Source organism: Cyprinus carpio, chromosome A5, assembly GCF_018340385.1.
Source record: "Cyprinus carpio isolate SPL01 chromosome A5, ASM1834038v1, whole genome shotgun sequence".
NCBI classification, from domain to species: Eukaryota; Metazoa; Chordata; class Actinopteri; order Cypriniformes; family Cyprinidae; genus Cyprinus; species Cyprinus carpio.
In genome coordinates this window covers 17,144,967-17,285,669 of record NC_056576.1, presented here as the reverse complement: position 1 = coordinate 17,285,669, position 140,703 = coordinate 17,144,967, and the positions used below count along the sequence as shown (strand labels likewise).

Genomic DNA, 140,703 nt, shown 5'->3' with positions numbered 1-140,703 from the left:
TGTTTTCCTAGCCCTCTTTTCTGCTGTATGTGTAATGCTGCTAAATTTTGTAAACTGTGCCTCTTGCCCAGCTCTCCGAACCACTCGTCAATTTGATCTAAAGAGCTGTATGTGAATTCTTTGGGTTTAGCATTCTTCTTTTTTTTTTTGTGACATATGGAAGAAATGTCAAATGGGTCACATTTTAATAGAGTGGAAGGAAGGTGATATTTTCATAGCCTTTCCCATTTTATTGCTGTTTGAATTATACTATGGAATTTTCTCCATTACTTGATGCCATAGTTGTATGTGCCTAATAATCTCTCAAAGTTTATGAACGCCGTGTGACTATGGCATGAGCCTTGATTGAAACTTTGGAATATGTAGCATATGTTTTGTTTGGTGGTTGTAACGATCACGTATCTTCCCTTCCTTCGTGTGATATTGCACCTGGCAATCAGTCAGTCTCGAAGCTGCTCCATTCCAATATGATTTTCTAGGGAACAAAAAGTTTTAATAAGCGTTGTGCAATATTGTTTTAGATGATTCACGTGGTCCAATGTTAAAACCTTTTATACTGCAGTGGACAATGAGCTGAATGACTGAAGGGGGCTAGTCGAGGGAATAAGCTAAAGCATGTGCTCTTCGATAAACTGTTCATATGAATTGTTAATGTACAAACAGCAAAAGAAATCACTTTGTGTTAAAAAACTAGGTTGCAATATTGTTCTCTGATGTCATTTCCCTCGAGACAGTCACCCGCTTATCTCACTCTCTCCATTTTTGTGACCGCCGGCTGTAGCTCAAATTCAATTACTTCATAGTCTGAGAGTTTATAGTGACGCATTTATCCATAAGACAATATTGACTGTCTGTCCCAGATTGCTCTTTGTGCCACTTGCATGTTTTCCGTGCAAAATGAAATATGGGTAAAAAAATAATAATAATCTATACAGCATGGGTTGATTCGTTTGTTGGATGTTGTTTCAGATATGTGCAACTACCATTTTGTATACAATATTCAATCTTTGGTGTTCAGTTGTTTGAGCAGAAAGAAAGCGTGATATTTCAGTAGTCATAATGCTTTTTTCCAGATTCTGTATCGATGACAGTTACCTTAAAAAGTGTCAATTTGTACATTTGTAATATCAATGTGAGTGTGAGTAGTTATTTGACTTGAGCCTCGTAGTGTTCGCTTTTGTGACCATGTCTTATTGATATATACTCTATATTCTGTTTTTTTTTAAAGCCTATAGTTTTAGTCGTATCTTGTGCCTTTTGGATATTGGATCTGTATTGTATTTTAATTGGCAGAAACATGCATTGATATGAATTCATAATGTTTTATAGACAGAATGCTGGTAGACTTCAAATGTAGCTTGAAACTAAAAATATTTTTGAAGTGCTATTCAACACATGGTTTAAACTCTATGTTTGTTTATTTTCATAAAGACAAATGTATTAGTCGTTTTGTATCTCTTCAGTGGTTTTTATCATCCGTTTCTGTGCCAATTCAGATTTATTGAATGATGTTTTGTAAAAACATTACGTACATCGTTTTACAGTAAATGGTTACAGCCTAACACTCCAAGTTTGCTTAAATTCATTGCTTCCATTCTTATTGCTAAATACTCCTTCTTGCTTATGCACTTGCCATACAATATTCCAACACACATGTACAATAACTTTTTTTTTTTTTTAAAGAAATGAAAAACTTACTCAGCAAGAATGCATTAAACTGATTAAAAGATGCTGTTCTTTTTAAACTGTCTATTCATCAAATAATCTTGAAAAAATGTATCAAGATTTCCCCAATAATATTAAGCAGCACGACGGGGCCCCATTTTTTAAACATACATATTTGAGCTTGAAGTGTGCGTACGGTAAAATCCTATAAAACACTAATAAACACAAAAACTTACAAAAACTTTTATTCTTAAATCAAGGATTTGGATGTTGACTGGTGCTCTTGTATGTGCTAATGACATTAGTCATGGGCATTCACAAGGCAGAGATTTAAAACCATTCAGAAACCCTTAATTTCAAGATCAGTATCAAGATCATTTACAATGTAAAGATTTTACATCTGGAAGACAGCCGTACACATATTTTTTGTGTAAGTTTGTTTCTATGAATCACACGTATGCACATTAGAGAAATGGTCTCAGTTCAAATGACTATTTCTCTGCAACATTTTATAAAGGTCCCTATATAGGTTTCCTATATACAGGTATGTGTATGAGTATGACCATGTTCATAAACTACTGAAAAAGTTTTTGCACTGTAATTAACATCCCACTTGACATTCTGTGTGAATATGCCAGGGGTTTCTATCTCAGAAAAAATAAAAAATAAAACCTCTGGTGTGTGAAAGGACGGTAATAAGGAAATTCTTGGCAACTACGTTCACAAAAACATGCTAAACGAAACAATAAGAGACTTTTAATTTTGCCTTGGCATTCTAGATGAAGTGTTTGTAACATAGCACAGTATTTGCAGAGTCCAAGAACCTGCTTGTGATTTGGAGTCCTCCGGCTGCATGACCCACATCAACCCTGGAGGGGTGGTTATGGAAAACCCTAAAAATGGGTTAAGTCAGATAACGTTCACAAAATGAAGGGTTATGATTCATCATGACTGAGGCACAATATGTACAATTTTTGTAATAAAATATCCAAAAACCACTTCCACAGTGTGATCTATTTCATGCAGTTGTTTACTTACATTATCCCAAAAGTTTCCGCTTGTAGAAACCATCGCAACGCATGTGGACGAATGTGGAAGTGATGGTTATAAAGCATCTGGCATGCCGCTGTTGTGACATTTAGTCATCATGGATCATGATTATTCATTCGTAATTGTTAATAATATTGCACTTTGTTTGTACTTCAGCAACGCTTTTTACCAAGTCTGGTGAACAAGTCTACAGCAGTGTAAAAATGTGCAGCATTAACCCACCAAATCACTGGACAAATAGTCGCATATCAGTATTAGACTAAAGTAGCATTAAATATCACATTCCTTGCAGTTAATTTATTAGGATGACATAAAATAGTGAACATCAAACATACACGTAATAAAAATTAATTCATTACCTCATCTGTGAATGATTTGTGTATTCCATACATCTCTGGATGGTGAAAACAACATCTCCCATCATTCCACTCTACTTCATAACATCAACCTTCGTCATATAGTTTTATTGTTTTGAAAATGTGACCCCTGGCGGTGAAAACTTACATTTTGTGCCTTTAAAATGTCAAAAGCTGGTCCAAAATCTATTTTATAATGTTGTCTGTGACGTAGACATTGACCACTTTTTAGTTTTCCACTGCGGTTGGCCACATCAGTACTTCAGGCAACATGTTCATGACCTAGCATCACTTTAATTTACTGTGAAAGACATCGATGGTTCTACTGGGCATAAATCTAAGGGCATGTCTTGTGCCAAACCTTTTGCCTTTTACACCTGCAAACATTAGTCAAATGGAGTTATATAACAACCACCTTTTATCTACTAAGCTTAGATGCTATTTTGTGGTGATGGATTAGAGTTCTTCTATATGGCCCCACAATCCTTTTTATTCTATACCAAAACACAACATCAAATACAGACTACCATACTTCTGTGTAAACATCATTCAAGCTCTGAACAAGAGCATAACATGTACAATTTCATTCACTCCAAATCGATTTTCAATGTCCTTGCATTCTAATGACTTCAAATGTTTTTTGTTTCTTATGATTTATTTTAAGCAGAACTAGTTTTCTAGTTGTGATTTCAGACATTTTACTCATTTCTGCCACTTTGGTCATTTCAACAATACTACTTCCAAAATCCTACATAAGCAAGGAACCATTCCTGATCAGCTGAAAAAGTGCAGGCTGCTCTAATGACTCTTTTTTGCTGCTGAGCCTGGGATTGTCTTATAATTTCTCAATATGACCATCTGCCAGGTAGAGACATTTTATGTGTGGTATTCCAAAAAAACAGCTTACAGCACCTTTATGTCTTCATTGCTAATGACATTTCAAATGTGTTTCGAGTAAAGAGGACTGAAAAGAATTTGTTCCATGCTGGTCAGTCTTCACATGGAGAGCTCCACCGTCACCAGTTATGTAATGGCCAATCTGAAGAGAATAATTGTAAAGTGTTTCAGCATGGTTCTTGTTCCAGTGACTGCTATTTCAAATTATGCCTCTTTTTTTTTTTTTTTTTATAAACACCTTGATCAAATCACTTCTCTTGTTTGCCAAAGCCTCTTAGTCAAGTAGAAAAGGTCCAGCAGTGGTGAAATCATATTTATCAAACAGAATCCCCCCGAAAAACAAACAAAATATATATATGCAAAATGTTCTCCAGATGCAGAGGTTGTTTAAATATGATATAACAGCATCTGAGATGCAGAGTGCTCGTTCTTCATAACATTCATCACATAATGTATAAACAAATAGCATTACTTATTTCTCTTCTGCTGAAGATACTACATTTCGAACTGATTTGATTTACACAGCAGATTTGTCAAAAACCATTAGCAAGTACCATTAGTCTTTCAGATGTGGACAGCACTTCATATTTAGAACTGCAATGCCTCAGCGACCTTGGTTCGCCACCAGCCAGACTAGATTTCTTTTGAGATTCTGGAGGCTGTATTATTTACTACAAATATAATGTGTCTCTTGGGAACATAGCCAGTTATTGAACAAGTAGGCCATTATTGACTGAGCTTAACCCAAGATGAAGATTGTAACACAGTACACATTCATTGCCACATTCAGTCTATGACCATGTCTCTATCTGGAGGTGATTTTGCCAGTGTCCACCTGTGCTGGATTAGGCCATGCTGCATGGTTACTGTTCTTATCATGTCAAAACAACAAGAAAGCCACAATTTATGAGTTTTGGTCAAAGGGTCATAAAAGAGATTTGCCCCTGAAACTTTATCAAATATTCAGAAATATAATTTTGTGTGTGACTTTAGTTAGACATACTGAAATTTGCCAGCTACTACTTGCATAACTGAAAATGGAAAGAAACGAAGGTCAAGGTAGGTTTATCCAAAATGTTTGACATAAATGTTTCAGCTTCATTTGTCAAAACAAACACTCTATTTGTAACACATTGAATGCGGTGTAATGGAAACCTGTCTTTTTGTAAATGATAGATTATGTTCAAAAAGCAAAATACAACTCCATCAACAGATTATATAATTACAACTGATGTGAATTAATAATTTCATAGCTGACTTCTGTTACTTATGGAAGGTAGATTCAGAAAATATTTAATAAATTTATAAAATGCCGAAAATAAAAACCACATTATGCATTTCATTATTGAAGTGTTCATAAAATATGTGCCAAAATGTAAAAAAAAATGCACTGCACATGCACTGAAAATGCAACAACCCTGTTAAATTAAAGAAAAACAAAATGTAATTGCTGATTTGAAATATAAAATTTAGTTTAATTTATTTTCCCTTTCATATTGTAATTGCTGTTTTAATTTTTTTAAGTTGCCCTGTATGTAGAGTCATTTATTTGATTTAATCAGTAGGTGGGGCTCATGTTTGAATGTTTGGTATTATTCTATTGTGTTAAACTTTCCTGGTTGCAGTTGCTCTTGACATAAGCACTGACTCTAGCAAAAACTGCTGTCACTGTTACAGCCCAAATCAAGGAGGAAAAGGATATTCCACTGCACAATGCCACTGTTCAGTGTACTCGATGTACAAGTTCAAACATGTTTTATTAGTTTTACTTTTAAAGTCAAATACAATACTGACCATTGAAATGTTCTAGAGGGAAAGTAAAACTAGCATGTAAACATTCAAGTGTGGTACTTAAAAATACTCAAACATTACATTGTAAAGCCACAGAATCCATTTGTGGCTGTAAAGGTAAAACCACACTGTCAGGGAAAATAATACTGTGTTATTGAGATCATCGCCATGTACAACAAATCAAACATCAAGACCAGGCAGGCCGCAGCATTTCAAGAAGCCAAGAAGCTGACATAACTCCTCAGGTGCAATTATGAATGGAGTGTTATTCCAACAGATTGTGTAATGAAAGGTACGTCATGAAAGAGCACACAGAGCACTTTTTAGCTATTTCTCTCCAATATGTCTGTTAAACTGGAGTCTGGATTTTTAAGAAAAATCCCTTTTCTTTTAATGATTAACACATCTATACCGGATGACCCATAATAACAATGGCAGCTAATAATAAACACATCAAGTGACAGAGAAATGTTTGATTTTCTTTTCTCCCTTTTTTGTATGAAATGAACATTCCAAGTATCTGGCGTACAGAGATAACGTTCCCTCTGACTCATTTTTCATTCTGAGCACAAGTATGTTTTTGCTTCAACAGAACAGCTTCTTGGCACGTTACTGAACTGTAATATACACTCAGACATACTGTCATCTGATGTTTGTAGCTGTTGCCTAGGAAACAGTCCACGTAGCTCTGCTTTGGAGCAAGTGGAAAGAGTCTGGAAGCAGGAGTTCATCTCATTTATGTCACTGAAGCAGCAGCCCACAGATGAAATGATGAAGAGCACTAACCATCAAAAATGATAGTCTGATACCATCAACATATACATATACAAACCTAAACATACATACAAAACCCAAACTCAAACACAAATACAAAACCAAAACTTACACATACACAATCTCAAGCTCATATATTTTAGAGATGTCAAACAAGAACAAAGCCCAAAAAGGTTAGTAGAAATAACATTTGCCTTCTGGAATTTCTCTATTTGATACTTACTTTTTCTGTTATCCTTCTTACTTTGTACCAATTTATAGTAGTAGTGCAAAATTTCTTCGCTACGTTAAGCAAGTGTTATACAATTAATGGGTGTAATTTCTTTCCACATGTAGCACCAACCAGATCAACAAAACATGACTGTTTTCAAATACTCCTCCGGTCTGCAACTGTTTGGACAAACAGGTAACCTCACACCATTGGTTGATTAAATATTATGATGTTGCTCAGACTGCAATTTCTTTTGGTGCCACAAATAGGACAGAAATTACACGTCACCTTAAAGTCCTTTTTTTTTTTTGCGTTCCATTATTTCATGAGAATGCGTCCAGTATTTTTTATTGCAGTTTTCCATTGCATGTTGGAAAGCAGGTGGAAAACTCAATCTAACAAATGACAAAATTTCACCTCGATAACTGATATTTTCCAGAATGGTAGAATGTCAGTAAATTGGGAGTGTAGTAGATGGGGAGAAAAGATAAGTTCAGTGTCCATGTGACAGGAGCACACACAGGGAGAAAAAAAAATGGTGGTGAAAAAATTCACTATGAAATAATTACAAATTAATGTCAAGTAACACATGGAATTAAACATGAAATTCTAAAGTAGAATGACTGAAATCATTCATTTTTGCAAAACACTGATTTCAAAAGAGATTCAAAAAATTTCTTTTCGGCACTACTGAGTCTCTACACAATATCCACAATGAGCTTTATAAAGCTCCTGTGGTTCAGTAATAAAGTAAATTAAAGAATAGCCTATGCATTAACAGTTCCAGCATGTATGAAGAGTCACTTTAAACATGGAGATATTTTTTCTATTCTGTGTGATCAGGGCCGTGCTAGTGAGGTGAAAGGTGGTTACAATTCCCATGGATGAGGAGGCCCCCCCCCCCCGGCAATCTCAACCGATTGGCTGAGGCTAGCCTAAAAAGAAGCTCAGGGCAGTTGACGGGCCACTGCTGCGCATCGTCACGAAAGCTTATCATTTGGTGTTTTTAAGCCTTGCCAATTTAAACATTCAAAAGAGTTTAAAGCATTCAAACACAAGATGTAGTACTCGCATGCCGTGTTCGGTTCACACACAGAGAGCCATGTCTCACGGACTGCAACACCGAACCAAGCTCTCCTTCATGTCCTCCTACACCTGAACGAACAAATACAAATCAGAGTTTAAACATGCAAACAGAAAAAGATGTGAGAGCCCAATTTATCACCCGCGCGCGGTGTTCTGTTCACACAGGGCACTCACACAGAGCCGCGTCTCAAAGGGCTTGAACACCGAATTCGCCTCTTCTTGCTCTTGTACCAATAAATACATACAAAATTATGTCAAAATACCCGTCTTGGAGAGTATCCTCAAAAAAACTGTTGATTATGTCTAAAATTAAAGTAAACAGTAGAGAAAGAAATCGAATGTGTATCATTATAATGGATGCATTGTCTCTTAAGGTGACCGCACCTAATTTACTAGCTCCTGTAATCTTAATCCAAGAAAATGAAAGAAAAAAAATCACACACTGCTCTTGACTGAATTGCTTTTTAAACAAAAAAAAAACCAAATCAAAACCAAAACAAAACCAGACACAATACAGACACACTATTCAGGACACAATACACTACATTTCATTTATATAAGTGAGTATAGCAAAATAAAGTATACTGTGACATATTATACCCAAAAATTCTTTGTACAGTGGTCTACCAGTAAAAATTGTGACCAAAACATTTTCAGACACTTTGACATGACCATGTTTTGCTTAAGTGTTTTTTTCTTTAATTGCTAATGCAAACTTTTTACACCACAGTCTGAACAAAATTAAGCATTGCTTGGTAATTGGTCAACAAAGTATTGATAGTTGTGTAAATATTGTCATACTAACCGTTGACTGAATTTTTGGTTGATTGTAATTGCAATAACTGACAGATAAATCCTTGTATATTTATTTTTTTACAAACTGTGATAATGTGAGAAATGTTTAAGGAGTCTGAATAAATTTAGGTTTTGACTGTATATTTATTTTTTTACAGAGCAGACTATGCAGTGCTATTTTACATCTGATTATTCGGTTTTTGTAACTGGACAAACTTACAAGCTTGAAAAAACTTAAACACTGTGTAAATAGCACAAATATATAGATAGAACAAACATACAAATTAAACTATTTTAAACAGGGTCCACTGGTACAACCTGCACTGGGGACCCGCAAACCCCAGCTACGGCCCTGTGTGTGATCCAGCCGTACCGGTAACCTCTCCTCACTCCCAAGAATATATTTGTCATCACTGCAGCCAAATGCTGCTAAGAGACAGTTGAAGGAGCATTCTATATATGATTCAAAATATGATTTTTTTTTTCACTAACAAATGATCCTCTCAAAAACAAATACTGACTTAGCAAACGATCTCAGTCCTGCTTTACACTATTTCCCTGTGATAGCCATTATTGGCCCAAAGTGCCTGGATCAAAACCCAACAACGTCACGCTAGGAAGTGAATCAGTCTGCCGCTCAAAAAAAGATACAGAAACAATGTCCAGCCAAGTGTGGTCCTTCCCATCATAAGAAAAGAAAGGCCTCACTAAAGCCATCAGGAGCAGCGACTAATGACACTAGCATGTGTTCACTTCCTCCCCAGTTGCCTAAAGCCATTGTGATTGCTTTCACAGACAGCAGAGCCCAGGCAAAGTCCACCAACTGTCTGACCTTTATAAATGCTCAGTTGTGGGAGGAACCCTCCGTTTTACACTCACAAGCACAAGGGGGAACATTTCAGGATACACAACAATGGAGTAGAATAGATGTTAAATACAATTGTATGTGCAAAATGAAAGAAAGGAATCAATTACCAGCATCAATCACAAAAGAATCTCCCATTTCCACCTAAAATGTTTCCCTAAATACACATCTTGTTTATTATGTGACTTCCAGATGAAGGAAAACTCCACAGAGTTTTAAGGTCCTCTGAAGGTCTGATTGATAAAATGAGTGTTTTAACATGCTAAGACCAACTGTGGCAAAACTGCAACATTTATTTATACTGTATTTAGCTACTTAATATTACCTGTGCTTCACATTAAACATGAGCTGGGAATACATACAACAGCAGCTCACACTCTGAAATTTAAAAACCTTCTTGGACTATTTAAACCACCAACTTTAATGCTATTTATACAACAGAGCCCATTTAGCAAACTGTAAATATTCCAAATGATTTTAGTGTAGTCTAAAGAAACTCTGCCTGAGCTAACTTAAAAACATACTAAAGAATCAGCCTTCTAGCATACCAGAGAGGGTTTTATAGATGTTAATACAACTCCAGGAATAATCCAGGAAAATGGTGTTTACTTGCTGGAAATGCTTTGACGTTTTTGAGAAGCTTATGTACTTGTATAGTTAATTATAACAGTGGTAAAAAATCTGCAACCTTTTAAGCCCAACATTGCAATTTTCCAATACTTAACTTCACCCCAAAACAAAATCTGAATAAACGTTATGATTCTCATGACTCTTATAAAAATAAATAAATAAATAAATATATATATATATATATATATATATATATATATATATATATATATACACATACACATATTTTAAGGGAAATACATTATCAAAATCAGTGCTTCGTTGCCTGAGGGTTAAACGGGAGGGAAAGATATTCACAAGCCGTTCTTTTGAAATGCCTGAATACATAAACATACACATAAACAGATGAAAAGGGATACTTATGGGTAAGATTTCTTAAGGTTGCATAAAGATTGAAGAGATGAGGAATGTGCTACTGGATTTAACACACACAGACAGGTTTATGCATGCTGGACAATGTTCTATTAAATCGTTCACATCTGGACACCAATCCTCAATCACCCATAAGTCCAGGCTCTGCAAACACAGTGGAGTGGAGTGAACTGTATCAAGAGAACAGTGAGTTCGGACGGCCTCCTTCAGCCAAAATATCATCCCTCTCTCACACACGCACGTAAACTGCCATGGATCTTTGTTTCTCATCACAGTAGCCTGTGTGGCTCTGTTTATGACGATAAAATAGATTAAAAGGAATAAAACTGAGTCACAGAGAGGAAAAACAGTGTGAGAGGAAGAATGAGAGGAGAGCAAGGAAAGAGAAGAGGATTGTTGTTTACGACTTGCAAAGCATAAATCCTCTTTGCGAAAAAGAGATGACATGATGAACTCGTGTGGATTTAAACACAAGCTTCAGACACTTTATAACACAAGGCAGCAAGTTCTAATTCTTCCTCATCTTCGGAAATCTGGCGCCATTTCCATCAGCGAAGTTTGCTATATTTTGCAGTATGGTACACCTCTTTACCCACACTTCCTTTTTTTCCCCAGGGTGTGCCTACTGTATTTTCTTTCATATTATGGTAAATAACGACTTGAAATAGCCACAAATATCTGTTTTCAGGCAACCTGTACTCTCAGATTGACCATTTAGAGGTTGCAACATGTTGGCAAGTAAAGCTGGTAAAATTATCAAGCGTTCTACGTGTCATATAGGTTTATATCTGCTCTGAGGAATGAAAGGAATGTTGTTAAACTCTAAACTGTAAGTACTTGGTTGGCCATAATAACTGCATCATAAAGCACCACGTCATTCATTTTTTTATTCTTGTTTTTAAAGAGCAAAACACATTATATTAGCCACCAGAGCCATCAATCCGTTCCATACTGTTATGCTAAACTATTTAAATGAAAATCAATCAATGAAATAAAACAGAACCATATGCAGAAAGAAGTGAGAAAAAACACTGTTAGGATTAATGCTCAAGTTCTGATTTTAGTCAGGCTGCTCCTTATATAGTCCACATGGCTGTCCCATTTGAACAGTGTCTGTAGTCTATATATCAATAACTTAAGTGGATTATATTGTCAACACAACTGTCAGAAGAGGGTTTTTACTTTCTAGCAGGACACAGATGGTTGCAGGAACAGTGACTTCTAGTGGTAACATTGACAATTACATATACGTTGCACATATTCGGAGGTGTTACAATGAATACAATTCCCTGCCTGGAGAACAGAAGTCCTGAGTCAGTACCTTCAAGACATTCATACTGCCGAGAGGCATTACAACACATAGAAACACAAAACAAAGTCAAACAAAATCTGCTCACCTGCTGGGTGGAGAAGCCCTGCAGCAACTAATGGCTTTAATAATGACTTCATCCTCTTCATGTGCTCAGGTGAGGTCACCCATAACAAAGACACCTACAGCAAAAACAGATCAATGAAAGGAGTCAAGGATATGAGCATCTGCCCTAGATAAACACAAGCCATGGTCTGAGCGTCATTGGGTTTGTCGACTGTATTTAGGATATTGCCAAGATGAAGAATGCCTTCAGGGTAGGTACACGCTGCCTTTTCAGTCAGGGAAATGTTGCCATATATCATGGGAATCCGTCTGTCATCTGCTGTCAGAAAGACAGTGTAGAAAGGAAATCGTTGCCGTTACTGTTGTTTTTGCCACAATCAGGGGCGTCGGACTGGGGGTAAAACCAGTACTGATTACCAGGGCCCCAAAGGAAGAGAGGGCCCTTGAAAAGTCTGGAATATATTTTATTTTACCTGGATATTTTCATGGGGGGGTGGCATCAGGACTGTGCAATGCCCCTGGCCACAATAACAGCTCCAAACTGCAATTATAACAGTCATAAAGTTTAGTGTGGGTCAAGTTTTTCGGCAAGTCACCTATTTGAAGTTCGAGCTAATGTTTACCGCGCGCAGCCAGTGACGAACACAGTGAGACCAGCAGTGTCCGATTCATGAACAAACGACTCTTATGAACTGGTTCTGTGTAAGGAGTCAGTCAAAAAAGACTCGAACTCTATGGTGAGGTGTTTTATGCCTTGTCCAACTACCCACACTTGCGGTCTTGGACACTTGAGAGCGCGTGCGCACAACAGATAGTAAGTATGCAAGACTGTCCATGGCTGCGTTCAGCCCCGGCAAAATGTTTTTTAAACGGAAATGGTGGTGCGTGGAACACCCTGTTCTGATGACGCAAGAGTCATCAGAGCAACTATGGCAGCTGAGAAGGTCATTCTTTGTGTTCTTTTTGAAGAATTTTTCGGAGCATGATAAAATCGGTATAAATACGTGTTAAATAGCCTACTGCAAAAAAAGCTCAATGTTACAGTCACTGCCCTTGCCATCCAGAATAAAAGAGAACATCCCAATCGAGTGAAGAGATTTGTGGAAACTGTGGTTCCTAATTATTGTGATCCAACATTTGCCACGCATTTCAGGATGAAAAGACAAACATTTCAGGTTAAGGATAATCCACTTTTTACCTCTGAGACTGTGTTATAATCTATATGGCCTTATTGTTTTTATTGTGGGTATTAGGCTTATCATTATTGCTGATCATTGTTGTTGTGCTGTTTTTGTAATATTTACCATTATATAATCAGCAGGGGCGTTGCACAAGATCCCGGGCCCTACGCATAGGCAGTCCTGATGCCCCCCCCCCCCTTTCCCCCATGAAAATATCCAGGTAAAATAAAATATATTCCAGACTTTTCAAGGGCCCTCTCTTCCTTTGGGGCCCTGGTAATCAGTACTGGTTTTACCCCCAGTCCGACGCCCCTGATAATCGGAGGAGTATAGAAAAGTTTATGAAAGTGTCACTCAACAATACAATAGCAATATATGTAAATATTTATAGTAATTTTATGTTATATTATTAATCAGTGTCTGGCACACCTTCGGAAAGGATATGGACCAGAAGACATTGCAATTACTAAATGATATTTAGACAGACTTAAAGAAGTTCCAAATCTATACTTGTGCTCTTATTATTTCAGTTATTTTGCCTTTAATGTAAATAAACATGTGCAAACAATATACTTACTCTTGAATTTATTCGTATCTACAACCCTGTTGCATACCGTTGCACACGGTTTCAAGGAAACATGTCGTTCAAACCGGAAACCGTAGCACAACGTTGTGCACCGATTTGAGCTTGAACTTGGTTGTGGCTAGAAGGGATACAGCTCCGACTGGAAACTAACAATGAAATTTAATTTTCCACCTATTGGATTGTGTTTTATTAACATCTACAGCTACCCCAACCCTAAACCTACCCCATAAAATAATGAAAAAAATAGTAAAAGGGGTCATTTGATGCAATTTCAACTTTTCCTTTCTCTTTGCAGTGTTACAAGCTCTTGGTGCATAAAGAAGATCTGTAAAGTTGCAAAGACTAAAGTCTCAAATCCAAAGATATATTCTTTATAAAAAGTTAACAGTCAACCACACCCTCCAAACATAGCTCATTCTAACATGCCCCCCCACATCTACGTCACAATGTGGGAAGATTTGCATAACACCACCCAAATGTTCACGCAAAGCAAGAAGGCGTAACTTTTAATCTCGCTTTTGCCACCGCCGCCGCCATGTTGTGGAGAAGCTGTGTGTTTCATTGTGAAAGCAAAGCTACTTTGTTTGGTCTTCCAAAAGAGGACACAACTAGAAATCATTGGTTAAGTTGTATTTACAACACTGTTCCAGAACAGTTCAACCCAAATATTCAGATGTGTGCAGCGCATTTTAAGGAGGACTGTTTCCTGATCCTGGGAGAGAAGACTACAATGCTGGCTGTTCTGACTCACAGTCTGTAATTACGTTTACTTATGTAAAGGATTTGCCGCTGATGATTCAAATGCAAGTATTGAGCAGTGTAGAGTAGTGCTTGTTGTTTGTCATTTCTCCAATCACAAATGCAGACATGGTTTTATGTCCACACTTCATTGAGCCGGATCAACGCACACAAGGCTGCTGGCCTGGATGGCATTCCTGGACATGTGCTTAGGGCATGTGCAGAGCAGCCAGACATTTTCAACCTGTCCCTCACCCAAGCAACTGTGCCAACATGCTTTAAGTCCACATCCTTTTGACTACCGTCCACATCATACCTATTGTGCTAGTGCCAAAACACTCCGCCATGACTACCGCCCTGTCCCTGTCGCCCGCAATAGGGCACAGCATAGCAGTCATACCTATTGTTATGAAGTGCTTTGAGTAGCTGGTCCTAGCCTACACCATCAAGGACATGCCTCCCACCCACACACTGGACCCACACACCAACTGGATTTTACCTGTTTTTTTTGACCAACAGACCTCAGCATGTTTAGTTCAGGCCACACCTGCTCCACCACCATCACACTCAACACCGGCGTACCACAGGGCTGTGCTGAGCCCATTCCTCTACTCCCTCTACACCCACGACTGCAAGTCTGTGCATGGATCCAACTCCATCATGAAGTTTGCAGATGACACCACGATGATTGGCCCCATCAGAGACAAACATGAGACTGCCTACAGGGAGGAGGTACAGCACCTTGCCTCATGGTGCGCTAACAACAACCTGCTCCTTAACACCAGCAAGACAAAGGAGCTCATTGTGGACTTCAGGAAGAAGAAAGGAAGCACGCACGACCCCATCCACATTAACGGGATGGTTGTTGAACGTGTCTCCAGCTTCAAGTTCCTGGGAACAACCATCTCGGAGGACCTGTCCTGGACCACAAACACCTCCAGCCTGGTCATGTCAAGAAGGCTCACCAGCGCCTCTTATTCCTCAGGACACTAAAGAAGAACCAGCTGTCTTCAGCCATCCTGGTGAACTTTTACCGGTGTGAGATCGAGAGCATCCTGACCAGTTGTATCACAGTCTGGTATGGAAACTGCACAGTTGCTGACCGCAAGGCACTGCAGAGGGTGGTGAAAACCGCCCAACGCATCACAGGGACTCCACTCCCTGCTATTGAGGACATCCAGAGAAAACGCTGTCTATGTCAAGCTCATAGCATTCTTAAGGACTCCTCTCACCCTGACCATAGACTGTGTAACCTCCTGCCCTCCGGGAGGTGCTTCAGGAGCCTCCGGACAAGGACCAGCAGACTCAGGAACAGCTTTTTCCCTACAGCTGTCTCCTTACTGAATTCTGCCCTCTGACACCCCCCCTCCCACCACCACCACCCCCACCACCCCACAAACACCACACACACTCCTCACCCCTCCTCAACATCTACATCTGGCTTACAAACAAACAAAAAACATTTCACTTATTACTTGCACTACTGTCTGTTCATCCAGAATACTGAATGATCCATTTGCACACTGGAATATTTTTCTATGCACTTTTTACTGTCCATTGCACTAGTGTAAATAATGTTCATATGCTCAGAGTTCTGCTTATAGTGTACATACCATTATTACATAATCCATCTGTATAGTATGTTCATAGTACACCCATCTGTATATCATGCTGATAGTATTTAAAAATCTGTAGATTATGTCCATAGTACTGCCTTATCTGTATATTTATTGTACATTTTTAACATATTGTAGACACTGTATATCCTGTACTTACTCTTTATTGCACTTCTGGTTAGATGCTAACTGCATTTCGTTGCCTTGTACCTTATATGTGCAATGACAATAAAGTTGAATCGAATCTTATCTAATAATCTGTAATTATGTCCACACTGAATGCAACAATGCTCGTTTATAATGGGTTTTAATGTTTTTGTCTTGGCGCTCCGGGACACACGGCATCACAGTATGTTAAGGGGGGTAACATTTCCATCACACGCTTGAGGTATTCGGCTAATCACAACGCACTAGATAGCTGGCCAATAAGAGGACACCTCGCTTTTCAGAACAATAAACTTTGTAAAAATCAACACGTTTAAGAAAGGCAGAACACAGAGGAGAAACAAAAATCTAATGTGTTTTTTGATACTTAAACCACATAAACCCATTTCATTACACCAAATACACAAAATAATGTTCTTTTTAGCAACATCATATGACCCCTTTAACAGAGCTTTATTTACACATTTTGTACATTTAACCCCTTAAGCACTGGGGTTATTTAGAGGGTTCCCACTTAGATTTGGCATAAATTACCCAAATTTAAATGTTTACCCTATATACACACACACAAATACTTAAAAACTTTAACTAATACTTAGCACTTTAAAATTAATTCTAAATTTCTGTTCAGTAGTTAGAAGCATTGTGGTGCTTCTAATTAGGCCTAGGTGATAAAAAGCAGTTGCAAACCTTTTACAAAAAAAAACACATACTCATCTCTGCACTAATAAAATATTTACACTTTACGTTTTACACAAATTATATATAATGTTGAATTAAATTAACTGCAAAGTTTCCTCGACAGCTCACACTTTCACTTGAGTTACTGAATGTGATGAATGATGGCATATATGCTCAGACTGTGCAGTAATGGCACTGAGCTTTGCCATTTTTCCGACCTGGAACAGCTTTGCACTCTCACTTTCTGCTGCATACACATGCTCTCAAGTGGCAAAGTCCACAAGTGTGGATATTGGGACAGGCCCAAAGTGTCCATCGCATTTTAGAGTTTCACCGGAAGTAGTAGTTTATCCAGGTTCCTTTACCTACTGTTTTGTACTGAATTCAGACATACTCTTTTCATATATTGTTTTTCTACTGTATGGTAGGAAAGTGTGGGATTTCAGATGCTGTCAACATCATCATGCTCATTTAAGATTGAAGGTGAACATCACGTGATTCACACTGATGTGCTTTGTTGCTGATAACTTGATGTAATTTAAATTCTGTTACTTTTACATGAAAATATATATAAACAAGACAACTAAAGTAATTTAATTTCCATCCATTATAACAAAACCTCACTGTTGTTTAAACCAATGAGAATTAAGCTGTGTCAACAGTAAGTGTTGAAACCATAATAACAACAATTTTATTATTTTAACATGCTATTGTGTCAGCTGTGTGAAAAACTTGACCTCATAGATGCAGGGTTCCTAATCTCTTAAGTACTACAGATTTCAAAGGAAATGATGAACGTATCATTGACAGCAGAACTCTGACAGAGAATGGAGAGGGGCCAGACCAGGATGGATTTCCCAGATGGCCCCTTTGCTGTCCAAAGCAAACACAGGTCCCACTGTCCCTGAGGTGTCAGGATCAATGTGTATAGTGATGCTTCAGACACTAGGGCTCTTTCAGGCTCTGTCAGACTGACACAGGAAGAGAGATGGCACAGACATGCCAGATTTTTTGATACAGATCATACCAGATTTAGATCCTATTATACACAAGTTTTAATTAAGAAGTTGTTGATCTTGGAGCTTCAGCCTGGCATAAGTACATACAGTGGGTCTTTGTGAAGGTTATGGACAGGGATTTATTTTCTCCATGTAATTTAATAATAATAAAAAAAGGATATGAGGATTTTTGTCAGATACTGTTTCCTACATTACCCTATTATATCCGGGTGTTTTTAATCCAGATTCATTATCACAAAAGGATAATACATGAAAGTTACCATATGCAGAGTCAGAAAAAATGGAAAAGGGGATAAGGATTTTTTTTTTTTTAACAATCATTTTTTTTAGCCAACCATTCTGAAAATACTCTTTGATCATTCTTCTGCATATCTTGCCACAACGTCTCTGGTATTTTTCTTTCATAGGGCTCTCTTTTGAAGAAAGTGTTTGAAGAGAGAACTGAGGCATATTAGTGGGCATCCTTGATAAGAATGAAACTGAATTCTACATCACAAGCTAGTGTTCCAAGTACACAGTCAACTCTTTCATCACAACTTAACTAGAGCACTCCTTAACACAGAACACTCCTTTAGTGTTCATTTCACACCGAAGAGATGGCCTTTATTCTTATGTTCAAATTAATTAGTAAACACAAATATTGATCTTTTGCACAGTTGATATTTATGTTGAGAGTATTGAAAAACTAGTTTAATAATAAAAAAAACACTACTAACTAAAAAAGATAGTGCCATAATAATGGAAAATATAGCAAGAATATACACAATAATAATAATTGAATAGATGTCTAAAAAATATTAATAATAATTATAAATGAATAAACTGAATAATACAGAAAAAATGCTATAAATTCTGAGCTTTTAAGTACTTCTTCCTTGAAGATTAAATAATCTCAGCAGAACCCTTTTTGTTGTTTTACATGTTATTTGTTTTCTTGTTATGTAGATTATTTAATCACAATGGTCTCTACAATTAAAAACTGTAATGTCTTACCATGCTATAGTTTTGACAAAAAGTATAAAGCTACATCTAATCCCACGACCCACGTAATGTAGGGACTTGAGATATATTTTTGTTGTTCAATATTTTAAAATATTAAGAGTTTTTGTTCCAAGAGTGTACACAGTGTTTGGTAGTGTCCAGTCCGTTTTGCTTCAAGGCATCAAAGGCTTTGCTTGAGAGGACCCTTCCTGTATGCTCTGATAATCAAGTAAGAGCACGAAGCTAACCTATCTGCTTCCTGACTTTAATTAGAATGGCTGAAAGCAGCCCTTCCTGCAAGATTTACACACACAGCTCTATCAAAGGACACTTTGTACTGAGCACACTAAACAACAAAGAAGGGCATAGCCTCAAAGCAAAGAAGCAGACCTCTGCGGCCTTAAGATTAATCCTGTCGTATGGAGTCCTCTTACAATATTGCATTGTTTTGGATTAGAAGGCAAAACCAGATTTGGGGTTTTACAGTAAGAGTTTTTAAGAGCTAGTGTATAATAAAGAGCTATCTCGTGCGATTGTCTAGTAGTAATAGTATAGACCACTGGTGAAAATCAAAAAGACATTTAGTCTTAGTATTTGGCAAACTTTTTTCCTGAAAGTTAAACATTTGCTGAACAAAATAGTTTTGTTTCTTCTTGATGTATATCACTTCCAAATGTCAAAAATATATAGTATAAAAGATACTAAATAAAATAATAATAATAATAATAATAATAATAATAATATTTAAAATTATAGGAATTTACTAACTTTGAAATTCTGGCCTATACCAATAAGCATGTTTCATGCCATGGTTGATAACCAGTAAATGGATTATTATTACTCTATGCTCTTTTGCTACAAAAAAAAAAAAAAAAAAAAAAAAAAAAAAAAAAAAAGAGAGAGAATCTAAATCCAACAACAATTCAATAGCATCCATGCTAAAGTTTAGGTATCACACCATTACAATGTACAAATGCACTCAGCTCTGTTATCATTACATGCATACATACTCATGCAGACAAGGGCAAAAAAATAAACAAACAAAAAACATTTTAATACAAAAACAAAACAGCTCACAAATGTTGTGTTCTTTTCGAAAACAGAAGATCATTCACGTTTGTTTCATTGAAACTTCTGATTTATTTAACGTCACAATTAAACCAGTCAGGTTTACAGATGTGGACAGTCAGTACTGGAAACTGCCAGTACTTATTTCCAGCAGAAATAATCGTTCTTTGCTGGCTGTATTGGTACAGCAGCGATACACATATCAATACACATTTTCTATTTGTTGAGTTGTTGAGAAAGGGCTGTAGGTTTTTTTTTTTTGTTGTTGTTGTTTTTTTTTCGCGAGTGTGAAAGGGTTCATCACACCCCTAAGGAGCAGTAAAATAACCTCCCAGACGTACACCGAGAACATAAAGAATACGTGGTAGGCTTATTGACAGTTGTCCTTCAATCAGTGCGCGCCCTTCTGGACCATCTGCGTAAAGCGGTTGGTGATGGTGAGCGTCGTGTCGATGAAACGCTCCACGCAGTTAACGAGACAAGTCTCAGTTCGTGAGTCCAACTTGGAGCTCGGTTTGTCCATGCACTTATCCCAGCAAACATCCATAAAGTTGTGAACCTGAATATAGTGTTAAACAGGGTTAAAACCCATCAGGCTTGGTTTTGGATGACAGCAAAGCGGTAAGTTACTGAAGAGTTACCCACCTGCGCTTGAAACTGAGCCTTTTGCTGCTCTACTGCAATCAGACGCTGGAGCTCCGCAGCTTCAGCGCTTTCAGATGAACTAGCCGACGGCATATCAAAGCTAGAATTAAAATCAGCCATGGCGAAACTTTACTGACAGGTTATATGAACGGGAAAATGTGAAGGATAACGCAACTGCGCTTATGCACAGGCATGGACGTAAACACAACTACTTCCGACGCAAAAATATGACGTCATGACAAGGCTCATTATAGACGCTTATTCTTCTTGTCATACATTTTTTTGTTGTGTAAACTATTGTTTCTTTTTTTTCTTTTATTTTATCTTATTTTTACTCTTTCTTTTTTTGACTTATTTTTTTTCTTCCTTGGCATATGTTTTTTTGATTTGTAAAAAAAAACAAATTGAAAGAATGTAATTAATATATATCTAATATAAATATTTTTCAAAAAATTCTTCGTTCCCATTAATGAAATGACTTATATGTAATGACATTCAAGGTATGCATTTCATGCACTTTGAAGAAACCCTCTGTTCTGTTGTTTCAACAGAACGTTTTACGTTTTATGGAATCTGTATTACGCCTCTGTAAATAAAATATTTTTTTATTTTATTACTATTCCTTCGACTATACTATTGCACTATTTTACGAACGTTTCTGTTGCTCTCCACAGCAACTATCTCTATTAACATTTTAAAAAATACTAGCAAATTAGCTCAAACAGTCAAAATCTAAAAAATACTAGCTCCACACAACCACTTTCATTTGTGTCTTGTCTAGTTATGGTGAAAACAAACTCATGGCTGAATTACTGCTACAGAAACCTTATCACAAAAATTAGGAATCTGTCTTGTTGCTCGAGCTCCACACTTTCTGCCACGTTCTTGGACCGAATGAATTATGGCACAGACATGTCTTGTCTCAATATGTATACCATGTTAAGCTTGCTGTGGGTATATTCAGAGGCGTTTGGCCATTCCCAAATGACAGCGGAGGACTCCATGCTCTTACCACACTCACTATCTAATCATGAAAATGTATTTATAGTTTTTTCCATGATTATTCTCTTCTTCCATTTGTAATGCAAGGAAATTGAACACAAATGCTCAAGCAAAACCAGGTAACTGTTGTTTCTGGCCATTGCAATTCCAGTAAAAATTATTACATGTTGTAATAAATTTTATATCGGACCAAATTCTCTTGTCAATTATATTAAGTAAGACTGCTGAAATTGAAGCATTGTCATTTAATGCCTTAATGTTGGCTTTTGAATAAGGTAAAAAGCCTATGGTTAGTCTTATAAAAATGCTGATAACAGAAATACTAGAAGGAAAGCAATTATTTATACTAAATTATTCTTACTGTAGTAAAAAGATACTGTTTTCTGCAACTCTATTTACTACAAGCGAACGTGTTAATTCTAATTTCTGTTTGTTTTGCATATGTCTCAAAAGGGCAGGCCTCCAAGCACTGGTGGTGAATTTGTTGAGTAAATGAGGTTATAGGTATGGCTGAAATAACTGTTATCCTGGTCCACTAGGGAGTACTTATTTGCTGCAGCTTCACACTGCAAGGACACTGGTAAGAGCATGTGTATCTCTCCACTCATCTGAAGCATCGTGCTTTATCTTGTCTGTATCGGTGGTTTTTTATTGACATTGATGAGGCAACCTCAACCATCAGTGAAGTTATGCAGTATTAAATTAAGGGAAATGTCGTTACAAAAACTGTTTGTATTCTATATTTAGAAACATTACTTTATTTCTGTGTTTTTGTCCTTCTGCAGGGGGGATTGGTCATGTCCCTAAAGATATGTCCTATGTATGTTAAGGTCAAGCTGGCGGGCTCTAAAGCTGGCGTCTTGTTCTCACACAGCCACCGTTCTTTGGGCTATTTGCTATTTCAGCCAGTGTGGGTCTCGGTCAATTGCAATGCCCTGGCCGAATATGATTATATGGCCAGAATTAAACTGACTTGATAGATTTATCACCATTTTAGGTACTTGTCCAAGTCTTTTGAAAAGGTAAATACCTTCAGTTTAACAGAAGACATTCCGTCTCTTAAAATGTTACGTTTGAATAAAATTTGTCATAGTGATATTTCACAAAAACTTTTTAATTGTTGGCTAAATGAGGAGCAATGTGAAATATCCTTTTCTTTTCCTTTTCCAATTAAGCCAATGCACTGTGTTCAATGACCTTTATTAAACTGAGCATTACAGAGGACCCCACGGTTGTTAATATTTCAGCAGTAATATTCAATTACCAACAAATTCAACAGCTATTCACAATTACCAGCAAAGCACACTCATATTCACAAGCAGTTATTGTCAATGTCCAGCAGAGGTCAGTGCTTTTCAGTTTTATTAGGAATGCATGCTCATATTCACAGTGTCTGTGTAGGTCACATCTGTGCTTACAAAAAACAACAAATTACTTGAACACACTTTGTGCTTTGTTTTTATTTCTAATGCAAAAGTTCATGATGTTCTATCTATCATTCTTGCTCTTACTTAAGCATATTAAAATGATTTACAGGCTTTTAATTATATTATACATTATTATGATTTTGTTTTTATACAGAGCAATTTTCCCTATCTAAATTACACGCTAGTTCAAATCTTTATAAATTCTTATGTATCATTAAATTATGTTAGAATAATAAGGAACATAGGGCTGTTAACCAATGAAATGAAATGAGTATGAAAAAAAAAATTAAAATAAAATTCCATTGCAGAAGTGCGGGCTGCATTTGACATTTAGTAGTGGTTGTAAACTGTTGAATCAAGCAAGGAACACCTGAATTGCAAGTACATTGCAAAAAATTTATAGCAACTAATGAGATTAATGTGAAATGTTGGTAAAAATCCTTTTAGTTGATACAATGATAGTTTTGTTTATATGAAAATAAAACGCCAAAGGGTAGTCATTCATCATTCTTACATGGCTTATGAATCCTTGGGATTCTTAGTCATCATTCAATGGGAGGAAAAAGCTTAATGTAGAATTTTTGTTGTGTTCGATAGCATCTTTTTTGTTCGGTATAGTCAATTTATTGGAGAAACAATAGCCCTTCACCTAATTTGATCTTTTATTATCACGCTTCCTTGACGACGTATAATTGAAAAACTCATTTTTCTAGTGACCACAGAAGGAGAATCAGGAGCTTGGTGGTTCAGTCAGCGACAGTACATGACCCACTGAAGCATTTATTTCAACAAATAACAACCAAAAAGCTTGTGGTTTGTAGGTTTAAAATGCTGGCGTGATTGTACTAAGACCAGTGATATTAAAACAACATGCAGAACCCAGAATATGAACGCAACGCTTTTACTTAAGCGTTTTGCTCCCTTTACAAAACCTTAATAATAATATACTTTATTATTAAGGTGTATAGATATCGTTCTCTTGTATATGACCTGTTTTAGTTAATCATGTCAACAAGTGTGCTTAAAAATGCAAGGATAAGCTTTTATTACTGATTATCTCTGCATCTTATAATGAAAAATATGGATTCAGTACTGTACATAAAAACAATAAAGACATCTGAAAAACCAAGCCTTGTGGGAACAGTATTCTGAATATTTTACAGTTGTTTTGATACCTTTATCTCAAACAGTGTCAGAGTTTAAAGGTGACATATCATGAAAATCGGACTTTTCTGGGTGTCAAGTGCTATAATCAGGTCCCCGGTGCATCTACCAACCAAGGAAACGTGAAAAAAATTAACCCAGTAACGGTAAGCCTTTTTCTGCAAGTCTGCAAAGCATCTGAGAAAAACCAGCGCGTCTGATTTCGCTCCGCGTTTGTGACATGGCAAAGGGATCTCATTATATAATATTACCGCCCCTTAATCTGTAAATTTACACCAACTGCAATCATTTTGATTTCGCAAGTGACAACGGTGTACCAGTTCTAATGCCATGATGAAAGTTTGAACAAAACATGCTACTGTAACTGTTCTGTCTTTGGCTGCACAGGGGAGAACAGAACAATATTTACATTAGAGTCCCAGACTCAGAGAAGACGAGAGCAGTGGATTATTGACTTATTTACTGTATATTGCTTCTGCCACACAGATCTAAAATGCATATGTGATTTATTTCCCAGCTGTTTACATTCACAGACATAACCGACTGTTTTTGTAAGTTGTGTGTTTTTAATGTAAACTTGTGTGTGAATGAGAACTTAAGTTTAGTACTCACATGCTGTGAAAGCCGCTTTCTGTCCATGTTCTTTAGATGTGTGCACTCAGAAAACATGTATCAGAAGTTCAAACGAATTTGATTTAAAACGCATGATTTCAGCACGATAAACATGATAATCAGAACCAAACAGATGTTTTTAGCAGGTCAGAGCTGTAATGAAGCAGCTCTATTCTGGAAAAGGGGGCGGTGGGCAGCAGCTCATTTGCATTTAAAGAAACAGGCCGAAAAACAGTGTTTCTGCTTCCACTCAAAATAGGCATTTTCAAAATGTTATAATAAATGATCTGTGGAGTATTTTTAGCGGAAACTTCACAGACACATTCTGGGTACACCAGAGACTTATTTTACATATTGTAAAAAGGGGCACAATATGTCTCCTTTAATTAATTTAAGTGGGTACAGTATATAAAACATGAAAAATATGTATTCAGTACTATATATATATACAATAAAAGCATAATCAGAAAAAAAAGCCTTGTGCATCATAGGGAATGCTATTTATAGATTTTTAAAGTTGATTTGATACCTTTATCTCAAATGGTGTCAGAGTTAAATTAATTTAAGTGGGTACAGTATATAAAAAATGAAAAATAAGGATTCAGTACCGTATATAAAAATGAATTTAAATGGTTAATTTAGAAATTAAGCCTTGTGCAATGTAAAGGGCAAGATATTTGATGTCTATCTGAATTAGTTTGGGCTCAAAACACAACAGCCACAAAGAGTTTAATTGGCCCAAAAAAAACAATGTCTAATGAAGGTCAAACGTTAAAATCTAACTTTACCGCCGTACTAAGAGCTGTGACATTATCCTCATGGGCTTGCATTGCGCAGCATTGAATAACTGAAATACTGACAAGCACAAAAACAAGTCACAGTAAATGTAAAAAGAATGACTGTAGCCTAGGTTAAAAACAATGCAAAATAGTCCTTGTCTATAATAACATCCTTTATTATATGCCCTTTTGTGCATGTGATAATGTAGGCCATTTTCTCAAAATATAATTGTTTAATGTGCATTTTTTTTGTGTTACAGAACTTCTTGTTGTATGTTCAGCTGATATTTATTTCAGCCTTGTTATTTCACATTACATCCCAGCCAGCACCGCACTGCCCTCCCCTCCACTGCTGTGTTATATGATATAATCCTGTGTGATGTAACTCCTGTGCTTGTCTCCTCCCATCGCGTGCACATAGTCTTTATTGCTCTTTACAATTTGTCACACTGTTCTTCATCTGATAAAGGGTGCAGCCTCATATTAATCTACAGGATGTCCAGCAAAAAGCCTCAAACCATTGGTAAGAATCTGAGAGCTCTTCTGCACTGATGCACATCTGCAAATTTCACTTTTTGTTGTACGTTACTGCACAGGCTTTGTGATTGTTCATATATGTGTTTGTGTGAAGCGATGCAGTGTATTAAAGCACACTCCTGTGTTTTAAAGCAGCTGCGGTATTCATATGAGAGAGGGTGGGATATACTTTAAGTCCCATGGCTTTTGAGTGTTAGGTTTATATTTAGCAGCATAATTATGATTAACTGAATTTAACTACTTTTGATTTGATCACAAGATTGACTTTTCTGAAAAAGGTGTCTCTGTTTATCTGTGTAGTTGCTTCATTATTTATGCATTAGTGTATCACAGTACATGTGAGCGTGTAGAGTAGAGAGGGACTGTTTTTCTAGAGGTAATGCTTCTCTTTGTAATATCGCTGACTCTCTGCCTATCCGCTCTGCCATTTGTTGACTTTAATCTTTTACTTTGTTCTTTCACCTGACATAACTGATGGAGCAGTGTAGTATGTCTGCAAATCTGTGACTTGCTATGGCTATATAATTTAATATAACTCGGGGTTAGCTAACCTTGCAGTTAAGATTGTTGAGGACCTCTGTATAAAAGTGTCAGTAACACTTTACAATAAGGACCCATTTGTTAACATTAGTAAATGGAATAGCTAAACTGAACTAACAATGAGCAAAATATATTTTTAAAGAATTTATTAGTCTTTATTAATGTCAGTAAAGAAATATAGGGTAACACTTTATTATACATTGTCCTTGTTATACATGTTAAATATGTATACATGTACTTACTATATTAACAGTAAAATATGCATAATTACATGCTACTAACCCTAAACCAAACCAGAATTCTAACCGTAACCCTATTGTAAGTATATGTTGTTAATTAATATTACTTACAATGTAATTGTATAATACACTGTACGAACTGCACCTTTAAAGAAAGTGTAATTAAATAGTTTTTCATTATCAAATAAGACAATTAATACAAAAATCTAATAATAAAAAATAAAACATTTCATTTGAAAATAAAATGATGTTAAAAATAATGTAAACTATTAGTAATGATTATAACCAGAATTTAAAACACTCAAAAATAACATTACAATAACATAAAAAAAACAAAAAAAAAATTTGCTCTGTGTACCAAACTTTAATGTTGACAACTCATAAAAAAGTGACATTTTATTACCAGCTTATCACTTTTAGATTTCAGAACAAATTTGTATTTATAAGTACATCTTTATAACATTATTCTGATTATTCTTTTCATGAACAGATTCTGATCTGTCAACTTGCAAAGCAATCAGATTTTGTATATTATGTCAATCACAGTTTGTTATCTGGATTTTTACAGCTGCTGCACAGAAAACAAACTTCACAAAAGTGCATGGGCTGCCAGACATCACCCCCTTGGTAAGTTCGGTGCAGGAGACACCTGAGCCCATCCCCACCACAGTTAAAGGCACCATCCCAACCTGGATCCATGGGAGTCTGCTGCGGAATGGTCCAGGAAAGTTTGAGTTTGGGAATCAGCAGTGAGTATATGACCATATGGTGATATTTGATCTAACCAGAATCACTGGAATGTGAGGAATAGTAAATAAATTAACTAAATACATTTTATAATCTCTGTTTCTTGCAATTAGTAATTGCCTTTAAAGCTAATGACACATGGAAACTAAGGTATAATTAATCATTTGGTACAGTATGTGCAGTGGTAGAAGTAGTAGGTAAAGCAGGCACAACCATGACAACCTTTTACAGAAGATAGTTATTCTAAATTTTGATTTGTGATCTGTTTGATCACAATTATTATATGTAATTCAGACTCTACATGAACATTCAGGCTGACACTTGCCAATGTAAATGTTTCCTCAGCTATAACCACTGGTTTGATGGCATGGCCTTGATGCATCGCTTTCAGATTGAGGACGGTCAGGTGACATACAGAAGCCGTTTTTTGTGCAGCGACTCGTATACGCAGAACAGCGAGAGGAACCGCATCATAGTTTCAGAGTTTGGCACTTTGGCTCTACCTGATCCCTGCAAGAACTTCTTTCAGCGCTTCCTGTCTAGATTTGAGATGCCAAGTTTGTAGAAATTGTGAATATATGTGTGAATGACAGTAAGGAAATTTACTTGTTTTGCTGACAACCATGGTGAAATGGATCTCAGTAGGTTTAGAAAATTCAAACATCACCAAAAGCTGACGGTTTTTAAAATGTTGCACAAAGCTCTTTCTGTTTTCTGAAAGCGTAAACCAGGCATTTCTCTGGAGGGCCTTGCTCAAGAGCACAACAGGAGTGGTCAGTGGAATTCTGTCTAAAGTCATCTTAGACAAAGAACTGTATGTCTGTAATCACAAGAATACATTTAAATCAGATACCACAAGCAATCAATTAAGATTAAATAAAGTGACAGTACTATTAAAGTGTTGACATGGAGTTGGCAGTGTTCTGGACATTACAACTGAGGCAATTACACAGTAATTGCACAGGGTCTTTTAAAAGGATAAAATTGCACAACCATCTTTAGGATCAATGCCTTGAGAAATGATTAAACAAAACCTACCATTAGAGAGAAAATCCAGTCCTTTAAACTGTCAGTATTGTGGAAGTGTGACTTAATGCCACAAAGGTTTGCATCTGGCTATGTGGGTTACACAACTAAAATCAACGTGGGGGGGGGGGGGGGGCAGTTTCATCATTTTAAAACGGTTCTCATCCAGAGGGCCTCAGCAAACTTCCAAGAAGGCTGATTTTAATGTATTTAATTGAGAAATTATAATTAATGATATCGCTAAAGTAATATAAATTGTCATTTTAATTCAACTAATAACAGATGAAATACATTTAAAGAAGTTTAAATTGAAATCATATCACAGTACTGTTTTTATTCAGTAACGTGGTTCTTAAAAAGTCTAGAATCACAAAATGAAGGAAGGGTAATTTAATAATCCCAGTTTCTGTTCAAGAAGTCAGAAAATAAGCAGCTCTAATATTACCTAAACTCTTAGCTAAATTAAAATGCTCCATAACACATAAAATTAAGTTGAAACTAAAATGATTTTCCCTCTCAATTAATAGTTATTTATTGAAAAATATACAGTTCTTGAAACTTGTGACAAAATGAATCATGGTTAATTTAATATAATTAATCCTGGTTTATGTTAATAAAAAAATCTGATAACAAGCAGCTTTGTCAGATTTACAGAAGAAATTTGTAAAACAACAAAGAAAAAAAAGTCCAAAACTTTGTGTTAATCCATTTCTGCCTCAAAGTTTAAAAGAAGAAGAAGAAGAAGAAGAAAAAGATATTTGTGATACTAATTCCCCTCTCTCCAATTCCAGAGCCAACAGATAATGCCAGTGTCAACTTTGTTAAATACAAGGGTGACTATTATGTCAGCACAGAGACAAACTACATGCACAGAGTGGATCCAGATACTTTGGAGTCCAAACAGAAGGTATGAAAAATAACCTGCCTATAGTCACCAGCTTTGACCAGCTTGTCATGTCTAAGAAGGATGATTTTTTGGGTTGACTGGAGCAAGTTCATTGCTGTGAATGGTGCTACTGCTCATCCACACTTTGATCCAGATGGCACAGCTTACAACATGGGCAACTCATACAGAAACAAAGGTTAGATTCCTGTCTTATCCTTATGTGCTGACCAATCTCAGTGCAGTGCCACTTCAGGATTAAGAGGCTTGATGTTGGGCTGTGATGTGTTTTATAGGGGCTTTCTATAACATCATCAGGGTGCCACCAGAAAGAGACGGCCCAGAAGATACTCTAGAGGGAGCCAAAATATTATGCTCTATTGCCCCTCGTGACAAATCCAAACCCTCCTATTACCACAGCTTTGGTGAGTGAAGAAGAAAAGCTGTCATGAAGAATGACTATCATGTGTAATTTTATTGTACAGCTACTGTAATAGAGTCATGTGTAATTTTATTGCAAAGCTACTGTAATAGAGTCATGTGTAATTTTATTGCAAGGCACTCTGAATGTTATAATCATGCAGCACTGAAAAGCCTCTTTTATTTTCCTGAACCTTTCAGGCATGTCAGAGAACTATGTAGTGTTCATCGAGCAGCCCATTAAGATGGACCTGTTTAAGACAGTGACTGGTAGACTAAGGGGAAAATCACTAAATGAGGGTGTTCACTGGGACCCCAACCAGGAAACCATATTCCACCTTATTGACAAACAAACTGGAAAGGTAAGACAGCAATCATGACAATTGTCTCACAGAGGCACTGAGAACAATATGGAGCAGATGGACTTCCCGTGGTCTCCATATGAGTTTATTAATATATTTGTTTGCTGATTCTGCTTCATATGGTTCAATGAAAGCTGACTGAGAACATCAAGACAATTATTCTTCAGGCGACTATTACACTTTAACCAACTAATCTGCATCTCTCTGCAGGAGATGCCAGTGAAGTACTACACCAAGGCCTTGTCCACCTTCCATCAGATCAATGCTTTTGAGCAGGATGGATTCCTCATGCTAGACATGTGCTGCTCTGATGACGGCCAGTCCATAAACAACTTCCTCATCCAGAACCTGCGTCAATCAGGGGAGGCATTGGATGAGGTTATCCTTAAACTCTCTTTGTCTATCTTAATAATATTAATAATGATAACAACAGCAACAGCAACAAATTTCTCAAGCACAGATTTATATAATTTTACATACTGTAAATCCCATTCGCATTTGTCCTGTGGCTCTCTGTTTCTCTCAGATGTATAACACCATGAGCAGGCCATTTCCCCGTCGTTTTGTGCTGCCTCTCAACATCACCAGTGAAACCCTGCTGGAACAGAATCTCAACACACGGCCTGACAGCACCGCTACTGCTGTCTGCCGTACCAAAAACCAGGTGTTGTCTTTATGCTGGTTCCAACACTACTGGAGTCAGCAAGATTTTATTTTTAATAGACTTTTATTCTGAAGGATCACGTGACACTGAAGCCTGGAGTAATGGCTGCTAAAATCAAAGGAATACAGAATTTGACCATGTATTAAAATAGAAAAGTTATTTTAAATTTGAATAATATTTCACAGTAGTATTGTTTTACTGTAGTTTTGATCAAATAAGTGCAGCCTTGATGAGCATAAGGGACATACTGTATTTCAAAAACAAAAAATCTAACCGACCCCAAATTTTTGAACAGTAATGTAACAGAACTTAGACTTGGTGTATTAAGTAGAAAGCTTTGATTTTTAATTTTTTTTTTATTTGCTCTTTATAACAGTGACTAATACGTGACACAAAAGTGCATTGGTTTATTGGAGGGCCTTCATCTCTTTTAGGACGCAAACTGTCTCTCTCTTAGGTGTTTTGCACATTTGAGGATCTACATGGCGAAGACCTGAAAGACTACGGTGGTTTGGAGTTTCCACATATTAATTACGCCAGATATAACACCAAACCTTATAGATACTACTATGGTTGTGGCTTCCGTCACCTAGTGGGTGACTCTCTAATTAAGATGGATCTGGAAAGCAAAAAGTTCAAGGTGAGATCAAATTAATGACATCATGACTGATACCTATCAATAAAATTTCCCAAATTTTTCCTGTCCACGTGGCACACAATGTTAAGAGTGCATGTTTGCTAAATAAATTTGTTTTACAGGTATGGCGCCAGCCTGATCTCTACCCATCAGAGCCTGTCTTCATTCTTTCACCCAATGCTGTGGAAGAGGATGATGGAGTCATCCTGTCTGTGATCATCACACCAGTTAAGGTACAAAACAGCCTTGAATGTATGTATAAAAAAAAAAAAAGAAAAAAAAAAACCTTTAAAAAGAAACATAAGCTCTATAATTTACCTGCTTTATAAGAAATTGAATTATGTTGACAAAAATCAGTTGAGAAATTATTACACTGTATTGTATATAACATTTATCAATGCATCTTTTGTCTTAACCCCTTCATTCTCTTCTCTCTGTAGGACAAGAGTACATTTCTTTTAGTCCTAGATGCCAAAACATTTGAAGAGCTGGGAAGAGCCGAAGTGCCTGTCAACATTCCTTATGGATTCCACGGAGTCTTCAACTTCAGTGCATGACGCTTTTTCGGATCACTCCAACAAATGACAAGTTACCACACCAGTCACCTGCTACTATTACAAGCAAGAGAATAACATAACAATATTTCTATGAAATCAGCCCAAAGAGATCCTCCACATATCAACCTCATATTTTTTTTATGAAAAAAAAGAAGAAAAACAAATACTTTATATTTACAGTTAATTACTAATTAATTAGAAATTACTTTAACTAACATACAAGTACTGTTTCTATATCTAGAATATCTAGAAAGAATTAACAGCTTAACAATTGAAATTTTTCTACATCTTTGAAAATGAAAGAGTTTGATGTACTGTGTAAAAACAGCTTTGTTCCAAACTTTTTGATGTAAGGTTCAACACATTTACACATTACTGATACCTACTTGGTGTTCAGCAACTTGGCCCACCCAGTCAAATTGATATAATGAGGAGGAAGTAGAATGGATACTATCATTTTTACAGCAGCAGAAAATGCTATTGTTTGTATTTAACAATAAGAATAGTAAGATGGTGAGATCTGCAAACCTTGTGTTGTTTCTGGCTCCCAGATGTAATGTAATGAAGGCTTTGCAAAGAGGCTTTCATTTATGGGAAAAAAAACAGCTTGTTGAATTCTGTGGGTCAGAAAGAGGATGGAAATCGTAATGTAACACTAAATTATGGGTTTTGGTGCTAAACATTGTGGTGAACCGCAGGGGGAAAATACTTTCAAAACAAATAAATTATGTTATGATCTCTTTAAAATAGTGTTGAAAGCACACCCCGTTTTGATGCATAAATGATTTCTCTATACATATTCTGTCTTTAATATTTTCTTTTCTCCAGTTTATATCTTTTAAATTGTGGACTGTGAACTTATACCACAATATGAAACATTTGCAATTGATTTTATTTGCTCAGTATTGTATCAGTTATACATTGCATTGTTTCATACAAGGTTTGTTTTCTTTTACTCTAAAAACAAATGTGAACATACAGTACCACTAGATTTGAATGTGAACATGGTTGATATGATTAATATTGACCATTAAGATTTTCAGATCTACTTCCTTAAATGAGAAAACAAGTTCATTGCATTGAACGTATAAAAAATATAGGTAAAACCCAAAAGTGAATAATAACAATAACAATAAAAAATACTGATAGAAAATTACATTGGTTAAATGACCATTTCCATACAGCATATGTACTGTATCATCCTATATTCATTTTCTACCTCAGTGAAATAATAACCTATTGAAAGCTGCTTCTCTTTTGCATTATGCCTTTTACTTTTCAACTTTATATAACAGTTTTACATATGTTTCATTATACATTGTTATTATTGTAACTTGATGATTACAATGACTGTGATAAATATTTGTACACACAATACTTGTATGCTCTCTGCTCTCTTCATACAATCCACTTTTATAAAAAAAAAAAAAACACATTCTCAATGTTTAAATGCAAAATGTGTCCAGTGTCCAGTATTTTCCAGATCATTTCACATTCTAATATAAGCGAATATATCGTGAGCATCCTGTAGAGAAAGAGATAGTAATACTTCTCTTGTCCACTAGGCAGCAGCAGACTCTCATAGCAAATACGAGTTTGTTATAAACGCAATGTAAAACAAACAAATGCATTCATTCTCAACAACAAACTATACAGGCCTATTTGAAATACATTCATTAACCATCTGTGCATTCAGTCAGTTCCACAATGTGTGTGGTAGCCTAACACTTTAGAATCCTGTTCCGTCATTAATAAATAACTACACAGGAACAAATGACTAATGCACTATTAACGTTCTAGTAACTACTATTAACTAACAAGAAACTCGGATTAATGAATTAGTCAACGTTAGCGCTAAATTGAAAGTAGTAGTTCACTATTGGCTAATCAATAACAACTTTTTTTTTTTTCATATCTCCCAGAAAACTACTAAGAACCATTGTATACAGGTTCATAATTATTGTGAATAATGCAAAATGTATAATTAATTCTAAAGTGAAGATTGTGGTAACCCACTAGTAATGACCCAAGTATTACAAAATCCTTGAGAAAGGATTATTATTTGGATCAGAAATAAATAACATGATAACTCTCTAGTAATGACTGAAATCATTACAAGCTTTTGAGGGATTTGTAAAGTATTGGGTAGTAATGACTCATGTGTTATTACATCATTCTAAAGAAATTATTAATTATTTGGATCAGTATTCTAAAGTGTAGCTCATGGTAACCCACTAGTAATGACTCAAGTGTTACCGAATCCATTGGAAGGAATTACTATCCAGAACCTTACAAAAACATCAAAAGTTTTCTGTTTCTCTCTCAAAAGACTTCTGTCATTAGGAAGTTACTGATTAGCTAATAGTGAACTAGCGTATTCAACTAACCACTACTCCTTACTAATTCCATAATTAGAGTTTCTTGTTAGTTAATAGTAGTTACTCATTCTTTCCTGTGCAGTTAACAGTATTCTAAAGTGAGCGTATATGTGTTGCGTATGAATTTCTCTGTGGCTCGCTAAATTGGGAGCTCTCAGATTTCCCCTAATCCCTGCACATCAAAAAGCAGGCAGAGCAGAGCAGATGCAGACAGAGGCACTGCTCTCCTGTGGTATCTCGACCTGCCGGATCTTCTTTCCCCTTACACAGTGCTGTTATTGTCCCTGTATCTGTATGTGTGTTTGTGTGAGAACCACAGCATAGGTTTTTTGTCCCTGCATCTTTCCATCCCTCACTTTTTGGGTTTAAACACTGTTCTGAATGCTAGTAAGCAGACATTGGCCCATGGACATAGATGCTACACATCCACACTTCAACTTTTGTTTACACACCTCTTTCTAGATTAATGCATTTAACAGAAATACACAAATAACTAAAAAATAGAGAAGGAGTGAATGACTAAACTGACTGACTGATTAACTGACTGACTGACTGACTGAATGAATGAATGAATGAATGAATGAATGAATGAATGAATGAATGATGGAAAGCAGTGGCGGGACGTAAACCAATACACTAACCAGGTGGTGGCCACAACAAAGACAGCTGTGTGTGTGTGTGTGTGTGTGTGTGTGCCTTGTTGCTCTGCAAATCCCACTCAGACACCTGCACTCAAAGCTTCCCGCTGCTGAACCTTCACTTCAAACAACTACTGATACATCGGGCGGAAACAAATATCTACGGACAAGGGAACTAAAGACTGAGAAAGGAAGTAAAGAATATGATTTCTGTAAAACTTTCTTAACACAAACTATTCTGATCATACAACACAGTTTTGATTTTCAAAAGGACGTTACTATAGTCATGTCTTTATTTATAGCTTTGATGGCTCACAGAATGTGAAGATTGTGAAATAAAAACAACAAATGTGTATCATTACAGAGCATGTGAATGCATCTAAAATTTTGAAATGACCTCCATCTGACTAGATATCACAGACCAAAACACCAGATGTGAATTACATGATCACTCTACAGGGCAGTCTTGTCCAGTGGTTCTGTAGATAGCTGGAATGAAGCTACAGTTTAAAAAAACTTTAAAACAACTTTTTAATAATACAATTTAAAATACAATACAAAATACAAAACTCAATACAAAATAAAATAATTTATTGTATGTACCAATATCATACCAATTGTATGAATATGAACCAAAAAAATGAACCATGATTCTATTAGAGAAAAATCAAAAATCTGGTTCAAAAGTTTTTTTTTTGTATATTTGTATATATTTGTATAGTATGTATTTACAAAATAAAATCTTCTTATTCACAAGTTTCTTATATGTGACCCTGGACCACAAAACCAGTCATAAGGGTCAATTTTATGAAATTGAGATTTATACATCATCTGAAAGCTGAATAATTAAGCTTTCCATTGATGTATGGTTTGTTATGATATGACAATATTTGGCCAAGATACAACTATTTGAGAATCTGGATTCTGAAGGTGCAAAAAAATCTAAATATTGAGAAAATTGCCTTTAAAGTTGTACATATGAAGTTCTTAGCAATTCGTATTACTAATCAAAAAATAAGTTTTAATATATTTACAGTTGGAAATTTTCAAAATATCTTGACATGATCTTTACTTAATATCCTAATGATTTTTGGCATAAAAGAAAAATCAATAATTTTGACCCATACAATGTATTTTTGGCTATTGCTATAAATATACCCCAGCGACTTAAGACTGGTTTTGTGGTCCAGGGTCACATATATAGGTAAATTGTTTCATCTCAAACAAACATTTTGTAAAAATGCACTAAATATAATATTTAAGTTTTCCTCTAAAGAAGGCTTTTATGCTCACCAAGGCTGTATTTATTTGATAAAAAAATACAATAAAAACATTACTAATGTGAATTATTATTAGATTAAATTCAACTTTTTGATCAGATTTACTCTATTTTTGAACAAACAAATTTAAATGAATTATTAAAATACAAAATAATTTGTTTTGCATGTTTTAAAATGTAATGTATTGCTGTGACATGTCAAAGCTGCGTTTTCAGCAGATATTACTCCAGTCTTCATTGTAACACGATCCTTCAAAAATTATTCCCAATTTTCAACACTATAAACAAATCACACATTCACTATAAATACTTACTTTAACACTTTATTTTAAGGACCAATTCTCGCTAGTTGCTTATTAGTATGCATAAAACTAGCATACTGGCTGTATGTTAGTACTATAAAGCACACATTAATGTCTTATTCTGCATTACCAAATTTTAGATCCCTTAATCCACCCCAAACCTAAACTTATCAAAGTTTGTTCAGGCAAAACTCTTAATAGTTAATAGTGAATGTGTTCCCTATTCTAAAGTGTTACCAGATTTCCAACACATTAATTTAGTACACTTGTGTATGTACTTGTGTACTTTACATGATATTGTGTCATAAAAAGAAAAACACACAGTACTAAAAACACGACAATAAAATGATTTTCCCAGCAGAAGTTAAGCATTTGCCACTTAAATGTTTATGCAAATCTCTACAAAAACAACTAAATTTCACTTTCGTCCACCAATATAGTGTAAAGCAAAGCGTATGGATAACACATGAAGTCTAATGCCACACCAAACCTGAGGTATTAGTCGGTTTATGAATTTCCACAAAAACATTTAGTAAACAACACACAAACATCAGTCCTGCAGGTCTTTCTTACAACACACTGATGCTTGATCATATGGTTACCATAACAACTACAGAGGACAACAAGACTACAACAATTCCAGCGCTCTACTAGACCGAGATTTGTGACTTAATATACGATGTAGGAAAGTCCTGTAAACAAACATGCTTTTAACACACCAAAGTCAAGCATGTTAAAACAATAATCTAAAACTAGAAACTGGAAATGGCATGCGCTGTTGATACCATTACACCTTGAAATGACAATGAAATCTTAAGAAAAGAAAATAAGACTTATTATAAGACATAAACAGCAACATTGACTCTATCCTTACCATTGTTTTAGCCATACATTTTACACTCAGACTTATTTTAACTCATAAAACATGGCTAACATATTAATGAGGTCTTCTAGTGTGGCCCGCTCTCTCTGGCTGATACCAGAGCTCTCTGATTGGATAATGGAGCTACTTCTCATAACCAATAAGAGAGGACAGCACCTTTTTCTCCTAGCAACAACAGCGACTGTTTCCTTTCAGCACGACAAACGAACACCCATATTACAATACAAATAATGGGAACTGTACAGCTTTACGAAGGAGAATTTCTTTCTGTTCTGCTATTCCGCTCTGTATTTCAACCCCTGCTGGTTCTTTTCTGATTCCCGCTCATTCTCCATCATCCCCTTGTTTTTCCTCTCTCATCTTTGGCTTCTTTCTCTCACACTCTTTCTCCTCGTTTTTTCTGCATTACCTTCGTCTCACTCTTGCTGTATCTCTCTTCCCACCGCTCTCCTCAACTCTTACTCCACCCCACCCCCCACCTCTCCCTCTCTCTCGGCTGACTGTGTGTCTCTGGTAGGGGCACACAGCCGGCTCCTGTTTCATGCTCTTAAAGGAACAGCATGTTTTTCGTTTCACTGAAGGTCTGTGCTGAGGGATTCTGGGTAACAGCATGCACTCGCTGACCCTGGGAGAGGTTCTGCACAGGCAGCCGCTGTGGAGCAAACATCCCGCCAAACTCTCACACACACTTACCTTACCCAAAACTGCACACCGCCTGTAACTGCACACAAAATTTGTAGTTAAAAACATAAATCAGACTTACAGCAATGCAAATAAGTATTGGGAAATGAGAAAAGTATGAATGTCAATGCATTCGATTTTAAAATATCAGAAAAAATATGCAACAAATGATGACAGACTGAGTTCACTTTTAAATTCAAAAGGTGAACACATAAAATTTCACTTGAAAACAGCAACCAAACAAAACAAGCGCTTAAAAAATACAAATACTGTGTGCATGTGTCACGGTATTGCTGCTGTGTAGGAGCGTGTAACAAAGGAGCAAAGAGACGTAGGAGAACTTTACTAATTTTAATAATCAAAAGGAAACAGGAAAACACACATAGCAAGGTTGACATGAACAATTCCAGCCAAGGAAGAACAGAACGGTCTAGAACTCAAATAGGGCAGATAACAAGAGCAGACAGGTGATGAGGATAACTAATAACAAGGAACAGGTGATTACTAATAATGGGAAAAGGAACTGGAAGGACCAAATAAGGACAAATAGGAACTAAACAGGAACATACACGTGACAGCACTCTCACAGTCAATTGAGATATATATTTTTTTCTAATTAAAATTTAGGTGAATGTTTTAAGCATATGTTATCAACTTTAAATGCCAATTCTGTAATTTAACATCTATGAATCTGATCACAAATCAAAGTATAATGCAGTAGTTAAGTGATTTCACTCTTGTAGGTCATTTCTAATTTTTAAACTGATGATTTTACAACTCCCTTCTACAAAAAAATATAACTTTATTCTTGGAGAGTATTACAGAATATTGGTTAAGAGTGGCCAACTTAACCTAAATGGAAAAATGACTGTTAAAAAATTAATCTCCTCTCAAAAATGATAGTTGTGCCAAAACTATAAGCCTCTTACATTTGAGAGTAAATAATCATCTTTCTTCCTGTTAACATATGCCTCTTGACTTTTTTTAAAGAAAAGAACCATCATTTCTTTTTCTTACATGTTCATTATGTGATTGGAAAACATTTTTTTTTCTATACATGTAAAAATATCAATGTTACTTGTGGAAATTGTCTTGTGGTGTGATCATCATATACATATATATATATATGTATATGTATGTATATATATATATATATATATATATAATAAATACTGTCAATGTCTAAATAAGATTCATTTTCTCAAATGATTATTAATGGACTTAAATAGCAACCTAAAATGATAAATGACTGAATACCAATAAATTTTTTAAACAGGCTTTTTCTGGGGGATTGCTGATAATGTTGCTTAATATAGACCACAACGGATGAAGACATTTCAGATTTCGGGAGTCAAAAAAAGAAGTTTATGTGGTATCATTTCCATTTCGATTCATTCATTCCTGCAGCGTGACACATATTAGAAAGGGACATCTTCAGCATTAATATGCATCCAAAAGCCAAATTTTTACTTTTTCTGTGTGTACGTTATTACATGACAGACTAGCTGTTATCAACCAGGTGAAAATAGCTTAAAGGGGTCATATGATGTGATTTCAAATTTTCCTTTCTCTTTGGAGTGTTACAAGCTCTTGGTGAATAAAGAAGATCTGTAAAGTTGCAAAGACTAAAGTCTCAAATCCAAAGAGATATTCTTTATAAAAGTTAACACTCGTCCACGCCCCCTGAAACGTCTCGTTCTAACATGTCCCCACATGTCTATGTCAGTATGTGGGAAGATTTGCGTAACAAAGAAAGAAGGCGTACCTTTTATTCTCGTTGTAGTATTGTTGTTGCCGCCGCCGCCATGTTGTATAGACGTTGTGTGTTTCACTGTGAAAGCGAAACTGCTTTGTTTGGCCTTCCAAAAGAGGATGATATCCGCTTCGTCATGCCTGGAGCTGATCCGTGCTGGTCACTGAGGAAATACATCAACTTTGCACTGTGGATCACCGAATCGGCTTTCACGACTAGAAATCATGTTTATATAATGGGTTTTATGTTTATGTCTCGTTGCTCCGGCTGGACAAGGCATCACAATATGTTAAGAGACGTAACATTTCCATCACACGCTTGAGGCATTCAGCCAATCACAATGCGCTGGATAGCTGGCCAATCACAGCACACCTCGCTTTTCAGAGTGATGAGCCTTGTAAAAATCGAACACGTTTCAGAAGGCGGAAACGTGTCGAAACAAAAAAAGAAACAATAATGTACAGTATGTGGAAAATAATGTGTTTTTTAACCTTAAACCGCATAAACACATTTCATTACACCAAATACACGAAATAAAGTTATTTTTAGCAGCATCATATGACCCCTTTAATAATGTCAAGCATCCTGCAGTTTGACTGCAGTATCTCACCATGTTACAGCCTAAAATTATTTTTCTAATGCAAACAATTTGTGAAGATTTAAGTTATAATACCAATTACGAGACTACATGGAACGTGAATAATGAAACTTTAGAAAATGAATTAGCCTCACTGGAACATTTAAGTAAACTGGAGAAAAATGTGTAAAACATGGTTTAACAAAAAATTTGTGTCTAAAAATATAGTTTTTTGAAAATATACTGTTTTGGCTATGGATTTAGTAGTCCAAAAAAGGGTAAACCTTAGAAGTTCAATTGCACCTATTACGGTCATCTTTCCGCTCCTCGTTTTCATCTCACGACTGAAACTTCACACTTTGCTGTTGGCCATACCACCCAACCTTAATTGACCTCACTCTCTCCCTCCTTCCAGCTCTTTCTCCCTCCTCATCTCTGTTCCAGAGGAATTCTGCCGCTGGGCTTTTTAATATTCCCTGTGCTTCAGTGCGGCCCGGCCAAAGCGAGCTGACACTACAGATTAACCACAGACAGAAGGAATGCTGCGGCGCTTTTGTGCCACGTGGAGAGCCGCCAACTAAACGCCTTTGGCCAGGTCGGACTGTAGGAGATCTCAGAAAACGAGAGCGGGAAGAGAAGAGAGCAAAACAGAGAAAGCAAAGGACAGAGTCAGAGAGAGAGAGAGAGAGAGAGTGACAGTTGTGAAGTAAAGATGCTGCAGACAGCCCACAGTCGCCCTGGATGGGAGGTGTCAGCCTAATTTGTCAGCTGCTTAATGATGACCTCAAGCTAGCCACAGGAAGATGGCATGGGGAATTTGTTAATAAGCTGCTGGCAAGAGTGAGAACTAATGCCAAAAATTGAAAACTGTAACGCAAATTGAACACAACATCCTTTGACATCTCCTTTTGATTTATTAAAAGCATTTTTCTCACTGCAATATACTTGCAATAATTCCCTTTTTGTGAAAAGTAAAGTTCAGTAAGTTTAAAATTCCCTCAGCCCCCTGCTTATCTGTCCTCTCAGAGACAAGGAGACATCATGGGAAGAGTGTAGAGTGAGATAGCCCATGCAGGGAGGGGCTGGAGACCCAGTGGCGCCAGCAGTATGTCTTCAGACACCTGGCATTTTGTTGGTGGTCAGGGTTACTATGGCAACCCACCAAGACTTTGCCAGGGCCCCAAAGGCAGTGTTGGCCTGCACAGGTGCACACATCTATTAGATTTGTGTTTTCTGTTTTGTTTAAAATGTAAAGCTCTTCAAAGTCAAATATTTCACATTTCAATTATCAAAGAAAAAAACTGAGGATTTGTGATGCCAAAATTCATTTAGACATGGTTATTTACACACACAATTACAGCACAGAATGAAATTATAAATATGGGAAATGCAATAAAGAAAGAAAACAATAGGGAAAGAAAGTAAAGAAGAGAAAAGAGGGAATGGACACACAATAGGGAAGAAGCTGTCTCCTGCAGATTAGGACAGTAGAGGACACTGTAAAAATGAACGATTTGGGGACGACTGAAAAGTGGAAGTTCAGGCATTGGAGTAAAGATAGGGGAGGAAAGGAAAAGAAGGAGAAAAGAAGTTAAAGAAAAAGACGGATTATGAGAAGATGATGAAGAGATAGAAGGAAAGTAATGGAGGTATTTGGAAAAATTAGAAAGCTATTCAGTCAGATGTGGTACAAAAAAGGATTTAGGCATACGAGAAAGAATAAAAAAGTAAAACAAAAGGGAATAAGAAGAGAATGAAAAGCTTGCACAAAGGGGCCAGAGAGGGGGAGACCTTACAGACAACAACCAAACTGAAACTGTTCATTGCTCTGCCCTTTTTAGAATCAGTAGGTTTACAGTAAGTTACCGTTCATAATATTAGATTGTCTTCTGAAGCTAATTGTAAGTTGTAAGTTGTAAGAAATTCCATTAGATGTAAATAATTGCTATGCTTCATAAAAACCACACTTCCCTTATTTTGCTGTATACAAACACATGGAAGACATAATACAATGAAAACATAAACACATGCATTGATGTATGTTCTTCTCCAGTGCACATGAATCTTACATATAATTTTTTTTGTTTTGTTTTTGTCAAGGGACAAACTTATAATACAAATATATACACTACCGTCCAAAGGTTTGGGAATGGGATTTAATGTTTTTGAAAGAAGTAAGCTGTAATTATTTGATTAATAAATCAAACTTGATTTATTACAGTAAAAACTGTAATGTTGTGAAATATTATTACAATTTAAAATGACTGTTTTCTATTTTAATATATTTTAAAATATATTATATGTAATTTATTCTTGATGATTTAGTGCTCAAGAAACATTATAATTACCAGGGTTGGAGTGGGTTCTAAATTTGCACAGTTGCTTTTTGTTTTATATTACTATTTCCAGAAGAAATTTCAATAAACAGTTGTTAACAACAACAAAAAAGAAACATTATAATCAATGCTGAAAACAGTTCTACTGCCTAATATGTTTGAGGAAACTATAACATTAACCTTACTATAATGATATTTTCAAACAGCTAATAATAATATTTTTAATTATAATTATTTTCTTATTTTAACAGAATGCATATTTATATACAATGTTCAATACCACATAGCGTACAAGATGCAAATTAAAACCAGTCTGTAATTATTACACAAACTTGCAAATAAACATAACAGAATAGAATATTATTTTGTAGCTGTAAGTAAATAAAGTTTGTCTTTCACTTTGCAGACATTGTAAACAAACAGATTTACATGTTTGTTCAAATGGATTTTGCTTGTAAAAGGTTTATATACAGTAGTTTCCATGTTATTTGCAACACACACACACACACACACACACACACACACACACACACACACACACACACACACACACACACACACACACACACACACACGTTTACTAAATGGGGACATTCCATAGGCGTAATGGTTTCTATACTGTACAAACTGTATATTCTATCTCCCTACACCAACCCTACACCTAACCCTACCCCTTACAGGAAACTTTCTGCATTTTTACAATTAAAAAAAAAAAAGTTACAAGTTTTACAAATGAGGACATCCCCAAAGGGAGGTTTTTGGAGATTTTGTCAGGTTTTGCTCACTTTTGGGTACAAATTTGTCCCTAAAATATGGTTAAGTAGGTACACACACACACACACACACACACACACACACACACACACACACACACACACAAACACACAAACACACAAAAAGAAAAAAAAAACAACCATAAGCACCATCATTGTTATTATCACCACAGCCACTTCAACTCAAACAAATGCAAACACACGCCACAAATGCAATCTTATTTAATTTCCCTGTGTTGATCTGTCTCCTCCTATTGTATCTTCACTCCCTCTCTTTTAAATATGCTAATGAATTTACTCTTTCAAATGCCCACATTTTATAGAGCTAAATGTCAGGAGGATTCCTACTTTGTGCGGTAAAACTGTATGTAAAAGACACTATGCCATGTGAGACATGAATATGGTAAAAGACAACAGCTAGCAAAGGTGATGGGTTCAGTTCCCTGGGAAAGCACAGACAGATAAAAAGTACACTTTCAATGCATTTTCAGTAACTTTTGATAACAATGTTGCACAAATGTAAATAGTTGCTTCACAAAGCCAATAATCAAATTTACATCAATACTGAAACGCTAAAAGTGATTTCTATTTCTCTCAGCTCTGAGAACATACACAGCATAAATTGTGTGAGAGTTAGGAATTTTGAAAAATGTTATGATTTGTGACAACACTTTTAAAAATGTTCTTTTCGTGATATTATTTGGTGTCATTCCTAAAGGAATTCCATTACAAAAGGTGAATGCATTTCATACCACAAAGTATAAAATCTGATTTAGTTAATGGTTTGTATTTTAAAAATTACTTAATTAAAGGGATAGTTCACCCAAAAATGAAAATCCAAGATGAACACAAACAAGATTTTTAACACAAACCGTTGCAGTCTGTCAGTCTTATAATGGAAGTGGATGGGAATCACGGCTAAAACATAAAAAAAAAAAAACATACACAAACAAAACCAAATTAAACTCTGCGGCTCGTGACGATACACTGATGTGTAAAGACACAAAATGATTGATCTGTGCAAGAAACCAAACAGTATTTATATAGTTTTTTTTTTGTTTTTTTTTTTTACCTCTGGTTCACGCAATGTCTGAACTGTAAGAACTCTCCTGAGCGCATCCTCCTGAGCGTGTTCTCAGCAACAGGCGCATGAGGTGACTTCTTCTTATTGCTTTATGGCAGATCGCAGACTTAAAGGTGCATTACTGCCACCTATCTCTCAAGTGGACCATTGACACTCCTAATTGAGATTGAGATTATAACAGTTTGGACATTGCGTGAATCAGAGTTAAAAAAACAAAACAAAACAAAAAAAAACATCAATGTATCGTCACGAGCCGCAGGGTTAAATTTGGATTTGTTTGTGTATGTTTTTTTTTTTTTATTTTATTGTATGTTTTAGCCGTGATTCTCATCCACTTACATTATAAGACTGACAGACTGCAATGGTTTGTGTTAAACATCTTCGTTTGTGTTCTACTGAAGAAACAAAGTCACCTTCATCTTGGATGCCCTGGGGGTAAGCAGATAAACATCAAATTTTCATTTTTGGGTGAACTATCCCTTTAATAAAAATCAATATGTGATTAACCTATATTTCCATTCTTTTTAGGAAATGGAAAATGAAAAAGAAAAGTACACTCTTAAAAATAAAGGTGCTTCAAGAACCATTTTTAGTTCCACAAAGAACCATTCAGTAAAAGGTTCTTTAAAGAACCATCTCTTTCTTATCTTTTTATAATCTGAAGAACCTTCTTTCACCACAAAGAACCTTTTGTGAAACAGAAAGGTTATTCAGATGTTAAAGGTTCTTTATGGAACCATTTAGACAAAAAGGTTCTTCTATGGCATGGTGAAGCACCTTTATAATTAAGAGTGTAAATATTATTAAATACTTAAAAAATATATATTTTGAACTTTTAATTGCAATGCAGTCAAAATAACAAAAGGAGGCATAATCATTATGTATTCCAAAAAGCAGCAAATTCAGGACTGATTTTACAGTCGTTGAGTATACGTGTCCTATACCCATATCCATATCAATAAAAATAAACACATAAACAAAAAAACCAAATATACAAGAATACCACAAGTGTCCTGAGGCAAGAGCACATAATGTACACCCTGCCCACCCACTTCACTCCCATGATGCATCTAAAACATGACCCCACATGAGAAATACTGTGTGAATGTACCACATTTACAAGAATACCACTGACAAACAACAGACAAACATACTTTTTAATTGTACTTTTATATGCTATGTCCATGACTAGCCATTGTTGAATAGCTGTGGTGAAACCAGAGAAACCCCAAGTACATGCCAAAGAAATAAGAAATAAAGGAATAGGTATAATACAGACTTTTGTGGTGATCTTGTGCCAACCAATTCTGACAACCCCTCAAAATGCGTTATGGGGTTTTATTTAATCTTATAATTATTTTGTATATTTTCCTCACTATTTATTTACACTGTTTATCAGTGGGTGATTGTCATTAAAAAGATGCTATCTTCAAATATCTTATTAAATTTACAATTTACTTACATCATGTCAAGTGGTTTCATGTAGCCGTGTTAAACAGATAATACAGATGTGTTCATATTTATAACAGGGTTGTGTCCAATACTAAGACATTTATGAAATCATTACTATGTAATATTTATGAAACTAAATTAGTTTCTATAGAAATGTCTGGTTCAGTAAAATAGAGAATGATGTAATTTACTTCTTGTAACTCATTTTATAACTTGATACACCAGTTACACTTGATACTTTGAAATGTTTAGCTCTCCATATTTATGTAAAGTGAAAATTAGATGCGTTTTAATGGGTGCATTATGATGTAAATTGAACAACAGAATTATAAGGTTTCACATAAATATTTATAAAATTTTCTGATTAGTTAAAAACAGTTTTTAATTATAACAAAGTAACACAGTTAAACAGAAACAGGTACTTGTGACATTTCAGTAAAGATGAATTAATAAAGTCAACAACACTATATTTTTTGTGACCTCTGCGATTAATGATTTAGAAATGGGTTTATGACTATTTATCAAAAATAGAATACATTCATAGAAAACAGATGTTCCACTAGAGCCCACTTAAGGAACCATGTTATCTATGAGCTCATGTACAATATATTTTGTGTCTGTTTGTGTGTGTGTGTTGAAGTAAAAATAATAATAATAATAATAATAATAATAATAATAATAATAATAATAATAATAATAATAGAAAATGTATAGCAATTTTATTAGCTTTTTTATTCCCATTCTCTCCTCCCATGGTGTCTCTCATTTCCTGCCTTTTTTCCCTTTCCTCCTCTCCTCTCCACACACACACACACACACACACACACACACACACAAACACACACACACACACACACGTTATTTTGATATAACATTCTCATAATTATATTCCATTCCATTTAAAGCCCCACCCTTAATTTCAAGCATTTTTAAAAGCTAACAATTAATATATATATATATTATATATATTAATTAATATATAATATATATAATATATATATATATATTAAAGCTAACAATTAATATATATATATATATATATATATATATATATATATATATATATATATATATATAGTGTAGGTGTGTGTGTGTGTCTGTTTCCTAGTTACTTGCATTATTGCGACAAATGCAAAAGGTCTATACACTGTCCCATTTTATTCAATCTTTGTTCTGTCATCTAACATGCATTAACATAGAGTAACAAGTCAAATAGATTTCTGCTTCAATTGTTTTGTCCTGTAAGTTACAACACTCTCCCATCTGCCCTATCTTTGTAATCCTATAGAATAGTAATAATTTCTTTGCACATTTTTTTTCTTTTGTATTCTGATTTATTGTTTCAACCAATGCAATTCATCCTTATTATTGTTCTGAAGTTATGAAATGAAACTGTACAAACTAAAGTTGACTTAAGTGCTCTCTTTTAAGTTACTGACCAAAGATAACAGCTCTTCATCTGGCAGCACCACACAGAACAGAAACATACAAATATAAACACAAAGAGGTTTTTTTTGTTGTTGTTTTTTTTAGCATTTAAGCATTGTGGGTATTAAGCATTGTGGAGGAAAGAGCCGCATTAGGCCACAGTCAAAACATCAAGATGGAAAGCTGAGACAAACAAAAGCACAGCATTGAAACTATATGGTAAACATCACCCTTGTGACATCTGCAGGATAACAGTGCATTAAGACCTGTTGCTATGGATACAAAATCAGGGCTACATTACACTTGAGAAATATCCTGATGCATTTACAGCCACAGGTTGCTGGCCGTTATATAGGTCAAAAGTTTAACCATTGCTGACCTCATAATTGCTCATGTTTCTTTCATATAAGAAAGATCTGTGATGCTCTGACATCTCTGCATTGTATGCAATATGGCCTCTACCATTTTATTTTACACCTACATATACTGCAGTAAATATACATCTAGTCAGAATACTTTATTCTGATTGGTCAATCGCTGTGTAATTAACTGTTAGTCCAGGCTACATACAGTACATCCCTCTCTGGTCTGCCTACTCACATAACAATAATGTAAACTTAAATCAATAGCTCAACATGCATTTATTTATTTGGTACGTACTCAGTCATTGGTATCACATGATCCTTCAGAAATCATTCTTATATGTTGATTTGGTGCTCAAGAAACATTTCTTACTCTAAATGTTGAACAAAAGTTGCTACTTTTGTAAAGATTGAGATGCATTTTTTTCCAAGATTCTTTGATGAATAAATTTATAAATAATAGCATTTATTTGAAATTGAAATCTTTTGTAACATTATATAAAAAAATAATAATAATAAAAAAAATAAAACTGTACTGTATCCCAACATTTAAAAGGTAATGTAAATAATTGGGAAAGCATACAATAATCGTAAGGAATTCAAAAATGAATGTCTCGCAAGCTTGCTGCTTTGACAAAAGGCATATGGAGGTGATGGAAAATACAGTAAGAACAAGATCATGAGATTAAACAACACCCAGATAGAAATTTCTGAACCGTTCTGAACCATTACAACTAATCCACAGTTTGCTTGGTATGATTTTTAATTATACCAGTCATGGTATACTTATTGGCTTATTTTAAGTGTAAAAGTGATATCACTACAGAGACTGATGACTTTTGCACTCTTTATTCCTCTCTGTTCTTTGGCTCATATATGAGCAGCCTTCACACAGCACATTTAAACTCTTTCATACTGTCATCTTGCCTCCTGTTCCTATTATACAGCTCATAATCAATGTAGCACATATTTAACACATTCAAATTATCATTAAAATAAACAGTGCATATGACTGATTATTATTGATTATTATTATTATAAAATTCTGTTCTCCACCATGATACTTTTTCAGAAGAAACACCCTGCACTATTGTGGTATTGCTATGGAAATTTCCTTGGAAAGAAACGCACATTGAGGGGACACAGACCTACGTGTGGAGAGGATTAGAAACAGCACAGACTGCGAGCAAGTCCTGGGTAAAAAGCCACTCAGCCATGATAAGCTTAACATTGAATTATGAGGGCTGGCAAAACTCAGGACCATCCAGTCCTCTATACACGCATTCTGAACAGAGATACTGAAAGAGAGTGACTATAAGAAGGGTGTGGCGAGAGTGTTATATAAGGGAATGGAGTCAATTAAAGAGTTCATTAACATTTGCATGGCTTTTATTGGCAGTAAATGTATGTTCATCCACATGTTTTCATTTCATGAGGAACCAAGGGCACAAATGAGGCACAAAGACAAAACCATGAAAAAACATTAAAAACATAGGACTTTACTTTCAGAAGAAGAGAGGAAAACTTAGTCGTACATTTTACATTTATGCATTTTCAGACACTTTTACATATGGTATTATCAGTTCATGTATTCCTTGGGAATCTAACCCAGGGTTTGACCTAAGGCTCCAAATAATTTGCTCCAAAATCTGAAATTGTTGAGCTAACATTATCTAAAAGTTCGTCCAACATTCACTCAACTTTAGAGTTTTGAGTAACTTTTAGTGCTATTAATAACCCTTCATAAGGGAACCTTAAGAAATAAAACTGGAGTTGGAAGCTGAATGACAAGATAAACCACAAGTTAAACACACGAGTCTGCTGGGAAACATATATAATGGCTTTGAGAAAAATACTTCCTTTAGAGGAAGGGTAGAAATGTTTCATCCATGTTCTGCATGGACATGTCTAATTCTCTTGAAAATGAAAAAATGTGTTGTGGTGTGACATCTGACTTGGGTTTGAGAAGCTAAAAGGTGATAAGGTAATGATAGAGGTGTAGGGTTGGGAACCAAGATTCCAATAAAATAACAGAACCACGTGATTTTCTTGACATTCAGTTTGGTTAATAGTTCTCACATGTGCATCCTTCCACAGATACAAAAATACCCTAGAAATGTTCCTTGCATTTCCATTCAGCACCAAAAATACAGCGGGACCATGTGAAGTCTGCTTCGCAAGTAAATTATTCTTATGATCCGGCTCGTTTTAGTGAATCAGAAACATACATGGCAACCAGTAAAGATCGATTCCGTAGTAAATGACTCTTATGATCTGGTTCTTTTTAGCTAATCAAGAACAGAGGGCCACCAGTAAAGTCCAAACCTCAAGTAAGTGACTTGTATGATATGGTTCTTTTTAGTGAATCATAAATAATACAGCTTAACCAGTGAAGTAAGAACATTTTTGCATTTTGTTGTTTTACTTTTATCATAGGAATGATCACAACATTTTGCATCACTATTGCATTTGGTTTTCCAAGTATTTAAAAAGAATCTTTAAAGGAACCAGAATCATTTAGAGCAGGGGTCCTCAACTCTGGACCCCGAGATCTATTTTCCTGCAGAGTTTAGCTTAGACCTTAATCAAACACACTTAAACAAGCTAACCAAGGTCTTCATGATCACTACAGAGTTGCAGGTAGGTGTGTTTAATCCAGGTTTGAGCTTATTTCTGCAGGAAAATGGATCTCGAGATCCAGAGTTGAGGACGCCTGATTTAAAGGAATCAGAATCAGAACCAGAATCATTCAAATCCTTACAGTTCTCATTCTTAGTCATAGAGGTATGACTGTCTCTGTAACTGTTGGGAAGCAATATGTGAAGACGAAAACCAAGATATCCTACTTTTATCATTTCCACTGACTGCAGGTGCACCTCATCAGAGCAAAATCATAGACACGCTCTCTCAATGCAAGGGTATCAGCATTACTAGTGCCTAGCATCAGGCCATATGCTGACAGATCAGCAACCCTCAGAGTTCAGCCTCCATCCCTCAATGCTTCCTGGGCAGGTTTTCCCCCTTTTTCTGTAGTTAATATGCTTAAATTTGTCAGGTGCTCAAGTCTGTCTCCTGGGCTGGCCCACACTAATCCTTTCTTTGATGATACATTGAACCGCCGAGGGGGAGGGGAGCGAGAGGTCTTCTAAAGGGCCGCAGGAAGTCTTACTGGTCCTCTGGGACGTCCAAAGAAGGAAAAAGGGGATGGACAATAAGACGAATATTGGGGACCTCTTTTACATGCTTTAGCAGGAACACGATGAGATGTCCGATCCATCTGTTGCACATGCACGGATACATATGCTTCCACCTTTATATAAAAACTCACAATGCTATAATGTAAACACTTTAAGGACTCGCAAATACATCAAAATACATTTGCAATTCAAATGTTTAGATTCAGTGTCATATGCAGATGCTGTCAGCTAACAGACATACACATTTTGAAGTGGGAGTGGAACAGACTCGGTCAATACTGTTTCTACCGAGAACAGCTATTGGCTGGGATCTTCAGCTGTCGCTATGGTGACACCAGCAGCTTCAACAGCTGCACAGAGATGTGTGTGTGTGTGTGTGTTTGTCTGTGTGTTGATGATTAATCTGTGTCCACTACTTATCGCCCCACTTTAAGTGCTAAGGCCATGGGCACCATATACTGCTGCATCTAAGGATGTAGAGGAAGACAGACAGACAAATAAAAAAAAAATAAAAAAAAACAGAGGGAATCTGCTGTGAGTGGATGAGAAAAAGAATGGGGCAAGTGAAAGGGAGGGTTTCACCTCACATTCCACTGTCATTTGCCCCCTTGAAAAAAAAAGGACAAAAAATACAGCACGAACAGAGCTCCTGTCTGGTTGCTATAGCAACCGAAAGGCTATTATCGTACCTTGCCATTCATTATGAAAGGGCTTTAGTTGACAGAGAGAGGGTTGGGAAGGGGGGAAATAGAGGTAGAAAGAGAGAAGGCGAGAGAGAGAGAGAGAGAGAGAGAAAGGAGGAATATTCTCAGTGCTTGTGGCTGGCAAAAGGAGTGAGACGCAGGAGGGATGATACAGAGGACAGACGTAAAATATATATAAGTAGGAAAAAAGAAAAACAGAAAAGATAAGCAGATCATACACATTTAAAAGATTAAATCAAACAGCTTTCGCAAGAATGAAATCTAAATAGCTCTGTAGAGACACTATATTGCACAGTATGGTGATTTCTAGGCCCACATGCAATCTGCACCTTTACACAGAAATGATGTAATATCAGTCTTTCACTAATTTGTTCACATTTCCTGTTCTTTGTTTATTAAATAATTTGGCTAATACGAATATCCATTTGGTAGTATGAAATAGTATTTTCAGATCAATTTACCGCATTTTGCCATGTTTAAATCCATCACACAGAATTGTGCACATTTTCAGCAAAAAACTGTACTGAAAATGTGAAAACCGACTGCAGATTCCATCTGGGCCATCTACTCAGTGCATTGTGAAAAGTGACAGAAAGATGCACTTGACACACACTCACATGTACATACAGTATACACACACTTAAAGGGGGTGTTTATCTGGTGCTTGTGCCTGCCTCTGACTGTGAATGCTGACTCCACTCTGCTCTGTTTTCTGTTATAGGAAAGTAGGCTGAAAGCCATCTGAGGACAGAGAGAGAGGGAGGGAAAGAAAAAGAGAGGGCACATGCAAGAGCCAGAGATTGAAAACAAGAGCCTGGATGAACGAGAAAAATTGAAATACTCTACATGCGATTAATCCACCTCAAATGTAACACACTGACTTAAATGCATTTTCCCTCCAGACTGCAGACATCCACATGCACAGAATCACAGCAGTTCAGTGGCCGGGACTGTGGATGACTGCTCAGTTGGTTTATTGTGCTGGATTTAGAGAAATCAGCTGGACTGAGGGGGTGAGCTGCAGTCGGGCATGCCTGGAAAAAAATGCTATTTACTCACATTCCTGCTGCTTCCCTTTTTAAATGACAAATTAGCTTCAACCGTTAAGCTATTCTTCTCTCTCCCTGCTCTTTCTTGATATTTCTGCACTAACACAGTTCTTAATGGGTCCACATCCAAATGTATTCTTCTTACATGTCTTTGCTGCATGTTTAACATCTGACTGTAATTCACCATTATTAGTAAGTGTTTGTTTTTAAGTTTGCGTGGAAGTACTTAGATGGTTGGACTACAGAAATATGTAGGATGCTTTATGCCAGCCTCGAACCTATGGCCATGTGGGACAACGTTCTTACTGCAAAATACACAGATGTGCACACATGGCAAGACCCAAAATGAGATTTATTATTCGGAAGAAAAAGTTTTTGACCAAAGAATTTCAATCACTTTCCAAACATACAGATGTAATTTTATTGAGATAGATTGGCAGATCTCAAATTTGAGTGAATCTATTTAAATGAACAAGTTTGCAGTATAAAAATCTCTTCAGATAAAACCTTCAATACACAGATCGATGTTTCACACTGGCTTGCAGTCTTGTTTTACTCTGTACAAGCGCTCACAATATATCAGTATCTATTCAATACATTTTTTTTGACCAGGGCAAAACTTGACAAATTTATATTGACTACAGAGATGTATAGAAATATATTTAGTGTATACTATATTCAGTGACTTTCCAGTCCTGGAAATCACATTTTTATTCCTCTCTTATATTTGTGAACCCGGAAAAAAATATTAACACAAGATAAAAAGATCCAAAAATCAATTAAACGGGATGGCAGTCAAAATCATAGATTTTCAAAATGTATCCGAACGCAACTTTAACATTTTAGACATTTGAACTTGAATGGCATTAATATGCTACACTTTGAGCTGATTAGTTCTGATAATCATATTGCGGGTGGAGTGAGTGTATTTGTGTGTGAGAGACTGCCCAGGGTACTTTGGTACTGCGGTAAATCTGGGCGTTCCTGGGGCGTGTGCTGGCACTGCAGAACAACTACCATGATTCTGACAGTGAGGGAGAGGAATGGGGTGTGTGTGTGGGAGAAACGGCGTGTGTGTGGATATTATCAGAGGAGTGATACTTTAAGAAACCTGTTACTTCAGCAGCATTCCTCTACTGCACTACTGCATATGGACAAGACATGCTGAGAAATGTAAGGAGCGAAATTTCCAAGCCTAACCCCCACGGTGACTAAAGCAAATATCTTCCAACATAACCGTCCTGCATTTTCACACTGACCTTGCACCAGTTTCACACACACACACACACACACACACACACACACACACACACACACACACACACACACACACACACACACACTTGTTTGACGAGGTGGGTTGGTGTGGTGGATGAAGTGTGGTGCCAGAGGAAGACGAGGGCACCAGAACAATAGTCTTCATCCAGCACTGTGGCACACTGCAGAGGAGAGGAGGTGTGCCCGTATGCCCTTGCCGAAGCTAAACACCACAATACAAATAACATGCTATTACGAACACCGAGAGTAAACGCTGAACCACTTACAGTATATGAAAAATCCCTGATCAATTTTCACCTAAACTGAAAATTATTACTATAACCCTGATATTGTAAAACACTGCAATGTCTTCAATTTATTGGCTTTAGAGACCAATAAATGACCCTCAACCAATCTAAGCATGCATTTGTATAATTGTCGTATTTTGGTATTATTTTTACTGTTGAATTATAAAATGTATCCAAATGTTATGATAACTGCAAAAAAAAAAAAAAAAAAAAAAAAAAAGGATTACAAGCAGCTATTTTTTTCTGGATTGACATTTCAATTGATAAAGATTGTTAATGAAATGTAACATTTCATCTTTGAAAAACTGAGAGTGCAACAATATATAGTGTATTAAATATGAACTAATTTTGCAAGGCTTTAATAAAATGTTTCCGCGGATACATACACAAGAGTTTGTTTATATATAATATTAGCTCAGTACATAAGATTAGTCTGCCAGATTGCCTTTAATAAATCACTGGCATCACATTAAAGTAATAGCTTACACTATTACCTTTCTGAAAAACAACTTATATTTAAACTAATATTTCTGCCATAAAGACTATGTTTTAAATGATAGAGTTAATAAAGCCCATATTATTTGAGAAACCCAATACACATCTACTATATCAATGCACTTTATTCTCTCTCTTTGCCTCCCGTGACCCGATGCACCAACATGGACTATATGCTCTACAGTGTAATAAGATACTGAAACATTCATCTAAAAACAAACCAAACAGAACATACACACACATAAACACATATTCAAACACAATGAACAAAATGACATAAACATTCAAAACTCAAATGTGCTATATACTCAAATATGGTTATCTGGGTCAACACTATATATATATATATATATATATATATATATATATATATTATATATATATCGATTAAGTCAATAAACCAAAGTATTCTCTTTAGCTGTATTTCAAGCACCAGAGAGGAGCTTTAATTGGGGTGCAACAATACAAGCAAAGTATTCCAGTTAGAGTTCAAATTGAGTTTAATGAGCCACTTAATGATGTCAAGGAATGGGTTGTTCATTTTGCTGATTGCAACTCCCTTTAAATGACCTTTTTAGCAGCTTAATTTGGCAACCAATCTTTAAAAAAAACAAACACATCATTATGCATCGCTCTACACTGACTGACAAATACTATCGGAGTAAGAGACAGCATAAAGCCCGAAACCATAGCTTCATGTTGCTTTTCTTCATTTCATGGTTAACATACACAAATATAAGGTGGATTCAAAATAAACGGACATCATAATCTCCACCAGAGTCAGTCTTCCAGATAAAAATCTACTCTGCAGGATTGTTTGAGACTAGGATTTACTCTAGCTCCCGTTGGAAACGGCGTAGCCTCTGTTTGACTCTGAGAACATCAAGCAGCACTGTAGAGTGAGGGAGATAAGCGAGATTTGGAGCACTACCACAGAGACGGCTGGCTATCTCACTCACGATGTCTGTAGGAACACACATGCTGCTGCGTACACACACACAATGCACTTCTGCTGCAGCAACACTCAAGGTATCTGTCTATTTTATGCCATTTACATCCTGCGGGCATCACACTAATGAAACATACGTTGCTGTAAGCAATCGTTCGTTATATTTATATCAACAAATCACCATGTCAGACCCCAGACACACACTCAGGAAAAATATAGCCTATGGTCGCAAAAACATGCGTTTATTTTTAATGTCGATGAAGGTTTGTATGAGGTCAAACACAATTGTACCGAGCTATCGATGTAACGCTCTCAATAGTACTTTGTGCTGCTCTCAAATTGGTGGATAAAGCACACATGCATGCATAAATGAACCCGAAGTCACCGGACATGTCCACCTATGAGGACTTCCTGTAAGGAAAGAAGAATTTGGATTAAAAAAAATGCACACAAATATGGGTGCGGAACGAGGGCGTAGCAGATGCTGTGGCACAGACATGCACACACACAGCCATTTCAGTGTCCTGACTCACAGTCTAAACATACACTTTGTTTGGGCCAAACCCTCGATGGCCCAGCGTCACCCCAACCTAAAAACCCAAATCTCTCACTCTCTCTTTCTTCATCTTCCATCCTTTAAACTCTTGAATCCACAGGCCTACACTGCACCACCGTCGCCTCACTCATCCCCATCTCGTGTCTCTCTTCCTGTTCGCCCTTTCTTCCCCACTCAATCTGCTTCAACGATCTCTCTCGCCGTCCTCTCCTCTGGTTCCTCCTGGATGGGCGGACGACTGAGTGCCTCTCACAGCTCCCGAGAACCCAACCCGTGGACATCGAAGCAGAACGTCACAAGTTAGGGTCTCAGGGAAGGAGAGGGGCACGGTGTGGCGTGGAGAACCGAGCGATCGCCATTCTGATGTCCCATCCTTCTTTCCCCCACCGTCTCTAATTCGACATCCCTTCGACATTTACTGCGATCGGATACTTTAAAGCAACACAACATAGTTACACACACGCCCATCAGCATGGACTGCACACAAAGACATCGGATCTCACGCGCAAACACACATGCGCACGGCGGACGAGGACATGCGTGGAGAAGTGGCGCCACACACAGACCCCTCACACCGGCCACACACACACACACACACACACACACACACACACACACACACACATCAGACGAATCGAGCACCCGTCTTTCTATTCATCAGTATAAACTGCTGCAGAAGAGAGATTCGCATATCCGCAATGAGGTTTTAGAGTATAAAAAAGACAAAAAAGAACCAAGCAACACTGTTGCTGCTATCATACAGATACTATCAGGTCACGTCAGCTCTTGTATAAATCACACACACGCACTGAGAGAAGGGGAGTGAACTCACCGAGCTGGCGACAGCGACTGACCGTGCCTCGGGTGCTGTGGTCCTCCACAAGCCTGAGAGGACAGAGAGGGAGAGACAGAAAAAAGAACGCTTTTTACGTTGCTCATCCTATGATGCAGAGCAAAACAGGAAAACAGGAAATAAAAAAAGACAACAGGCTAATCTCACACCACTATCTCTATCCAATATCCGCAGACAAGAGACACAGAGAAAAAAAAAAAAAAAAAAAAAAAAAAAGAGACTAAAAATGAGGAATGAGAGAAAGAATGAAAAAAGGTGGGAAATTCAAATGGCAGCAGAGCGCTGCTGATAAAGAAAAACGTGAACAAAGGAAACAAAGAATCTGGGGAGAAAAGGTATCCGGATTAATCAGCCTATAGGACAGAAAACTGAATGGGGAACGAGAGAGAGAAAGAAAAAGAGAGAGATAAAGGGACAGAAAGAGGCAGGGCCACAGCACCAGCAACACACACCAGACTTCTACCCAGAGGGTAGATGAGAGATCAGCATAAGGGGTGGGGGCATTCATGCACATGCACACGCACGCACCGTCTCTCACCCTGTGTCACATGTGCGACGGGCGCGTATTCCATCCCGAGGCAGAAAAAAGGCAGAACATCTGATCTACAGAGTCAAAAAGCATTGAAAATAAATAGCTGTTCCTCACCCTCATCATCTGAGTCCCATTCATCTCTCTGTCTGAGCAGCTCATTCTCTCTGCCGTGTTTAACAGGATACGAATCACATGAAAACTCAGACTCAGAGAGAGAGAGAGAGATTGGGATAGACGTGATCCCTTCATTTCCTGCAACAGCTGACACCAGTTAGCGCAAGAGGCCCACTACCGCCTGAGAGAAAGAAGAGAGAGAGAAAAAAAAGGAATAGAGGAAGACGGTGGAAAAGAAGAGACTTTCATCTCAGAAATGTCCTTACCTGTAATCTTTTCTCTGTTTCAGTGGAAGAAAAAGTTGAAAAGTGCCGAAATTCCCCTTGTCGCTCACTATTATTCTGCTCACTCTTTCTTTCTTTTTCTTTCTTTCCCTCTCTCACTCCAGCTGAACTGAAGATTGGAGCAGAAGGGAGGGTACTAGAGAAAGAATAGTGCGAGAGGGAGGGAGCAGCACAGGGAGAGAGAGAGAGAGAGAGAGAGAGAGAGAGAGAGAGAGAGAGAGACTGAGAATATCAAGAAAAGGAGGGCAGAGGATTAAAAAAGAGGCATGAACACATGAAAATATGATGTGCATGGCTTACATTCGATACCGCCTGGCTAGTGCCGTGGCCACAACAGAGGGAGACAAGGGAGAAAACAGAGAGAAGGAGGAACAAAAATGACAGAAGGCAAAGGATTCGGGGAGATGTAAAGTGGAGAGGAGAGAAAAGGGGGACACAGGGAGACTGCGGCGGAGGAGACCTCTGACGGCCCACTTTGATGGGCTCTAATCAGCGACAGACAAAATTTCACATGCACTTTACTCTCACACATTCTATTCACTCCTGACTGCCTTCATAATAATTTCATGGGATAACACTCTTGATAATCTTTTTGTGAACTATTTTAAATTCAAAGTTTGTTTGCTTAGCAAATCGGCATCCTGTCCGTCATGTGGAAATGGTGTTAGACTTCCCTCTCCTGGACACAAGCAGCCATATATCTTGCAGTCCCGGTTCACATTCTTCACCTCAAGATTCATTTTGGCCCATTTTGCTTGCCGTATTTCACTAAAAGAAGCTACACTGCTGTTAAGCAGACACACTGCCGCTCTCTTGACTCTATCTACCTGTATTCTCATGATTTATATCTGTGTAAATAATACAATAACTCAGGTACCAGTTATAGCCAACAGGGGGCCCCCAACTGCACTTTATCATACAGGTGAGGGTCAAATACACACTCACTCTCACACAAACACACACCTAAAAAAACTAAATCTAAGAGTCAGACCATGTGGATGGTTTATAATATCATACTCAAAAGGCACAATGAGGAAAGAGCAGTATTGTGATGTCTCAGTCCTCATTCATGCACACACACATGCAGCTGAATTCTTTTGGACTAATTTGCCAGACAAAAATATAATCAAATTCATCGTAAAATACTCTCTCAAACAGTTAAATATTTTGCATTAGCCAACACAGTGGTTAATACATTTAAATATGGACAAAATTCAGACAGATGTCGTATACATTACCATTCAAAAGTTTGGAGGAAGTAAAAGTTCTATTTTTTGAAAAAACCAAATCGATTAAATAAAAGACATTTATAATGTCAATATAATGTTATTTTAAATAAATGATGTTCTTTTGAACTTCTATTAATCATATATTGATGAAAAAATATAACAGTTTCCACCAAAATATTAATTAGCACAACTGTATACAATATAGACAATAATAAGAAATGTTTCTTGAGCACCAAATCAGCATATTAGAATGACACCTAAAGGATCATTAAACACCGAAAAAAAAATTAACGGCTGCTGAAAATTCAGCTTTGTCATCACAGGAACAAAATGACATTTTAAAATACATTGAAAAAGAAATATTAATTCACAATATTACAGTTTTTACTGTATTTTTAGTCAATATATGCAGCCTTGGTGAGCATAAGAGATTTCTTTCAAACACCTTTAAAGACCGACCCTAGACTTTTGAATGGTAGAGTACAAAAATAAGCAGTACCAGTCTTCTTCAGTTTAATAAGTGTAATGAGGAATAATCAACACAACACTGTAAACCATTGCACTGTTTGGCATCTTTTTGATCAGACAGAATAAACCTAGACATTTTTTTAGCTCAGAGAGTGATGTCATCAGCAAAACACGTTCTCTGGGTCCCATCTCCTCCTTTAACACAAAAGCATTATTGTTTGCCGAGTGTATCAGCAGCCTTAAGAACATTACTGACAGTGAAACAGATACCAAGAATAAAAGAGAGTGTATGAATGTTTAATATTGAGCACAAAAGTCGATTGGAAATAATGTTTTAGCAGCAAAAGGGCTGTAAATTCAGATGTGTATTGCCTAATAATCTGAAATCATATCATTTTAAATCCACAAAAGCGGTAAACTACTTTCTTCAAATTTCTCTTAAGCTAATAATAGTTCACCAGTGTTTGACCTAGAGAGCTCATTCACAAATATGGACATTTCAGTGGTGAAAAAGTGGTCCACATCCAACAGGAAAATCTATCCAAATCCAGATCTGTTACTCCGAGCATCTGAGCATCCTAAACTGTGCTAGTTTAAATGTGGCTTGAGGTTTGGTTCTGCCAGTCTTTCTAAGCTGCAGACTTGCATTTCTGAAGCTGTTTTTCCACATTGATGGCACTGTTTTTTTGGTGAAATAAGGCTGAACTCTGTACACATTTGGCTTCAGTGCACCATTTTCTCTCCCTGAGGCATTCTGGGTGGCAGAGCGCTCATAACATTATTTATCCACTGTGTGTTTCTTAAGCTGCATTAGAAGTTTGACTCACATTGCTAGCAAGGCACGAAATGGTATATTATGCATAATAAACTGACTTTTATTAAAGCTAGGCACTAAACCATAAGCAATGTCTGGGCAGGCAGCACAAACCAGACATCCATTTTTTGTTTTTGCCAATTTTGTCTTTACCACATTATCATGAAATAAATTGCAACAGGAATTAATATAATACAGATAATATAGCTACATATTTTCCATAACAAATATTAGCATACATTAAACAACACAAGTATTAAATATCCAATGACTGGTAATCCAGTGATGTAGAAAATGTAGTTGCAGTTGTCATCAGTAGAGTAAAGTATCAGCTGTTATGTTCTGTCCAGCAAACAGCTTTCAGACACACAATCCAATCTATCACTTTTTTCACGGTGTCATTTTAATGAACTAGCAACAACAACAACAACAACAAATGCAAGCAACCATTTAACTCACTCCTTACATACATTCTCTGTAAGATGTAATTTTGGTTTATTCAATGAAAAAAAATGACAACATTTATAACACCATAATAAAAAAAATAATAAAACAACAAGAAAAACCAATCATACATAATTCACACACACACCACTGATCCATTCATTTATCCACTGACCTACAAAATCCCAGGATCAAGCAATGTAGAAATTAAGCTGTTAAATAAAACAACTGGTCAGCAAGAATGACTGCTTCCTTCTTTAAATCACTATGTACTGCAAACTTAGTTATATGTTGAAAATTGCAACTCATTGTGTTATTAAAATTGTTGCTTAAATTATCATCAGACATATCTGATCTAAATGTTACTGTTTACATTTCAGTTTTTATTTGGAAATTAGCAAATAAAGACCTGTTTTTCAGTTTTTGTATGTTCTGACTATTTATAATTTCTGCATAACATACACTCCCGTTCAAAAGTTTTGAATGTTTTTTTTTTTTTTTAAATAAGCCTCTCTTATGTTTTACCAAGACTGGATTTATTTGACTGAAATACTGTAAAAACAGTAATATTGTGAAATAATATTAGAATCTAAAATAACTGCTTTCTATTTTAATATATTTTCAAATGTCATTTTTTCCTGAAATAGAAAAGCTGAATTTTCAGCAGCCACACGATCCTTCCGATATCCGTGAATGATGCTTGACAAACATTTCTTACTATTAATCAATTACTATTAATCAATAATGGTAAGAAACTAGAAACAGTTATTATTGTTATTATTATTATTATTAATAATAATAATAATCATGATAATAAACAGTTGTGCTGCTTAATATTTTTGTGGAAACTGTGACATATTTTTTCAGGATTATTTTATGAATATAAAGTTCAAAACAAAGGCATTTATTTGAAAAATAAATCTTTTGTATCATTATAAATGTCTTTCCTGTCATCTTTCTGACCACAAATTTTTAACTGTACTGTAAATATTCACAAGCAATGCCTTCAGTAGTTTGGAATTTACCATTTGTTTTTGTTACAAACTTCTTTGATAAATATACACTATGCACACAGACATGCTTGCACGTTTACTACTGGATCAAGCAGAAATTTACACCGAACATAACCAACAACATTGATAATAAAAAACAACAACCCACACCTAAGGCGACCACAAACACCTGTGTCAAACTTCACTATCATACAGACAAACTGAAAACACAAGACAAAGACACTGACTGGAACAACACAACACAACATGTTCATGATAGGAGTGTCATTCACAACTATCTGCATACAGGCTTCCATGTGCTCTGATATTTTGTCTGACGCAGTGACTGCAGCTGAACCTGTGGCACACTGCAGGTGCTGCTTCTTACAAATTCATTGTGGTACCACTCACAATTTTAAATGTTTTTACCATCTTTTCTGGTCATCACAATATATTTTCCATGTTTTGACAAGAATAGCCACGAACACACAAAACCAAATATTTGCGTTAAGATAGCCATCACAACAGCTAATGTCTCAGTAGTATGGCATTACATCTCTCAAAATGTACAGTTCGTTGGCATGCATGCTGATATTCAATATAAACGAATAGAAACTGTAATATAATACAAGCAGGTAAAAAGTTAAACATGTTTGCTAACTAATCTTCAAGTACCAACAGTCTACGACCAGTATCTTTTAGTTAGAATTTTTACATGATATCATTGATATCACTTTAGTTGGCGCTAAAACAAAAAAACAAAACAAAACAAAACAAAAAAACCTAAACAGCTCTTTCAGCTCTAAATGTGTTTTCTAAGCAGGAGAGGAACAGTAAAATCAATGGTCAAATAAAATCCAAAAGCAAATATCAGAAAACATAAGGCTTTCACAGTTTCCATGTGTACTTTACGACATGGTGTTTGTGGTGCAGCACACTGTAGGATACCACGTTAAACTTTTTGTTGCAATAACCGTGTAGTCTCCTGATAGAAATGTAACATTTCTAGTCTCCGTGGGGACAGGACACAATGCTGTTTTTCATGAAATGCTATATGCTTGTAGATTTGTGCGACTACTTCCATGCTGGGCTAGAAGGATGTTAGCAGATTCACCAAATAAATATAATCACAGCTATGGGATGAAGCTTTAAATAGAGAGTGAATTACACATAAGGAATGGTTTTGAATGTTATAAGCTTGTACTAAAACTAGGAAATACGGATGTGGGCATTCTGGCAACAGGCCTGTTCACACCAAGAATGATAACTATAAATATAACTACAAATATATAAGCGTCCACACGCATATATATTTTTCTGTTTTGATAGCGCGCTGCAGTTCTGTTGTCTGCAGTTTTAAATGCTTGAGCTCTGGGTGGATTCTAATTGGCTGTCAATATTTTTATCATTCATCAGCTGGAAAAAATCATTCTGAAAGTGATTTCAATGATATTGTTCCCCTGTGTCGTATTTGTTAAAAGTGTGGTGTAGATTTCCCTATTCACATAAAATTAGAATGATTAGCTTATTAAATCTTCAGTTACGGTTATCATTATAGTTATCCTCCTCTGTGTGAACGTGCCTTAACACTTGCAGTAAAAAATATCAAAATCAAAATGCTACATCTGAATTCTGTCAAGACCTTCACACATACAATGCTTATAATAATCGCTGTGCCTCTCTTAGCACATCAGGGGAGCATGCTAGTTGCAATGCTAGCTTGTTAGCATTAGCAATGCAGAAGGGCGTCTGCTCGGGGAAAGCTAGGAGGCTGTACAGTTATCTCCCATGTTGTAACTCTAAACTATACAACCTACTACCTCATCCCGAAACATCACTTTAATCGTTGAGAGGAAGGACAGGAGAATGTCCCCGCTGCTTACATTAGTGCATATGCAAGCAGCAAAATCTCCTTTACTTAATGTTAATAGATGCAATCAATTTATGCTAATAAACAGGTGCAAACTTTCATGCTACTGTTTAAAACAACCGTATAATTTTACATCTTAAGCGTCAACACTGAAAAGAAGTTTCTAGTCAGTGGCTGCAGGGAAGACTGTTGCGTTCACCTCGCAGACACATACCTATAGACACGAGCTTGTGCACAGAGTCACCACAAGTTCGGATCTACGGGTTTGTGGCAGCTGGCATCACTGCACTGCGTCACAGCTACACCAACTCCACCTTTCACTGGACGAAATGCTAATTCTTATGACTGGTGTTTTTCCTTTATTTCATGTGCCAATTTCAAAACAGGTTAGCAAACCAGTTTAAAACAAAAGACAGATACAGATGCCTGTGGTTGTACGTTAAGTACTTTTTGAAGAGATATAAATAAAGCACAATTAGTACAGCAACTGAACACTGAGAAAAATCTATGCAAATAATCCAGAGACCTAGATTATTTGCATAACAAGTGTACAACATAAGTAAAATGTAAGTGAGAGTGGAACTAATGGGGTCAACTATACATCCCAAAAAATTAACAACTTTACTCCAATGAGGGAAGAATATTGCTAACATACAGAATAATTAATCAAATGATCTGATGCAGAATTATTGGGTGTGGTTCAATGAGAACTAACTTTTGAGTATATCGATTAATAATTCATTAGAGAAATTATTAAAATGGGCGCTCCCACCAAAATTTAGCACCATAAATTCCTTGTATTTCAAATTACTAGCATTTTAAGATACTTATACCTTCAAAGCAAAGGTCAGTTTGAAAGGCAAAGGTAGAGCTTGCTGTGCCCAGATCAGACAACACTGCTGCTGTTGGATCAAATACACTGCAGTGACTGACATTTGAGAATGCACCAATAGCAGAAATGCTTTATTTATATTTTAAAATATCTACACACATATAGTGTACAGTACATGCAACTTGAGTGTGAGAATAGAAATAGTAAATTAGAAATTTTAGTAATAAACAGTTTTAGTTAGTTTTAGTTAAATATATATTCTGCACATCAAATGTAATTGTTGTTTACCCATTACTACCACTTAATACACAGAAATAAGAAATCACAAACTCTGCATAAAGGGCTTTCCCAGTCTGCACTACAAGTTGCAATTAGAAATGCCATGATTCACGGTACAGTGCCACTCCCTAACGGAAATCAAAGGTTATTCCAGAACAATAGAGTAAGTGTTAAAGATATTTACATTATAATTTGACCTATTTCTACACTGAGACACAGTGTGATATATTTCTGAGAACTGCCAGACAGCAAGAAAACAAGTTGTTGGTGGAACGAAATCTTGAACATACATACAGTACACAGTCTCACATTTCAAATGTGTTTCCATGGCATTGTACAACCACTCAGAACCCATTGCTGTTTTTGCTTGCTGATTTCTAGGCACTGGAAACAAATGAATTGTGACTCGTCAAACAGTATGTGGACAAAAATACCTGACATCAACCGAACCAGCAAAATTACTTTTTTTTGAAAGTATGCTAAATATTTGAATGCAACTGGCCTACATATATTTCGGAAATGATCTTAACGTAGTGGTCTAGTATTTCTTACTTAAAATCAAAAGGTAACATATATATATATATATATATATATGTTACAATATATATATATATATATATATATATATATAGTGTCTGCTTATGAAGTAAAACGGAATGTGGACAACTGTGGGTTATTTTTACAGCAATGCGGAGAGCTATCGCGACTTTTAAACTAACAAGAAATTACACGACCCCAAACGTAAATAAAGCGCAGTTGAAAAATGCGTCCAGAAAAAGTTCGGACTGAAAAAAGAACTAAAAGAGTGGACAGAAGAATAAAGGGCATAGGAAAGAAGCGTACCGGTGGAGGACTTCTGTCTATGGTGTTGACCGGTTCGATGTCCATACCGGAGTCAGCCTACACCTGGCGGCAATATGGAGTCAGGCTTAGGGTGCAGACTAGGCCAATTCCGTTGCCCACAAAAAATCTGGAGCAGAAAAGAAAGACAGCACATTAGAAGGAAGTACAAAATTGCTCATTCACATGATTGAACCATTAATACACAAACATGCCCTGACGTGAAGGAAGAACCCATGCAGCACCTACAAACTCGAAAAAGAAGCCAAAACGGCATCCTTAGTTCAACCAAAGCAAATCGCCAAGTCATCGGCAGACAACACTGAAAAAGCCCCAGTCCCCTCTTTCGCCCTCCTGTGCGGCTAGTCCTAGCCGTATTTACCGTAGAAAAAACGAAAACCCTCAAAAATGGGTCAGAAAAGGTTCCGTGGACGACTGAGAAGAGAAGGCGGAAAGGTCGAACGCGGTGAGATGTGGTCGAGGAGGAGCTGCGGCACTGCCCTGGCTACAGGGAGAGTGGAATTTGTGACCATGCAAAGGAAAGGGTGGTGTTTTCTCTTTTTTTTTCTTTTTTTTTTGGCGCTTCGCTGTGCTGGGGTTTTTTGGATCTCAGCAGGGTCCTTGGCTGCAGTTCTGACTCCCCTTAGTGGTGCCAAAATGTGGACGTTTCCCTTTGTCTTTAACTCCAATGAATAAAACTAACTGAGGGGCGATTAAAAACAAGCCATGAACAGATTGAAACAGAAACAAACTGACAGAGCAATGAAATAAAGCTAGAAAATGTTACGCAAAAAGTTTATAATGAAGAGAAGCAGATACAGAAAGAGGAGTAGAGCGCAGTGCAGAAAATAAAAAGCAGCTTTACGGACGACAGAACAGTCTAAAGAGTGAAGACTGAAAAGGACTGCTTTCACACCACATTTCTCTTTCTCCAAATATGCCATCTCTCCATCTACGCGAGCACCGTGCTCTCTCTCGCTCCTACTCCTCCCTCCTTCCTTCCAGTCGGTGTCCAATCCACGCCACGTAGTGAGAGAGAAAAAGAGATACACTTTTTTTCAACCTCATCAAAATGGCAGAGACAGAAAGTTACAAGCAAGAGAGAGAAAGAGAGTGAGCGAGAGCACGGCTCACTGTCCTGTTTTGGAAAAAGCCACGGGAGGCGGTCCGAACACTGCATCGTTTCTTTTTTTTTTAAGAGACAAACTCACTCGGATTAACAAAATGACAGCGAAAAATATTTTCGCTATGCCTGATGATCAAATATAGTGCCTGCTGCAGACAGGGAGCTGTGCCTGCCATGTTAAACGGATGCAATTAATAGCATTTTGTCTCTGTGTCTGTCCATCCATCTGTCTTTCTGCCTGTGTCTGTCTGTCTGCTTTTCTCCGTATCTATTTGCTTGTTTACATGGCTACCTAATCCAGGCATTGGCACAGTCTCTTCAGTGCTCCCTGTGTGTGTGTGTGTGTGTGTGTGTGTGTGTGTGTGTGTGTGTGTGTGTGTGTGTGTGAGTCAGTGTGTCAGTTGGTCACAGTCTGGCTGGCGTTTCGCCGCTCCCCAGACAGTCAAACATATTTGAGTGCTATTACCTCACTGTCACAGAGACCCTTTCACCTACATTATTCATCATCCACCTAAAAAAAAATTATTTTTGTCCTTCTCTTTATAAATAAAATACTTAACACAAAAATATTTTTATAGCTGATTGGTTTTCTGTGTGAAGAAGAATGTATCCGCCCACTGAAGTTGCAGAATCACATGAGAATTGCTCATGAAATGGTTCATTAGATCTCAATATGGCTTCCCTTTTATCTTGCAATGCAGCCCAACTCTTCATTGGTGTGCAACATGGAAGGAGGGGAATCATTTCAGGGGTGCACATTCTGCAGCCAGCATGTGGTGCAACATCATATTCGTTCCCTGCGTTTTTTTACTTTCCAAAGGTGCCAAAGGTATGATCATGAGGCACAGAAAATAAGTCTCATTTATAGTATCTTTTCCAGTAAGCAAACAAATAAATAAATAATAAACATAAATCTAGATTATGTTCAAAGATAAATTAATAGATAAACAAAAGATTTCTATTTCAAATAAATGTTGTTATTTTGAACTTTTTAATTAAAAAATCCTGAAAAAAAAATAATGGAAAAAAAAAATCACAAAAAAATATTAAGCAGCACAGCTGCTTAACAATGATAATAAATGTTTTTTAGGCAGCAAATCAGCATAGAATGATTTCTGAAAGACTCCACTGAATACTGGAGTAATGGCTGCTGAAAATTCAGCCTTGGCATCACACAAATAAATTACATTTGAAAATATATTAAAATAGATAACAACCAATTTATATTATAATATACATTTTATTGTATTTCTGATTAAATAAATGCAGACTTAAAGCATAGAGGTTTCTTTCAAAAACAGTTTTTTTAGTGTATATAATATTAAATACATAGTTAATATTACATAAACTAATGCTAATAAATATTTGAATTATTCTGGGTTAAATGTAGGGCCCTATGATTTCCGTGATGCGGAAAACGCAGACGGAATCGCGGAATCCAGTCATAAAAACAGAATTCACAGTTTAATGCGGAATTTCACGGAATTTGTCAAATTTTGAATGAATTATCTGTTTATGTGTTTATTTTATTTATAAAGCACAATTTAATACAACAGCAGTTGCCCAAAGTGCTGTACAACAAACTTCAATCTAATACCAATAATACATAAAACAAATAATACAAAAATAACATAAATACACAATAAGCCCAAGTTCAAAATAAAACATGCCTCTAGACCTAATCGAGATTAAAAGCACGGGATAATAAATGAGATTTTAACTGAGCTTTAAAAATAGATATTGATGGAGCCATTCTGATATGCAGAGGTAATATGTTCCACAGTTTAGGTGCAGCGACTGAGAAAGACCGATGACCCCTAAGTTTCAGTCTGGATCTGGGAATCTGAAGATCTAAGAGATCTAGCAGATGTGTTCCGTTTTAATAAGCCAGCAAGGTATGTTGGAGCCAGGCCATTTAATGATTTAAAAACAAATAATAAAAGTTTGTATTCAAATACACAATGTACCGGCAACCACTCAAGCGACAATAAAATTGGTGTAATATGCTCATGCTTGCATGTACATGTCAGTAGTCTAGCGGCCGCGTTCTGGACTGCCTGCATACGCAGCAGTGCTGTCTGACTGACTCCTACATAAAGAGAGTTACAACAGTCAAGCCGTGAAAAAATAAAGGCATGAATTACTTTCTCAAGATCATTAATAGAAAGAAAATCTTCACTTTCGCCAAAAGTCTCAGATTAAAAAAAAACTGGATTTGACAACAGCGTTTATTTGTTTATCAAATTTAATAGCTTTTTCAAATAATACAACCAGGCCCCACAAAACTGCCCCAATATACCAAGACAGAGAAAAAAAATCAAAAAAATAACGAACAAAACAAAAATAATGACCAAACATTATTATCACTAATTTTTAAAACAAAAATATTTAAAAGAAATATATATTTTTTAACGTCATTCAGACAGGCTAGGAGAGGAGTTAAGGCACTCTTATTATTTTGTTGCAGTGGTAGATAAATTTGTGTATCGTCAGCATAGCAATAAAAGTAGACATCATGCTTCTTGAAAATAGATTCCAAAGGAAGCATATATAATGAAAACAAAAGAGGAGCAAGAATGGACCCTTGAGGAACCCCACAAGTTAGTGGAGCTGGAGTTGAGAAAAATTCACCCAGATTAACTGCAAAGCTTCTGTTAGATAAGTAAGACTTAATCCACTGAAGGGCTCCTCGAAAGCCAACATAATGCTCCAGACGAGAAACCAAGATACTATGATCTATGGTATCAAATGCCACACTAATATCAAATAATACCAAGATTGCTGAATCTCCAGAATCAACGCTTAATAAAATATCATTATAAACTTGTAAAAGCGATGATTCAGTACTGTGTTGTGCTCTAAAACCTGACTGGAAAACTTCAAACACTGAATTTCTCATTAAGAAGGTCTGTAATTGGATAAAAACTAACTTCTCCAGAACTTTCGAAAGGAAAGGTAGTTTTGAAATCAGTCTGAAATGAGAAAACTCTGTAGGGTCCAAATTAGTTTTTTTCAAAACAGGCTACACTACAGCATGTTTAAAAGAAGATGGTACAAAGCCCGTAGACAGGCAACAATTTATTATAGTCAAAATCCTTGGGCCAATAACATTAAAAACCTGTTTAAAAATGCGTGTAGTTGAAACGTAGACTTCAAATTTTCAACAATCTCAGCTAACACTGGGAGAGAAACAGGTTCAAACTGATAAAAAAGAGCAGAGCATGAAGCAGTTGAAACCGATGGATCATAATCAGGCAACTGAATAGAAGATCTAGTATTGGCTATATTTTCTCAATAAAGTGATTACGAAAGTTTTCACATGTTTGCAGAGAGACATCAATACAGTCAGATGCAGGAGTTCAAGGTACTAAATAAAACTCTGGGGTTGCAACGATTTTTTTCAATAATATCAGAAAAATAAATGGCCCTCAATCTTTTGACCATTATCTGATGTTTTGACAGTGAACCCCTAAAAATATCATAAGAAACTTGAAGCTTGTCCTTCCATTTGTGTTCCGCGCGCCTACAGACCCGTCGGAGTGCACAAGTAGAATCATTTAACCATGGTTCTGATTTAGATTTAATGCGCCTAACCTTTAGTGGTGCAATAGAGAAAAAAATAACTCTTCACCACTTAAGTGAGAAGGAGAGCTTCCACGATTCACATAAAAAAAAAAAAAACATTTCTGTACAAATTACAAAAATCAAGAACAGTCACAGAATTCACTCTACGTAGCCGGCATGCAGTTACACATGGTTTAACAGCAGGTCTTGGAAAGGAAACTCAGGCTTGTGATCGGAGAAGCCATTATCAATAATTTTAACCTCACATTCAGCTTAATCATAGGACAGGATAAGATCCAGTGTGTGGCCATGTTCATGTGCTGGACCTGTCACAGACTGAACGAGATTAAATGAGTAAATAAGATTTAAAAAGTCTTTAGCCCGTGCGTTCGAGGGACAGCAAACATGTATGTTAAAATCTCCTAGAATGAGGATTCTGTCATAAGTAGTCATAATTCCTCCTAAAAATTCGGTAAACTCAGTAATAAATTCCTTGTTTAATTTGGGTGGTCTGTAAACCAGCGCACATAGCACATGGTTTGTTGAGTCAACATGCATCAATTGGTAATTCAAAACTAGAATAGACATCAGGCTGCAAGCTCAGGCCATTCTGACCAAGATCGAATCGTGAGCCAATGTACAAAATGTATATGTTTCATGGTTTTAATTGATTAGTCATGCTTTTTGATTAATAAACTTTCATTTAACTATTAAAAAGGAGTCAAGAAAAATTTAAACGAAAAAAAAAAACAGAATTCAGAAAAATGAAAACGGAAAAAACAGAATTTGGAAAAAGAATAAAATGGAATTTAGGAAAAAATAAAACATATATCAAAAAATAAAACGGATTTCATAGGGCCCTAGGTTGAATGTCAATAAATTAGGTTGACATCTACTCGCAAACAATTGCAACATAATGAAATTGTCTGTTGGAGCTTATAAGGGGGGCGAGGAGGGCACAAAGAGGCTTTTTAAGTCTCTTCCACATCCTGCTCCTCTTGAATCTAAATGAGCAGATTTGACTTTCAGGTGTCTGCCAAGCCCCCTTGTCTGCCCCTTGTCTGCCCCTTGTTTGCCCTGTGCCCGCTCTTCTTCTCTCCCCCCTCAACCCTCTCGCCTGCCTTAGCCCATGCCAAGATTTAAGAGTGGGCCTCCAACATAAGGGTGAACAAAGAGGGCATTAGGATAGGGGGTAGTGTCCGTCGCTGCAGGTTCCAACACAGAGGAACAAAGAGGGAGAAAAGACGGATGCAAAGAGTGAAAGTATAAGCAATATGAAACATTAACTAAGTGAACATAAAAGATTTAGGCTACTTATAATGTTAAGAAAGGGGGTTTTGTTCCAAAAACTGTCAATGTAGATTTATGGCCATTTTCAGCAATTTATGCCAAAATGCCCTGCACAACCTGCTAAAAAAAGATCAGTCTGAAATGGACCTTGTTAAAAATAAACTTCAGCCACTTGTTTCTAACAATGGGATTCTTCAGAAGCATACGCAGAGCAGCAGGTGGAAAAGCACAAGGTTTGACAGACAGATAGGTATAGTATATATATATATATATATATATATATACATATATAGCTACAGATTAAACACACCCACAGTGCTTGCCATATCACTTTTCACTGTGCTTATTTGTTGCTACTACGGTTGTTTTATGTTTTTGTGTGGTTCAGAGGTGCAACAAGATCTTATGACAGGGGTGTGCAAGATGCCTTAGTTCTCTCATTCCTTTGTGAAGGCTACAATTTTTTATTTAACAGCTATATTTAAACTGTCATGCTAAATAAAATGGGTAATATGTGCATAAAATTTTCCAAGTTGGGTCAACTACATAAAGGTTCTTTAGTGTCTGTGTTTTTTTTTATCTTTGCATTTATTTTTCCACTGAATAGTTTTTAAAAAGAACAGTAAAAAATCTTGTATACACCTAAAAATAAAGGTTCCAAAACAGGGTTTACACAGTAATGCAATAGAAGAAAAATTTTCACCCAAAGAACTTTACACTGAATAGTTTTTAAAAAGAACAGTTTTTTTTTTGTAGATTTTTTTCCAAAACTTTTTCCCCCTAGTATGAAGAACCTTTTGTGGACTGAAAAGTTCCCGTGGATGTTAAAGGTTATTCATGGAACCATAGATGCCAATAAAGAACATTTATTTTTACTAGTGTAGAAGAATTTTGCACTCGTTGTGCACTAATTCCTAGGTGGCCATGAAAAAAAAAAAACATGACAGAACAACCAGTTATTTAATCACACAACGAAATTAATCACTCCCAAAAACATCCTATCTGTGAAAACTAGATGTAGACAGGTTTAAAGAAAAGTGTCATGAAATCACCTTAGGCACCCTTACCTATACATGAGTTCACCAGCGGCAAAAGCTCTGGGACATTATGGTTACATTTTAATAAAAATCTTTGACGCTATACATATTCCCAACAAGAGGGCAGGTTTGAGACGTACTAAGCCGCACTCCAAAGCACAACTGCCTATAATGACCATTAACCTCAACAGGAAGAACAATGGTGTCTTGTCCTCAATGGCTCCAAGCCTGTTTATGGTGACATACCGGTGAGGTCTTATTGGTTTTCAAAGAAAAAGCCTTGGCAGTGGTTCTGAGAAGTCAAATCCTCTGAAGCCAGAAGAGAGCAATATAAGAAAGAACACCCACTCAGCACAAACATGGTATGGAAGAGAGATACAGATTAAGTGATAAAAACATGCCCATGAGAAGAATAAGCAATGACTCGGGTGAGCACTTGAGTCATTAAAACCATCTGTGTCTAGCTGCCTGGTCAGCAAGCAAATGACAAGCAGCATCTATTTTCATAGAGGTAAAAACATGTTTTTGCATTTTTTTTCTTTCCCTATCTGTCACAAAAAATAGTTTGAAGAGGTAGAAGTATTTTTCACTCCAGCAAATCAATTGATTTATATATCATAGCTCTTAAGCTATTAAAAGTAATTCACTATTATAGAGAAATCTACAATTAAAAAGGAAACAGCTAAATATGTAATGCTGAATTTTAATTATGCATTCAGAAAACAAACTGCTCCTGCTTTAATTACCAAAAAAAACAGATGTTCATTCAAGAGGAAAAAAATTACTGAAACTTTGAGCGTTCGAAGTAGGAAACTAGCTTAGTATAAAAAAAATCTTTAAATAAAGTTGCAAGTTTTCAAGGCATCTATCTAATTTAGTCTAGCTTCCAGTAAAAGAAAACAAAAAACAATTCAACAATGTAAAATTTAGAAACCAATGCACTATTTAACAAATGGTAAAAGTCAGGTAACCTTGAAATGTGCTTGTCTTAACAAACTTGTCTTACATTATATTTTATACATGATTGGAATCAATCAGTCTGACTATGTTGACATAATTTTACATTTTACCCGATCAGATCAGGTAGCTTCTTTACTTTTAACCATTAACCAAATTATACAATTACTATTTTCCTGTTTTTAAGTTTTCTCGCCTCCCTTTCCTGTTTAATACAACAGTATAAAGTGAGTGATTAAACACAGCTAAAGTTTCTAATATAATACAAACAAATATGAAGATAGTTGTAATTGTGTGCTGGTACTCAATTCATTCACTGCTTTCCTTTCTTTTTTCTTTCCCGTTCTAGGTTTCTCTTATCTCTCTGTCGGATATTCTCCTCATGTTCTACTGCGGCACCCACACTCCAGTCCTCCCTATTAATCTAGCACTCAGATACACAGCGTTGTCACTGTCTTCCATTCCCAGGATGCACTGCCACAGAACTTAAGTCAAGAGATTTCCAGACTCTTTACTGTAAAAGAGTGTCATGAACTACTAATTTCATTACATTGTCATATCAGTACCTAAGCACTATCTTTGGTCGATGAATGGTAGTTGCATTTCATACCAATGCTGTGCCATGAGACTGAGTAACTGACAACAGATTGGATCAGCAGCAAAGATGATACAGCACTGATCAGATTAGAGCCAGTTAACCTCTTATTATTACCTTTTCTGAAATAAGCCTTTAGGACAAAAGACGTTTCAACAACTCAACAAATATTTACAGTCACCAAATAAATACAATATATTCCATACAGAAAAGCCCAAAAGAGTGGCAGTAACTAAATTTGCAATCAGCACTGCAGTGCATGAAACTGTGTAGCTCTGTCCCAAAATCTAGTAAGCTGCTTCGTAATTTATTTCAATAAAAAATGTCATAAATCGATCTTCCAGTGAGTCTCTCTAGTGACCCTCCCATCATTCAGCAGTGTAATCTCCGCCCCTTTATTACAATTGGCTGCAAGTTCACTTTTTTTTCTTTCTCAATATGTTTCACTTAGGATGTACATCACAATATGGAAGCTTGTGTTATTGTTGTGACTTTAAGTAATTAAGTTGGCTCAAATTTTTATTTTCAGTGAGATGGTTGTATTTGTTGTAATGTTGCATTCTAGGATTGTGATGGCCCTGAATTAAATTTTGGCCAAAATGAGTTATTTCAGGTATTAGTAGGAATCCACAATATATCAGCTCAGTTGATTGCCAATATTACATATTTGGTATCAGTTCTGAGCAATATTGGATATTTAATTGCTTAAATCTTAAAATTTAAGATTTAGATCATCATCTAGAACTAACTTAAAAGGAAAGTGATAAATTATGGCAATGATTTAACTATTTAAGCAGAATCCCAAGGCCCCTCAATTATTATAAGGGATTACTTTTACTTATAAAAACAGTAGCCTATGCTTTAGAAGCTTTTAAAATGAATAATCCTCCATTTTTACTATTGTAATGTTGTGATGCCTAAATTCACTTACAGCACAAAAATGATCAATGTATTTATTTTTAACAAAGTATATGGAGTATAGATTTATAATATTGCTCATTTATCAGTTATTGTCCATAACACACACAGACACACACACACACACACAAATAATATTGGCCAAAATTTCATTAGCTGTGTATCTCTAATTTTAGGAGGCACCTAAAAGGTAACAGCCTTTTAATGTGCCTATGAGACCTTAAAAGTTTGCCTTTATTGAGACAACTCACAAGATCACTAGAGCACATGACTTTTTTCACATCCAGTAATGCAATATTTTCTCAATATCTACCAGTAGGTCAATATACTCACACGGCATGAAAACAACAATAAAAACAATAATCAGATTGTAATAATAAAATCTTCCAAAGTGGCATAAACAGTTAAATCCCTTTTAGACTGAAGCAGGCAGGTGGCTAAAGAGACAAAAATTGAGACAAAGAAAGAAAACAGCCAGAGACCTTCTTAGGAAGGCATGAGGTTAGACCAGGAGGAAATGTGTGGGTGGGGGGGGGTGCTAATTACAATATTAATCAAGCTTAAATTTCAATTCATCTCCTGTAACCGTCACACACGCTCACTAATCAGACGAGCAATGCAGCCAACTACACAGTATTAACACATCTCAGCCCCTCGGCAGGATAGAAAGAAAGGGAGAAAGGGGCTGATGAAGAAATGCATAATGTCTCAGTGAAATCAAACTGACTGATGCCTCTCATCCAACCAGAAAATCAGCACAGCACTGACAGAGAAAAAAAAGGGTGGGGTGGGGGGTGGGGTCGGATATATTCCATGTGCCAAAGTAGGGAAAGGATTGGTTGTATACGGTGGTGAATATTTCAAAAGGATGCATCTTGACGAGGGACTCTGGGTGCATTATTCAACAGACATTTATCTTCAAGACCACTAAAGCTGCAGGAAAACCTTTTTGGTTACATCTTCATTCAATTCTAAAGCTGTTGAATCAGTCTTTATAACAGCGGAGACTGTAAGAGCTTTTATTCAGTGTTCTTTCATCCTTTTGCTATATCACTGATATTATTATTGCAGAATTATGCACATAAGTGATTATTATGATAGTACCTGTGCTTTGGCAATAAATAACAAAGCCTGAATTGAAATAAAAAGAAAAAGAGAGAGAAAATGGGTTAGAGACAGACAGAGAGAGCTGAGTAGGTGGTTGCTGGGACTCAAGGGGACACAATCTACTAATTCATCTCATTCCAGTTCCTTTTCCAGGGGGCCGTAAAAAAGATGTCTCAGTAAATTTTAATAATAATATAAAAGCCCCTCTGGCCTCAAACGTTGGCCTCCCTTCTCCCCTCTCTCTTTAGAGCAGGGGCTTGAGTTCAGCTCAGATTTGGAATGAAAAAGAGTTCAGGAATGCTCATTGTCTGAGGTAAGTGCCCCTCTTGGTTGCTTGCTTGTGTTCTTACTCTCTCTCATTTTTCTCTCTCTCGCTTAAGGTTTCCTTCTCTTTACCTTCTGCAACTACCCTTTATCAGTGCCCCATCTCTCTTTTTTGGGCTCTCTCTTTTGACTTCTTTTGTCTGCATCTCCGTCTCATCCTTCTCTCTCTTTCTCTCATTCTCTGTGTCATTTTCAGAAACGGACTCAGTCTCCATGCTCCTTTCCTCTTTAATTTACTCCGGAGGAGAGCGGAGGGGACAGCTCCATGGTTACCTGGCGTTGTGCCATCTCATTACACCGCCAATTGATTCTGGAGCACCGCCACGTCCGTTACCCCTTTCCCTCCCCTCCTTCAGCCCTTATTCACCACCTCCCCTCCTCTCCTCTACCCCCAACAGTCAACCTCCGATTATGCTGCTGAGACTGTCTGCAGTGTGGTCTGAATACTGAGCACCATCTCACATAGACACAGACCTACATACTTCTAAAAACAAGGCTATCGGACCACTTTTCTAATTGGGAACTTTGGATCGTTAAATCCGCTGAGTCACACATGTAAAGTGCAGTGTACGTATATACCTGCGTTGATGACACATGGTGTTTGGTTCGAAACATGTTCGGCAGAGCCCACAAGCCACTTAATTTAGTTTAACATTAGATTTTGCTCTCTCGTCCAATCAAAGAGAAGCTAACTGATCATGTGACTGCTGGTCTGGTAAAATATGGATGAAGCAGGATGAATATCAACCTATCAAGCTCTCTCACTCTCTCCAACTCCTTCGAACACGCCCATTTTCTCTGTCTCAGGTACTGCACAGTGTTTTGTCAGCTCTGCCAATGCAATATGTCAACTGACAATTTATATACAATATATAACATAAAAATGGTTTCCTATGTCTTCATACATGTTTAAAATATAATAATATAATACTAATTATATAGAATAATATATATAATATATAATATATATAAATATATATATAATTTTCTAAAAACCTGAAAAAAAAATAATAATAAAAAATAATAAAATGCAATGATATATACAAAATTAAAATGCATTTATATAATTATAATAATAAATATACAAAAAAGACCATAGACTAGTCATTATCTTAAATACATTTTTCATAACTCCTGACCACTAAGTGGCGCTGCACCGAAACTGCACAGGTAGCCTCAGGTCTTGGTTATTATAACACACACCATGTTTGGTCTCAATACACTAAAGCGCTTTTGGCGGACACATCAATAAATACGCTCACATATGATAGACAGACAAACAGACAGACAGACAGACAGATAGATAGATAGATAGATAGATAGATAGATAGATGTTGCAATGATAGATAGATAGATAGATAGATAGATAGATAGATAGATAGATAGATAGATAGATAGATAGATAGATAGATAGATAGATAGATAGATGATAGATAGCTATAGATAGATAGATGATGATAGATAGATAGATAGATAGATAGATAGATAGATAGATAGATAGATAGATAGATAGATAGATAGATAGATAGATAGATAGATAGATAGATAGATAGATAGATAGATAGATAGAAACAATTTTTTATTAATGATTTGTCAAATAAGGAGCCACTATAACTCTCACAATCCCATTTGCCATGTTACCATCAGATGCCTTAAACTATACAATTATATTGTGGCTGCTCAGAGAGAAAGTGGTAGAGCTATAGAGCCCGAGCTGAAGCTGAGGTGGGCCTCCCCCAAATCGTGGCCCCTTTCCTGTACTCAGCTCGGGTTGTCTGAGGACACGGTGAACCGGGCCACCCGATATGAAGGAGAGGGCCCTGTTAAGGGGCCTGTGAGGGACGCAACGCCGCATCTGGAACTCATGGAATCCTGCCCGGCATGATGGAAAGGGGAGGGAGGAGGACGGGGCACTGTAACTGGTGTCCAAAGGACCAGGACAGGGTACTTTGGATGGATGAGGTGGGGATGGGGGCATAGAGCCAGAGGAACAATGAATTAGAAGGTAACGTTACAATGGACAAGATCAAGGGTAAATAATAAAGGTACTATGTATCCCAACACATACTAAGTAGGGTACTGGGATAGCTAGATGATAATCACAGTTTTAAAACCAAGTTTGCAAAACCAGTCTGGGCTTAATTCACACCCATTTTTGCTGATTAGTCATTCATAACAGTAACATGAATGTTTGAAGTTTAAGCCTCCACAATCTCAGTTTGATCCCCTGTGCTTCTTTCTCTCTCACTTTCCCTCCCTCCCTCCATCTCTTTTGTCAATGCTAGGAGTATATGAATACCCTCACTGTGAGACTTTCTCTCTTTCTGTTCACACTGCTCTGCTCCGCACAGGGATGCCTGAGCGGTGAGGTAAGAGGGCACTATACCTCAGTGAGCCAGAACACACACTCACTTACACACACAAAATCGCACAATGCTTCTCATGCTAAATCACTTGCACACACACAAAATGTCTATATTTTCCCATCTTCAGCTCCAGGACCATTTATAGATTGCTGCTTTATCGTAAACGTTATCTCTAACACTTTAATAAACACCAAAAGGACAAGGAAACAAAACACACAAACACACAAACACACACACAAACATATGCACGCACACACACACACACACACACACACACACACACACACACACACACACACACACACACACACACACACACACACACACACACACACACACACACACACACACAGTAACACTAAGAATGAGTCATGCAGTGATGAAAAGGCAGTCTTTTCAGAATGAACCCTCTGACCCATTCTTCATGTCCAGGAGCCCATTCTCTTTTATCAGGCTCTGACAGATTTCCTTTTCAATAAAACCCATTTAGACACCCAGCACTGGCCCAACGTCCACTATTACAATACAGCAACCTTCTTAAGTGAAACTGCCTCTTATGTGATGATCCAGGGCCAGCTGCCTCAATGCAAATCTTAACCTCAAACTTCAGCAGAGCTCCAGACAAAAAAAAAATCACTTAAGGAGCCATTGGCTCCTATAAGAAAACAAAAATAGGCACCAAATAATTTTTTTTTAAAGTACCACAGCACTTTAGCGCTTCAGTTCACACATTAACGGAACACAGCATGTAGACTAAAGATCTTGATAACAAAAATCCATATAAGTATCGATTGTAAACATTTTTTAAGTCATAACGTACATTTATATAGTCGCCAATGACAATCTCAGCAAAAATATCACTCGCAAATGAATATTTTTGGTCACAAATGCAACCGTTTTAGTCGCAGTCTGGCGCTCTGTTCAGGATAGGTAAAAAAAAAAATGAAATGAAAACTGAGATTAAAAGGGAAACAAAACAGTAAGAGGAGAGGCTACAAAAGAAGTTGTTGCAGCAACCGTAACTTTAATGACACAATAACCGTAAGCTCTTGTGTTCTGATTGACAAATGACAGGTTGTGACTGACAAGCACAGAAAAGTTAGTCCAAAGACAAAATAGTTGACTGATTATGTGCATGTCCTGAAATGAATGGGAACTTGAATGTAAAAAAAAAAGCCAACAAATAAAAATACAAACACAACACATACCAAACCAAACAATAACAAACCACAGAATAATAAACCTATCCAGTGAGTTTTCTCGCACATGATCAACTGGCTAAAAGGACATATGTGGAAAACCTTGTGATTCAGATGTGATCCCAGCATTCAACAATGTAATTTAAATCATTTACGCTTTGACTTTGCTAGTAAAGGTTGCAGTTAACTGGCAAATTGTATGTTATGGTTATGCTGCAAAACATCCCTACCATATATTGACAAATCTCTTTCAAATTTCTCTCCAGAAAAGGAAAAAATAAAGAAAAGCTTGTTCGCAAACAGAAACACGGAGTAAATGAATGGACAAATTGGAACATCTCCCAACATGTTAACAAATACCAGAACAAGAGAGACTGTTAAAGTGCTGGAGAAAATGACCAACACTCACAAATAGCTTAAAGGAGCCTTTCATCCAAAAAGAAAATTCTGTCATTATACCCATCCTCATGTCACTCCAAACCCATATGGTGTTTTTCCGTGGAGGACATAAAAGCAGAAATTTGATGGCAGTTCATCAAGACCACAACTGTAAGTTGAAAAAAAACACCAACAACAAATGAACCATAAAATTTGTCTACATGATTCATACACTATCTTTCTGCCATTCACTGATGGTCTTCCCTTCAGCGATATTCTTAAATCTCACATTCAAAAAAGGGAATCATTACTGCATTGCACGGGACCACTTCTATGGTACTTTATGACGTTTGATTCAGTGGCGTAGTCCAAAAAAACAAACAAAAAAAAAAAACCTCATGAACATATATGTTTTTATGTTGTTGTTGGCTTACTAATTTATATAGTAATACAAATTTTGTGCATTAAAATTGGTTGCCATATTTTATTTTGCAAGTAGTCTACTGCATGGATTCAGTAGTCCCAGGTCTTTGGAATTATATTCATTGTGAAAAGTGCTTTACAGATAATTCTGAATTTAATGTTTTATTTTATGCAAGCGGGTAGAAAAATACTTAACATGAAACAAATATTTCCAGATCATATTTCCTTAAATCTACTTTGGCTTTAGTACAGTGGCAATATAAAAGCCAATTATTTAATTATAATATGATGCCTAATATTTTTCTGCCACTGTATAAGTGGGTCTTTATATATGTAAAAATATATTTTATAATATAGGAAGGGAATTTTAACTCCTGCAAGAGGATTTTGCAGCATGTAAGTTTTATATAAATTCTGAATGAATTATTTACAGCATAGAAAGTGCACAAAGAGCACTCTCTTTATAATCATTAGCTGTCACTCATTTCTGTTTCAGTGTAATCAGTGAATCTCTCTACACTGTACAAAAAATCTATTATTTACATTGTGTCTACACTTTGTCAATAATAAGATGATGTTCAAGCTGGCACAGATGAGCACTGGACAAAAGCTCCAGCATTTTGAACAGTGAGTGGATTTCAACTGAAAGGTCTCTGGTTGGTCATTGTGTTCAAGAAATTGTGATTGGCTTCATTGCTCAAAACAGTAAAAGCACGTTGTAAATAGAAACCTATGATGCTCTCCAGAGTGCAAACACAGATACGCACTGGATAGATTGCCAGATCTGTTTTGCCAATATGTTATTACTACAGCTTTAGCTGAGGGTGTGTTTGCTATCTTCTGAGGGTGCTTAGCACCCTCTAGCACCCCTGTAGAACCAGACCTGAAAGGGCTTATTATATTTTGGGGTCCTTGGCATTAAACAGTTGTCAAAAAGTCTCTAAAAATTCTAATTTTGCGTTCCACTGAAGAACAAAAGTTAAACGGCTTGTGGAACAACAGGAGGATGCATAAATAATATCAGAATTACAATTTTGGGGTAAACAATCCCTTTGAAGTAGCCCTTAACATTGAGCAATTCTCACTAGTGAGAGGACTTTACAACCTGAGAGGCTGTGCATTTACCACGGTTTGTGTTTTTGTGGCTGTAACTAAGAACAGTTACGGAAAAGAGCAAAACAGGATGACGTGAGTTCTGAAGTGACACTGTAGTGCACTACAAAGAGCTTGGGTGAAAATAGTGGGCAGTGACACACCATTTCCCAACACTTTGGAATACATTAAGAAACCTATATTTGTAAACACATTTAACATTTCTGGGATGGTGATTAAATCACCATTGTGGTCAGTCCTTACAGTACCACTCTGAGATCTTAGTAGTAGGGGTGTTGACCAGAGAGAAGAGTCAGTCTTAGAGTGTGTTTACATAGGCTATAGAGCTGTAATGTTTCAGCTGAGAGGGAGCAGAAGTGCCTGCCGTTCCCCTAATGGGACTCAGAATAAAATCAGACAGAAAAGGCCTAATTATGACAAGACTATGATCCCTCAGCAACAAAAGAGGAAAGGAAGAGACAGACGAAGTGTGACAAGATAAAGGGATAAAAGAAAGAACAAAAGGACTGATCTTACTTTTCCTTTATTTACTTTTTATTTTCTTAAGTTATTTAATATAAAACAAACTTGCCTTAAAACCTAAAAACAGCCATACACACAAAAACCAAATCTTAAAAAAAGTAAAACTGAATAAAAAAAATATATATATATATAACAGCAATTATACACCAAAAAAAAAAACAAAACAAAAAAAAAAAAAAAAAAAAATATATAACAGCAATTATACACTGATAAAATCACAAAAAAAGTGAAATCTTGGTTTTCAAAATCTTATTATTTTATTTATTTATTTATTTATTTTATTTGCTTTTGCATTGTATGGTCTGAAAAACTAATGACCTCCACTAACTGAACCTTCCACAGTTTTTGCTGAATTCTCATTCTCTTCTTACAGGTCTGGCACATTCACCAATTGAGAATGGAGGAGGAGTGACACACTAAATAGCTGCACTAAATTGATTTACATTTTGGCAGCAAATCAACTTGAAGCTATCTGAAATACACAAAGGCGCATCCTGTAAACATGAACAATATTAGCTACAGTTAATGAGCAACTTTACAGCGTAAAACAGATTCACCAAGAGTAATGTTCTCAAACAGGTTTCCTGAACCCTCCCCCCATCTTCAATTGGCTTGACAATCAGACAGTCCTGCCTAAAACTCAGTCAACAAAGTCAGTCAACAAAGTCACATTGTTTATACCTTTTATTGGGATCAACCCTTTGCAAACTACACTATGAAAAGAAACAGTGTGTTGTTCCTCAGCTTTAATTAAAAGTTTCCACACTTTTTTACTAATGATTTTCCATGACTTTCTCAACCCTGCAAGTGCAATTTTATTTTCATGACCATGGCATGGGGGAAAAATAATCAAAAATAATCTTTGAAAGTATTAATATATGTCGAAAAATACAAGATCATTTAGCAAGAGACATTCCATCACTTCACAGATGGCCTGGCTTGTTTTAATCTTATCTTGGCATGAATCTCATGTCTAAAAGCCACTTATGTTTCTGTTTTCAAGTGAAGTAGTCAAGAAATGTTTTAAGGTTAAATATGTTGGGACCTCAACAAAATACTAATCCAGCCAAAAGACTCAAGTACTATTAAAACATTATCACACATTACTTTAAAGATTTACATCACCACTGTCACCTATTTAATGTCAACTGCAAAATCCTTTTATATAACAATTGTGTGAACAATGTTAGTTGTCCAAAAAAAAAAAAAAAGAAAAGTAAACAAACCCCCCAGAATTTTTAAAACCTTTAATACTGTACTTATTTACAGTAATGCAGCAAGGTATAATATTCTTGTCTGAATCAGAAAATGTTTGATAAATATACAGTTACTCCCTTCATCTGTGAGATTTTACAATAAAAATGTCAAAAAAATAAAACAGTTTAAATACATTAACAGTGTAACAGCAGTTAAGCATGTGTCAAATACTGACTAGTAAAATCCAATGGTAATTTCAAATACAAGTCTATCTGTTCCCTCCATGTATCACATTTAATTTTGGTTAGTCTCTGTACATGGTAAATATCTGTTTGAGAACAGGAATCAAACTTTTTTTTTAATCAGCCAGTATCCAAATGGAGAATCTCTGGAAAATATGTTATTTACATTATATTTAAGCATTTGAATTGACACACTTTGTGTGTGCACAATGAGGCAATGCAAACATAAAATGAATTTGCAATCACGTCTGAGTTTTGACAATATTCTAATACTCAGTCTTGAGACTGAGTGCTTGTTGCCCGTTTGGATTTCTCTGCACACATCTCATCATACATATAGAGCTGTTGTGGTGTATCCTCAACCTTAAAAGTGAGCTCTTCTGGCAAGACATCACAAATATGATTAAACTTAATGTTACATTAAATTTTACATGCATGCATTTTTCCCAAAGTTTCTGTTATCAGATATGTTTTCTATCTGAATGTTCAGCCTCTTCTCGTGACTGAAAATGCTCTTTTCTGGTTAAATTTTGGTGCATATTTACTTATTATTCAAATTGTCAGTCCTGTAAAGTAGTTATCAAATTACTGAAAAAACCCCTGCTTATACACCTCAAACTAATTTCAATTTAAGTCTACTTTAATGTGTATGAAATTTCATAGATTAATGTTATGAATATATTACCATCTAATACTGATGGACTACAGTGCTGTTTTAAATCATAGTAAATTTGCTTACTAATACGAAATTTGAGGTGAGGTCTCAGAGTTTACTAAAATAATTAGAAATTACTTCGGCACTGATCAAAACACTGAGATATATATATATATATACACAGCCAGGATGTTTCCATTAGTTTTCAACATTTTGTGTACATTACATATGAGTAGGTTTATGTTAGCCTCACTTGGGAGTGAGTGGACCTTAACTTCAACCTTCAACCTCAACTAACTCATTTCACAGATGAAAGAAACTATCTAGAAAAACAAACAATCATGAAAGACTTTTTTCCCCTGAATTATCTCATGCTTACAGCAAATTATCTCAGTGTTCAGTGAATGACGGCCCTTGGGGTTATATTGTTTGCGTGTGTGTTCATCCTGCCTTTCTGTATGAGTCACAGAGCACTTTCACTGCTGGCTCAGACTACTAAACAATGTGATTACTCCAGCTGTCATTAAATCGAGCGATTTACGCTGAAAACCCAGTGCATGGCTCCTGAGTCACATCCTCTATTCGAACCTGCACATATACCTCATGACTGCTCGTATCTGACACTGAGTCATACCTGCAACACACACATTTTTAGAAGAACACACCCAGACAATCTGAACCACACACACATAAAATGGTTAAAGAGTAATGCGCTACTCATACACATACTTTTGCAGAATCATACCAACTGATCAAATTCAGCACACACCTGTCATTCATCACTCAAATCTCCTATCTTTCCACTCACATACAGTATGCTTAGATTCACAATATTGCCTTTTTTCTCTCAATGTCTATCTTTCGCATTTGGTGAAAAAGAGATGGCAGAAAGTCAGTCAGAGGGATATAGTGAGGTGGAGGGTGAGGGATGTGCTGCATTCTTCAGCAGGCATTCTTCAGTGGGATAATGTGTTGGTATGAGCAGTATGTGGCGATCTGCTAATAATAAAATCTCTGATACAGATACGAACAGAGATATAAGTATATAGACACGCAGGACTATCCAAACAAACACACATACGCCTAGTCCAACAGTAAATACTGTGTGCTTTACTACTATGAATTATTGTGCATTATGTGGTGACAGTAAAAAGTGCCTGGCATATAGAAGCATGACATCATGGTCATACAAGCAGAAACATTAAAAATATCACTGAAGGCACTGGTTCTCAACCTCAGTGCCAAAGCAAAATTTTAAAGGGCCAAAGGGGGTTTAATATATAATTTAATTTTTATATATATATATATATATATATATATATATATAAATATATATATATATATATATAAAATATATATATTTAATTATAAAACACTCAATTACATTTTTTATAATGAACAAAATACAGAATCAGAAAAATATTTTTCTTTCCACTCAATTACATTATTTTATAATGAAGAAAATACAGAATCAGAAAATTTTGTTTCAGCAGAAACTTCAGAAGAAATATATTACGTAACCAATATAATAGGATTTTTGTTGGACAATGGGGTTTCAAGGCAAAAAGGATCTGAACCACTGATATAAGACCTTATTTACCTTGAGGCTGTAACTATAAACCAACAATATCAAATAGCCCTTCAAACAAGTGGCTTCCCAACACTGATATAATGAGAGTTGCAGTGAACAAAAATAAATAAATACAATATTGAAAAATGGTTACATTCACAAAAATATTGCATGCATGTTTCTGCATGCTGACAAGTACTTTTATACCAACTCAATCCAAAACATCTTCTAATCCTATGATATAGACAATTCTACTGAATTTACAGTAAGACCATGTACAGGTCTAACAACAGTGAAACCAAAATTTATATAAACACCTTCAACATTTCACACATTATCACAGTTTGCTATAGTTTAGAAAATAGTAATAAAATATGACACGAACCCAGGTCAGGTCAAAATGTCTGAATAATCCTAAATTTTTATAAATTTTACTGGTAGTCCACCGTATGAAGAATTCCTGTGTATAATATGTCACAGTTTACTTTATTTTGCTATCCTCACTTACATGAATGAACTATAATGTCCTGCACCCACTAGTAAAAAATATCAAAAATTATATCTAGTGTCTAAATAATTTTTGGTAAGACTATATGTTTTACCATTTATGATACACAGTTGTAGACAAACAAAAAAGATGCAACAAACCTCAATAACTTTAACTGGAAATTTCTGTATTTGCCAAAGTTCTCATTATAAGAACCCTGTAAACACAACTTTGTTTCCTGGCAAGCCTTAAAAAAATTGGTGCATTACAATGGAAATTGCATGAACAGAGTCAATCAAACTGGAGCCTGTGATTCTACGAAAGCCTTTTCCACGAAAACAATGGTCACGATAAACCGTAAACAGATATTAATAGGGTTTCATCACATTTCCATCTGGAGATCTCCTTTAACACAGACCAGATTAAGACTGCATATATATTACAAAGTGCACCAAAGCGCAATGCAATGAGAAATGTCAATGTCTATATACACAAAGATGACTATTTAGGCAGGACTGGGTTTCTCAGAGGACCCCAATATTGGTTAAAAAATAAAAGGTACACTGTCAAAATACCTTTAGGGGTGCAACAGCTTGTCACTGGGATGATCACCTTAAAGGTACCTTATCCACTTCTAAATATTCACATTAGTACCTTATAGTAAGGTACCAATATGCACCACAATATACAAAGGTGTACCCTTGAGGGTTCAGCTCCAGTGACAAGCTAAAGGTGCAATTCTTAATCTTCATTTTTAAGTTTATCTGTGAAACACAAATTTACCTGACCTTCTTCTTTGTACACTATTGCACCAATGGATGTGTGTGCATTTTAAGTCTATTTTCCTGAATGTGTTCTGTGTGTGTGGTGTCTGAGAGGACTCTTGAGGAGATAAAACTGTAGCCAGTGAACGTAAGACAGAAGATGAAAAGATGGAGAGATGAACAGACAGAAGGACTCTGCCGTCATGAAGCAGAATGCAAAGCATTGCAGCTGAACTCATTCAATCACCTCTTCCCTTCCTCTATTGAAACAGACAGAAGGATAGATAGACTCTCAATGTGTGTGGGAGCTCTACTCTCTGCCCATTCCTCCATCACCTCCGCTCCGCCTGGGTCATTCGTCTATTGATGGCTGGAAAAGGATGAGCGGTATGAAGCGGAGGAGTCAGTCTGCTACACTAACCAATTTCTCACTTGTGAGTGAACTTGGCGAGTCTTGGCAGGAAGATGCATCGAGTGTGTCTGCCTCCTGCCCTGAGGTCCAGAAATCATAATGTGGGTGTTACTATTCAAAGAACACAGGCAGTTTTCATATTGTTACAAAAATGGTATGTCTGCTCAACGTTTGAGTGTGCGCACATGTGAATCAGTCTCTGTGACTGTGCCAGACAAACAGCGTTTGAGAATGATCAATAAGTGCAGCAACAGTCAATACTCGTTGCTTCCTGTCCGACAAACAACATGTTCCTTTCTCTTCTGTCTATCTCGATTTCTATTCTTCTCCCTCGTGCCGAGTCAATCTCTCCATCTTTCATTTCCTTTGTCTTTCGCCTTGTCTCTCTCTTCCCACAACCCCCCCCCCCCACCACCACCACACACACACCCACCTGCTTGCTCTACTGCAGTGTGCTCTGATTGGATAAAAGCTTGTCTCGAACCACTTTAACTTTGTCCGAGTTGGTTATACCATTGGCTGTCTCAACCAGGCCTGGGCGAGAGAAAAAGGGAGGGTGGGGGGCATTCCCCTCGGTCCCGTACTCACTGTGGGGAGGGCGCAGTGGGCATGACTTCGCAAGCTAGGCCCAGGCAGATTGGCGGCCTGCCTGGATAGGACTGGATGTAGCCGGACCGGCCTGTTTGGCCTGGAGGCCTTTAGAGATTAAGGTTTATTTGATCGGGCACTTCCATGGACAGCTATCCCACAACAAAGATGGGCCCTAAGAGAGTGCCAGGAGACTGCTGAGTCATGTTTTCTTTCTCTCGCTTCATGCACAGATGTGCCGAATCCTGACATGGTTGCGGTTGTTCCAGAAAGCAAATACTTTGGCAATTTTATTAAAATCTCAATATTTTATATAAACCTGTTTATTCCTCAGTTGAATCAAATTGGAACTTTATCCTCATAACTACGACTTTTTATTTCAAAATGTGTCTGCAAAATCTACAAGTGGCATTTTACCCCACTCTACTGCAATATCTCACAATTGTAACTTTATTTCTCCCGAATTGCAACTTTATATTTTACAGTTTTACTTTGTCTTGCAGTTGCAACTTTGTATTTAAAAATGTTACTGAATACTTTGCAAATGCAACTTTATCCACATTGTGACATATCACAATATACCAAATTGCAACTTATATTTTTCATTTCTCCAAATCGTGTCTTTACATCATACAATGTTGCAACTGCAACTTCCTAGTAATTGCAACATTATATTTTGTAATGTGACTTGGTAATCCAACTATATCTCACAATATGACATGCTGTATCTTGCATTTCTCATTACTGCAACTTTATTACAATGTGATTCTCCCAATGTGATGTCACTTGCAATAGCAACTTTTGTGGGGAAAAAAACTCAAGAGAAAAAGAAAGTCAGAGTTACAAGAACATTTTGTGGCATTTTATGCTATCTTGCTATCTGACTATGTCTTATTTTAAACTTTCTCACAAATACTTTTTTTTTTTCACTGTTGGAAACAAGCTTCCATAATATTTAGCTCATTTTTATGTACAGTGATTAAAGGTTCTTTCGTGCTGTCCACGTAGACAATAAGACCTCGTCAGCACACACAAAAGAGAAACTGTAATATGTGGAAGGCCTTTCCAACTATAGAACCACACAGGACACTCAGAATTAAATAGCCGCTGTTCTTATACCCAAATTATGATTATGATATCTGGTTGACTCATGGATTGTGACTACAGAGGGGCGGTGCCACCAACCACTCCCTTTTTGTAACACTGTTGTGCTGTGTCATGTTTTGAAGACTGTTGAACAGACAACTCCAACAGGACGCTGGTGTGACAGTCTGCCATCTGCAGGTTCACTACAATACTGCAATCATACCTATGAATGGACGTACAGTATCACAGCAATCTTACCTCCATGTGCGAAATATTCAGTTCCATGTTGAACTTGCAGATTCATCTGTAAGGGAAATACAAAAACATACCTCAGTCTAGTAAAAGAATATTACAGTTAAACCTTAAAAGAAACATTTTTAAACGTCATGACTCAAAAGTGTCTCAGAAACAGACACTGCAGTTCATGTCTGAACTCAGTGCCTTTGGCTAACTTGGGCAAGTCATGAGACCCCATCTCTCACTCTGCCACAATCTACCTCTATCCCTTCATTTATTTCTCTGTGTACTGTTGAATTATTCTTTTCTCCTGTTCTAAATCTACCTTAGTCCCACCCCCTGCTTTCCTCCCTCCCACATTGTCCTCAGATGCCCCAGCCTGGCGCCCTGTTTAGCTCATGCTGGTGCTTTTCCTGTCTGTGTGTGTGTGTGTGTGTGTGTGTGTGTGTGTGTGTGTGTGTTGTGTGTGTGTGGTGTGGTGTGTGTTGTGTGTGTGGGTGGGTGTGTGTGTCGTAGTGTTTCAGTTTCATTGTGCTTCACTGAATGACAAATATTTACACATTTTTATTGACAATGAAAAAGTGGCTAAGGCAATCATTATTAATCAAGAAAAAAATATCAAAGAAAGAAGATGATGTAAGTAATATTTTTCCCTATTTGTAAAATGTAAGAACAAGCTCTTTATTATTTGGCATTATGTTGAATTTGTGAAAAACCCATTTAATTATGTTGGACTTCATTTCATGTGTTTCATTCAACTTGTCGTATACAGAAAAGAATTCCAGCTTCGTCTCATTTCCGCTTTGTTTGCATTGTAGGCAAATTCTAACCTTTTATCTTCTAGATGCCATGCTACCACTCCTCACCCCTCTCTCTCCGGTCATTCCCTGCTTCCATTTTAATTAATGTTCTATTGCTCTCTCTCCCTCTCTCTTTCTGATGAGGACGGGGGTGGGAATTGGGGTGGATATCCGCATTGGTTACCATGGCACCAGACAGCTCCATTTCTACCAATGCACATGAGTAAAGTGTGTGTGTGTGTGTGTGTGTGTGTGTGTGTGTGTGTGTGTGTGTGTGTGTGTGTGTGTGTGTGTGTGTGTGTGTGTGTGTGTGTTTGTAACTGTCAGACACTGTGCAAATTGTGAATGTCTGAGTCTTAGTCTGTCATTCAGCTGTACTGTGACTAGCAAGTGTAAAGAAGAGGGTGGGGATGATCTCAATTTCATGTTACTTTCTTAAAGATGGATTTAACCTATTTGGATTTCACTATTTTGGTTTGGTGCGTTTCGCTTCCATTAGGGGCTATTATAAGAACACATCTGTTGCAAAGCTTTCTATTCCTCTTACTGCAGTGTCTCTGATCTGTTGCTATTTTTCCTCCTCTCTCTTTCCAGAAGAGGGCAGTATTGTTTCATAGACTCCCCTCATCCAGAATTCTGAACTATGACCATGGATCTGAAGTTTTCAGGTTCAGCGCTATTGATCATGTGGTTTGTGTCACTGTGAGCTGAGAGTGATTATCACAGTGAGAAATGAAAAGGGTTTGTGGTTACTGACATGTGTGTTCAAGTCCTTTGCAAGAAAACAAGCAGAAATAGTTTTTCAGTCTTTTGGAAAGAAACAGCAAAAAACTCTTAATGGGATCCGTATTTAGCCAAAAAAAAAAAAAAAAAAAAAATACTGGGGGGAAATACATTAGTCAGGTTTTCATGTGTTAAATTTAGGGACAACATAGTAAAAAAAATAGTTTGGAAATGACAAAACGAACAAAAGAAATATACATTAAAAATATTCTTGCTTCAGGTGGTTTAACTATTTTTTTTCAGTGAGAAGAACTTCAAATATGATGACAATGCATTTCCAAAAAAAGTCCTAGATAAGCATCACAAAAGTCATGTGTCTTTGTCTTAACAAATCTGTGCAACTGAATAATTAGCAAAAAGCAAACAAAAAGAAAAAGATGACTGCCAAACAGTCCTGAAAGGCAGCAGTCTCTTTCCACAGAAGTGATCATTTTGTTATCTTGAACATGAGGATGGAAACATCCCTTTTTTTACTAAAGGTTTTTTTTTTTTTTGCCACATTCATCGACTACACCACAGTGTAAGCGTACAATACTGCTGAAGACCTTCACATTGAGGATGATCCTCTTCACAAAGTTAAACAAAAGAGCCTCTCCAGCAGCCTGTAAGCAAACACTCTTCCTAGAGAAAACACTGACACAGTTACACTGTAACTCAGACTGCGTAAGAGGATGCCTGCGCATGCACACACACAGCTGTGCAAAGGCCCCATGGAGAGGAACAACTATGCGGATGTCAAGACCCAGAGCAAAGTAAAGACAATAGAGCCTTTGACAGTTCGACTGTTTCTGTATTTCACTACAGTCAAAATGTCTATTTTTCTTGTAGTTGCCCTGTCTTTTTCTCTCTTGTCTCAGACTTTCAAATTATGTATCTTTTATAAAAGTTTTTTTTTAATCCATACATTTTCAGAAAACTATGCATAGTTTAACTAGATTTCAGTTGTTTCAGTTCAAAAATTCAAGAGGTTCAAAATTATTGGACAGATTTACACATACTTGATAATTGTATTGATCCATTTGTTTGATCCTCCAAATATTTTTTTTTTTCTCTACTAGACAGGTTAGAAAGTTTTCTACAGGCAGTTTTAAAGCAATTTTCTTCACTCGGTACAAGTTAAGCTCAATCACCAGAACTTGTGGCATAATTGTCAATTACCACAAAAAAAAAAAGTAAAAATAAAATCCACATTATAATACTGTGTTAACATGATTTTAGTTTGGAAAAAAATTACAACTTCTCTGCCATTACAATATAAAATCCTAAAAGGACTGTGAAAATGACAACTATAAAGCCTCAAATAATACACAGGTTTTAACTAAAGAATTAATTTTTTTTAAATTAAGCATCACTTTTTGTGCTTTTAATATCTCAAAAATGGACCCCATTTACTTCTATTGTAAGTGTAACAAAAAAAAAAGTTATATATATATATATATATATATATCATGATTCAGATTACTTGTATTATATATATATATACATTCTTTTATATTTTGTGGTAATAAATTGGTCATTTTAATCAAACACCATGATTCAGATTACTTGTATTGAACCCAGAACATTCCTTTAACTGGACAACACAAAAAATCTAATCGTACAAAACTGTGGGTTTTTACAGAAAAAGAACATGGTTTCCACCCTAAGAGGCCTCTCTGGGTAGGTGAGTATGTTAATGTATGGCTCTCTGAATGTATGTGCATAAGCTCTGTAAACATACAGTGCTGCTCTGAAAACGCTGCACTCTGTGACCCTGGAAACTGCAGTGCAACAAGTTCATTCATATACATGCGTAGACACACACACTCAGCACAGGCCACTCTGGGAGGAAACACACATGCCCTGTCCATCTGACACCACCAGCAAACACATATATGTGCACATGTTTGGCTCCTTCATTTCCTTAGCGGCTGACAAATGCAGGGAAAACACTGACCCCCTGCTAATTATTATGCTAGTAAACGCATCATTTCCCAGACACTGTTTGTACTCTAAAATAGCCATTTGGTTAAATAAGAGACATTCTGTAGCTCTAGATGACCAATGAATGTCAAAAAGAAATGAAGAAAAAAAACTCAACAAGTTGCTCAATGAGTTTGTGTTTGGACTGTGGCCAGGAGTCTTGGAACTGTATCAACATACATGTTGCCTGTCAAGCTACATTCCAAACCTGTTCTTTCTCTTTCTGGCTTGAGAATGGACACCTCAGTCATTTACTTTTTCAAGGGAACTCATAGCTCTTTCATTGTTACTGGTATTCTGGCTTCTCAGTTTCCACTGAAATAGATGTCATTGGGGGAGTCGGGTTTCCAGTCTCACAATTATTTTCTAACTGAAAATAGGAAGCCCTTTTAAGACACAAGCCATTCCAAGATTTCACTTTAACCAGATACATCAAAGGTCTAAATATGGCCAGAATAGCATTTAAAGTCAATCAAAATGTATTTTGTCTATACAATCTAGTGTTGTATTGCATTCTCCTGGTCTTATTATGAACAATTTATCAGCTCACGTTTTTCAAAAGAAAAAATGGTTTGTTTTTGTAATATTTAACCAAAATACAGAACACCTTTCTTTTCTTCTAAAACAGCTTTCCCATTCCGCTGATGTCACTAAGGCCTTGCGGGTGTTAATAAATAGCCAAGTAAGCTTGGGCATTGTTTTAGCAAACCTGTGTTCTGATTAGGGTACTTCTGACTTAATTATTGGTTGTAACACCCACTTTTCTTCATCCATTCAATTTCCAACATACAACAATTTCCATTCCACATTTTTCTGGTTGAGTATTATGTGTTTCCCTTAAAAATACACACAATAAACAATGTATTGAACTGTTAAATTGAACATGAATTCCTGTTACTTCTATAATGATATGCACATTATAGAAATAACATGTTGCGAACTGCACTTCATGTTGACTTTAACTGTTACAGTACAAGTGTGTGTTTTGTGAGAGTACCTGTACATGATTTAACAAATGCTTCTCTGGACTTCTACATAATAAAGTATAATAAACACGGCAGTCACAGCTTTCTTTGACTGCCCTGGCTGACTTTCATACACACAGTCTCGTTCTGTCATGTGTAATGTAGACAGAAAGGCACTCTCATGGTTTCCTAAGACAAGCTGTAAGTCTAATGATGTAAGAAGACATCTCTGCTGGATAAAACGAACAAACACACGGTGACCATTTCTGATCTGCAAAATAAGCCCCTTCAGCTGGATAACAAAGGGAACACAAAAGACTTACACAAGAATGTCATAAACAGATATTTATGAAAAACATTAGACTGTGCTCTGACGTTTAGGAGAGAGTTTACTTCATCTAAATTAATCTGTGAATTAACACTGGAATGTGATTTCTCGCTGTGGTCGGATTTACTACTTAGAAAAATGCCTGGAACGTGTTCTGTGGTGCCTCCCTAAAGCAGTGCTGCAGGAAGCTGGAAGAAAACCGGGAGTGTGCTATTTCCAATTCGTTTCACTGCTCTCTTTTTGTGTTTTTTTGTCATTGGAAAGAAAAAAAGAATTAGATCTCTTTATTATGTATGTGTACAGTATAGTACATATAGCAATATTATATAAGAATATAACAGTTGTTTCTATGAGACGGCATTGAGATTACATTTTGTTTTCTCTGATTTTGCTCCTCTGAAAAGACCCTAGCAAACTCATACAAATTTCAGAAAATGGTTACACACTGCAAAGAGTTGTCAAAACATTAGGATTCAGTCATTTCAATATGAACCATTCTCATTAAATGCCTAATTATCAAATTATCAATTATCTTCTCCTAAGGAATCTTTATTTTCCCTGATAAAGTTTAGCAGAAAAGACAAAGTTGATGTTTTAATAAAACATTATCACGGATATTACAAATCTGGCCGATATGATAATAATATTCTTGTTACGGACAGTATATGTATAACTAAACTATAATCAATCATTTTTAATGCTACAGGTTCATTTTGACATCACAACATTATAATGCGAAGTGTAAAAAATTATATTTGTTTTAAGATTCGTATTTAATAGTGTTTTTAAAGACCTTCAAGCAAGTGTTATATGTAAGTAAAATATGGGAAATGAGCATGCATAATGATAAAAAAAAACTTTTATAATTTACAATACGCATATAGTACCAAAATATCTTATTACAGAAAAGTTTCCTGAGCTATCAGAGAACAATTCAATGTCTCTCTTCATTGTGTTGTTGTTGTTGAGTATTGAAAGAAAAATGCCACACATGTACTGCCCTATAAAAAAAATGTGGAAATGTTTTACAATACAAAACACTCATTTGCGTGACTGTCAGACTATATTTCCATAGGTGAGAATTTGCATCACTAACGCTTATAATGCATAACCATAAACAAACACATGAGCTCTGTGATGTAATGAACAAAGAGCAAAGCAGTAGAGAAGAACTAGGTGTCCTTGTCACACCATTTTTCAAATGACCCTCAAAAATCTGTGCAGTCCAAATACAAGCTGCTCCGATTCTACTCCTCTAGTCTCTAGTTGACCCTGCCTGACCCCTGCAACTGTGGAAACCCACTTCCTGTCATTCTTTGGACTATTCTGGGATGCATGTGGATGCACTATCATAGCAGCCCTCCTCTCAAAACGCACTTAATCTAATAAAAAAAAAAAAAAAAAAAAAAAAAACCTATAAGAACACTGTCTGGACTCTATAGTGTAATTTACAGAAAACTACTTCTGATCTATTTCTGGATGGAGAATTGTGTCCCTCTTTTGGTTGGAGGATAAGGGACATAAACAGTATCTTTAGTAGATGAGAGTGTGTATAAGTGTATGAAGAAATAGATGGTATTTTTACAAAGCTGGGTCAGACTTAGCCCTAGGCATCTCTGTCTCACTCTCTCTTTCTTCATCTACCACACAGCTAACTGTGTCAGATTTGAACTCAGAGTCTCTCTTTCTGTTTATCTGTCCTGTTTTCTTCCGAATTCTCCTCTGATCTTACAGCTGTCAGCGGCTTGCATCATTAATGTTTGTGTTCAGCCAATTATAATGAGGTCTACTTCTGTTGAACAGAGTATGGGGTAATCTCCCGAAAGTTTCCATGCGATACATTTAACATTATCTTATTATGGTATCTGGTACTTAACATGTTGTGTCTCTTTAGCTTTTGTTATAAGAATACTATCTTAGATTACCAGTAATAATGTAAGATACACTGTTCAGAAGTTTGGAGTCAGATTTTAATTTGATTTTAAATAAGAAATTAATATTTTATTCAGCAAGAATGCATTAAATTGATCAGAAGTGACAGTAAAGACATGTATAATGTTACAAAAAATTTCCATTTCATGCTGTTCTTTTGAACAGTTTCCACAAAAAATATTAAGCATTCAACTGATTTCAACACTTATAAGAAGACATAATCTTTCTTGAGCACCGAATCAGCATATTAGAATGATTAAGGATTATGTAACATAGAGTACTGGAGTAATGGCTGCTGAAAACTCAGCTTTGCCATCACATAAATTACATTTAAAAAAATATATAAAAAAAAGAAGTGTTATTTTAAATTGTAATAATACTTCACAGTATTACTGCTTTTCCTTATATAGTTTCAACGCTGAACCTAAAAGTCTTATTTTAAAAACATTCATAAAACTTTCATCGACCCCGACTTTTGAATGGTAGTTTTCATATGAACATTTAGAAGCTGAACACATCTGGGATCACTCATATTGGCAAATCGAACAGTCCTCGATGTATTTCCAGCATTGCTGCTGTTCTAGCCACCGTGCACTATATTTAAATACAGACTGTCAGACTTCATCAAGCTCAAACAATCTTTTAAGCTCTTTTGCATATACAGTATCAACTGAGAACTGAATTTTAATGCATAGGACGGTCAACACATGGGGCTAGCTAAGCTTCAGTCAGCACATTCATCTCTTAGAAAGCAAATTGCAAAGCACTTGCTAATTATGGATCAACTTGATTCTTTTTTTTTTTCTTTTTTCTTTTTTTTTATAAAGGCAAGTGGTGAAGTGCTGCTTTGTATTGTAAACAATTAAGTAGATGTACTCCATTACCCAATGACGACAAAAGCAATATGATAACTAATTATAATATTTATTACTGATATTATCTAGATAATAGTAATACAGCCTTGTTCCACTTTTATACTACTAAACATGCTAAGAACACAGATCCTGAAGGGACTAATGACAACATTAAATTAAGCTAACAATAACAAATTATATGTATTCTGTTTGTTTAATCAAAGCAGCTACATCTGGGAATACATGTGCCCACATAAATGTGCTTTGTCCACAGGTGCAACTCTTTTCTTTCTCTTCCTATGAATTAACAACTGAAAAAAGCAGAGTAGGAGAATATGAGAGAGAGAGAGAGAGAGAGAGAGAGAGAGAGAGAGAGGGAGAGGGAGGTGGGAAAAGGCACTTTCGGTCAGTTCAGTGCATGACGGTTTTGGCAGTTGCTCTGGGCAACATGCCATTGTTTACATGTGGGAGGGATCATAGCAGCTCTGAGCCATGCCATTGGCTGAGGTCAAGTTACTCTTCATCAACAGTGATTTTGAAATCATGTGGTGAACCCAGCATTGCTTCCAATTCAATTCAGAGCCTGAAATGTAAATTAAATTATGAATGCTAGTGCCATGAAATGATAAGACCTTAATTTAAAGTCTTGTAAAACTGACATAAACGGGTTCATACACCTCAGGAGAAGTTCATGTGTCTCTTTTTAAATAGCAGCAGTTCATATATGCACACTAGATGATATACAAACACTGTGGTTGAAATTATTTATTTTTTGCGAGGCAGTGTGTGAAAACTTCAGACATTGCACAACAACATTGGAAGACAGAAATGGAGCAAAGGTAAAAAGGGGAGGAGAGTACTTACAAAAATACCACAGACCCTAAAAACAAATAAATCACACTTTCTACATCTGCACCACCCATTCATCAAAAAAGGACATTTAGAGTTTTCACAAATGCAGATCTGCAAGAAATACCCACAGTAATTATAATCTAATCTGATGGGTTCTTCAGTTGTCATCTAATTCAGTTTACCCAAACCAACATCCAACCAAGAGCACAGCTTGCCCGTAATCTGAACTTTGACCTCTGAAAGTCCCTCATGACCTCATTGTCTGCTTTGACACACACAATGGGAGTCATCATGACCTCTCGCTCCTCGGTTTGAGCCAGCTAAGCTAGCAGAGCAAAGACATGAAAACTAATCAGATTAAAAAGAGGAGGAAAGGGAGGAGATCAGACTGAATCAGACACAACAAGAACACATGCCTCCTCTTTCATTTTGGTCCACTTATCTCATTTTCTCTTTGTATAACAGAATGAAGCAATGAACAATTGAAGTTGTGGGTTTCATTAAGTGCTGACAGACAGGTTTGTGAGTGACACAAGTGTAGAAAGTCCACTACATGACCAGTGGTGTGTGTGCGCGAGTGGTCAACATGAGGGGAAGATGATGACTGGATGACCTTCACATGTGCCTGTTGTTATTTTCCAAAGGGGTCAGCCACTAAGAATTCACGGCATGCAAAGACCACATGTGTCTCTTTTCCTAGTGAGCCCTTTTCTCTCCCTCATTCTTAATCTATCACTACCTCCCTCCTTTCTGTCGTTTATCAGTTTCTCTGCCACACATTCTTTCATTCTCCATAACCTCAAAACTTGTGATAAGAGATTGGAACGAAGTGGCTATTTTAGGTGGTTTCCCCTCAGGATATCCTTTTGGACATGCTGTATATTTTCAAACTCTCGTTCAGATTACCACCCAACCATACGCTCATGCAGAAAGTTACCCGACAACTTTTGCAGGCTGTGCACACGTCGCTAATGCAGCATGAGCATAAACAATTCAAAGCCCTTTAGCAAGTAACTGATGAGCGACTGTATGGATTAGGAGCGAGAAGAACGAATCAGAGCTTTTTCTTACATCGCCTGGCTTATCAATCAACCGGCAGCACATGCAGACAGCTGTGAGGAACTGCTTTGATGCTGTCTGTAACTGTGTCTCTGTGTGTGCCCCCTCAAAACACTAGGGAGAGAAAGAGAGAGAGAAAGTCTCTATTTCTGGATGCAGTAGATGTCTGGACGTCTGAACAAAGAAGACACAGACGAGAGGAGAAAGACGGCAGCTGAGTCCATCATACACTGCAGCAGTGAGCAACCCCTCCGTTAGGATTAATACAAATCCACTAACACACATACAAACACTCCAGATAAGTATACTGACACACACACACACACATGCATACAGACTATTATACATACGGATATTCGTAAAAGCATGTAGTAACACCACTGTACATGGGACACAATATTTTTCATAGATTTTACAGGAGACATAATGTAATACTTTTATCAAATATGTATGTGAAAATCGAACACAACTGCCTTATCTACTCAAATTTAGCATTTTTACCCCTCTAAACAGATTCTAAACCCACCAAAGTGGAATACTGTTACATTTGTCAATATAAACATTTAATTTGCCACGTGTTTAGATGAAGAAAATGTGTGTGCTAACTTTAGACCCTCCCATTGCCATGAAGTGAAAAACTGTACTGAGAAAAACATGCTTATGTTCCCCAAATGTAACCTCACAAACACACACACGGCACGTAGCCAGAAATCTACTTACCCACAACTTCATCCGTTTGTTCCGCGTGGTGACCATTCTTTATATTCATACATGAGGTATCTGAAAAACATGTACAGCACACGTTCTGCTCTGCTACTCTATTTCACTTTACTTTCTTTCTTAAGAGTCAGTTAAATCCAGTTTCAACCTCCACCCTAAGCAACAATAAGAGCGAGAGAGTGGTAGAAGCTAGTGAACACTCCAGACACAAACGCTCAGTGAAAAGACCACTGCCACTTTTCTGCATTCTCTTCCACCCCCCACCCTCCTCTGCTCCGCTCCGCTCTCCTGCCCTCCCCTCTCCGAGACTCAGTCCTGTAGCAGAGCAGAAACCATCTGGTACAGTCCAAAGTCCACTGCAACTCCAGCGAATGGGTGACTATGAGGAAGAATTAAAAGTTACTGTTTGCAGTGTATTTAATTTGAATCAACACAGAGTATGGAATTGTGAGAGTACATGTCTGTGTTTTTTTTTTTTTTTTTTTGAGAAAGGAACAATGGCAGTCCTGACTTACTTGGTAAGGAAAGAAAAGATATTGGGGAAGAAGAAATTAAACACTTTTTGCATTTATTTGTTTGTTACATGTCAATTACATGTTAATCTAATTTTTAGGTACAACTGACAAACATAAAAGCATAAAAATAGCATAAACCTTACCATTCACGATAGTTTACTACAATGGCTATATAATACCTCAGTATACAGTATATAGTACATTGTATACTTCAAAAGATCATGTTCATGTTCTGATCATGCTCTGATTGACAGTATTAGATGTGATCTTTCATTTAAAACTCCCAGAAAATTCAAAAAATCATTTGAATCTTATGATCTGAATGTGAGACTGATAAGCACATTTTTTAACTTACATATATTCACAAGGAACAGCGCAAATAAAGAGAACTTGCCAGCAGAAAATTTCTGCTTGAACATTTTGGTCCATGCAGGTCACAAATGTAAATGTCACCCTATGTTGCTCTTTTAGATATATGTAGGTAAAGGTAAATTTGACAAAACTTGTTTTTTCTTTCCTTTTATCAAAGAATTTCCCTTATCAAGTTGTCTGATCACTATTTTAAAGACTCCAAACTTTTTGTGCCAACAATAACTACAGTAAAACAGAACCTTTCTTATTGTATACAGATTTCATACACTTCCCAATAAATCATGCTCTATCTTTTTTCTTCAAATAGCATTATCATTTTTCCATCACATCCTCTCTAATCCAAATTATAATAGCTATGACTAAAAAATAAAAATAGTGTAAGCTGTGTTTCTACATTCCTAAATTAGTGAGAACCAGCTAAAAGTTGGACACACGTGATTGAATGTATGGTTCACCCGATCTTTAAGAACTTCTAAACACTTTAGATTTAGTTTTGCTAGAATTAGTTTTAGTTTTTGAGCGAATGAATGCATAATTTATGCAAACAGTAGCTATTCTGAAGCAGCAAAATCATGAGATATTTCTGATCTGTTCAACATTTTTGGTCACTACATAATTTCCATTCTACATTGTGTAATTTCAAAGTTTTGATGACTGTATTATTATTATTCTAAAATGTGGTCATAATGTGGAACTAACTTTTTAGCTGATACTGGAGATTACTAAACCGCACCTGCACTATTGTCAGGACTCAGCATCGCTACATATATATCATGTAAGTGTGTTGCATATGGAGAATGAATGAGGACATCCTGAACTGTGTGTATGTGTGGTTGAGGGCAATCTGAATGTTCTCTGGTGTCTGTCCTAGAAATCCCTCAATCTAATATATCCCACAGCACTGACACCAAGAGCGGATCTGTCTGCACATAATCTCCTCTTTTTTTCCTGACCCACATTTACACATTTACATAGTGTGCAAGTTTATATATACACATCTATATAGCATACAGTCTAACTATATGACGGCAGATAAGGCACATAACATCCCACAGTCAAACCCAGTAAACATGGTCACACCCAGAGCTTCTGTCAAGACCATCTCTGAACACAGTGCTGCCATTCACAGTTGATCTAACAGGGTCTTTCATCGGGCTTAATGTGTCATGTTTGCTGTATGCATAAAGCATCAGAGTCCAGCACGCAATCTAGGATCTAAGAATTCATGCATCCCAAGACTGGCCAGCACTTCTGTATTCACAGACATATACTGCTTTCACACATGAATGTATAGGAGCCATGGCTCAGTGAGCCTCACTCAGAGAGACACAGCTGTCCCCAGAGGCAGACCGCCCTTAAAAACCTTGTCTGTGTGTATGTGTGGCAGAAAGAAAACTGTACAGAGTGCTATCTGGAAATAGCTCCAGTAATCCAGCGAGCAGACAGAACATTCTGTCTGTGTTTTGTACTGTGCTCTGCTAGCTTTGCTGATTCATAGCAATGAGCAGAACACTGAGGACAGCTACATGCAGACTGTGACTAGTACAGCTGGGATGACACAGTGGCTCTAAGGGTAATGCTAAATAGACGGCCTGACGTGATGGTTCCAAAATAAATATTTATAAAAAAAAATCAATATTATATATATACATATGCATATATACACAATATTTCCAATATAACAAAACAAACAGAACACACATTGCTGCTCAAATGTTTAGGGTCAGTAAGCTCTGTTCAAGACTCTTAAGTTCATCAAAGCTGCATTTATTTGATTAAAAGCAGTACTACCGTATAATTACAATTTAAAATAACTGTTTTCTATTTGAATACATTTTACAATGTACTTGATTCCTTGATGGCAAAGATACATTTTTAGCATCCATCGCTCCAGTCTTCAGTGCGAACATGTCTTATTATTAGTAATGTTGAAAAGTGTTGTGCTGCTTATAACTTTTGAGGAAACCATGATACATTTCTATTTAGGATTCTTTGAATAGAAAAAAAAAAAAAAAACAGACACAGAAACATTTGAAACAGAAAACTTTTGTAACATTATGATCATCTTCTTTGGCACTTTCTATCAAATAACACATCCTTGCTGAATTAAAGTACTAATTTCCTTAAAAAAAATTAACATTAAACATTTCAATATTATATTGATGCACAAATAAATATAATAATGTATCACCATGTCCATGTTGATTCCCACCCTCAGATGGCAAAGCCCATTTTTTATTTTCTCAAAAATCATGAGGGAATGTGAGGTTTATATAAGTAGACTGAAGGAAAAAGAAACTGTCACTCTGGAAAGTGCTTGCTTGGGGATGTTTAAAGCCAGACAAGGTCGGATAGTTCCAGGTCAGTAAGATCCTCACTTGATGATAGTCTTGTCGGCAACGTAAACCCCAGCCCACACACAATGTTCAAGCTCACTAAAATGTCACTCTAATTTAAATTATACATACTTTCATTTCTTTCCCAACAAAATCAGTTGTTGAATTATTTAGAATCGTGTTTCATTTTCAGACAATACAGGAAAAAGAGTTTGCTATCTGTTCTTGCAATTTCTCCAGTTCTTTGCCAGGGTTTGTGTGTGCAAATAAGAGACGAACCCTAGGTCCCAATGTTCATACTATCCATCCTAAATAGTATGTGAGATTAAAATAAGTGTGTCCCAAAGCACAGTATGTTGAAAAGAGTAAGCCAGAAGTCCCCGGATGATCTACAATTTTAGGTAGATTTTTGAAGTGTGGATCCATGCGCACTTTGATGGCTAATATATTACCCACAATCCATTGCGCTTTGATGAATGATTCGGTTCAGAACTACAAACATGAATAAAATACGTTAAAAAACTACAAACATGGCAGATGTGCACGACTGACGGTTAAGTAGATAGGTTTAGATAAAGGGGTTTGAGTTACTAATAATCGATATTTAACCTGTTAAAATTTTTTATTTAATGTTATCGGTGTTACGATATTTAATCTACAATAACAATGGGAACTTTTATAAAAATCCGTTTGGCCATTAACTTTTAATTATGCAAATAAATATGAGCAGAGTTCTCTGTATAAAGACCCACGGCTGGAAGATCAACGTGCTACTTCATTTCTCTCCAAAACAGTAGGAAGTTAAATTAAATGAAATGTGGAGAATGTTAACTGTGACAAGATGATTGACAGGCCAGTTTACAGTGACAGAATGTGTGTAATTATGCGACAGAGCAGATGGTTAAAGACGCAATTATATGACGTGATAGTATGTCCCAAAGCTTGCCTTTCTACTACACACTCAAAAATGTGTACTTTTTCTTCACCAAAAGAGTGCATACTTTAAGGGCGTAGTATAAGTAGACATATTGGGACGCAGCAAAAACACTGTAGGGAACACCTCTTAGACGCCAATGGGCACCTGAATGATACCTAAGGTCAAAGGTCATGAGAAACATACAGAACAAAAGAGCTCTTGTGTGCAGTGTGAGAGAAGCGAGTGCTCTGAGTGTGTAAGTCTGTGTGTGGTACTAGAGATGGAGGATTGACAGAGTTTGTGCACAGCGACATGGACTTGGACATGTTCCCTTCAGAAGAAAAGCTGAACAAATGGAAGGTGGCAAAGAAGGACTAAGTTAAAGAACAATTTTATGAAGTTCACCTGCCTCCCTCAGGCCACTGACTCACAAAGAAATCACCATTTAATAATTTCCAACCCAAAATGTGGCTGATGGGAAAAATGCTTAGCCATATGAAAAGAGGTGCCAAGGAATTGGTCAATTCTGATTAAACAATAAGTCCCTACACTTCTTCATGAATTAATTTCCAAGACTTTTCTATGCATTTATGATTACTGGCTGAGATTGTCTAAACTGACTGACAAATTGATTTTGAATGATTTATTATCAAATAAATCTGAATTTGAATTATTTTCAAAAATTATTAGTGCTACTGAAATTATTTGTAGTATTACTGAATTAATTATTAGCAAATCGTTCATGTGTGCATTTTATGTACAATGACCTAACTCACCGATTAACCACCATAGTACGATGCATTGTTGTGGAAACTAGCCAGTCACGAACACAGTCACATCTCCGTCGTTTGACCCAAATTAGTTCAACAATTTAGGGCCATTTTAAATGATGTCACACGCATGTGGTGGAGTAATAACTAATTAATTGATTCGAGATCTCTGAGATGCTGCTTTATTGAGCATGGAACCTGATGATTAATTTACTATTGTTTTGTTCCCTGTCATTTTGCTTTATTTGATTCAATGTGGGGTTCCTCTTACATCATACTCCGTGGTTCCCTTAGACACTTATGCACATGTGCACACTTCAAAAATGGCACTTACTGAGGACGCGCTAAAATGTATAGATTAAAATGTATATATATTTAAATAGAATGGAAGATATAGACTATACTGTATGTTTGCTTGTTTATTGTGCCAAAGAGCATAATTTATTTAAGTCCACATGTCTTACTAACAAGAAACTATGCTTCTAACCACAGGTCGAGAGATGTATTTCCTACCACGTAAGTTTGAGACATTGTCTGCGAATGTTCGTTTCAACTATGGTTTCGGGAAACACAGAATCATTGAACTATGTTGGTTACGACGGAACTTGCGACCATAGTTGACTAACGATGCTTTTGGATGCACCCCAGATCAATTCTGTAATTAATCATTGAGACTCATTTGTGAATCAGTTCAAAATGACTTTTAAAAATCATTTAAATTAAGATTGATTTGAAAAAGAATAATTCAGTACTTTGTAATTGTAATTTCTACAAATCATTTAAATTAAGTGATTCAAATAGTAAACCAGTTCAAACAATTCACTGAAAAACTCATTCACAAATCGACATCACAATTGACCTGCACTCAAACTTTACAGTACACAAGAGCAATATTAGCCAATTAAATGTTTTAGAGCAAATAAAAACTGCATATTCATTATAGAAATGTGATTATTTTCATTATCTAAAACCCATTTACAAAAACAAACCAGACATCTAAAATACTTTTAACATAAAAAATACATACATTTTCCATATTTTGTGGAAACCCTGTGCAGCAGATCAAAGCAGACAGCATAGGTGTGGTGAACATGTACAAGACATACAGTACAATGAGTGAAGAAGGCCAGGAGAACAAAAAAAATATATATATACAGCCAAAGCATTTTCCTTTCAGTCTTATGATTACTACCACACACATTTGTTCAGCCTGAGAATGGAAGCATACTCTAGCACCCAGTGTGGCATACGACCCTGAGATGTCTTGAGGCAGCAGAGGCCGCTTGAGCAATTGAGAGAAGTTCACCTTTGATTTGCTAAGCTCCCCATAATCACAGACAACTATCACTGTGACATTCAATCAGCGTTACCTGATGCGCTTGTATTGTTGAGGATTGTGTTAACAGGAAGGGATTATGTATGTCAGCCCTCAGCACCACCCCATCACTTTCCCCCAGTGTTATAAAGCTAACCATGAGTCATTTTCTCCTATAGTTGACCTGTATAACAGAACAACTTACATGTAATATAAGCTATCAATGAGATGGTCCAAAACAGCTCAAATACTATATACATAAAACAAATCTGAACACTTTCTATGTGACACACACGTCTCTGTATTGAATGGCTTATAAGTAGCATTTCTCTAGCTTTATCTATCATTTTAGGATTTTTTTAAATGAGCTTGACTCAATGCATGAAATTATGGAATTGATCAATTAATTAGCATGCTAATTAATAAAACATCATCACAGGGCTAAATTTTCAGCTTTGACCAATTACAGTCTAGTGGCGCACTCTCTTTTGCCACTCCCTTTTTTTTCAGTGTGTCAAGGGAAGCGGGGCCGAGAGCCGTGGGAGCAGAGCGAGGCCGGTGGAGTAAATGATAATAAGCCACACTCACCAGACTCGAGTCCCATGGAGGAGCTCCGGAAGGGAAGGATAAATGGAGGAGTGACGACAGTGCAAGACGAGAGAGGACCAGGCCTGGGAAATTAAGATTTTTTTATTTTTATTTTTTAAATGCTTTTTAATTAGAAAGTTTCATAAGCACTAGAAGGGTGCTATATCAAATAAACTTAACCAGAAACTAATATTACTGCAGACTTGTCTCATATGAACATAATCTTATCGTAATCATAATTATTTACATAATTCTTTACGTTATATATTTTAAAGATATTATGGTGTGCAATTTTGACTAATTAATTAATTAATTAATTAATTAATAATAATAACAAAAACTTGCAGAAGAAATCATCCAACAGGTATTCCATCACATTCTATCGGTATTCTATACATTCAGGCAGCACAGAAACTGGAGTCACTGCATGCCATCTAGTGGCTACTAGAGTTTTCATATACTAGTTTTTAAATAGTAATTATCGTGAAAATGCCTGCCATTCTTTAAAACCTTATTTATTTATTTATCCCATATGCAACAAAAATAAAAGTATTTAAAGATTTTCATTTTAGGACATTTTCAGTCCCTAATGAGGGTATATATATATATATATATTATACCCTCATTAGGGACTGAAAATGTCCTAAAATGAAAATCTTTAAATACTTATTTTTGTTTCATATGGGATACATATATGGGATATTCATATGGGATATATATATATATATATACATATACATAGAAATAAATGATAATTTAAAGTATAATAAATTTAAAAACTTTGTGAAGCTTTGCATCACATGAATAAATTATTTTTTTAAAGTATATTCAAATAGAAAACTATTATTTTAAGTTGTAATAATATTTCACAATATTACTGTTTTTTCTGTATTTTTGATCAAATAAATGCAGGCTTGATGAGCAGAAGAGACTACTTTCAAAAACATTAAAAATAGTAATGTTTCCAAACTTTTGACCTGTACTATATATATACATATATATATGTAAAAAAAATAATTTATTCCTGTGATGCAAAGCTGAATTTTCAGCATCATTACTCCAGCCTTCAGTGTCACATGTAACATCCAGTCTATCACATGATCATTTAGAAATCATTCTAATCTTCTGATTTATTATGAGTGTTGGAAACAGTTCTGCTGTCTAATATATTTGATGAATAAAAGGTTAAAAAGAACTGCATTTTTTCAAAATAATAAAAAAAATCTAATAATATATATTCTAATAATATATTTTCTTTACTATCACTTTTTATCAATTTAACACATCCTTGCTGAATAAAAGTACTGATTTTATTTAAAAAAATAAAGAAAAAAAATTACAGACCCCAAATTACTGACCAGTAGTGTATATTGTTATTACAAAAATATTTATATTTTAAAAAACATAGTTTCTTCTTCTTTTTTTTTTTCTTTTTTTTTTTTTACCTTTTATTCATCAAAGTATCCTAAAAAAGTATCACATGTTCTGAAAAAATATTAAGCAGCAGAACTCTTTCCAACTTTGATAATGAATCATCATATTAGAATGATTTCTAAAGGATCATGTTATAATGATCCTTAAAATTCAGCTTTGCATCACAGAAATAAATGATAATTTAAAGTATAATAAATTTAAAAACAATTATTTTAAATTGTAATAATATATCACAATATTACATTTTTTTCTGTATTTTTGATCAAATAAATGCAGGCTTGATGAGCAGAAGAAACTTCTTTCAAAAACATTAAAAATAGTAATGTATTCAAACTTTTGACCTCTACTGTATATATATATATATATATAAATATATAAAACTTTTTTTTATAAAGTATATGTTATTCCTATATATATATATATATCCTATAAATTCAAATGAAAATTGCAAACTTTTTTTTATAAAGTATATGTTATTCCCCCCTAAAAATAGCCGTTGATATCGTTATGTGCTTATCTTTATAAGAACTTGACAACAGCATCATTCAAACAATTGGTTCATTATGTCTATGTGTAGCACATTATGTAAAAAATAGGATTTACCTGTTTGGTGGTAGAAATAAATATTCGGATGCTATCCGTCATTCAGTCGATGCCAAACTTCCTCTAATATGGTTAAACTCCGGACTTGTCAGTGTTATGGACCACAATGATGGACTCTTTTATAAATGCACCTACTTGTCGTGTTAATGTTTCGTTGACAAATTTTACGTTTCAAGCATCACTGATTCCAGAAGCTGACTGCAACTGATTTCTCTAAGTGAAATCGCGATTACTTCACGAGCATGCGCACACATACCTATGACGTTTGCAGTGAACTGCCAATCGCGTGTTCAAGTCCGTGTGATTTATTTTTTCTTTGAAAAGAAAAAGATAATTTTAGAACAAAAATATGAAAAATGTAAACACATTTTCACATTATTATGATATAAAGAAAAGAAAGCATGCGTTAATTTGGAGGGAGAGAAACAATCGGAAGAACTTTTTTAAAAGGATATTGGACCAATCAGCTATGAGCACATCTTTTACTCAAAAAGGTGATCTGTGATTGAAAACGTAACCTAATCAAAATACTACTGATAAATTAATAATAATACAAAATAATATGATACACTGATAAATACATTTATTTAAAAGTCATAATCTTTAGATTAAAAAATGATTAGGCTATGCCTGCAGGGGCCAACCCACCCTTAAGAACAAGCACCCTTTAAAAACAAGCTATACTTGTATAGAGACCTTTAGTGATTTCAAAAGCAATATCACAATCATTTTATTTGTTAGTATATTTTTGTAGCATACTTGCTTAGTAATTCCATTGCAGTAACCATATTGCAGTGTAAAGTATGACAAATATCACAGAAAGGACTCTGCAGGATGACAAAGGATTTATTTGCAAACATGCTTTACAAATGTTATGCATGAAAATAAGTCTTAAAATAAATGTCAACAACATACTTAAAAGGGTAGCTTCGTGATGGAATGTCACATATGCTTTTGGAATCTCTATTAAATTTTCTTGAGCACTGAACTATAATGTAATTTTGTGCAGTCATTTCCTGTACAACTTTTTATAGTATGGAGGGGGTACATTTACTTTTTCTTCTTGAGCATGCAAGGATAATTTTCAAGCTGTTAAAATGCCCCCAAGTAAAACTCGAATAACTTTAAATAAATCAGATGACCTGAATGAAAGCATAAAATATAAACTAAAAATGACTCATTTCAGGGAGGACCAAACCACGATTAATAACAATAACTAAAATAGCAATCTTTATTTCTAAATATTTTGTATTTGGATTTTGTATATTCATTGATTTCCTCAGTCACTGATCAGTAAGCATATACAAAACATCTCATGATTCAGAAGAGCTTCAGGACAAAGACAAACCCTAATGGGCAAAACGGGAATTGTTGGTCAGAATATGCTTAAAGTATACACATTAAAAAATTATTTATTCTGCCTCTGAAAAAAAATCAATGAAGCACTTTGGCTCATATTACACCCTCATTCCTTTTCAAACAATCAGAAGAAGTTGCACACATAGCATGCTTTTGAAAACATATAGTGACAATATTACCTCTGATCAGCTTTTGTCCATCTGTACTCGTTCAACTCTCTGTGGTAATACACATGATGGGGTGGTTTGCCATATTTGGAAGAACAAGGATTTATCTATTCATGGTAGGCATGTTGTAATGGCAGACAAGGGCGATTTAATAAGGTAATTCTTTTTAATAGGAGACCAGCGTTTTCATCTTCCAGCACATGAACAAACACTCAACCACACACACTTACACTGGCTTGGCTTATTAGAAATCTCTACATAAATTAATGGATGCTGAGAAAAATGTCTCGTTTAAGTTCATGAGTAGGAAGCATTTAGAAGGTTATGTTACTGTTGAGCTGGAAAATGCCAAATTAATGACAGATTTGTCTTAGACTCCCTGTACTTTGAAATGTTTGAAAAAGATAGTTCACCCAAAATGAAAAAAATTCTATAATAATTTACTCGCACTAATGTTGACTCCAGACCTTGGATTGGCATGTTTGGTCGAGTCTACAACTATAGCAAAAAAAACAATAAACCCCTTTTGCTTGTATAGTGCATTGCACATCTCATTATGCATGCCCCCTCCTTATTATCATCATTAAATGTCAATCTATAAGTGGGCTAAAATAGTTATGAAGTTCAGGAAACACAGATGGCATATTACAGTAATCGTAACAGATATGCTTATATAAGTCCTCAGAGTGGAGAGAAACACTGCATTATATAGTGATTTATATCATCATTTGCTATGGCTTGATTTCTCTATTCAAACAACAGGAAACAACAAACAAAAACCCGAAGCACCATCATATTCTCTTTACAACTATCTTATGAATACATAAATAAATGCAATTTTAATTTTTCCATTTAAAGGTGAAACACACCAAATGGATTTTACTATGTTACTTAGTATATACAGACACATTACGCATTAATGTATAATCCTTTACATTGCTGAAGCATTCTTTCCTGTTTGGTTTGATATTTCAAGTGCTCAGAAAGTAAAGATTGCCTTACAGCAATGCGTTCCTTAACAGCTGCACATAACATTATTTAAGCTGCTGCTTATGAAGTTGTAACCATTTGTGGCACTGCTCTTGAAATTTTGATGACGTTCTTACTGGGTTTATCATCTCCCCCTTTTAAAATGGCCCCTAACATGCGAAAAGTGTGACAGTACATCTTAAAATACCGTCTCCAAATAAGCCCTAACTAACAGTCCTCCCAAAGTGTCCTATAGTTGCAAAGTGTAGCAGCATGACACCAAGGCACAGGACGAATGTGCTGTCCACCAAATCCACTTCTAAACTACTTTAAAGCTGCTTCATCTCAGTTTATCTGATAGCCAGATTATATTCTTGTGCTTTTATGAGTTGGTGAGTGGGCTTGTAGCAGGTGTAATTGGGAAATCTTGATGCAATAGGTTGTGCATGTGTATTTGATTCACAGTGTAATAGGGAGACGTCTTGTTCCCCTACAGGGTCTAAGAAAATGGAGTTTACAAAGGGTTCGGAGACCCAACTCGAGTCCAGCGGCATCCATTTTGGAAGTGTTGGATGACTCATCAACTCACTGAGTCAGGAAACCTGAGTTTATCGCTGTGTATTACATCCTGTGTTTGATGTCTTTGAAGCTCTCAGATTTTTAGTTTCTTCTGGGCTACAGTTGGAAGCAAGTGTTCTGCTGGAGCTTGTCTATAGGCCAGTAGGCCATAGGCAAATGGTGTTTGAGCACATTATGGAAATCTACCACAAATATTACTGCTCTTATGCTTTATATATTAAGACAGGGTCAATGCGGTGTACTGCAGCAGTGCAAGAACGTGGCTATGGAAGCATGAGCCTTTTATAGTGCTATAATGCAGGTCTGTGATGATGTGACTTGTAAGCACGCCTCTGTTGCCTTTGGAGGAGGAGCAGTGAGGGTAAGTTGCAGAGCCTCCTCAGTCCTGCAGCAGCGTTTCTCTCCAGTTAAAGCTGTGATTGGGTCCATGCGTGAGCGGCAGGATGGGTGGATCCACTAGCTGCCAAACGCCCGTCTCGCCCATCTCCTCACAAGCACAAAAGCCTAAGTAAGGTATCTGTGAAAGAGAAAGTGGAAGGGAGAGAGTATATACAGTAGATTGTATATATCAAATATCACATATAACATAAGACTGAAATAAAAAAAGGAAATATATACTACTATTTAAAAGTTTTTGGGTTGATAAGATTTTATTTTTTTTTTTTTTAGTGACTTTCTTTCACCAAACCAACACTTAATTAATCAAAAAAAAAACAATAACATCAAAATTGTGAAATATTATTAATTGAAAGAAACGGTTTTCTATTTTATATATATATATATATATATATATATATATACCTGTGATGACAAAGCTGAATTTTCAGCAGCAATTACTCCAGTTTTCAATGCCACATGATTCTTCAGAAATCATTCTGATATACTGATTTGCTGCTCCAGAAAAATGTCTTGTGTCTTAAATGTCTAGTTTGTGTTTCTTGTTATTTTGTTAGATTTGTGTTACATTTTTTCTTTGATGAATTGAACTTAAAAAAAAAAGCATTTATTTGAAACAGAAATCTTTTGTAACAATGTAAAAGTATTTACCGTTACTTTTGATTAATTTAATGGGTCTTTGCTAAATAAAAAGCATTAATTTCTTGAAAAAAAATCTTACTGACCCCTTTTAAACGATTATTTATAAATACATTTTTAATAAATGAAATATCATCTGTAATTTACATACATACAAACCTTTACATAAGAATCTTTATATGTATGTTTATTAATAGTTTTATAATAGTCAATATTCAAATCCCTAATACACACACACACACACACATATATATATATATATATATATATATATATATATATATATATATATATATATATATATATATATATATATATATATATATATATATATATACATACATACATAAATACATAAACAAAAACAAACACAAATAAAACCATATACATATACATATATATATATATACACACACACACAGTATATATAAAACAATACTAGAAATAAAATATTTATAATTTTTTGTTTTTTTTTAAATAGACATCTGAGATCTGAAGAGATCTGACCTTTCTGACCACTTGCACAAAGTCTTTAGAGTTCTGTGGGGTCAGTCCCTGTATCTGCCTCGTACAAGCCTCCAGAGAGGAAGCATGGGCCACAATCAGCACTGTATTTCCTGTTGGACACACATGGAAACATGGTTAACATAAAATGTCTTAAAGCATTAAACCTTTGAATCAGCATAGATTCAGAAAAAAATTAATAGATTACATGCAAAAGTACCTGCACTCACGACCTACCCAGATTATTGCACTCTGACAGTATTTCACGCGTCACTTGGAAGCTGCGACTGATGTATGTTTCATAGGACTCGGACACGGCCAGTTTACTGATGGGTATATGAGGTCTAGAGGGGAACAAGATTACTTAATAATAAGTAATATTTCCTTTCACAGCAAGAACATATTCATGAAATCAAAAGGAGACATAAAACAATAATGTAAACAATCAATAATGCCAGCATTCAGAAACGTTACAATCTAAATGTGCAGCAAAATGTATGTATAGTTCACTGAACGTCTAATAAAATACCTGTATGTTGTATCCACACATATGTTAGCAGCCGCCAGGTCTGCAGGAGGGATCCAGGCGGGTAATGAGTTTCCCGATACCCATTTAGTCCACTCAAACAAACCTGGCTCAACTCTGATCTTAGTCTTCCCATCCTTTTGAAGACCTGAGACATACAATCCATAACAGGAAAAGAGGCACATGGGAAGTAATTGATTTAGGAGTGTAAATGGGCATGGCTAATGCAGTAAAAACTGATTTGTGAATGAACAGAAGAAAGATGAAAGAGCAAAGGAGGTGCAGTTTTACCTCTGAGGATATTATAAGCTGTTTGCACGCAGCGCAGAGAAGGGGAACAGTATACAAAGTCTACCACTGTATGACTTTCCAGGAGAGCCTCCCCTATTAAACAAATTACACATAAAGTAAACACATGCCAATAGCAAAGCAGATATGACACACTTCATATTTAATGCCATTAATATGTAAAACCAAGAGGAATTAATGTGATCTTGCTCTTGAAGGGATAGTTCTCCACAAAATGAAAATTTTCTCATCATTTACTCACCCTCAAGTTGTTGCAAACCTGAATGAAGTTCTTTCAGCTGTTGAACACAAGCGAAGATATTCTGAAGAATTCCGTTAACCAAACAGGTAGCCCCTGAGTTCCACAGCATGGGAAAAAAGTACTAGGGAAGTCAACGGTTACCAACAGTTTTCAAATGTATCTTCTTTTGTGTTCAGCAGAAGAAAGAAACTCATACAGGTTTGGAACAAGTAGAGGGTGAGTAAATGACGACAGAATTTTCATTTTTGGGGTGGATTTAACAGTAATGAGGTTACAGACCGACTAGACGAGCCTGTGTGGATCCGAACACAGTGATAGGACAGTCCTTATCATAGTCCCTGTACCCCCCACTCCTCGCTGGGAGACTCAGCGGCATATTGAGGTTTGACCGCACATACCGACCTGTTTAAGACAGAGGAAATATATACAAATGAGCACACATCAGGATATTAAACATCAACAGGGTTTGGCCAATAAATTCCCATGATTTTCTTTGATTGTCGGATGCAGTTGCTACTTTTTGCGATAAATATAGCTGATGAAATATTTTAGAGCTTAATATAAGTGTTCAATTTTAAAACTCCCTATAATTCCAGATCCAACTTGGACATGGGAAAAACTGTAAAGAGGTTAAAGAACTGATTTGGAAAGTTGAGCTCAGACCTTTGGCATCAAAGCACTGAGTGATCCAGTGTTTCCCAAACACTACATCCATTCTCTCACCATGGCGACACACAAACAATGTTCTCTTAGGCAATCGAGACTGACTGGGGCGTAGGATCTAAAACAAATCATAAATATTTGAATAAAACATCATACCTTAAAAAAACTTTCACTTTCTGTCACATCAACACAAGATTCTCTTTCTAGAGTTTTACCTGCATAGGTTGACATATAATACTCAGACTGTTGGGATCCATTGGCATGGGGTCATCAAAGAGACGACCGTCCAAGTGTGGGTCAAGAAAAATCCCACCCATTGCACCCCTGATATCGGTTGGAGGGGTTACATTAAGGAAAGAGTAAGACCTAAAACAAGAGGTAAAGAGATGAAGAGATTTAAATGTTAGTTACTGCTTTTAGTTCTAACATACCTTAACCACTGATCCATAAGATTCTGACACTATACTACTGTTCAAGTTTTTCAAAAGAAGTTTATTAAAATTGTATTTATAGATTTATTTGAAATATAAATCTTTTGTAACATTACAAATATCTTTACGGTCACTTTTGATCAATTTAATGAATCCTTGCTGAATAAAATAATTAGTTTCTTTAAAAAACAAAAAAACTGACCCAAACATTTGAACATAGTGTACAAGCAGCTTTAGTTACTTCTTGACCCATCTTACCCATGACAGACCCAAGTATCACACTCGTCTGCCCTATTGACGTAGTTTTCTGGTAGTAGCCCAGATAACCCTGTGCTCATCGAGGTCCCATAGACCCAGCCCTCACTGGCAGTGGCCTGTTCTATAGACGACATATAGATGAAGTCACCGGGCACCAGCTCTAGTTCATCATCATTCTGAGGCGCATAGGGGTACATCACCCGCAAGGTTAAAACAGAAAGATAGAAAGCCACCAAAGCCAAAAAGTCAGTATATGATAACATAATGCATTAGTAATCTATCAGCATTAACAAAAAGGGCATTTAATTAAATATATGCAATCATCCATAGTAAATACAATAGGTTAATACTTAATACTATGTGTATCCATCTTATTTATAATTTGGAAATTATTAAAATAATTGTACAAATACAGATAAATCAATGTAGTGATACATTGGTATATTTTATTTGGACTTCTGATAGCAAATATTTGGTATCAACAATGGTAAATAATATACTAAATTATGATAAATGATAAATTACTTAAAGATGCTAGATAAAAAAATAAAGAATTTTTTTTTAAAAACAACAATGAATGACTACAATTTGACTACCTCATGATTGGCAAAGCGGATGTCCCGTGACAAAAGCACAGCCTGCCAATCACAGCCCAGTGTTATGTCTACACCTTTGGCAAGTTGTTCTAATGATGCAAGATGGTTGGATTGGAAGTGGTAGGCCAGAGTTACATGAAGCTGCTTCTTATGGGGCTCCACATGAACATCTGGAGAGAGGGAGAGAACATTTTTTATTTATTTTACACTGAATGAACCTTTTTGGCAATACAAATGCCTGTTTTCTTCCATGCCAGTAAAGCACACTAAAATTGAATTGAAAGCGGTAGGAAGGGAGCTGCAAAGACAGAAAATGAAGACTACTGCTCCACTGTGTCATCATCAGCTATAGGCAGGCATATCAATAACAAAAAAAAAAAAAAAAAAACACACACACACCTGCTTTGGAAGCCGCCTCACTGGCAAAGTCTGCAGCAAAGCCCTTGATCACCTCAGCCACCTTCTCTTCCACAAAGAGGCCGATGAAGTTTGAGGATGAGTAAAACTCCAGGGGCAGTGGGGAGGGGAAACGACCTTTCCACTGACCCACCACTGCCTGCAGAGCTTCACAGAGGACATCTACCTTACTATCCGCACACTACAGTGACAGAGAAAGAGATACAGTCTTACAGTCATGTTATCAACCACACAGAACATACACTACCATTCACAAATTCATCAACATTTCAAAAACGTTTTTTGGAAGAAATTAATACAGTAAATAAATTCATAATGTTACAAAAGTGCTGTTCTTTCAAACTTTCTAAAAACATTCCTGAAAAAAAGTAGTGCGTATTCCACAAAAATAATGAGAGCAGGACAACTGTTTTTCTTTTTTAACACTGATAGTAAGAAATGTTTCTTGAGCACCAAATCAGCATATAAGAGTGATTTCTGAAAGATCATGTGACACTGAACCTGGAGAAATGGCTGCTATAAATTCCGCTTTGCCACCACAGAAATTAATTACATTTTAAAATATATTCAAATAAAAAACAGGTATTTTAAGTTGTAATAATATTTCACAGCATTACTGTTTTTAACAACTGATAATAAACGCAGCCTTGGTAAGCATAAGACACTTGTGAAAAAAAAAAGAAAAGAAAAAAGACCCCAAACTTTTGAATGTTGGTGTAAATCATGTATATAACATGTTAGAACATAATTGGCAGCACCGAATGCAGGGGCAGATTGTCAATAAATAATGACTTGAATTTGGATCTATTCATTGTATCACTTCAGAAGACAGCATGTACATTTTTTGTAATCAAAATGGTTTGTTGTATCATTTGCAACATTGTGTGCAAGAACTTTGTTATTCAACAATGAAAAAATGACAGAACTTAATTACAGCTGTTTTCATTATTCAAAAGGCATTCGAAGTTATTTTCAATTTTCTATTAAAGTGCCTGTCGTACATTCACAGCTAATACTGTTTGCTTCCATTATGTTAAAATGTTTGTGTTTTTCCTTATTTTTAAGTCACTTTGGACAAAATATCTGCTACATTATTATGTAAATTTGTACATGTAAACTTTTTTTTAAAGTTATATTTATGGGCTTTTTATGTCTTCAATAATGGAACAGAGCTGACAGGAAAGCTTTGGGTGGAGAGAGGGGAGAGGGATCAGCAAAGGACCTTGAGGCGGGAATCGAACTCGGGTCACCGTGAGCGCAGTTGTGCTATATATGTCAACGCACTAACCACAAGGCTTTTGGCGCCGACTATACATGTAAACTTTTTATAGTTTGTAAGGGGCTGTGCCATAAAAAAAAGAAAGCATTCAAAAAGTGGTATTGAGTAAAACAACACCAAATAACAGATCTAATAAAGACACATGTTTGGATATGTTGATGAAGTGCTCTGACCATGAAGAACTGGCAGAGGGTTACGTGAGGGAAGATGTTGTGGGCTTTGTTCTTGCCACATGTAATGCGACTCTGCTGCCAAAAGTTGGAGAGCTGGTTGAGGAGGAGACCGCTGGGTTTCAGGTACAGCACATACTCCCTGGGTAAAGGATCATCCAGGAAGGGGTCATCCACATGGGAGAACAACCTGCAAAATAGACATTCAGGCCATGTTTGATAAGGCATTATGAATAGGTGAGCAGTAGTTACACTTTTTGTTTGAGACCGAAATGAACAACATGGTTAGTTTAATTTTATTTTTAAAGTAAGAACATATCAATGATAAACTGCTTCTGACTCCCTGACAGCAGAGGGCAGCAGTAAACCATTAAAGGTGAAGTGCAAATGAAGCTGAGTTTCTGATCATATGTGAGCCCAACTCATAGTGTAGTTTCTTTTCAGTGTGTGTCTGTGCTCAAGTTAAATTGCAACATATTATCATTTCAAAGCTTAAAGAGCGTCTGTGGCTCAGCGCGGTACAGCTGAAATGAATGGCTGTCAAAAACGACGAGGGTCACTGTGAACGTGTGTGGGTGCGCACACTCACCAGTCACAGGCTGCTTGTACATTTCTGCCCCCAGTTGAAACCAGAGCTTTTAGCCTGTAACAGAAAGGACACAGAGAGAGAGAGAGAGAGAGAGAGAGAGAGAGAGAGAGAGATCAGCTCAATTGCTGTACTGGTCACAAAATCAATGGCCTCCTTTCCGGAGGATGTTTATCAGTACATTAGCGCTGAGGAGTTTTCTCAGAGATCTAAATTTGATTCACGGAGATGTTCCTCTATTGTTTCTATCTCTGAATGTGAAACATATTTGTTTATCGTGCATGAAATCACACATATGCTAAACAAACTCCATGATAACGCTCTAAAACATTCCTTGTTTCCCGGAGCATATTGGGAAAGCTGGATAATCACTTGTTTACAGACATTTATTTAGTTTAAAGAGTGTCAGGTAAGCCAAAGCTACCTACAAGAAGAGCTGAAACACATGCAGTGAGGCACAAAAGACTACACACAGAATTTAAGGTTCTGCACTATTTATAGATCACTAATTAAATAAGCAAATTTGTGTCATTTATTATGTGACTTTATCTTTGTACAAAAAAAAAAAATCACTAACTTGTGGAGTTTTAGAAGCAAGTGTTCTGCTGTCATTAAAACAAATATTTTCAATATTAAATATTAATTCATCTGAAACAGCTTCTTTTTTTTCTCAAAATACAAAAGACAATTATACAGACAATTCAACATACAGACATTTTTAAAAGTGGTCTTAGACTTTTGGACCCAACTTTGTTTGCATGCAAATAATAACAAGTGAATAAATAATGAAAATGATTTCTAAAATAATATTTAATATAGCCTTAAGTTCACTGGTATACTTGATTCCAACTGATCAAATATTTGGTGCATGATGACAAAACTGTATCAGCTGAATAATTTAACTAAAAACACACCAAAAAATTGAAATTTGTAAATATTATTTATTATTAATATGTATTTCTTTATTTAAAATCAGTCAGAGGGTATTTGCATACACACACTACAGAAACATTTATACGGATGCATTAAATTGATCAAAAATGACAGCAAAGACTTACATAGTTACAAAAATATTATATTTCAAATGAATGCTGTTATTTTGAACTTTGAAAGAATCCTGAAAAAAATGTATAATGGTTTCCACAAAAATATTAGACAGGACAACTGTTTTCAACTGATAATAAGAAGAAACGTTTCTTGAGCAGCAAATCAGCATATTAGAACGATTTCTGAAGGATCATGCGACACTGAAGACTGGAATAATGGCTGTTGAAAAATCAGCTTTGCCAACACAGAAAAAAAATGTACATTCAAAAATGCATTCATATTTTGTGATCAAATAAATGCAGCCCCAATAAGACACTTCAATCAAAAACATTTTTTACAACTTTTACACAACTTAAACGGTAGTGTATATTTTTAAAGAATGTTATATTTGGCATGCGTAAAGAGCAACCCCTGAATTTATCAACATACTAAACATCTCACAAAGGCTCCCCAAGACTGACTCATTTAGCAGGTGCCTGGCTTTAAAAGATCAGTGGAAAATAATATCACTTGGTCTGTGGTTTAAACAACTGTGATGAAAAAGGAAATGTCTGCTATCTCTCAGTTCATAAAAAACTTGCCACAGCCTCCTCTATGTCTCTAATTCTCTTTTATTCTCGCTTATATCATATAGACCTAAAAGGTCTTAATCTTACTCTTGGTACAATAATTTAGGGTCATAGACACACTTATTTGTATGAGGCCATTTCTAATACACGCACACACATTCACAGTTAGTGGAAGTACATTACTTGGTACGGACAATTGCACATAATCTCATGTGTAGGATGATATTCTTTCCTCAGCTCACATCTATACCATAAAACAACACATAATCCAATCAAAGGTCGTGCTAAACTCACTCTGTCATTTCCTCATGCGTCAGCTGACATCTCAAAGGCTTTTTTTCCTGAGCCGATTAAATTATCTTCTAAATCTAATTAGTGTCTTTTTATAAAAGCTCTAAAAATCACACACTCAGACTAACTCTCAAGGGAAATGGGGTGTTGTGAAGTGTGGATCTGTTTGAAACCTCAAGTAAAACTGAAAATGGAGCCTGAGGTTTGAAGAAAGCAGAAAGAAAAACTGACTAAAAGACAACAGAAAGGGTTGGTCTGCTGATCAGCAATGAGCAATCAGTGGAAATATGATTACTCTTGCGATACATTCGGTCTCATGTGACCACAGACATTCAATTTCCACTCACTTAGAATCAGTAAAAGTTATTCAGCGATGGATTAATGAACCAATACCAATGAACCAGAGCAACATTTCATTACAAGTGTATATATAGACGTGCTTCCCTTAAACCTCGCAAGAAAAACCATGACAAGACATAAGAACATAGAAGTCACGCGTCAGAGATGAGGGAAATTATGCAAATTATGCAGACTGTTCAAAGTACAGGAAGCCTTTGGTGATCGACGCAACACAATGCGTATCTGATGGTCTATCAGCACTTTATAGGCAAACTAATAAGAAACATTTAAATTTATGTTCATTGCAGATGCACCAAAGTAATGTATAATAGAGATCCTTCACCATTTGCGGCAAAGTATGAAGTAAAAACAACAATATTGTTAAATATTATTACAATTCAAAATAAGAGTTTTCCATTTGAATATATTTCAAAAATGAATTTATTCCTCTGATGGCAAAAAGCTGGATTTTTGTCAAATGTCAAATGGTCCTTCAGAAATCATTCTAATTTGCAGATGTGTGCTAAAGAAACATTTCTTATTATGAATAAATGTTAAAAACTTTGATAAATACAGTTAAAAAGAACAGCGTACTGCCACCTTTTATCAAATTAATGTCATTTATATAAAACAAAAATCATTTATAAATAACTTCAAAAAAAAATGTAATGTTCACACACACATAATGTTTATTTGTTGGTTGGTTTATTTTTTTCCTCAGTTACATTTAAATTTGAAGATTACTGTAAATGTCAGTAGTATGTGCATTTTGTGTGTGGTAATCCAGTTCACAATCTATGCACAGTGCTCAATTACTCTATATTTAAGTTGGGTTCCCCGAGAAAATGGTCAACATGCCAACAAACCCTCAGGGCCCAATGCATGCTGAGATGGGGAAGCCCATGAAGCATGGCCATATGTCCATGATGAGTACATGAACATATATGCTCAATTACCCCCAAAAACATTGCAAAGATGTATGCATTTATACACTCCCAAGCTAAACACATATGAAGAAATGCAATCATGTCCTAGTGCCAAAATATGTGCATATTCACACACACAAATAAACTCCGGACATGACACCCTCATCATATGGCATGGTTTATAACATCCAAGCATGGTGAAACACATATTCAGACTTTCATACATGCATGATCAAGTTCAGATGCCTGTGCAGTCACACGTACACAAATGTTTCGTTCTTAGTGAGCTATTCTGTCATGAATTCAATAAAACAAAGATGGTTCCTTAAAAAATCCTATTCTATTGCAGGAGCACCACAAGGAAACTTCAACCATTTGGTTTGTTTTGAAGTTAACATGTAAAAGAACTATAACAGAAGCTTTTGTCGAGAAAATATTTTCCCAAGCCACTCAATATTGGTCTGAAGTTGCAGAATAGGGTGAACCAGTAGTCACAAACCTGCATTAATCAAAGGGATTTAGGTTTACAAGAAGTATTTGAACAAACTCCACAATTGCAATTTTAAGACTTCATCAAACCCCAAACCCAACACTCCACCCACACGCTCAAACTTTAATCATGCATACATCCACAAAAACACACAAGTGAGGCCACACACACACATAACAATTCTTATAGAGCCCATATGCTAAAAAACAGGGATTTTTATTCTACCTAATGCACATATGAAATCAGAAGTGAAAATCATTCTGTATCTGTGATCACACACACACACACACACACTCTCAAACGTACTTTACTAGTTTGATTATCCATCAGCCTTTATACTGTATGTGTGTGTGTGTCTGTATTGTGTTACAGGCCATCTCCTCCTCCCTTCTCCTCTGGTCAGTGCTCAAGGCAGGAACTCAATGATTTATTTATAACCTGTATTTCCTGTACAGCATTTGAGTGGGATGTAGAGGCTGGTCCAGCGAGTACATTTGTCTGGGTGTGCTTTTGTGTGTGGGTTTGGTTGAATATGACTATTCATCCATGAAAAAAGATACACTCTTATCTAGATTTTTTTTTCTTTCTGCCTGTTATTAATCAGCCCTGTGGTAACATTTTCTTGAGAGGTGGAGTTCAAAATTTGTAACATATGTTCTGAAAATATTGTCCAAGTCAATGTCTGTGCATATTTGTGCTATTTTTCTCACTGCTTTGGCCCAATCTCCAAACTCTATGGGGAAATAGTCACTTCCTGTTTACAGAGGGGTAAGTTAGCATTTATTCCCATTCAGCACAACACAGCGCAACACCCACCCACACATATACACACAAAAGCACTTATAGATATTAAAGGGTGTCCTCAGTACAAATTAGTATGTGAAACATCAGTGCTATTTCAGTTCCTGGACACTTTCGTCTCAAATTTTCATTACACAAACCAGTTTTGTTAAGAAGTTGTTCAGTTGTGAAAGCTCAAGCACTTAAGGCAACCCACTTCAGGGCTTTTTTGAAGATACTCAACTTGTGTATAAAAAAACAAATAAGTTCTATAGACTCAAATAATGTTTATCTTGTGGATCCAAGTTTTTCAAAGTTTTAAGTTAAGCTAAGCATTAACATTACATATAAGTAATGTAAACTTTATTTTGTCTAACTTGTTTTTCAGTTTGTTTAGCAAACTGAAAATGTTATATAGAGTAGAGTTCCTACTATACACCAACACAAAAAGTATATTCTCAATAAAATAGAAGAAACATTGCAGGAAACACTAATCACTCTAATGGTGACTGGAAAAAACGTTTACAACAAAATGTAATTTTTGTCCTAAGTTCACATGCTTTGACTAAACACAAATTATTTAAGCACAACATCACTGATCAATCTGAGCATCAAAATGCACAGAAGCCTGTTAGTCACCAATAAACTTAAAATTCTAAGTTATTGCTGTTAAACCTGTTTAAGCTGCTCATACTAAATGGTGTATTACATTTTAAGTAATGTCAATGTTTTCTACATTCAATTAAAACAGAGTTTGTCTGATAAAATGGAAGTTGCATTTGGTAGGGAGTTTGGAGTACAAAAAACCTCTAGCAAACTTTCCACTGGTGTAAAAGTTGCACACATTAATACTGACACAATCTGTATTGTTAAAAGCACTATATAAATAAAGGTGACTTGACTTGACTTGACACATCACGTACCTCAGTGAGGCTCAGATGATCATTTCGATTTAAACTATGAATTTTATTGCGGTTACAGATAAGTTACCAGCCAACTGGCATTCAACACCATTTCACTTGCCAGAGCCAATTTGTACTCGCATTTGATGCTTGAAGGGTGTTAATTTTGGATCTTTATATCACACCATCTCTCTTTCTCTTCCATTCTTTTTAGTTCTCCTCCAACCCACATAAAGAAAATGAGAGGAAAGAATAACAAATGCAGCATGTGATGGCACTGATTGTTCTGCTCTCTCCCTCCTTATGCACAATTGTTATCCTCTGACAATAAGCCCTTCTGCCTCTGTAAGTAATGGTTGGCTGGCCGTGAAGATCTTTTCATGCTCGTCTCGTGTTCTCAACCCCGCTAGTTAACAGCTTATTATGTTAAAACTACAGGGAAGGCACTCACAGCTTTTGTGAGTGTTCTTTCACTTGGTTAGGGTGCATGAGACCGGGCAGATGGTGACACTGTTCATGTACACAGACACGGAAAGGACCAACAGGACATAAAAGAAAGGCAAAATCAGAAGATTCATCAAAACAGGAATTATTCACGTAACTTTGGCAGTATTACAGAAAGAGAACTAAACAGTTTTTTATATCAGTAAATTACTGTCCAACAAGTAAGCAAATTCAATTTATTGAAACCTATAAAACTGTAGTTGAGCTAGAAAATCTTTGAGATAAAGAATGTGTGTCTGTTTAGATGTGACTATGGGTTTGAACACGCATGACTAAAACATGATTCATTTTGAGTGAACAATTAACAACAATTTCTGCCATTTAGAAATGTCACCGACAGAACGAAATGTATGAAGGTCTAGATTCCACAGCCACAATCAGAATCACACTGCTGCTGCTTCTATTACAGCTCATCATCCGGAAACTTTGAGCTTGATCCTGTAGTGTTTCGGTCTCATCTTCTCAGATTCAGTGTATGGCTCGGTTCAAATATAATCAGCACAAGGGTTTTACAAGAAGAGATGTAACTCTTAACTGTAAGAACAATTCAAAGTTCTTGTCTGTGTGTAAAGGAAGTGTACCAACACACTGAACACTGATTAAAAAAAGGTCATATGTACTATGGTAAGACCATGGTATTGAATCACCATGCAAATTCTGTGGTACTTTAATTGAGTACTATAAAGTACCATGGTTTTCTGATATATCATTAACTCTACCACGGAACTTGCACAATACACTTTTGTTAGGGTTTCGATACAGAAACTATAAATTACCAATAAATTGTAAATTACAGTGAAAAAGTAAAAAGTGCATTCCCAGAAGTCCCAGAGCGATATATCACATATTATTATATTTTATTTACATTTTTTTTTTATCCTTCTTATTTTTAATATCAGTAATCCACATGATGGTGTTTTGGGTTACATTTTCAATTATTCATGTTTATGTTTAATTAATTAATTAATGTTTGTTGCATTATTTTAGTATCATGCGTGCTACCCTGATGGTGTTTTGTCTAGATTTTGGTAATTCAAGTAGATTGGTATTTTAACATTATATCACTTAATGAAATATAAAATATGAAAGTTTGTTAAGTATACAGGCACCTATTTAAAGTAATAAATCGAACAGGGTATTTTTTACCATGTAGTTACAGTTATCTATTTAGCTGGAGTTACAACACACACTTCTGATATTTTTGCAAAATGTAAAAATTAACTACATCTAATACATAATTTACATGTAGTTATGGAAACTCTGGTTTCTGCCAAAGCAAAAAAACCAAAACAACCACAATCACAAAAACAAAAAAAAATAAACATAGATATAGTAACCAGCTACAGTACAAGATGTCCCAAACATTGATTTATTCATTTCTGCTCTATGATTTATTTAGCATAATTTTATTCAAAGCCAACGGAAACAGGGTAAATGAGAAGAGAAACATCTTTTCAAAGAACTGTAAAAATTTAAACCCTTCAGTTCATTCATTTCTAAACTAATGGCCTGTCATTAGATGACAACAGATGGCTAACACATACCAAAAGCTACTGTAGTTTCCACCAAAATACCAGTTACCAAAAAAAAGGTTCTGTTTGTTAACATTATTTTTTATTAACTGTTGTTAATAAATTTATAAATACTGATACAAATGTATCACTCATTGATGATGTTAGTTAATGCATTAACTAATGTTAACTAATGGAACCATAATGTCAAATGTTATCTGTAATTTGATGGAAACTACACCGCTAGCATGGTAAATTTAAAGGTCTATTTAACTTCATGTTATGGAAAGTAATTTTAATTGCCCAATGAATGTGAGGAAAGAATATCAAGGCAATACAGAGATGCATTTGTGCCTGTTTGTTCTCTTTCAGTGTGCTTACTTTGCACTGCAGTACACATGACACTAACACTTCAGTTCAGTATATGGTTATACACATATCGGTTCATATTTACTGCAACTACAAGGGAGGGTGTGTACACGCATCTCTTTTGATTCAGTTTCTGTGAACTTTTGCCATGGTATTTTATATTATGCACATATGTCTATGCGTGTACCTCACTACATTTGAAGTTTTGAGCGTGCATGTGTCTTTCCACCCCCACATCTCTGTGTCTCAGCACATATGGGTTCCTTTATGTCCCAGCAGCCACGGCGCTCTCTAAAGGTCACAAACCACTTCCTGAAATGGGGCACTTCCTCTTAGCGGACAAACTTTGCACTGTGAGTTTACAAGGAGTCTGCAGGCATAAGAGTACTGCTCATAAACATGAAATTGTAATTTTGAAGACATCCTTTAAATAGAAAATTAATTATTTAAAATACAACTTCGAAAACTCTACTAACAGTGAGAACTGAGTGTCTTTTTATTCAGCATTTCTACAATATGAACTAAATTGTAAAACATTAAGTAAATTTAACTAAATCAATAAAGTTACTAAGTAACCTTGGTAACCATTTCATTTCATTGGTAACTAAATCATTCTAATATGCTGATTTGGTGCTCAAAAAACTAATTTCTTCTTAATTTCAAAACTAATATACAAAAGAGGAACGTCACAGTGAATCTAAAGTACACACCCAAACACATACAGCCTTAATACATATACATAGATACACCCAGACCCACACACATATATACATATCATCACCTTGGAATTAATTCACATATTCTTATTCTGTGAGAACTTATTAACATTATGTGATCGTTTTTAAGTTGTGTACATTTTGGGACTTTTTATCTAGAAAACAAAAAAGTTCTATTTATTAAGTATATGGAATCCAAAAACTCATTATCTCAAGAAGCTCAATATCTCAAAATCAGAATGCAGATAAAGCCTTATAATTCAAAGGTGGTGATGCACACACACACACACACACACACACAAGTCTGATAAGCAAAAGACTTCAGAAAAAGGTTCCATTTGCTCTTTATTTAATCTCACTGGTGTACAGGAAAAACAAATGAGAGCAATCTTGTTTGTGATATTTCCGTTCTATAGTCAAGCACAAATATTAGTCTTCATGTAAAAAGGTCTGTACGATTACGGACATCTCCGTTCAGTTTTAGTAGACATGAATACTTTACATCAGAAATAAACAGACTGCATTTTTTAAGCAGAATCAACCTAAACATTACATTTTTTATCTTTTTTTGGATATCCAGCTGCCAGTTGTTTGCAATAATTTGGTGGGACAGTAAGGGATGACTGTTTTCTGTTGAACTCAAGCCTCTAGACACTGCACTGTCATGGCCTTCCTCCTTCCCATATTTCCTCTGAGAGAAGCTCATCATGTGATGACTCCACACACACAAAGCAGAGGCTTTGTTGTCATTAAGAGACTTTGAGTCAATGATTATTACTGAATATCCAAGAATGGCCAAATATGATCATGTACAGCAACATAAAGAAGAACAGATAACGTTGTTGAGTGGCTAAAAAGTCATATTCATTACTAGAAGCACCATACCAGGTAACAGGAGTCAATGCAACAGAATCAAAAAAAAGAAAACAGATACAAATCTACACCCCACAGGTGATGGACAGCCAGAACACATGACATACAAATACATGCACACCAACACATGACCAAACCCAGAACACATAAACAGTTTTTTATTCTTACAAAGCCTAGGAGTACACAAACCATCCAAACGTATCCAAATGTATAAAAAGAAATATATTGTTTGTATCGAAGTTTTACTGCAAACATGTGCTTGTTTTTTATTAAGGCAATCATCTTGATATAAGATATAATCGACATAATTTACTCATGTTCTATCAAACCTGAATGACTAACATTCTTCCAATTAACACAAAAGGATAAATTATTTCTTCCATGCAATAAATCTTTCACACTCCACAAAAATGGTCCATATGACTTGTGTGCAGTGTTGGGTACTTACTTTAAAAAGGTAATTAATTACTAATTACATCACCAATATTGTATTTCAATTACTTTTCTAATTACTCAGTATGAAAAGTAATTTAATTACTCAATAAGTAACTTAATTATATGAATCATTAATTACTTCTTAAAATCCCTATAAACCTTGGTGCATAGACAATAGAAATGAAACTCTTAATTCTTTCAGTTTCAGTTAAACATGGAATAGTTTAGCCTTTAGCTTTAAAACAATTGTAATACATAAGCATTTTAGTAAAAAAAAAAAAAAAAAAAAAAATATATATATATATATATATATATTTAAGAAATAGGATATATATATATGTATATATATATCTTCTTTGGTTAAGAAATAGGAGTGCTCTCCAAAATATCCAATTAACAAAAAAGCTTAAGTGACGTGACATGTGGCCCAGTATGAACGTTTCTTTCAGTTAAAACAGCTCAGAAATGTACTTTATTCAGGGACTAGGCTTAAGCCTGGTAAACAAAACAAACATTAAAAAAACCAAAATCAAAAAACTAAACAAATCAAATAAAACAATACCATATTCCTACACACTGACATACTGTACATGTATGCAACATTAGCAGTCACTAATACTAATTTTGTTCACTCCTAACAAAAACAACATGTACTACCACACAGTTCATAAACAACATTCTGATATTTTATAAATTAAATTATTATTGCTTAGCACATTATAAAGATCAACATCTGATAGTAGATCAGTAAACACTGATCTAAACATTCCTAGATTGTAACATTCATCATATTAAAATTTTATTTTTTCTTATTCCTCATAGTAGGTCTTCTTCCAAAAATAAAGAAAAGTAGATGAATCTTTTTTTTTTTTGTATCTTGGTGAATTTATTTTTTCTATCTAGGTGATGAGAGTGTTGTGTGCCGGTATGGCTGCAGATAATAAGCTCCAAGACAGGAAAGACTGTACCTCGCGTTGGTTTCATACAGATTACATAATCAGAGAATATTCGTTTTTGATATGAATTAGTTAATTTAAAAGTAGACACTTCAAGTTGTCTATAGACATATTTCTCACACCTGTGTGTGAAGTATTCGCCGAGTTTTGGTTAATTTTTGTGACGCGTTTCAGAAAGAAGTTCACAGAGACCAAAACAACAGAAAGTGCACCCTGTTTGTTTTGTTTATTTTACAAAAGCACAATGTTTCGTTGTTATTGTCAGTGTACACAAATAAAAGTAGACCCTTAACAGATTCAATTAATGTCTAAAACTTATCTGTATCTGAGTATTTTAGAATCTTTTCTCTGTCATCAGGAAAAACTGCAAGTGAACGTGTCGGTGCACAGTGTGTTAAAGACACTGCATTCTATTTTACCTTTAGATGATAAACTTAGATTTCAATATTGATTTTAGAACTGTTAAAATTATTTACAGTATATAACAAGTACTACTATAAAAAAGTTATATAAAAGTGATATAAAAGTACTTTATAAGTAACTGTAATTACCTAAAAATGAACAGTAATTCCTTATTTTACTTTTTTCAGTGGATAAGTAATTTAATAACAGTAAAGCGTTACACCCATTCAAAATCTTCTAAAGCTATATGATAGTTTTGTTTGAGCTAAACAATCCATATTGTTATTTACACACAAAAAACAAACAAACCGCAATTTGGACTAGGTATCATTGGTGAGTTCATGAAAGAAGTTGTGACGTTTGATTTGTAAATTATCCTTTTTAATCAGATCTTTTCAATTAATCAGTTGGTTTGTTTCACCAACTGATTTCTGAATGATTTGTTCAAAAATCTGTCTCATTTGCTTCTTGAGTTCAACAGTGGTTTGGTCACAGAGGTTGTACATTTGGACACAATCTTCATCAGAGGATCAACATCATACAGGCTTGGAATGAAATGAACTTGAGCAAATAAAGAATTTTTTTATTTTTGGGTAAACTATCCATTTAAACATTATTTTCTTTATCTTTAATATTGCTAGTATTTAATACCACCATCTACTTTATGAAACCCTTGACTAACACAATAACTGAACTTTTTTTTTCCAAACACAAAGTAGCTTTGAATTTTGTCACAATGTTTTCTTCTTTGAACTGAATGTTTCCACCTCAAGACAGACTCACACTCTCCTTTAAAAACTCAAAGCATACCCCCTCTCTATTCTCTTTCTGCCTTTCTCTAGCGGAAAATTTGTGCAACTCTTCAGCATCAGGCGAAACTGGAAAGAGTCCCTAAGCATCCGGGACACAGAAACATCAGTGTTTCCACCCAATGTATGAGAGCTTCCCACTCTAACTGACCTTAACACACACACACACACTGACAGCCTACTGATAAGTTTGACCTTCACAGACTCACACAGAAACCTCCAAAAAGAGCAACGTCTCAAAACTTACACATTTGGTTACAACACAGGTGTGTCAAAAGACAAAAAAGGCCTAGCTAAATACAAATCTCCATCATTCTCACAGGAAACATCTCGGGTTACACATGTAACCATGGTTCCCTGAGAGGGAACGAGACGCTGTGTCCTCTAGTGCACACTATGGGGGCTGCCGCCAGCAGGACTGGTGTCTGAAGCACGTGTGAAACAACTCCAATCCTATTGGCCCACATAGCCCATGATGTCACAGAGTGGCAAACTTAGTTTTGGACGCAGCGTCTCATTCCCTCTTGGAGAACCATGATTACATGCATGACCCGAGACGTTCCCCTTCTAGGGAACTCACACTGTGTCCTCAAGGCTAGTGGACACTATGGGTAGCAAAATGACAACTATGCCATGCCGCGGCAAATGCCTGTCCACCTGGTGAGAGCGCACCAAGGAAGTGACAGACATACACCGAACCTTTCTTCAGAAAGGGGCCAAGCCACTGACGCCTCGGGCCGTCACAATGGGGAACCCAGTTTCAGATGAAAGAGGGACATCCACACCAACTTAAGAACACAGCTACCCACAGATAGCTATGTTATGTGAGCAACACTGTAGCCTGATAATACAAGGACCACAGAGTGAGGCTCCCTACTTAGAAACCCTTGCAAGGGGATAGCACAATCTAGATAGGGGTTCCAGGGGACCACTACTTAAAAACCCTAGTAAGGGGAGTAGTCACCAAGCTAGAAACCAGCTATCCTCAGATAAATATCCTCCAAAGGTCCTAACTAAGGATTGCCAAGACCACAAAGAGTGGACTATCTACTTAGAAACCCTAACAGTGGAGACAAATACCCTAATAAAGTGAGTAGTCGCTGAGCTAGTGAGTAGTCGCTGAGCAATGGAAGTAGTCACCGAGCTATCCTTGGATAGCTATCTGGATTCAGAGGGACCGACCACTTAAAAAATACCCTGAGACTCCTAAACCCATCTGGCTAAACACAGGAAGGGACAGTCCCCAAAATCAAGCTAGGAATACAGCTGTCCTCAAACAACTATGTTCCAAAAGCAATGGGCCATCCAGTTAAAAAATCCTAACAAAGGAGGGAAAGCCCACACTTAGCATGCAGGATTCAGGGGGATGGCCTGAAATCAGGGGAGGCCACCCAATTTCATTACCCAGGCTGAGAAAACACTCTGGAGGGGAAGCAAGGTATTATCTTCTGCGCTCGACTCCCAAAAGGGGAAGGAGCAAGAGAGTGCTGGCTCACTAGCCCTTTCTACGACCCTCAGATAAAGGCAAGCCAGATTCTTCAGAGGTAAAGAAGACCATAACCAGCTAAGAATGAACCTCCTGAAAGCCGCTGACACACCCACAATGGATATTTCAAAGGAGCCCGGAAAGCCAATCTAACTAAAGATGCAACACAATTACCATCATGGTCACAAACGCTCTCAAGCATTGGCAGCAGAAAACTGAGTGAGTCGCGGCACAACACCTGTCTCAGGGGACACCCCCAAACCAATCTCAGTCACTAAAATACCATGGGAGAGAAAGCTCTCAAGCATCTCTCCACAGAACATCTAAATATATCCACACGTCGCAAGACTCTCCACACACAATAATATGCATATTAGAGACGCACAGCCTAGCTGAATATAGCTCCACACGCGATCTTGCAAGATCAGGGCTAAAATTACTTCATTGTCATAACAACACAAACACTATGCACGCCATTAGGCAACATGTTTAGAGCCAGTATGCAGATCAAAGCAATCAATGTGAGCTGAGATAAACCATTCTGCAGCAACCAAGCTGTGAGACACAAATGCTTTGCCCTGCATCCCACTGGAATAAGAACAAGAGTGAGCGGAGCCTGGACATTGTGACTCATCACAATGCGCGTGTAGCACTGAATGTGCGTACTCCTCACCGAGACAATAATGCAAAAGTCAGAAAATGCCCTCAAGTGTTAGAATCCAAACATGGAGGCACACATTCCCTAAAGTGCTGCTCGACTTACCAGGACATTGCTTCACACACGCTGAACAGATTCCTGAAGACAACAAAAGTTTGGTGACGTGTTCTGTTGGTGCCCTTTTATACTTCCGGGTGCCCACCTATGTTGTCATGGGCTATGTCGGCCAATAGGATTGGACTTGTTTCACACGTGTTTCAGACATCAGTCCTGCTGGCGACAGCCCCCATAGTGTCCCCTAGAGGATGCAGCGTGAAGTTCCTTTGTGTATCTTTCAGACTTCACAGAAATTAAATTGGGTTTAAGGGGTAAAAAAATACAGTCAAAATCTTTGAGATCACCTGAAAATGTGTTTTTTTTTGGGAAACAAAAAGAAAATTACATACAAATAATACATATAAAACTAATAATTATTTTTGTTATTACAAATAATCTATAAAAATTACAATTCTATACTATGTTGTCAAAATAACAATTGACAAAAAAGTAGTCAACTCAACATTATCGGGGAAGTCGTGGCCAGTGTTAATTTCGTTAACGAAGACGACGACGAAAAATATTTGTTAACGAACATTTTTTCTGTGACTAGGATTACCAACAAAAGATGTTAAATAAATGTATACATTAAGTAAACCTACTGTATCTGAAAAAAATCTCTATTATATTTGTCTTATTGTGCTTCTTTTTTTTAAATATATAATAATAATAATATTTTTATAAGTTGCTTCTTTTTCACTACTGTTAAAGGGATAGTTCACCCAAAAATGAAAATTGTCAATTTATTCAAGTTTTTCCAAATTCAGTCCTTGATTCAAATTTCTCATAAGATAAATATACATTTTAAAAACAAAAAAAAAACAATAATTAAACTACATTAAAGACAAAACAAAAAAATAGCTACCAAAATAAATTTTGGTAACTACAGTTTGGCTAAAACTATTGACAAAAAGTAATTACTAAAAGTTGACAAAAATGCAATGACTTTTCGTCGACTAAAACTAGACTAAAACTATGAAAGACACAAATGACTAAAATGCGACTAAGACTATTAAGCATTTTCGTCTCAAGATAAAGACTAAGACTAAATCAAAAATGCCTGCCAAAATTAACACTGGTCGTGGCTTAATGGTTAGAGAGTCAGACTCGTAACCCAAAGGTTGTGGGTTCGAGTCTCGAACCAGCAGGGATTGTAGGTGGGGGTAGTGAATGTACAGCGCTCTCTACCACCTTCAATACCATGACTGAGGTGCCCTTGAGCAAGTCACAGAACCCCCAACTGCTCCCCAGGCACCGCAGCAAAAAATGGCTGCCCACTGCTCTGGGTGTGTGTGCACTTTGGATGGGATTAATGCAGAGCACTAATTCCGAGTATGGGTCACCATACTTGGCCACATGTCACTTTCACTTAAAAATTATAAAGTACAGTATGAAAAAATGATATTTAAATGTGATATTCTATTTTAAAATGAACAGTGATATTACATTTTAATTGTTTTTAAAGATTAACTTTAAGTCAGAGTTAGACTGTAAAAAAGGTAATATAATGTGAAAACAGGGGAAATGAGTATGGACAATTAATTATCCAATACCGTCCAATATAAATTTAATCTGTGTATATATACTTTGGACCCCACTGTATATATGGATGAAATGGTAGAAGATTAAGTTTTTAAATATAGAGATGTAATAGGTCTTGCTCTAACTAAAGGAGACTGTGAGGTGAGTGAGATATCTTATTTTTCCTCAGTGGTTTAATATGCATGCATGCTTGTGTCTTAACACATCTCTTTATATCACATAAATCTCCAGCCCTATGGTTGCACACCCCTAGTACGCACTAAGCATCAATGTCACATTCGTCTCTCTGGCCCAGAACAAATATTACAATAAAGAGCTAGTGCTTGGAAAACAATGCTTAACCAAAGGCCTCTTAAAGTAGTACACTTCAAAGAGCACACTGCAGTACTATATATCTTCTTACGGTTTACAGATTTTTCATATTATGTAAAATACAGAATACTGTCTTACTCTCGGTGTTAAAACAGAAACGTCAAAGTACATCATGTAAAGGTAAAACTAAACTTAATTAGAATAAACAAATTGAACAAATCCAATGTAACAGCTATATGAAAAAAACACTCCTAAGAAAATGTGCTAATAAAACAGCTATTCATTGAAACATTTCACTTATCTCCCCACTGAAAACATAGTCTTCCGTCCATCTATCTCAATGACAATTCCAGCTGGTTTACTTATGTCCAGCAAGACCCATGGGGCCTCCTGGCATGTGTAGCCATGTTTAGTCTATTACGTATCAGAAAAGGGAAAGTCTGATACAAATGTCAAATATCTGAATTTTCGGTCTGTCCTTTCAAGACCTTTCAATGCTGAAACTGTGGTAATCTGTTATATTTGGCCTACTAAAAATAAGCAGTCCCCGTTGACTGAGTTCTGTTCAGAGACAAACTCAGTAACCGTTATACCACCATCTTTACTAGATTACCAATGGTAATACTTTTTCAACTGGTATTTCTTTAGAATGTGGGTTACAATGACATGTGGGTTGGCAATTAAGCATGAAGAGTGAGAAATGGGGGGAAAAACTAAATGAACAAGGCATGAATATCAAATGAAAAAATAGCTTTTTATATTATGACTTAATTTGTCGCAACAGTTATATTGCATGGCAGATGATGTATAAAAATGTAAAAAGGACACAATTCCTGAAATAAACATAACACATGCTAATTTCTTTTTTGGTTTTGGTTTAGTTTCTAAAATCTAACTGAACTACAGAGCTTCTTTTCCCCTTGATCATAATTTTCAAATCACATTAAAATCTTCACAAATTTTTACTGTCAAAAAACAGATCATCATGTCACACTAAATGATTCTGTTACCCCAAATGATATATCAGAATAATGCAGTTTATTACAAACATGATATGCAAAAACAATAAACAGAAATACATGATTAAATATTTTGACTAAAATAATGATAACGTCTAGTCAACATTAAAAACAATGTAAGGGAGAACCCTTAAAAACATATAAATGCATTGCTTGATGAAAGCACTACCGTATATTGTACCATAAAATTTACAGGCCTGTACTGTACACTGTCACATAAATAATAAAAATATTCTTTATTTTATTTAGCCTACTTTCTTCTCTTAAGGACCCGGCCGACTGCTTTCCATCTATCCAAATACATATACTATGGTATGGTTTTTACCAATATAAAAACAAGGCCAATCTTTTAATCTATATATGGCACTCATCGTATTTAAAATCATGTTATCCCAATATCCCATATGCATACTACTTGGTGTCTAACACTTAAGCAAACTCTTAAATGCTGTCAGAAGCAGGCAGACTAACCATAGAAGGCTAGAAACCTAGCATACCACTGCTTCGGATGTCAGCAAATGACAAATATTTGGCCAAATGTTTAGAATTCTCATGTCAAGTACGATGACCAGCTTAATCCACTGACCACATTCACGGACAAGATCAACGGTATCCACAGGGACAAAGCCTTGATCTGCATCAAACCCAAGATTGGATTCAGCTACAACACAAAATAAAGACATTTTGTCCCAATCGCGTTTGTTCACTCTCCGTGGATTAAACATGAATGGCAACATTTGACCTGTACAATCCCAATCTCAACACAAAACCACAATAATAAAGAGGCAAGGAGGATTCCGCACAGATTATGGAAACTGCAGGATTAAGTCCAAACGAAAAGTAGGGAGTGAGGGACCCAGAGAGAGCAGGAGAGAGAAAATGTGTGGTTAAAAGAAGCAGAGATGAAATGTAATTTTGATGAATGAAAATCTAACTACACTTTTAAGGCTTTTGTTGTGACCCATGGTAGTTTATAATATAAACAAATGAGCAAATAAATAAATGTAATAACACAAAGGTTCACTTAAGGTCCAAAAAAGGTTTCATTTGTTAACATTGGTTAATTACATAGGTTAATATAAACTTACAATGAAAAATAATTCCAAAGCACTTATTAAACTTAATTAATTTCAACATGTAGTGCATTTTCTACTGTGATTATTTTATGATAATTTTGTATGTAAAGCACTTTGAATTACATTTGTGTAAGAATAAGGTTAGTCAACACAATAATAAAATTGCCTACTAATACATTATTAAAATCAAGAGTTGTAACACTATTTGATATACCTGAACTAACAGTCAACAACTGTATTTTATTAACTAAAGTTAATAAATATTACTAAATACTGTATCAGATGAATTGATATTTGTTGGTTAATTTTAGTTAATGTGTTGACTAATGTTAACTAATGGAACCTTATTTTAAAATGTTGTTACGATATGTTATTTTAAGTTTTGCTTGTTTAGAAATGTTATATAAAAGTTAGGACCAATTAATAGACTGCATTTACGCCAAATAACAGCTCTGTGAAAAACAGATTAAAGTCTGTGCAAACACACCATCTGTTAGAACTGCACTACATATATTTCTGATTTGATAAAGGGACTGAAAAATAGTTAATAGAGTTGTTAGATTCCTCACGACTCCCAGCCCAGTGCATGTTCAAGTGCCATGACGCCAGGAAAATAACTGTAAAAAAAAATAACAGGCAGCAGTTATGATGCGCCAATACGATGGACAGCGGTCATCTGACCTCATCCGCCCGAGGAAGCACTGGATGCAGGAACAGGAACAGTCCAGAACATGTAAGACGAGTTTATAAGAAAACGGCTTAATGAGGCAACGGGAAAACAACTTTATACTCAGTATCCCATCGGTGATGAGCCCATTTCGTCATGTTAATCAATAACACAACCAGACCGACGCCATTACAAAAGCAACTTGTTTTAAATATCTGCCGTGTTTCCAGTGGGTTTGGCAGTGCTCTTATCACGTGTTTGTGTTCCTAACGTTTACAGCTGTGACTGCAGCTGCGTGATGCTTGAGATCTGGGAGAGATGAAACTCTGGTACTTACGCCCTGGTTTTAGGGAAGCCCATGGACAGCAAAACATCCAGACTGTTTCCATGTTTGACAGTTCCTGGTCGGTTCTGCCGCTGCATCCGTGGAGCGACTTTGGCATATAGGTCTTCTTTTGCTGCCATGGTTCAGCTTTCCATTTGGCTTCAGAACAGCGATTTGCTTACTTGTGATGCGTCCAAATGGACGGACACGACACACACTTAAAACATCGAATCAAGCGCTACAGTATCTGCGTTAAAGACTGGTTCAACAACGCTCCATTATTCCCCACAGTCGGACAGACAGAAATCTTGGCGGACGAGCTACAATGTTTCTAAACACAAAATGATTTGAGCTTCCTGCTGGAGCGCTCATGTCATTACAGTTTGAGAAAGGGGTCACCAGTCGGAAGTCAGTCTTATTTGCTCCGGGTATCGACAGTCAGCGCTGTCGCTGTCCGCCGCGGGAAGAAATATAATTCGCCGGAGCCACTCGCGGCTCGGTGTATAGTTAGAAATATTTAGCAGGCTCGTCGCGAGCGAAATCTGTCAATACATCGTTTCCTCCTAGACATGACTTATTTATGAATGGGGCTTGACTGAAAGCGGAAGCAGCCTATCAGCAGACGGATCCCGCCCCCATCACCCTTTTAAAGTCGCAGTTTTGAAAGGTGACGTTGAGCAGATGCGCTCGAATGGCAGGCAGCGCAGTTCAGTGAGATGCATCATCCCGTTTGCTCACATTCAGTCGAACGTTCTTATGTAACTGTGCGCAGGTACAACGCATCATCTGGAGGATAAGCACTATGTGGCCAGCCCCAAAAAAAGTAAAATCTTGAAAATTCATGCATTCTGTAAATGGGTGAATGAACTGTAATAAAATCTGCCTTGTGCAAATATATGCAAATATTAAGTATAGTTGACTTACTCTTTATGTTCTGATAGTTACTGCTTTATTATATATATATATATATATATATTTATATATATATATATATATATATATATATATATATATATATCATCTGTGAGCCTGTGTACAGGTTGCAAATATGCTAATATTTTGTTATAATACTAATATCTTATGTCATATTAATACTGAGACAATTAAACGAAGTAGTAATTTTTAATTTTGGGCGAGACAGTTTATCTGAACAAAGAAACCCACCTTCATGAAACCAACTATTTTTTGGCACTGAAATTACACACTTCAGATTAAATTATCCAAATCTTTTCTGGAAGAAAAATCAGCCTATTAAAATCATCAATACAATCAAAACACTTTTTTTGTTACAGATATAGACATCCTGTTGAGCTGTGAATTTCGATAGTGTGCAAAGCTGTGCAAAATTTGTTGTTGTCCTACACTGCCTCCTAGCGATCATATTCAGAACATTGTAGTTCACCTCAAATTATTTAGACACGTTTAGAAATAATGTGAAATAAATACACACATTCCTATCCCATATTGTTCAGCTGAGACAACCACAGATAACATTGCTTAATTTAACATTCACAATTGTTTTTTGCATGAGAGAGAGAGAGAGAGAGAGAGAGACATTCAGAGAGAGAGGTCATGCACAACATGAGCTCCTAGACTTTCTAGAGTTTCTTGCTTCTAATATGAGGTAAACCAAAGATAAAAACACAAAATTAACAAAAATGTGATACTGAACACAAGTTTACTCTAAAAGATTTTTTATTTTTTTAAACAAGAAATTAGGAGAGAATCTCTTGAAAACAAGAAAAGTTTGTGGAACCTAAAGAAAAGGACACTGGAGTGGACCCTACAACAAGGCTTCAGAAGGGAACAAACACATACAACTTCTGGAAAATAACCACTTTCAAACTTCATGGATTTAACAAAGGATTGTTCCATCTTAAAAATGATTTAACTACAATAACTTTTTTGAAAAAAACTTTCCATCTACAAACAACAAGGACCAAAATCTCCACCAGCACATCTCCGGCACCCACCAAACCATCAAAGCCCAGCAACAGCCAAAAGGAAGCAGAAACACCTGCAGCCTCCAGAAACCCAGAGACCCATCAGAAAAACATGACAGCTACAACCCCAGCTGAGAAACAGCCAGTGAAAACAGAGGCTGACATTGCCATTCTC

General features: G+C 36.1%; 3 protein-coding genes and 2 long non-coding RNA genes across 6 annotated transcripts; 1 reads left to right on the top strand and 4 right to left on the bottom strand.

Annotated features, from left to right (window-relative positions):
- Positions 1-19,954: 19,954 nt before the first annotated feature.
- timm8b (translocase of inner mitochondrial membrane 8 homolog B (yeast)) lies at positions 19,955-20,774 on the bottom strand. The gene is made up of 2 exons (XM_019072054.2): positions 20,548-20,774; positions 19,955-20,461 (listed from the first exon to the last, which is right to left on the bottom strand). Exons 1-2 carry the CDS (start codon positions 20,665-20,667, stop codon positions 20,294-20,296), a joined length of 288 nt encoding a protein of 95 aa, XP_018927599.1. The 5' UTR covers positions 20,668-20,774; the 3' UTR covers positions 19,955-20,293.
- Positions 20,775-25,782: 5,008 nt separating this feature from the next.
- LOC109054838 (beta,beta-carotene 9',10'-oxygenase-like) lies at positions 25,783-33,143 on the top strand. Its single transcript, XM_042755830.1, has 12 exons — positions 25,783-26,054; positions 27,416-27,596; positions 27,940-28,151; positions 29,412-29,527; positions 29,600-29,702; positions 29,800-29,928; positions 30,125-30,285; positions 30,496-30,663; positions 30,812-30,949; positions 31,407-31,589; positions 31,709-31,819; positions 32,027-33,143. The coding sequence occupies exons 1-12, from the start codon at positions 26,027-26,029 to the stop codon at positions 32,141-32,143; spliced, it is 1,647 nt and encodes a 548-aa protein (XP_042611764.1). The 5' UTR covers positions 25,783-26,026; the 3' UTR covers positions 32,144-33,143.
- Positions 33,144-55,479: 22,336 nt separating this feature from the next.
- LOC122144690 lies at positions 55,480-59,614 on the bottom strand. The gene is made up of 3 exons (XR_006159821.1): positions 58,350-59,614; positions 58,084-58,264; positions 55,480-57,469 (listed from the first exon to the last, which is right to left on the bottom strand). It is a non-coding gene; the product is annotated as an uncharacterized LOC122144690 (long non-coding RNA).
- A 4,894-nt stretch (positions 59,615-64,508) lies between these two features.
- LOC122144684 lies at positions 64,509-100,819 on the bottom strand. 2 transcript variants are annotated; one of them, XR_006159819.1, is made up of 4 exons: positions 100,548-100,819; positions 90,314-90,359; positions 66,139-66,265; positions 64,509-65,679 (listed from the first exon to the last, which is right to left on the bottom strand). It is a non-coding gene; the product is annotated as an uncharacterized LOC122144684 (long non-coding RNA). The 2 variants fall into 2 exon arrangements; XR_006159816.1 differs by lacking the exon at positions 64,509-65,679 and having other exon boundaries at positions 65,932-66,265; positions 100,548-100,818.
- Positions 100,820-110,222: 9,403 nt separating this feature from the next.
- On the bottom strand, positions 110,223-139,357 carry LOC109083914 (ubiquitin-associated and SH3 domain-containing protein B-like). The gene is made up of 14 exons (XM_019098650.2): positions 138,598-139,357; positions 119,489-119,542; positions 118,903-119,089; positions 117,433-117,631; positions 117,034-117,203; positions 116,438-116,646; positions 115,964-116,114; positions 115,749-115,866; positions 115,365-115,487; positions 114,827-114,919; positions 114,539-114,683; positions 114,247-114,353; positions 114,013-114,122; positions 110,223-112,987 (listed from the first exon to the last, which is right to left on the bottom strand). Exons 1-14 carry the CDS (start codon positions 138,723-138,725, stop codon positions 112,850-112,852), a joined length of 1,932 nt encoding a protein of 643 aa, XP_018954195.1. The 5' UTR covers positions 138,726-139,357; the 3' UTR covers positions 110,223-112,849.
- Between the last annotated feature and the right edge of the window lie 1,346 nt (positions 139,358-140,703).

What these genes read in the sequence shown, in the direction of transcription:
- LOC109054838 (XM_042755830.1), top strand. Translation starts at nt 26,027, where the DNA reads ATGTCCAGCAAAAAGCCTCAAACCATTG. An exon ending in CTTTGGAGTCCAAACAGAAG is followed by an intron (nt 29,528 to 29,599) that starts GTATGAAAAATA and finishes ATGATTTTTTGG; the next exon opens with GTTGACTGGAGCAAGTTCAT. An exon ending in TCTGCCGTACCAAAAACCAG is followed by an intron (nt 30,950 to 31,406) that starts GTGTTGTCTTTA and finishes TCTCTCTCTTAG; the next exon opens with GTGTTTTGCACATTTGAGGA.
- timm8b (XM_019072054.2), bottom strand. Translation starts at nt 20,667, where the DNA reads ATGGCTGATTTTAATTCTAGCTTTGATATGCCGTCGGCTAGTTCATCT. An exon ending in AGGCTCAGTTTCAAGCGCAG is followed by an intron (nt 20,462 to 20,547) that starts GTGGGTAACTCT and finishes CACTATATTCAG; the next exon opens with GTTCACAACTTTATGGATGT.
- LOC109083914 (XM_019098650.2), bottom strand. Translation starts at nt 138,725, where the DNA reads ATGGCAGCAAAAGAAGACCTATATGCCAAAGTCGCTCCACGGATGCAG. An exon ending in CCCTCTGCCAGTTCTTCATG is followed by an intron (nt 117,632 to 118,902) that starts GTCAGAGCACTT and finishes CTGTCACTGTAG; the next exon opens with TGTGCGGATAGTAAGGTAGA. An exon ending in AGCTTATAATATCCTCAGAG is followed by an intron (nt 114,684 to 114,826) that starts GTAAAACTGCAC and finishes TGTATGTCTCAG; the next exon opens with GTCTTCAAAAGGATGGGAAG.